The sequence below is a fragment of the Coregonus lavaretus genome (assembly GCF_964263955.1).
Source record: "Coregonus lavaretus genome assembly, chromosome: 3".
Taxonomy (NCBI): Eukaryota; Metazoa; Chordata; class Actinopteri; order Salmoniformes; family Salmonidae; genus Coregonus; species Coregonus lavaretus.
In genome coordinates, this window is record NC_139990.1 from 28,110,707 (window position 1) to 28,254,885 (window position 144,179).

Below are 144,179 nucleotides of genomic sequence, written 5' to 3' on the forward strand. Positions count from 1 at the left end.
TGGTTTTCTAGGCAGTGACAATTTCTAACTGCCAATGACATTTTCTGGATGAGTTCTGGCTTTATGTCCCTGTCTGACTGTCAAGATGATACCCCAACCTGCATTCATAGGATCCCCGTCTACTTCCCATAGAGGTACAACTATTTATCTCTATGCTACTTGGACCCAGTTTGAAAACCTCTCGTCATAAGAGATGAGCCATATCCAGGACAACCAACTTTCTCAGTTTTGCTTGTTCCTCATCTGGACATTGGATACCGTCCAATACTCCACCCCATAGGATGGGCAGTTTGTGTACTACAATTCTATGTGGGTGCTGCTGGGTAATTTAGTTTTTGGGGGTGGGCATGGGGGCGTGGTGTCAGAGGCAGCTATGTTATTTTTTTTTTTTTAAGGGGAGGGTAGGAGTGGGTAAATTATGAAAAAAAAACTAATCATTTTGTACTTACTGTGTATGTTTATTATTAATGTTATTACTGTTATAATTATTGTATTACGGCATAAATGTAATATATTATTAAAGAATAACTGATGCGGACTGTCTGGGTATCATGTTTTATCATTCACTGTCGATAAATGGTGGAAGGATGCTTTTCCTACGGCAACATTTTTATGTCAATTCAAGGTTTATTCTATTACGTTTATTTATTCAAGATTTTAATACCTACAAGCCACTGGCCATCAAATAGATCCATCTTCAAAATATGAATGGTTAAAAATGTCTAGTGATTAAAAAAGAACATAAAACAATAAGAATAATTTCTTAAGATATATAATTAAAATATTTACAAAACAGTTTTTGAGAAAATATTTGTTGCTAATAAAAATTAAAGTAGCAATTCACCACTTATGATTAACCATAGACACTACCCACCTTGCTTTCTTTCACACACAAAATAATAATTACTGATGCGAACGTGCACCCCAGGGGCCACTCAAAATTCAGAGAGCCCATTTACGCCAAAGCGATGAGGTGAAAGCGATCCCTAACCATCAGTGGCAACTGTGTCACCGCACCAGGCAGCAGCCAGCCCCACCGGTACCTGGGAGAACACCGCGACCCCAGTGCACAACAAACACTGCACCCCCCCCCTCCCGTCCTCCTCCCTCATCTGTTGTTACACCACCTCTCATCATCTGCTCGTTCTCTCTGGTTCTCTCCGTTCTCTACACCTCCTTACCTGCCCCCTCCCTCCACATTACCCCAAGTGTCATTTCCCCCATCCCTCTATCTCCCTGTGACCTGCCCCTCCCTCCCTCCATCTCTCTCCCCCTCCTTTCCTATATCTGACACTCAGCAGGGTTGTTCTCCATCTCTCTGTGCCTCCAGGCAAACATATGCTGCTCTTCCCGTCAGATTCCGGTGTGTTTGGGAGAGGAGGGATTGTTTAATGTTTATTAATCACCTGTCTGTGGGATAGGAGGAGAGGAGTTGGAGACACACTGGCTTGATGTTCACTATTCTGTGTATGGAGTACAAAGTACATTATTTTCTTCAGGAATTTATTGAAGTAAAATTAAAAGTTGTCAAAAATATAAATAGTAAAGTACAGATACCCCCAAAAACTCCTTAAGTAGTACTTCAAAGTATTTTTACTTAAGTACTTTACACCACTGTAGATAAGAGTCAATAGGCTATGTATTCGTCATATAAACATCATACTTAAATATACTGTGTACGGAATACACATCTGTACTTTAAGTATAATTGATTTGGTACTTAACTACAGTAGAATTAAAGTCTCATGAAAATACCCACATTTAATTTAGATACATTTATTAGATGAAAGGTCCATCATTATTATAAATATATTATTTAAATTCCATGTTATAATCATTATTCATTTCTGATCATATGGCTTTTCACTTTCTCATGGTCGACTATGCACGTACAGGACACATAAAACACAGAGGCGCGCACACAGATTACAGTGTACACAGCCAGAAGGCTGTTCTCTTTATAGGGGACACTGAGGAAAGCACCACGAGGACAAAGATATCTCAACAGCGCGTCACGTTTTATTGGAACATAAAGAGCAAGGTCTACGGTACAAAAATGTGGGCATTAGGGGTAAGCAGTGAGCGGTCACTTGGCGCCCACAGGGGTAAGCTTCTCCAGGTCATGGATGCCGTCCTTGTCAATCAAACGGACGCTAAAGGAGGGCAGGTTGAGGATGAAGCGCTTGTTCAGCTGGAGGAGAAAGAGAGAGAGGGAGGGGAGTTAGTTAGGTCATGAGTCATATCACACCAATGCAAGTGGCGGCACTGGAATATAGGAGAAAAAGCTATTTGCATGTTATGGCTGATATTTTCTGTTCATTGAACAGTTCTCTCAAAATTACACAAAATGTCATTTTTCTAATATAAAGACATCTCAATTTGACAAATTAAAGTAACATGCACCCGACTGCTGAGTGTGATTATCCAACTACAATGAGCATCACAGCAACATTTCCAAATGTGATGACTTGAAACAAACTAATGAGAAGGTGGTGATGAAGCACACTGCCATTATTATTCAGATAAAAGAACCGAGCTCACCTCCTCAATGCACTTCTTCAGCAGGTCCATAGCTTCATCACGAGTCAGATCTGAAGCATGAAAGTGATTAGAGAGATAGAGGGAGACAGGAAGAGAGAGAAATATGGTTAGCTTCACGTTCGGATGAAGTTTAACTTAAATACAATAACTCTTCAATCATTTAATATTAAGTTACAGTGTTGAGAGAGTGAAGAATACAGAGAGAGAAAATAGGGGAAACAGACAAGAGGATTAGAACAGAAGATAGTGAGAGACGGAGGCAGAAAGAGGACAAAAAGGAGATATAAAGAGGGCAATAAAATAGAGGAACAGTAAAAGATGTGGATGGAGAAAGAGATAGAGATCCCACCTGGTCTGTAGTAGCGGTCGAGGATGGACAGGGTGAGGTAGGCTCCGTAGCCATGGGCAGCGAAGGGGGCTTTGGCAAGAGCAGACAGGTGGTCCATGTAGTAGAGCCCTGGGCCGTCTGTCTCATCAAACCCAGCCAGCAACAGGTTCACATGGTAGGGAGTCTGGTGAGAGAAGAGAAGAGGCATGGGTCAGTGAAGATATGGAAAACAATTGTGATTATTATTGCGATACTATAACCATATTATCGCGATATCTTGATATTATCGTGTTATGACCATTTTCTCACGATGGGGATGTGATGGACGATAAACACAAAATTATAATACACACAATACAATTATTTGTCCACATCCGAACAACAATGTGCCGTTTTCTCTTCCTCTGTTATTACCCTCCAAGGTTGGTGCTACGACAGCGACCAATAGTCAGTACCATAGAGACTAAATTATTTCATAATACACTTTCTCTAATGATTTCTCTCTATGGTCAGCACACTAAACTATCAATGCACAAGCTGGGTGCCACAGACACTGAAGCGGCACTTCAGCTTGTTCAAACATCGCTGCTATTAATAGCTTTGATTTTGGGAGATAAAACAACAGCAGCAGCCGTACAAGAGTACGGGAAGGGGTGTGAAACTGCCGCGACCTGGGTTAGGTGGGAGGGGTGTCGGAGAGGACTGAGGAGGGGGGGGTGGTGGTGTCACTGGCAGTGTGACATCTGCTGGGAAACGGACCCCCGCTGCTCCCTCCATCGCCTCCCTCCTCTCCCCCCCTACTCCCGCCTTCACCCTATGCCCTGGAGTAACGCCAGGGCTCATTAAAAACTTCTGAAGTTGTCTCCCTCTCTCCTTCCCTTTCCCTTAAATTACTTTTTACCCTTCTAGCCACTCCGTTTCAATCTCTTCTCCGCGTTCGCAATATTCCCCTTTCACTAGCCTCCCTCCTTGTTATAATCCCTCTATCAGGACAAATTGAAGTTTCAGAAAGCAGTCATGGCGTCGCGCCCTGGATTGACGTTTGACAATTGTAGAGTTTCCAGTTAAAATGAGTTAAACACACTGATGCTACGAAACGAATGCTACAATTCAGCAGCTAAGCTTTGCATATGAACCCAGTCCTAGAGAGAGGGAGAGAGACACAGTGGATGTCTAATGTGACACCACCTGAGCTGCAGTAACCTACTGTAATCTGAACACCTGCCCCTAGTATCAATTTGTGTATGTGTGTGTGTGAGACCCTTGCAAGAGTGGAAAGAAAGGCTGACTTACCATGCTCCCTGTGTGTGTCTTGCCAGGCCATGCCTGAACCCATTGGTGTGCCCCGGAACACCCCAGTGGCGTCACCCCCACTCACCCGAGCGACACCTGTCTCACAGGTTACAACGTAACAATACAGTGCTGGAGCTGGCATCAAAATAACCCTTCCTCCACATGTCACCTCAGAGGGCACCAGCCTCCAGCCAGCAGGCTTGTTAAATCCAGCACCTGAACTCACGCCAAGTCACAAACACATACGTCTTCAAAAGAACCTCATCACACACACACACCAGAGATGGGGTGTCCAACTGTATTAGGCATTCAACTAAAAAGGAAGGATGTATGGTTGGGTCTGGTGATGAAAGAAGTGAACCGTAGTAAATCAGCCCCGCTCATTCTCCATCTCCTCTTCCACGTGCCAGCGCTCGCTCCCTCTTTCCTTCCCTCCTCCTCTTTGCACCGTGCCCCAGGACATGTTCTCTTTATTGGCATTTCCCCTCAATCTGCTGTATTAATTGTTCATCTGTGCTGGAACAGGGGAGTCATGTGCAATATGGCACTAGTAATTATTTGTGACCGTGCTGTACTAAAAAAGAAAACCCCATATGCAACACTAGCACCAGACAAACTGTTGCCGTGGTCTTTTTGCTAAATCTTTAAATAATGAAGAGGGCTTAGTTGTTCTTTTGGATACAACCCAACAGGCTACATATGACTGAGAAAGCCTGTAAAGTCCATCACCATTTTAAACGAGAACAGTGGCTGTGCTGTCTATTTTAAGAATAGAGTTTTTGAAATACATAATGCAGTTGACTTCTGGCTTCCCTTCTCTCATACCATCTCTGAAGCTTGGTGCTCACACCTGGGGTTATCGAGAGGCCCAGTTGTTATTCTGGATTCCTGGTAGGTACACAGTGCATGATCCCCCCCCAATGCCAAGCTCTATCACCACCACTCATCCCCTGAGGTTTCAAACCACAAGAGACATCCTCTTCACTTAACAGCTTAGCGACCCTCCACTCAGGTGGACGAGAGAGAAACAACATTCATAAATGCTCCGGAAGGAGTGGAAAACATGTTTATATAACATATGTGCACGTCCATATACTCTGGGGTGGGTGTGAATTGGAGAGCACAGCTAAAGGAAGGTGTGGGATGTCGAGAAGAAACTGCTTTAAATACAAAATTCTCAATACTTTTGGAAGCCCTGCGAGAACCGCGTATGGAAATTCAATATACATAAACAAGGATATATTTGTACCACAGGGTACAAAATAATGATATTACTGCCTTTGGGCAGGCATGAATTTCGAAATATGTTGTAATGTTATCCAATATCTAAAGCACATATTGAACCAGCATCAGCCAAACTGTAACACCGACTCCCGCTTGCACACGCCCTTCTGTGCCATGTTGACTTCTGGGTCTAGTTCAAAGCCCTTGGGACTGCCCCCTTTCTAGCCTCCCACTCCCTCGGCTCCCCCCTCCTTGTGTCCCACATTCCCTCCTCAGCCCCACTAATTGTTTTTTGTAATTATTTTCATCCTTCTGCTATTGTGACAGGCAGCGGCTGCACTCTTCCTAACATATTAACCTCGCCGCAACCAGATGAGATTTAGAGGGATGGATACGAGGAGACTTGACACCCGTGTTCTTCCCACACTTTCCTTCTCGCACACACACAAACACACACGTTCAATGCTTCACTCCAGGGAGTGGTAGGACAGGGACCCGGTGGGTTGCATTATTACATTTCTGCCGCAGGTGTTGTGTGCCCTTGAGACTGGAGTGACACTTAGGCCAATTCACAACCTAGACAAATGTCTCTGGATCAGTCAAAATAAACTCGCTGCCCACATCTCAAACTGATATAGTAGAGGTACACAACAGAGACAAAATGAGTGTAACATGTGGTTCACTAGCGCGTCATGACAGCAGTAGGTTTTATAGCTGCTTCACTGGAAGAGGCAAGCATGCTTGTGCCCAGTTTTCATCGAAAACAATGGGAATGTTTCACGCGCTGCAAAAGTTAAGTGTCGCAGGTCCGTTAGACTGAATTCCTACCTGAATATGTGACATAGTAGGGACGTCAAACATTCAGCCTGCTGCACAGACCCTATGGACGCTCTAGTCTAGAGTTCCTGGTTAAATTGTGCTTACGAGCATTTTTTAAATCTTTAAAATGGTTAAACTAGTGAGAAATATAGCTATGTGATTATTGAACAAATCTGTGCGTTTGCTTCATTCACTATCCTAAATTAAGATTATTTTGTCATATCTAATTATTGTATATTACGCTACTTTTCATGTGGACAGTATGTGTTACTACATTACACAAGCTGACGTTTTGACCACATCGAATTGGGGGGAATTACACATCCTTTTTTTTTAAAACCTGAGATTGGTGATGTTAGTATAAACGTTTATAGTCAACACGATGACACATGATCAAGCGCTTAAAACCAGGGGCTGGAAGCGGTTCAGGGATCAGAACCGAAAACAGGAAAATAACAACATTCTTCAAGGAACAGAAACGGAACGAAAGTGATCCATACTGTTCCGGAACAGAACCGTTATTTTAAAAGCATGGGAGCCAGTTAATAACGTTATTTTATGTTCCAGGCATTTTTTTATAGTGCCACAACAAAGTGTCTATAGGTCTTTCTATAAACTAGGGTACCAGTGAGGATTTCCTACGCTGGACAACTTGTTATAGATGTTGATAAGTCATTGATATTATCTGCCAATTTTTTTCATGTCATTACATTAAGCTATAAGGGGGGAACATAGGTATATTTAATAAAATTCACCTGTTTAACCCTTTCTCATGGTTGGTGTCTTAAAAGATTTGTCCAAAATCGTGTGACATAAAACATTACTTTTCTGTCCTTACATTTATGGCAGTGTAAGTTGTAGTTATATCATATATATCATATATTAAGTATTAATCAGTTAAATTAGACATTGAACTTGAACCCTGTAAGAATCCTGGATCTAGCTGTCGGACTGTTTTTTTTGTATATAGATCACATATTTTAGAATGTAGTAATAATTTGACTATCAATGCATTAGCAAGGCCTAAAAATGCATTATTCTTAAAGTGGCAATGGCCTACTTTTTTGACACTATAGCTAGAGAAGAGTGGATTAACTTTTCAATGCTAATTAAGGATACTATAGGCCTACTTATCACGTTGGATTCATTAACGACATATAAAAAGAAGACGTGTTTTTAATTCTGGTGCCTCTCTGCACACACAAGCTTGTTAGCTAGCTAGCTCAAAGGACATTCAAAGTTCCTCCATAGAAGCCGCTCCTCCTAGGTATAATTCTGTGGACCTAATTCATATAATACATGTCATAACAAGATGCCCAGCGCTTCAAGCCGCCTCCTCTACCCACTCTCGCTCCCTCCCCACCCACAAAAGTTCAGTTGCATCTTGAGCCATTTGCTACACTTGTATGTCTATCACCCATGTAAACAACTAGCTTGCCTTAACTATCCGCACTGATTGTAATTTAATGAGCTAAATGTAAAAAAAAACTTGATTTCCCAGGTTAAAAAAGGAACGATACAAACCAGTACTTTTTTTGGGTGGTCAGAACTTTAATTTGAAACAAAATTATTACTTTTTTGGTTCTGTTTCTGTAGCCTTTGAATAGTGTTAGTTTAAAGAGCGCTACACCGCAAATGTTTGCCCCCTGATTTCAGCGTGATATCGATGGAAGTAATTAACAAAAAAAGTGTTGCCTTTCACTTTCCGCATTGGCGACCTACTTGAATCAAAATGCAACACTTCAAAATGTAGCTAGCTGTCATCTACAAATGGCCCTCTAACCAGCGATATACACATTATTCCCAGATTCTGTGTGGTTTTTGAGCGGTGTTAGTTTTAACAGGACGTGCAACCTCTTCTTCCCCCTCTTGCGCAATTGATTTCAACGTGATAATCGATAGGCATGATTGACAACACAGTGTTGTGTTTTTCTTTCTGTTTTGGTGACCCCCTTATTAAAATGCAACATTCCAAAATGTAGCCGACTGTGCTATGCAGGTTTTCCTCTAACCAGTTATGTAAAACTATATCCAGTTTCCATGTGGTTTCCCCCCCCCAATTGATCAGTGATTTATTGCCACTTGACAAAATAACATGGTTTTTGGTGCGTGTGCAGTTTATAAGGTGTTCATTAAAAAAAAGACAAGTAATATGATCACTATTGTTGCACATGTATGTGTAGATAGTACATTTTATGATTATGTTTTCAATATATCACAAACTGTTTCTGTATATTGGATATTGACTTGGACACTTTAAAACTGTGTTTTGACATTGGGCTATTTATCAATATCTCATGTCAACAGGAAGTATCATCATTTTCAATTTAAATTTTAGGAATATATACTGAAGGCAACATGTTAAGTGTTGGTCCCATGTTCCATTAGCTAAAATAAAAGGTCCCAGAAATGTTCCATATGCACAAAAAGCTTATTTCTCTCAAATTTTGAGCACAATTTGTTTACATCCCTGTTAGTGAGCATTTCTCCTTTGCCAAGATAATCCATCCACCTGACAGGTGTGGCATATCAAGGAGCTGATTAAACAGCATGATCATTACCCAGGTGCACCTTGTGCTGGGGACAATAAAAGGCCATTCAAATGTGCAGTTTTGTCACACAACACAATGCCACAGATGTCACAAGTTGAGGGAGCATGCAATTGGCATGCTGACTGCACGAATGTCCCCCAGAGCTGTTGCCAGAGATGTTCATTTATCTACCATAAACTGCATCCAACGTCGTTTTAGATTATTTGGCAGTACGTACACCTGCCCCCAGTGGTTGGGCCTGGCTCCGAAGGGGTGGGATTATGCCCTCCCAGGCCCACCCATGGCTGCGCCCCTGCCCAGTTATGTGAAATCCATAGATTAGGACCTGTAGGCTGGGCTACACCTCAATTACCTCGACTAACCGTTGCCCCCGCACATTGACTCGGTACTGGTACCCCCAGTATATAGCCTCGCTATTGTTATTTTTACTGCTGCTCTTTAATTATTTGTTACTTTCATTTCGTATTATTTTATATTGTATTTTTGTGTGTGTTTTTTTTGGTATTCTTTCTTAAAACTGCATTGTTGGTTAAGGGCTTGTAAGTAAGCATTTCACTGTAAGTTTCACCTGTTGTATTCGGCGCATGTGACAAATAAAATTTGATTTGATTAAATGTATTTACTTAAATTGACTGATTTCATTATATGAACCTCAACTCAATTAAATCGTTGAAATGATTGCATGTTGCGTTTATATTTTTGATAAGTATAAATTGAACTTTCAACATTAACTTCCAACGGTATTGTACTTATTCAGGAAAAACTGCTGAATGAGTTCAAAAATGTGCTGTGATTTATTTATTTTGATGACATACCAGAAATCACCAAAACGTGTTTGCCCTGCCTAGACATAGGCTAAGTGGCAATAGCACAGAGCAATTTAGGAGTATCGTAGTATGGTAGGCTGGGCTACATTGGAAATAAAAAAAGCATTGGTCCACATTAAATAATTACCCTGCTTCGAAGGTAGTCTGCAAGGTTCTTGCGTGTGAAGTTGGCTGCAGCTGTTGGACTGAGTTCATAACCTGAAAGACAGAGTCAAAATGAAAGGAATGCCCTATCAGAAGTCACCATTGGGTAGCACATAACCGGGGGGAAAACATTAATAAATTAAATGTTCATTCAATATTCGTAACGAGTATTGAATCCACATGTCAGTGGTGGTGGCACAAGTAGTACTAGGCCATCTTTATTTTGACACCAGAGAAACAAGAAATGGGTGGCACTTACCATTCCTCATTTTGTACAGCTGAATATTCTTCTGAATATACTCCGCAAACTGTACTGTGTCTCCTGCCTCTCCCACACATAGCAACAGAATCTTATCGCTCAGCTTGAACATCTTGTCTTGGTCTGAGGTCGACAGACAAGGTGTTCGTTATTTAATCACATACACTCCAGTGACATGTTCAACATGATGTATGGAAATACTAAAGCAAAATAATACATTCTTGAAGTTAGTTTGATTACAAATAGTTCTACTCTTTCAGATTTTTTTACTTAGCGGAAAATATTGAAAGTCATTTTGATAGTAATCTGGGCCTGCTGTTGTGCGTGCACTCCTCGCTGACTTTCACTTTCACAATTGAATGAAGCGAGTTAGCTAGATGGCTGGCAGGCACACTGGCTAGCCTTTTTAGGTAGCTAGCGCGAATCTGCAAATCACTGTTTGGTGTTTGTGGACATGCAAGTTAGCAAGCTTACTAACTAGTCCAACACAATTGTTATCAAACAAACTTTGGTGATAACTGGAAGCCACATCAGTTAGGTAGCTAGTGTCCGCTTTTCTGATCTCGACTCATTGGCCAGGGAGGAGGCTTACTAGCTAACTAGCTTGCTAAACTACTGTTAACTCATAACATGTAAACTAGTATGCTTAGCTAGCTAGGTAACAACAATCCTAATACATTTTTTAGCATATGACTCAAAACAAAAAATGTATGAAACAAATATTTACGACATTTTGCTGATTTTAAACATTTTACAAATGAGTTCTAAATAACGTTAGCTAGCTGGCTAACTAACTGCAAACGAGCAATGTCATACCCTGTTTCATCTTAACGATGCTGTTGGCTGCAACATTATCAGCAGCAACTAGGACAAAGTCTTGTCCCTGAATTCCGATCAAATATTCCATACTGTAACAATTTTAAAGTAAAGTTTTGCCTGAGCAACAACGCAACCTCGTTCGTTTACTCAGATTACACAGCAAAACTTGAATGAGTGGCGCATAATGTTGACGTCATGAAATATGAGGCTTTTCTCCTTCTCATGTGACCAGGGTCTGGGGTTTCCACTAGTTACCACAGCCACAAAGTGTGGTTAGGGGTAGGTTTAAAATCTGATTTTAAGAAGATAAATTGTAGAAATGGGCGGGGTTTATGACTTTGTGGCTGTGGTAACTAATGACGACCCAGGTCTGCAAATGATTTTACCACAATCTACTGTATCTCTGGAATATACAGACTACTTAATTGTATTAAATTAAAGTGGGGTGTTTAATAGCCTAAAGCAAGATCAAAGAACAAATAAACATTTTAAAAAACACACAGACAGAAAGAGACAGAAAAAGAGACACAGACACACATTCTGCATAAAAGCAAAATTCTTTTTTTATAATACATCTTAGATTGAATAATGCATTTGTCTTTTTATTGAATATGATATCTGTTTGCTTTGTTTTTCAAGTGGGATTGCTCGTTCAGTTTGTTCTGTCCAACCCTCCCAACCTCCCAACTCTGTAGCCTGCTGAATGGCAGGTTAGAAAATGATAAACAGTCAGGTTAGAAAGCCATAAACACACAATTTGCAGATGCTTTTAAATTGCTTGCAGAAAATCTTAACATTACTCATCATTAGTTTTCTGTCTTTTTATGTGTCTCTGGGCTCTGTAAGCCTCCAGTTTGAGCTCTCTGAAATGCACCTTATAACATTAGAAATTGCTATGCAGTTGCTTGAGCTCTGACTGTCAGGCACCCTTTGTAGGCTTGTGTATTTTTAACAAGTTATTCATGCCTACTTGTCACAATGAGTGAAAGTTATAGATGTAGAGATGTGAGGAGTTTTTTATGCACAAGCTACACTGAAACTGGGTGCTAGAGTTATTGATTTACAATTCTGATGTGTGTTAGCTTTGTGTGTTGGCAGGCTGACTTTGGAAGCTGGATATTTAATAATAATTTAATACTCATTTTCATATTTCTCTCTCTCTCCACTTATTTCACTCTCGGCAGTTGTCGCTGGTTCAGCTTGACTGCTTCGTTAGGGCTCATCATTTGCATTCAGATTAATTATCTAATTACCGACAAATGTCCGGCGGCCACCCCACACTCCGGCTCGTCAGCTCTGAGCCTGTAATTATTTTAATAATTTACTTTCATCTGGAGCATTCCTGCCATACTCCTGTGTTTAGAGGCCATTCTTAATTACCCTGCCAAGACACTCTTCTCCTCTTTTTGTGAAATAGAGAGGGAGGGAGGGAGGGAGGGAGGGAGAGAAGGAAAGAGAGAGAGAGATGGAAAGAGAGAGAGGGAAAGAGAGAGAGAGGGAAAGAGAGAGAGAGCCCAATGGGGACATGATCCAGGAGCACTGACAGCACAGAGGAAGCTCTCTCAGCTCTTCTAGTTGTTCACCCCCTTCTTCATACTCTCTTTCTTTATATCTCTACACCCCCCCTTCTCTCTGCACAACCCCCCAACTTCATCCTCTCTTTCTCTCCCCTCCACAATCACCCCCCCCCCCCCCCCCACACACACACTATCCCCCCCCCCCCCCCCCCCCATATACTTCCTCCCTTTCCCCTTTATCGCAAGCACACACAGGAATCGCCCCTGGGCTTCAGCGCTCTGACTGCTAATACACTGACACACACACAGAAAGCGAGAGAGCAGAGAGCGAGTAGAGAGAGAGAGAGAGAGAGAGAGAGAGAGAGAGAGAGAGAGAGAGAGAGAGAGAGAGAGAGAGAGAGAGAGAGAGAGAGAGACTAGATCAGAATGGCGTGCACACGCACACTGTTTGTGGCACACATCACAATGCACACATATTTCCACTATCCGCCCGGAAAATCTATACACCTCTCTGTCTGTCTATCCTTTATTTAGACAGCTATCAGCCAGCCTGTTCCATCTCTCAGTCTGGTTTCTGCCCAGCACATGAGAGATGGGTCAACTCCCCCGTGACCACTCAGTAATGATGCTCTCACTGAACCCTTAAGCGAGATACACTCACCCTGACTGCTCTTGTTAAAGAAAAAAGATACAAGCTATGTAATTGGGCTCTTGAATATTTAAGTTAGCCCGGGATGAAAGTTTAATGGAAAGATTATTATCTACCAGTTTATCACACTATTTCATATTTCATTTTATTCACTGGCTGCTGCTGCAGCACTGTCCATTTTGGCAGCCATGGATACAGCAGAGAGGCTCATGGGTTGAAGCCGCACGAGACAGCAAGTAGAAAATGATGAATTACATTAGTGAACTGAGCAGATGTAGTTTTTTCTATGTATTTTCACAAAACACTAAGTCAATACTTCTAACACACACACACACACACACACACACACACACACACACACACTGTATGGTTGCTGTTATTTAGTCTTATTGTTTGTATTTATAGGGGGAATTAATCCTTTTTGCCAGAAATGGTGTGAAAAGCAGACAATGTTGTGCTTTGACAGACATAGCACTTTAGCCAAACCCCAGTGGGACACGTGACTGAGTTTGGGAGGATTATGTATGGACCCAACTTGCCCTAAGGGGAGAGCTGCTGGAATGGGACATGGTTTGAACGACAGAGATTAGGGATCAAGGTGCATGGAGCAAACCATTTGAGAGAATAGCCTACATGGGTTAAAGCCCCTGTTTCACCATACAAAAAACAATAAATATGCGTGTCTTTTTGTAAACACTGAAAGATAAAAACAGCCTGGAAGATGAGCTTGTGGCTGTGAGGCTCAAGCATTTTGACATGGTTCAATTTACAGAGATAAGATTCTTGATCTTCACACACAGACTTTTCTTTGGGAATTTAGACAACATCCGCATGGATATGTGAGCTAGCCTAATTGACTGAGTAGGCTAGACTGTAACCTGTTTTATTTGATAAGTTACTGCAATATTGCAAGAGCAATTTCACACTAACCAACAGACTGGCCTATGATGTGGTGGATCATGATTTAGAAATCTGGGGCTTGAATAGAAGTGTCGAGGGAATAGACAGAGTTATTGTGTTAAGACTTTGTTTAACCTTGCCTTCTTAGATTTTGGCATTCAATTATAGGTCCTGAAGAAATGCGAGGTCGGTATCAGTGGCAGAGCTTATCGGTTTAATACACAATTTCACGGTGCTGAGGCGGGATGGGTAGTGGCCCCCGCTCGCTTTTGTTGTCGGGGTGTCACCGTTTAGTGGTCCCTTTCGTATCTAAACCGGGAGAGGACGTCGAGGGAACCTGGGCACGAGAGACCACTTCATCTCAAGGGGGTGAAAAAGAGCAAGTTAAATGGAAGTGACAAGCTCTGAAAAAAATCCTGCAGGCAGCTGCGCGCATTCGACATAGCCAGCTCCCCTACGGTCGCCGGCCGCACGACCCCCGTGCCTGGCACACACACCTGCCGCTCCTAGAAGCGCTTTCACCGACAGCCACATAATCCATGGGCGTGTCACGGAGGGGCTGCTCTCAATGTGCTCTTGTGAAAACCCCTTATGCGTGAAAAAGCCCCCTTTCTCCCTCTATTGTCCGACACAGTTTTATGGGACAACATTGGGCCTTATGAGGTTTCGGGATTTACATGGGACTCTATAGAAGGGATAATCATTTCAATCAGAAAACGAATAAAAGTTTTAACACGCTGTTTTCATATTTATTAGCTGGTTAAAGCAGCCGAGGCAGCTGAACCTTATACCCCAGGCCCCACCAACAGGCTCTCAGTCTCAGACCCCCACATTCAGAAAGTCCTGGCGAACCCCCAGAGAACCCTCAGACTTGGACAAGCAGGCAGGCAAATGATCAGTGATACAGGACTTCAGAAGGCCTAATATTTCCACAGGCATGTCAGCAAATTGAAAGCTATAGGCTCACTGTATCGGCATAGGCTAACTTGGTGTGGTCATATTTAGGGTCATCATTTTATGTCAGCCAACGTAGGCCTACAATGACATGCATTAAGATGATGATGCATTAGTCAGGATGAATGATGACTTAATTGAATTAGGCCATTTTATGTTCAACAGACCTCTATGAATTATGAATCTATGAGGATATCTGTCAATAAGGCCTCTAGTCTAGATTGTGGTTTACTTTATGGAGAATAGTATTATTATTAGGCATAGCCTACATTTCAATAGCAACTTTACAACATGTATGTCTTTTGACCTCTGACACATTTGACCGCGAATATTTTCAACATCTTATTAAAATCAAATTTAAAATGTGTGGATGAATTCATTTTCATGTGATGCAAAGATCACTTCCCATTCTCTATATAAGGACATATGTATCTTGTCCATCCCTGACTCTCCTTGGCATTTATAAAGCACTCTATGAACACTTTTGTTAAGGCTCTGTGCACAATTTCTATCCTCACAGTACTGTAAAGGTTATAATGATATAGCCTACTTGTGCTTTCTGTTGTAAGCTACAGCCCTCCAGTTGTACTGAAGGTAGTTTGAGCATTTGCTAACCATTTCCAATTTAGGCAATTCAGGAAGTGGTTTGAAATTCAGTTCATGAATTAAAATGTGCCTAGTATTTCCATGAGGATCTTTTCCATTCATTAATTTAATAATAATTCACTGCTGTGGATACTGATATATAAAAGAAAATTATTCAAAGCCTGGCTGGAAATTAACCAATAAAAGCAAGAAAATATATGTTTTTCAATGGGAAACAAAGAAAAAGCACAGTACTCAAACCACCCATACAATTTCATACTCAAGGATATATATATATATACTGTTTGAATGGCTCATGGGAAATATTAGTTCATTTTCAATTTGGTATGTGGATCCTTGGTAAAAGTGATGAGATACTTAATTACCAGTAAACATATCTATCTATCTATCTATCTATCTATCTATCTATCTATCTATCTATCTATCTATCTATCTATCTATCTATCTATCTATCTATCTATCTATCTATCTATCTATCTATCTATCTATCTATCTATCTATCTATCTATCTATCTATCTATCTATCTATCTATCTATCTATCTATCTATCTATCTATCTATCTATCTATCTATCTATCTATCTATCTATCTACCTACCTACCTACCTACCTACCTACCTACCTCCCTACCTACCTACCTACCTACCTACCTACCTACCTACCTACCTACCTACCTACCTACCTACCTACCTACCTACCTACCTACCTACCTACCTACCTACCTACCTACCTACCTACCTACCTACCTACCTACCTACCTACCTACCTACCTACCTACCTACCTACCTACCTACCTACCTACCTACCTACCTACCTACCTACCTACCTACCTAACTACCTATCTATCTATCTATCTATCTATCGCTGTATGTTTGTTCTTTCTCTTTTGGCCACAGGTCTTTCTATCCAGTTCATCATACACAGGCCGCAGGCCGCAGCCCCCTGCCCTCCCTCCCCCAATCCCCCACCACCCCCTTTCTGTCAAAGCTGATTGTTTCCACACCAACAGAGTGCTGGGGGCTAGCACACTGTCACACTACATCAGGCAGAGGGAAGAAAGGGAGAGAAAGAAGAGAGGGGAGAGAGAGTCTGCTCTATGGACTCATCAGAAAGCGCTGGGTAGTAGGGGCCTCTATGTCCAACACACAAAACACAGGGGCTGAACTGAAGCTACTGTACTTCATTGGATCATACAGAAGAGTGCCCCCTTGTGTTCTTAAGACGCAATTGAATTTCATTTAAAAAGTGACCAACGGGGCTATGTGATGAATAGGCGCCCTCTGCTGGACTATAATATATTTTTCATATTTCACTCCGTTTTATAGGCCTACTCGAGGATTCGAAAGATTTGTATAACTAACCCTCATTGTTCTATCTGTGTGGATACTGTGTCATGTTGGGTTAAGCTTGTTGTCATTGTCATTGTCATGTGAAAAAGACATGATGGAGTGATGGGGAAAAAAACACTTAAACAATAATTGAAAATCACCATCATGCGCATGGGATGGACTAGCCTGACCTGGACTATGATCGATCAATGCATGATTTTCACAATTACAGGGGGTAGGCTAAATCAAGGCAATATCATTGAGATAAAATATAATTCTGACAATGGTTAGCGTTTTAGGCAGAACGCCACTGCTATTGAAATACACGTTACGCACGAATGCGCGCACGGAGGGGCAAAGTTGCCAGATAGTATGTCTACACAATGGCCCCAAAAGTCTGAAATGTAAATTCCATACAGTCAATTGTTGGAGTTTAATGAGCAGGTGAATTGTTGTTTCGCGAATATCGCAGGGTCACACAGACTTGGAAACACTTGACACCGATTTGGGTGACACGAGCCACAGCTGTGTGCACCTCTATCTCGCCCGCGATAATTTGGAAGAAAACGCCTCAAACTGCGTTGCTAACGTTATCTTCACTCGTTTTAACCGACAAAATTAGCAGTTCTGCTCGAGGAGAGAGACAGTGGCGTGTCCCGCAGCCCTCCCATGCGTGTGCTTCTCCCCGGGCAGGGTGCTCTTTCACCGGTGCCGCAGTTCGCGCCCAGCAGGGCCCCCGTCACACATGCCTCGTGTCCCGCCGTGCCGCGAACCTATTATACAGTGTCGCTGAGACGAAGAAATGTGTTCAGGGTGAGGGCACGGTGTTTAACGTTAGACACTGCGCAGAATACCGATTTTAGTTAGAATGTGCATCCAAGAAAACTTTGTTCCTTACAGAGAGACACAAAATAAACATTTGCTTGAATTGGCCCTTTGTGGTGTTGAGGCCAATTAATGTGCAGTTACTGCTCTTTTGCTTAGTAGGGCAGAATAGGTAACAAGCCCGAATAAAATGACCATCACATCTCATTTTATAGGCTATAGGCCTATAGGTAACGTTTCCCTTTGCATTTTAACTTCACTGTAAATACATAGCCTAATTCCATCATGGTGATTGTATATCCTCAAAATAAGGTTTTGTTCTACCGGTGTACTGTTTCTCTGCGCTTTTTGGAAACGGTGTTTGTACACAGGACAATAACAGAACAAACAAACGTATTGGCTGGTTATCCCAGACGCTTCCCGGTTTGATGCCCTACATACATCCAGCTTAAAAGCCAATAAACAACAGATAAATATGTTAATTCTCTCACACTTTCACTGTCATGCCTGCGTCCAGGAGAGACGATAAGCTTTAGAACATAAGCCTGAGCGCCCGGAGTTCGGAGGCATAACCGAGGATTATCACAAACTTGCCCCGGGGTTTGGCTCATATTGCGGGACTGGACCGACGGCTGCTCACCGGGCCGGATAGGACCGCCGGGCCCTGGGGCGCAAACTAACAGATTCCCTGGGGGACTGGACCCTGCAGGACCAGCTCAACTCAGACTGCAGATTAGGTGGCAAAGGCTGGTATCTCTGGGAGCACACACACACACACACACACAGCACGGCTAGACGTTCGCTGCCCGCGGCGACTAGAGACGCAGTAACCATGCCTATAAAGATTGATGCTTGCTCCTCACACGGTTATCACACCCCCAACAGAACACACTCATGATGAGGCGATACAAACGAACTTTGTGCTGTTGATAAAGAGACGATTGTACTGAAAGATCATGGACCGGAGGCTGCAATTTATATATTTAAACAACGAATACAAAGAGGCTTTAACTGTTCTATTAGTGCTTTATGAAAAGGATAAATTCCTTCATCTCAAATTGAAGATCAACATAATGCGCAAATAATTATCTCAAACGAAGGCCTATAGCTTAGGTTTAGCATGTGTTCGATATAAACTATCTGGCATTGCCTACTTGTTCTCACATTCTGCTAATCCACACCTTTCTGTGTACACCGACCTAACGTTGATGTCGGGTTTAATACTGTGCGAAGAGTGCAAATAGACTAGTAAAATCGCAACATCTTCATAACCTTATAAATTATCAACTCACGAAACACGAATAGCTCTAAAACAATTTATTATGTCACTGGAGAAGACAAACATGATATACATATAATTTAAAAAAACATTTCACCTCATATGTTGTATTTGGAATATTTTTGGATTATATCACAGTAATAGAGACAAATAAAATAGTACAGTCTACACATATATAGAACATTTAAAGATACAGGCATATATTATACTCTTAATAAACTTATAATAATATGTTATATATCTCGATAGTTTGGCAGGGTTAGGGTGAAAAAAGTCCTCCTGGGTCTCAAGAAGAAAGGTTACTTGGATATATTTGGATATCAACACAGGGTAGGAAGCCAATAAATCAGAAACAAACTGCATTACCAACTTATTAAAACACCACATCAGAGTAAAATCTCAGTGGATGCTTGGAGATTGTCTTGGACACAACAAACACAATAACCATGGCCAAGGCAACAATGCCTTTGTATTCCCCTTCAGCGATTGGCCGGTCTCTGCTGGTGACCACTTCCTGTTGGTGCCTCTGCACTTCCTTCCTGCTCTACGATTGGCTGGCTGTGGCAGTTGCAGTGGTGGCTGCGCCCATGCGCAGCAGCTCCTTCCTGTGGTCGAGGATGACATCAAAGCTGGACTGGAGGCGGTTCTGCTGCTCCTGGACGCGGCCCTGCAGGGTGCGGACCCAGCGGATCAGAGCCAACCTGCGGTACATAGTCAGCTGGACCTGGTGCTTCTCCATCTCCTGGGCCTTGAAGCGCTCGCGGTCCCTCAGGGTCCACACAGCGTCCTCCAGCTCAGGCAGCTCGCCGCAGTCTGTGTCCGAGTCCGACAACGCTCCTCCGTCAAGCAGACAGTTCCCCGTTCTCAGAGGCTTGCTGCTCCTTTTCCTCTCCATTTTGTCGTCCCACTTCCTGGTCGAAGAGGGGGTAAGGGGGTCTGCTGGGATGGCAGGGGTCTCCTGGTTGCCTCCCTGGTGGTGGTCAGGCTTGGGCTCCCCCACACCGATGCGGTCCCACCCCCCCATCCCCCCCATGCCGGCCCCCTCTCCTCCGCTCTCCATGTTGAGAGAGGACAGGCTGCCGCTGGACCTGTAGCTGAACTCAAAGTCTGAGTCGCTGTCGCCCCATTCCTCTGGGTCCTCCACTTCCACCTCCTCCTCCTCCACCACCACTCCCTGTTTCATGACGCCTCCCCCCAGCTCTTGTTTCTCCTTCTCGTCATCACTCATCCTCCCCATCTCCTCCTCCATCTTGCCCTCCTCGGCGCCATCCGGGGGCACTCTTCCGTACCCATCGTCCCCACTCTCGATCTCAGGTAGGGGCTCCAGGGGGCTCCAGCAGGGCAGGCGGGAGAGCGGGGACAGGGGCCCCGGACCGTAGTGGTTGGAGGAGGAGGGAAGGTGGGGCTGGTCGCGGCCCAACGGGCCCAGGTTACGAGGACGCACCTGGTTGCGATTCTCGTCCCCTCCCGTCATGACGTCATCGTCTTGACCCAGGAAGTTGAAGTTGCCATCCTTCTCGCCTTGCTTCCTTTTCCCCCCCTGCTGCTGGCTGTTGTTGCTGAGGATCCGCAGTGGGGAGAAGCTGCCTCCCTGGCCTCCGTACTGGGGGTTTACTGGTCGGTCCTGGTGGAGCATTTTCCTTGGCTGAAACTCACTTCTTCTTGACAGAGATTCAATTCTTCGTGACTGAGATTCAAGGCTTCTTGACCGAGACTCAATTCTTGTTGAAGATTCACTTCTTGATCTTGACTGAGATTCACTGTTTAGAAAATGATAGAGAGTAAAGGGATATGGAGATATGGAGGTTGTTAATGCAATTGTTTCAAGGTTAATCCTTGTCCTACAAATCAGATAAATCTGCATGCAAATATTTTGATAACTCCCGCCTCATTTCTCTGATACAGTCCTGTATGCTGCTGCATAACTCACAAGTTTGATATTAGCCTCCTACCAGTTAATATTCTAGCCATCACTGCCATTTCTTCTTTTTCTATATATTAAATCGGAGCTGCTCCGTGCGTCCAATTGCACTCCACTTATGCCTATATTACCATCAAATATTTACATGTCTACTCAGAATGGAAATTTCGCTAATCCTTACTTCGGGGTACTGTCACTCATTCTCCGCTCTGTTGCATGATGCGCACTCACGTGGTGCTGAAGGACAGCGACTAACGTTCCAGGGTTGCGCGCGCCACTGGCACTGACGTAAATATTGGCGCTCGATTGGTGAGGATCAAGTTATCAAGTAAAATCGACATTGGGTGATGTGATATAACATATCAATATTTTGTTTTATATTCGTTTGAGGTTCGTGCAATAGCCCAACAATAAAACGCATTTCCATCCTTTTTGTAGCCTATGTTTAGGCTAGGCTATAAAAGCTGTCAACTACAGGATGTTATCAATGCACCATTACGTCTTCTCAGATTTTTGACAGTCAGTAGTTAAATACCATAAAATTCCTTTCAATTAATTAATTTCGCAGATAAAAAATTAAGATGTGTGATTTGACAGGAACGAACGACGACGCCCGATGAAAGCATATGTTTATAGCTTATTATAACATATAGCATTAGAATAGCCTACCTACACAATGTTGTTTGAGAAAAACAGATGACATTATAGAAACACGGTTTTATTAAATTAATATAAAAGATGAATTAATCTCCATTCGTTCGTTACGTAATAGCCTAGCCCTAGTTCAGCAGCAGCGCTATCAGCTCACCCCATATCCTTGTTCTCCTCTCTCGTCCGCAGCTATAGCCTCTCTTCCACTTATACAAAACAACCTTTACCATTCCTTATTTCATTCGCTGATTACATAATCATTCGGATTGACAAATGTGTGAATCAATTCATAAGAGGGCCTTGTCTTACCGTATGGTAGTAAAGTGCTTCGTAGAGGAAGTAGATTGGGAGCCCTCCCTATTTCCCCCTCCTCCGGTCGACCCTCCTATGTGATGTTGATCAGCGACTACCTCTCCCCTCCCCTCCCCTCTCTCATCCGCTCTTTCTAGCACTCTGATAGAACCGACTGCTAGCCTACCCAATGACTCACTTCCTAAACTGGGCAGGGACGGAAGAACGGGAAAATGCAGAGAGGTGAGCAGAAAGTGGAGTGCTGCAGAAATTACATTGGAATGTCTCATCATATCCTTGTTTATTTTTAAAGGGAAAGTACGACCAGAAAAGTATATACCACAAACTAACATTTGTTTAGGCTGCTCAAATGTAACCTATAATAAATTCTCACAATTTTGACAAGGGAGACAGACTGCCATTTGTTGCATTGTGTTGCTTTAAACTGGTGACTGTGTATCTGTCGGTATTAGATTACGCCTGTGTTGAGTGTGAGTGTGGTACATCAGACAGACTTTGCAAGTATACTCCCTCCCCATCTCCTGACATGCAGTCGCTTGCGGCAGAAGAGCGCATGTCCCCCTCGCCCCACAAATCCCTTTCCACTTCAACAACATCCCCATTCAAGTGCCGCACCTCCAGGCTGTCCCCTCCTCCCCATCGTTCAATAGTAGCCTAAGCACATGAAAAATACATCAAACACAGCGGCCGCCCGCGGCCTCTTCACATGCAAAATCATCTCCATCTTTCAAAACCGAACACAGAACCGTGGAGCAGGACACCGATATAGAGAAACAGATAGCAACAGGCCCAGATAATAGAAACATTGAGAGACAGAGAGAAAGAAACAGAGCATGCGCTGCGGTGTATGTGGACCAAATGTTCAGACAAAGGGTCATCCGCGAGGTCCCTTGGGTCGGTAAATAAATATTGTGCGTCGGTTACTGAGCAACTGAGGCACTCATAAGCACCCATCTCACAACACAGGCATTGAATAAAAAGAGCATGACTTACCTAGTGAATAAGACCTTGTTATTTTTTCTTTTTTTACACAGCCCCGGGTAATGACCCACTTCCCTCAGTTTGGCTTCATCTCCAGCAACACCAGTACTTACTGTGACAGCGGCCGAGGGGAAAGACCCATGGCTATACTGTCAGCTCACAACACCACAATGCATAGCGGCAGATACTGTACAGAAAACCAGAGTAGAGTGGACCTACAGCTCTCTCTCCTCGAACAGAGATAGTTCAATTAGCCAAGACAAACTAAATAAAACAAACCCCCTCACATTTAGATTTTCCACCCCTTGGGAGGCATCACGGAGTGTGAAAGATTTCATGTTTCTGGTCAATTATTCTAGCCTCTTCTTAGTTGGCAGTAAAATAAAAGCTTGTCCTTTAGATTTTGTGGTTGGTCAGGGCCCAATTTTTTTAAAATTCACATAATCTTCCCCCATCTTTCAAACTATGGGTACTTGGTTTGGGAGTTGGGAGAATGTTATGATTGAATAAACAAAACCAGGATTAAATCTCAGCCTAAAGCTAAGAGGGTATCCATGGGGTTCATTCCAGCCCCTGTGCCTGCTCCTAATGTTGTGTAATGAGCCTTCCTGCAGCCCCTAACCCCGAGACTTGCTGCTAAATCACCATGGACTAATGAGATGGAGCGATAAAAGCGGTCATTAAAAGTACTCCTAACGAGACCCTATTATTAGCCACTTATCATAATCATTAGATTATAAACTGCAATTATCTTAACTCTGGACCAAGAGTGGTCCTCTCTGAGCCTAGAGGTCAACAGAGAATGAGTGGAAGGGACTGAGGTCTATAGGCAACAGTCTTGATTCAGTCAGTCAACTAATATTCTATTGTTTGAATTCTGAAGCGAAGGTAAGACTGAGCAAAATTAAGGTGCAGAGAGCGAGAGTGACATTAGGGACACATTTAAGTATGCGATAAGTATGTTACTTAAACTTTCACACAATTCTGACATCGATGCAAAATGTGCATTTCCCCAACTAGGATTCCACCCTTAGCAAAGTCAGATCCAGTGCCTTCAGAAAGTATTCACACTGCTTGACTTTTTCCACATTTTGTTGTGTTAGAGCCTAAATTAAAAATAGATTGAGATTTTTTGTCACTGGCCTACACACAATACCCCATCAGTGGTGTAAAGTACTTAAGTAAAAAATACTTTCAAATATAACTTCAGTCATTTTTTTTTGGGTATCTGTATTTACTATTTATATTTTTGACTACTTTTACTTCACTACATTCCTAAAGAAAATAATGTACTTTTTACTCCATACATTTTCCCTGACAGCCAAAAGTGCGTTACATTTTGAATGCATAACAAGACAGGAAAATGGTCAAATTCACATGCTTATCAAGAGAACATCCCTGGTCATCCCTACTGCCTCTGATCTGGCTGACTCACTAAACACACATGCTTGCTTCGTTTGTAAATGACGTCCTAGTGTTGGTGTGCCGTCTGGTTTGCTTAATATAAAGAATGTAAAATTATTTATACTTTTAATACTTAAGTATATTTAAAACCAAAGACTTTTGGACTCTTACTCAAGTAGTATTTTACTGGGTGACTTTCACTTTTACTTGAGTCATTTTCTATTAAGGTACAGTATCTTTACTTTTACTCAAGTATGACAATTGGGAACTTTTTCCACCACTGTACCACATAATGTCAAAGTGGAATGTTTTTCCAAAGTTTTACATATTAATTAATATAAAAAGCTAAATGTCTTGAGTCAATACGTATTAAACCCCTTTGTTGTGGCAAGCCTAAATAAATTCAGGACATTTTTTTTTGCATAACAAGTCACATAAGTTGCATGGACTCACTCTGTGTGCAATAGTGTTTAACATGATCTTTGAATGGCTACTTCATCTCTTTACCCCACACATACAATTATCTGTAAGGTCCCTTAGTTGAGCAGTGAATTTCAAACAACAATTAAACCACAAAGACCAGGGAACTTTTCCAAAGCCTCGGCATGGTATTGGTAAAAAAAATAAAAGCTGACATTGAATACCCCTTTGAGCATGGTGAAGTTATAAATAACACTTTGGATGGTGTATCAATACACCCAGTCACTACAAAGATACAGGCGTCCTTCCTCAGTTTCCGGAGAGGAAGAAAACCGCTCAGGGATTTCACCATGAGGCAATGGTGACTTTAAAACAGCTAGAGTTTAATGGCTGTGAAAGGAGAAAACTGAGGATGGATCAACATTGTAGTTACTCCACAATACTAACCGAATTGACAGAGTGAAAAGAAGGAAGCCTGTACATAATATAAATATTCCAAAATGTGTATCTTGTTTGCAACAAGGCACTAAAGTAATCCTGCAAAAAAATGTGGCAAAGCAATTAATAAAGTGTTGTGTTTTATTGGATTTGCCCCAAACATATTATGGAGCATAGTAGTGGTGGTTTCATGTTATGGGTATGCTTGTAATCGTTAAGGACTGGGGAGTTTTTCAGGATAAAAAAGAAACAGAATGGAGCTAAGCACAGGGAAAATCCTAGATGAAAACCTGGTTCAGTCTGCTTTTCAACAGACACTAGGATATTTATTCACCTGTAAGCAGGACAATAACCTAAAACACAAGGCCAAATCTACACTGGAGTTGCTTACCAAGAAGACAGTGAATATTCCCGAGTGGCCAACATAGTTTTTACTTAAATCTGCTTGAAAATCTATGGCAAGACTCGAAAAGGGTTGACTAGCAATGATCAACAACCAATTTGACAGAGCTTGAAGAATTTTGAAAATAAAAAACGGGCAAATATTGTACAATTCAGGTGTGCAAATCTTAAGAGACTTACCCCAAAAGACTCTACTGTAATCGCTGCCAAATGTGATTAACATGCATTGACTCAGGGGTGTGAATACTTCTGTAAATTAGATTTCTGTAATTCATTTTCAATACATTTGCAAACATTTCTGAAATCATGTTTTCACTTTGTCATTATGGGGTATTGTGTGTAAATTGGTGAGAAAAAAATAATATTTAATCCATTTTGAATTCAGGCTGTAACAACAAAATGTGGAATAAGTCAAGGGGTAGGAATACTTTGAAGGCACTGTACCTCTATTTACCTACAAGAACCCTGCCTGTGAGTAGAAGAGAAAACACCAGGGTAACACAGATATTAGAGTATGTGTTAAAATACGCTTTAATTTACAAAACTTAAAACAAATACATTTAAATCTCAAAAATAAAATAAAGACAAATCCTACCCATTCTATTTACATGATAAAAACATTTTTCAGGACACAAATTAAGTAGGACACAATCAAGTGTTGTCCAAAAGAGCCAATGTGGTCCTGGGAAAGTGTGAATGTTGTTGACATCAGATTTTATAAGGTAGTACACACTCCGGATGTTGTGTGTGTGAGTGTGATTGGCACATCAGGCACAATTGTCAGGCACCTCAGTTCTCCAGGTAACAGAAGATACTTCTTTGAGGTCCTTTGGTTGCTGGTGCGTTGTTTTCCCGACATGGCCGCTTAGCAGCCGGGGCCAAAACCTCTATTTGTCCCCTCTTCTTCATCTGCGAAATAAAGAGATATTCAGAGTTAAATATCGGAAATGACTCCTGTTGCTAAAATAATGGACCAGAACCAGTCAGAGATATACGGAGCTTGTCAACGAACTCTCCACCACGTTAGCAGCAAATGTCCCATGACGATAACATTCCGATTTAGGGATTCTTAATTTCTTACTGGAATGTAATTATTTGGGAGATTTTGGTGCCAGCATGGAGTCCCATTACAATTATACACGTCCAGCTGTGTTTGTGGAGGTCTGTATGACTCTGAGCAGTCCTACAGCTATTTAAAAAGATCAATTATGCCTCAGTTTAAAACAGAACTCCCCAAAAGTCTTAACCCGGTTAGCAAGATCTGGCCACATTTTATTGTAATTATAATTAAATGTCATTATGACAAATCCAAATTTGAGCCAATTTAAAAAAGACAAATGTCAATGTCCTAAGATAAAATTAAATTTAATGTAGAAACCTTGACGGATGCTGCGTTTTCCCTGATCGGTTCTGAGATAATGCACACAATAATCTAGATATAGATATTCCACACATATCTAGTTTGGATTATGTAATGTTGTACACATTTTCAGCTAAAAGCGGAGTTGCAGTATATGCAAACATAGTAAAAGGTATGGATAAGAGCGAGCAATGGATCTAGTCAAACAAAGACTGCACTAACACAGCTTTTACCAGTGAAACATTGACAGCTTGGGCTTTTGGCACCACCATATGGTCAGATATCAGTACAACACTACAGTCCAACATCCCATGACTATCATTACAAGTACAGTAATGACCAAACTGTCACAAGTTCTAGAGAAGAAACTATGTGTTCTTAAATGTGTAATGATGTTTTCATTCTACAGAAAAAAATAAAAAACTGTTAGGAATGGAGAGTGAGGCTTTCAAGAAAAACAAAACATGTTTACTGAAACACTGCACACGGGTGTAGCTACAATACTGACCAACTATCATCCAACTATGTGTGTTAGGCCCACAGGATCACATATAACATTATTATATTTTCTCTCCATGGTTGGACCTGCCTGTTTTTTGGGGGCCTCTGCAGCCGAGGACTCTTTCTCTGGCGATAGGCTTTGGAAGACGAACCCTCGGGTGTTGCGGGGGGCTAGCGGGTTCCCCTCAGAGATGCAGGCCAGCTTCTGCAGCACGGAGCGGGGCTGGCTGAGCAACGAGCCCCTCTTCACCTGAGGTCGGGGTCAAAGGTTAAATCGAGGTCAAATGGTCAGAGACATCTAATAAAGATTCTTAGAAGGAGCAGATTACACAATAGTGATAAGTGTCACACTAGAGGAGGGAGGGTGATTACTAGTCCAGAGTGGACTAGTATGAGGAAGGTACTGACCATGTTGGGTTGAGAAGGTCTCTGGAAGGGGTTCTGCGTTGGGGCTTTCTTCTCAGCCTGGGGTGCAACAGGCAGCTCTGGAAAACAAAACAGATGGAGGGATTGAGATAAAGGGAGGGTTAAAAAGAGGAGTAAATCTACTGAAATTCGCAGTCATCTTTCTTATCTCTCTCATCTCATTCCATATCTCTTGTATGTCAGCTCACCTTTCTTCTGTAGTTTCTTGGCGGTCAGTTTCTTGGCCAGCTTCATGAACTGGCTGTCCTCCTCTCCAATCTTCTCCTCCTCCTCATCCATGTCAAAGTCCTCCCCTTTCTTGGCCTTAGCATCCGACTAGAAAGACAGAAGGGAGTTAGACACACATGATACACCATACACTACATAGAATACAAACCTGGGGTGTAATCATTAGTCCAAACCGTAGCGAAGAGGAAAACCTTTTGCAACGAATACGAGAGGAAAGGACCTTCCCCAAACGGTTGCCACAAAGTTGGAAGCACAGAATCGTCTAGAATGTCATTGTATGCTGTAGCATTAAGATTTCCCTTCACTGGAACTAAGGGGCCTAGCTCGAACCATGAAAAACAGCCCCAGACCATTATTCCGCCTCCACCAAACTTTACAGTTGGCACTATGCATTGGGGCAGGTAGCGTTCTCCTGGCATCTGCCAAACCCAGATTCGTCCTGACTGCCAGAAGGTGAAGCGTGATTCATCACTCGAGAGAACGCGTTTCCACTGCTCCAGAGTCCAATGGCGGCGAGCTTTACACCACTCCAGCAGACACTTGGCATTGCGCATGGTGATCTTAGGCTTGTGTGAGGTTGCTTGGCGAACAGTGCAAACGTTGCTTCCAGAGACAGTTTGGAACTCGGTAGTGAGTGTTGCAACCAAGGACAGACGATTCTTATGCGCTTCAGCACTCGACGGTCCCGTTCTGTGAGCTTGTGTGGCCTATCACTCCTAGACGTTTTACTTCACAATAACAGCACATACAGTTGACCGGTACAGCTCTAGCAGGGCAGAAATTTGACGACTGACTTGTTGGAAAGGTGGCATACTATGACGGTGACACATTGAAAGTCTCTGAGCTCTTCAGTAGCCATTCTACTGCCAATGTTTGTCTATGGAGATTGTATGGCTGTGTGCTCGATTTTATACACCTGTCAGCAACGGGTGTGGCTTAAATAGCTGAAGCCACTAATTTGAAGGGGTGTCCACATACTTCTGTATATAAAGTATACCTGTTCTCGTAGCCACTGCTCCCTCTCCAGCCTCTCTTTCCTCCTCTGCAGTTCTGCCTGGTCCAGCTCTTCCTCCTCCTCCTCTTCCCCCCCCTCCGCCCCCATTCCGTCCATGTCAAAGCCATCGTCTATGGAAGAAAAGCACCACAAAAACAAAGTCAGCATTGGGTTAAAACACGACTGATGAATAAAGCTTGTGGAATAGAAAAGTATGATATCTGTCGTAGAAGGACGCCACCTCAAGACACACTCACCTATATTCTTCCAGCGGAATTGGCGAGCTCTGCCCGGGCCGTCTGAGTGCAGGTCCCCGTCGGCAAGGTAACGCTCTTGGTACAGCCGCAGTCGCCGCTTGTCGTCGTCAAGGACATGTTTCCTGTAGACGAGCGGATTAAACTAAGCTTTAGGGTCAAAATATTCACACAGACACCATATGATTGAATTGCTTTTTCCAATAAAAACTAATGAAACCCCTCTACTACCAAACATTCTCTATAAAGGTAACACACATTGTGCATTGTTAAGGTAAGCCAATAGGAGTAATAGTAGTGACTATAGAAGTTCTTCTTTGATTGTTTTGTTCGAGGTATTTAGAATGTTATTTTTTGGGAGGATATTTAGAATGTTTTCTGTGTCAGTACATACATGTGGATCTTGTTGACCTGGTCCTGCAGCTCTTCATCAGACGGCAGCTCGTCCAGCAGCTCCTCTTCCTCATATTCATTCTCACCGTCATCTTCATCCTCACTGCCCACGTCACTACCTGAGAGCTCAGCCTCAGAGTCCACAAACTCTGCCATGCGCCTGGAGAGAGGAGAAAACACAACCAGACGACGTGAATACAAAGTGGGCTTGAACTATCCTTCTGTGTGGAAACCGCATTCTGATATATAAAAGGGGTTTACAGTTCGTGCAATTGATTTAATTTTCAAAACGAAAGGAAACAGGACATTCGACATAAGGCGTGGACACTCATCCTAAGACCTAAAGTTATACTGACAGACTAAGGTATAGGTGAATGTAGAGGCACTGGGAGAGATATGTTGACTTAAATACTATAAAAAGAATCAATCCCATATCCTCTTTGCCAAAGCAAAACAGAATCGTGTTGTATGCAGCATGGGATTTAATGCCTTCTCTGTGCTATGCGGTCTTTGAGCTCATTTTTAATAGGCTCTATCGTCAAGGAAACCCAACAGCCGTCTTGACTTTTTAAAACATTTATTTATATAGTACTACTGATTACTGCATTGTTGGGAAAGAGCAAGCAAGAAATGCATTTCACTGTACTTGTGCACGTGACAAAAACTTGAAACTTGAGCTGCGCAAGTTCATCATTCAGGAACAGTTCTCTCTACTTACATTTTCTTCTTTCCTTGCCGGGGTGCAAACCCAGCCTTCCTCTCCTCCTCGTTCACTTCATCCTCTTCTTCATCATTGTCTTCCTGGAAGGAAAGGGGGAAGGAGTTAGTTCAGCTGTTTGGGATATACGTCATCAATGCAAGCGCATGCACGTGTGTGCCTTACCTGCTCACTCTGGCTCTCCACGTCTGACAGAAGTCGAAACTCACAATCCTCTTCTTCCTCCTCCTCCTCCAGTTTCCTACTACTGAAACATCACAGAATTGCATTTAACCTTAGGATTTCTTTGAATGTATAGCCTGAGTATATCATAGTGGTTAGTACAAGAAGTGTAACATAGTACTCCGTTACTGAATTGAATAAACTTTATTGATACCCAGAGGGTAAATTAGTCATCAGATCCCATATTAGGGCCCTATAAAATCAGTTTAATATTTTGCCTGATTTAGTTTAAATTCATTTGAGTTTCAGGTTTTCACCCTCAAAATTGGATGTTCTAAGTCCAGAACAATGCTTAAACTACATCAGGAGACCACTTTTCAGGTCTGGTAAAATCTAAGAAATGTTGAATTTTAGGTGTAGTGCGCAGATGTTAATGCATGTGCACACCAGCTAGAGACCATTGTTTGGTTAAGAGTGTTTCTGTAGCAAAATAATCACTGGTTTGATGCAAATAATCATGATATCATTTTGCCAGGTAGGCATAGGCTACTTTGTAGTTAACATTAATTGAGAAGGTTTTTGGAAAAGCCTTCCAATCTACCAGCAGACGGTTATCAATAGCATTATCGCTAACGGCTGCACAGAGCGTAGACTAGACATACGAGCACCACACACAGAGGTTCTCCTGTGCTGTTTCAGAAAGTTGCAGGAAAATACGAATCACTGATGCATTTTGTTAATGTCTTATGAATAACTTGGGCAAATGAATGAATTTTCTAATAAATTACAATACACTTAGTTGATGTCCTAATAAGTTCAATACAATTAATATTGTTGAAATCCGTTTGAATGTCTGAAATCAGTGATTCCGTCTGAGTTTTTATTTTTAATAGGCCACTATATTAGGCTAGCTCTTTTTACCTGTCTTCAGCAGTTGAAGAGTGTGGGGCGTAGCTCGAGTTGGATCGCAAGGGGGAGACACCTATATGGAGAGATTGAGTGAAATGGAACCAAAACATTATTACACCCAAATACACCCAATCACCCAGACATACACCCAGTACTTGGAGACACACGCTTACCTTGAGTAGTAAACTTCCCAGAACAGAGGCCGAGCAGCTGATCCATGTCATTGTCTCTGTCCATTTCTAACTCCATCTTCTCTTCCTCTCTCTTCCTCCCTTCCGCTCCCTCCTTCTCCCTTTCTGCCTGTGCAGTGGGGAACACTCCCGAACACAGCCCCAGCAGCTCATCCTCTTGCGTCGCCCCTAGCCCTCCTCCTCCCTCTCTCTTCCTCTCCTTCACTCCCTCAGTCTGTGTGGTAGGGAACATTCTAGAACACAGCCCTAACAATTCATCCTCCTGCGAGGCCCCAGGCCCTCCCACGCCGCCCTCTCTGGCAGTCCCAAACCCCCCAGAGCACATTCCTAACAGCTCCCCCATGTTAGCGTCCATAGCGTTCTCATCCAGGCTGTCCAGTATGAGCTGTCTCTTGTGGGAGCGCGGGGGGCCGGTGCGGGGCCCCACGTTGAGGAAACCGTCGGCGTCCAGTAGCTGGGAGTCCTCCTCCAGAGAGAAGCGACCCTGGGACGGGGCCCCCAGGGGTCCAGAAGACTCACCGGGGGAGGGGGGAGCGTACAGGTCCTGGGAGTCCTCCATGGGCAGCGAGAGGGAGGGCTCGGAGAGTTTCCCTGAGCTCTGTGGGATGGAGAGAGAGAGGGATGAGATACTGGGGATGTGTCTCCGCAAACGAGTCAGTCTCAACATTTATTAGAAACCGCCTCTTCCTCTTCATCAAGGGCTGAATCCTAACTTAAGATAAGCATGTCTGTGTGGAAGTAGGGGTTTGGGGGATGCTGCAGTACATCTGAACTAAAAATAAAAAAAATTTGGACAAAGAAGTTGTAGTCTACTGTAGTAACTGAAATATAGACACTGACTGTAGGGCTATTACTCTATGTTGCCTAATATAAAATTGTATTTGTTGCAGTAAAATGATACACCAAATGTTAATTTTGTCTCAACAATAGGAGAGGAGAAATGACTAATTTCTTTCAGCATCTTGAAAGAATGCAAATGCACGGTTAGGGACCATGCAAACGTGCGTTCTTTGTAAGTGACATAAAAGCTGACAGTAGGCTATTTCAACCACATAAAATATGCATACAGGACGAACTGAAATCTTATCAGATTCATGTTGGATCTTTTTCACAACTTTTCATTTCCTTGAAACCGGTGAAACTGATGTCGTTTGGACATTTTGCAGGGGAAATATTTTGCCATTTTAGAGTTAGGCTATTGCATTTTTGCCCCGGTCTTTACACATCCTCGCTCTGCGAGCAGAAATGGAAGAGAAAACTTTACCAATGTCAACTAGATTAGGTTTAGGACTGTTATTGATGCATTCATTCTATCAATTTATAAAATTGTTCTGGTGAGCTCCGCTTTTTTGTCTTCTAGGGCAGCAAGTAATGACAGAATAGAAGCTGCAGGCCTATCTAAATTGGCCAACAAATAACCTACAAAATGTTGGAAATGATAAATTATGCAGAAAACTCTAAAATAGGGGTGAAAGTAGCCTGAGATGACTGGCCGGGACCGTGACACGTGCTGACAGCGGTGGAGGCATCAATGAATTCAGGCTACATGTGTGCCTAATAAATCGCTGAATGTCATTACACTTTTGGTGTTTTAATAGACGCCCTTTCCATTCATCAAAATGGTGGTGCGTGCACTGTTTTAGATGCTGGAATCATTATACAGTGGATCAAACGTGCACAGGTAGCCTACATTTTTAAAGTGATTTGACAGTAGCTAGGTTTCCATCTAATTTGTGACAGATTTTCATGCAAATATTTTAAAATCTGCATAAAGAAAATATGCGCATTTTCCCACCAGTGGTGTTTCCAAACGGACTTGTTGCGGATAAAAATCAGTGAGTGATGACATAGTGCACACAAAATGTATTTTTCTGCTTTAAGTTTTCATATACCGAATAAAAATCTAAAGTTCAATGTGTTTCCATCGCATTTTCAACTCAATAGTTTTGTCACAAAAACGGTTGTGTTAAATAGCAAACGTGCTTACTGTGGACTTCGCACGTGCTCTCTAGCCAACAGCTCGCAGATACAGTGTGCTGTATGGGTAGGCTAGTCCACATGAGATTAGTTTATTATGGATGACTTTTAAAATTGTTAAACGGCAGTCAAGCATCGATCATCATGTCACCAGAATAAGACCCTCGATATTTATTGTAAGGAGCATCAAGCTCATCACCTTGCACTTTCACCACCCTGTGAAGTTCATCATAACTTATTTCATCTGCAGCCTAATAAACTGTATGGTTTCCTGAGTTGAAATGGGAGGACCACATACCATATCATGCGTGACTCCAAGTTACTTCGATATGATGGTTATTATATCAACACTTGCACATAAAAGGCATTTCCACCACCATTTCTCGCATTATTAATTTTACAGACACAAAAAGATCACAACATGTTGAATGAACAAATTATTATGTCAGCATTTATAAAATGGTACCGAAACTTCCTGTTTCCATCACAGCGGTCGTGATAGTTTTTTTAATACAGTATGACTTTACTCGCATAAAAACTGTGGACGGAAACATGGTTTATCAGATGAAAACATCATGCCTGGTTGTGTTCATGCCACATTAAAATGTCATACATTATTTACAGTTAAATTAGTCTTTACTATTACGCCATCCCTGATTGAATTCACATAACGCATGCATTACTGGGAGACATGCATACTGGGGTCTGCGTGGTTATGATTGGCTCTCTTCTGACACTTTTATACTGTCATACAGTGGTAAGGAAAACACTGGGCCCTAGTCATACATGATATAAACCCTCCTAAACAGTCACCTTGGAGGCAGATCCCAGAAAGCTGGGTCTGAAGAAGCAGGGTGAGCGGGAGCGGAAGGTGCTGGCTGACAGACCCCTGCCTCCCGTTGTGCCGCGGTTGACAGGCTGGTAGGACGGCAGCATGGAGCCCAGCAGCTCAAAACTACTGTTGTGACTGTTGTCCTTGGCCAGGGACAGAGAATCTTCTTCCTCTGTAGCAATACAATTTTACCAGTGAAACGTCAATTTTTCATAACCATTTGAGAGTATTTTCTGAAGTAGCATAGTTGTGAAAAATAGTGAAATATATTCAGTCTACTCACCCATCTTTGTGTAACTGTCTTGACCACCAGGCCCTGTCCTCTTTACACCATCTCTGTAAGAAAGACAAAATGTCAACAACTTGGAGGGACAGATAACACACATACTAACTCATTGAGCATATCCATTTACCTTACACCGGTGTTAATTTTGGCACTTTATTTATTTTTAGATGTAGTCTAAAAAAGTAATTTAGTCATTTTTACTAAAATATCATTAAGTCACATTTTTGCCATTTGAATTATGATTTAGTCTAGTTATTAGTCTAGTATTGCCTCAACCTATAGTAAACATAAACCACCGACTTCCATGTACACAAACATACATAGCCTTGTCCTACCAACATATCTTTCTGCATAACATCTTATTCTCAGCAAAAAAAAGAAATGTCCCTGTTTCAGGACCCCCTCTTTCAAAGATAATTTGTAAAAATCCAAATAACTTCACAGATCTTCATTGTAAAGGGTTTAAACACTGTTTCCCATGCTTGTTCAATGAACCATAAACAATTAATGAACATGCACCTATGGAACGGTCGTTAAGACACTAACAGCTTACAGACGGTAGGTAATTAAAGTCACAGTTATGAAAATTTAGGACACTAAAGAGGCCTTTCTACGGACTCTGAAAAACCCCAAAAGAAAGATGCCCAGGGTCCCTGCTCATCTGCGTGAACGTGCCTTAGGCATGCTGCAAGGAGGCATGAGGACTGCAGATGTGGCCAGGGCAATAAATTGCAATGTCCGTACTGTGAGACGCCTAAGACAGCGCTACAGGGAGACAGGACGGAAAGCTGATCGTCCTCGCAGTGGCAGACCACGTGTAACAACACCTGCACAGGATCGGTACATCACACCTGCGGGACAGGTACAGGATGGCAACAACAACTTCCCGAGTTACACCAGGAACGCACAATCCCTCCATCAGTGCTCAGACTGTCCGCAAAAGGCTGAGAGAGGCTGGACTGAGGGCTTGTAGGCCTGTTGTAAGGCAGGTCCTTACCAGACATCACCTGCAACAACGTCGCCTATGGGCACAAACCCACCGTTGCTGGACCAGACAGGACTGGCAAAAAGTGCTCTTCACTGACGAGTCGCAGTTTTGTCTCACCAGGGGTGATGGTCGGATTCGCGTTTATCATCAAAGGAATGAGCGTTACACCGAGGCCTGTACTCTGGAGTGGGATCGATTTGGAGGTGGAGGGTCCGTCATGGTCTGGGGCGGTGTGTCACAGCATCATCGGACTGAGCTTGTTGTCATTGCAGGCAATCTCAACGCTGTGTGTTAAAGGGAAGACATCCTCCTCCCTCATGTGGTACCCTTCCTGCAGGCTCATCCTGACATGACCCTCCAGCATGACAATGCCACCAGCCATACTGCTCGTTCTGTGCGTGATTTCCTGCAAGACAGGAATGTCAGTGTTCTGCCATGGCCAGCGAAGAGCCCAGATCTCAATCCCATTGAGCACATCTGGGATCTGTTGGATCGGAGGGTGAGGGCTAGGGCCATTCCCCCCAGAAATGTCTGGGAACTTGCAGGTGCCTTGGTGGAAGAGTGGGGTAACATCTCACAGCAAGAACTGGCAAATCTGGTGCAGTCCATGAGGAGGAGATGCACTGCAGTACTTAATGCAGCTGGTGGCCACACACACCAGATACTGACTGTTACTTTTGATTTTGACCCCCCCTTTGTTCAGGGACACATTATTCAATTTCTGTTAGTTACATGTCTGTGGAACTTGTTCAGTTTGTCTCAGTTGTTGAATGTTGTTATGTTCATACAAATATTTACACATGTTAAGTTTGCTGAAAATAAACACAGTTGACAGTGAGAGGACGTTTCTTTTTTTGCTGAGTTTATTATAATTATATGGCCATATGATAATTATCTGGCGTGGGGAGAGCGAGCCAGGCACAAATCACCAGATGGTCCCCTAAAGTACTATGGGTTGCACCTCAGTGCCATTGTTATTAATGTTCCACAGACGCCGCAGCCACATTGGTGTCCAAAAGTAGAACAGGAGCAAATGACGGGTTCGCGCAGTGATTTAGACGAGTCACAAAACCTTGAATCCCAAGTCCCCTGTGCTCGAGTCCGAGTCACAAGTCCCTATGGCTGAAGTCCGAGTCCCAGTGCGCAAGTCCTGGTCCAAGCGCTTAAGTCGGAGTAACTTGGCAAGAGGAATTTTGTCAATCAATTGTTTGCTATCCTTTTTCCTTTCTGTGCCACCAAATGTTTGCATATAGGCTACAGGTATGTTAACAGGGCCACGTTCAGTTGCAAAACGTTCTTGAATGTTGCAGATAGAAGATCCATGAATATAGACGTTTTATTATTATTATTATTATTATTATTCTTCAACATGTCAGAGGCATGTTTGTTCTACATAGCATATTTCTATCTGAACGTTCCAAAACGTATCATGACTGAACAAGGTGTAGCCTAAACAAATGGTTAAATGGTCCAGTCCGCAAGTAACCTAGCTTTAGAACAGCTTTTTATTTTATGCTTTTTGAATGCAAAATGCTGCCCGCCAATGCACGATAAAAATAAACAAAACGCTGGTATTATGGATAATATCTTTTGAACGGTAAGGGATAGAATCAAGCCGTTTTCTCTGAGGAAAAGTGAGACTTGGCTACAGAACCTGGCTATGAAATACAGTGGGGAAAGTAGGAGGGTTGAGCGAGACTACAAATTCAAAGATTGCCTACTTTTCTATACTCCAGATTTCATACACATTGACAGATGGAATTTCATGACTTTTCCACGACTTAACAAATGTCCATGACCAACAATTGGCGGCGTCTAAGTACATATAAAAAAGTAAGCGTAATGTGGTATCAACACTGGGAGGCTGCTCTCTGATCCCATGTACCATCTCCTGTCGTTGTGAAAGGCACTTAACCCCCCCAAAAAAGTGGAATACCTGTTAGGCAACTGTATAAAACATGTGGTCAACCCTCAGTCTGGAGAGCTACTGGGTGTGCAGGCTTTTGATCAAGCCCTGCTCAAACACATCAGAGACAGTTTATCAAGGTTCGGTTGAGCAGCTAATTTCTCAAATGTGGTTTGTTAGACGAGGAATGGAAAAAAAGCCTGCACACCATTAGGTCTCCTGGAGGATGGTTGACCACCCTTGATGTATAACATTGCAAACAAATACGTTTTATGCCTTTTTAAATAATTCACTCATTCAATATGTTAAAGATCAAATGGCTATGGTAGGCTACAAATCTTTTTATTCAGCTGAAGCAAGCCCACAAATTTTCTTCAGGAAACTTACCTTTTCGAGTTTAGTCATATTTAGCCTCTTAGCTACCTTAGAAGTGTTTACTTTGCAGGCTTACTAGGATCTTTTGAGTTGCAATGTCATATACATTGCATGCCTAAATCAACTGGACGCATCTACAAAACAAGTTGAAGACACATAATCCAAAAGAAAGGCTACATCAAATATTTTTTCCTAAAATTACTTTTCGCTATTCACAAATAATAATTTGGATTCACATGATTTGATCTACCGCGATTGAACCAAATCCCAAATAATATAATTGCCAAGTGAGTTGTTCATTTCGTCAAAAAGAAACATGAATCGTTCATAAAAGTAACGCCTCAATCCCACCGACAGGGTCTTGCGTTTTGGTACACCAGAAACACACTCATTTCCAAATGGAACACCGCGTTTGCCTTGCACCATTGCATTGCAGAGGCAGTTGCAGTGCGTTCTGTGTGGTGCATATGTTGGATTTATTGAACGTATGCATCAAACTGTATGCGTAGAGGGCTTGACAGAAATGGTAGCAGAAGGTGAATGTTGAACTTTTGTTGCACACATATCCAGATGATGCTGCGTACCATTTTGCGCAATGACGCTGTAGGTGTGATCGAGGCACAAATCAACTTTTGATGGCCTTATTTGCAAGTGTCTGATTTTTTGGGGGGTACATCACGAAAACATTAATACATGCTAATAATAGCTTAACAGTTAACTAGCGGGTACAAGATATGTTTTGAATTGTCTACCAAGTTAGTCTTCTCTATATCATATTTTATAGGCTATACCTACCTGCTTCAGCAATGTCTGACCGTCTCTCTCTCTCCTTGAACACCTGACCACTCATCTCGCACACATGCAGGTGATGTGCGCAAACGCAGACGCGTTAGTGTCATTCCGATCCAATGTTGATTTTTATTTGACTGACAAACTGTGCCTAAATAAATTACATTAACAGAAATTAATTGGAGATGGAGTTGGGGCCCATCTGCCCACACTCATCGCTTGCTCCCCAGCTGGTGTGCCAGGTGAGGTACTTCCTTCCCACTGCTGAACAGGACTGCACATCTGTGCTGCTTATATTAATTGTGCTCATCACTGAAAAGCTCTCAATCTCTCCAAAAACTCTTGTCCAGTCCACTTAGTCAGATTTCAGTCAGAGATAATTTCGTCTCGTTTTAGTCAACTGAAATGAAAAATCATTTAGTCAGTTATAGTCTCCTCAATTGCCACAGAAAAATAAGTGTTTGATGAATATTTTTGTCACTATTTTTGTTGACGAAATTAACACTGGCTTACACACATTTTAAATACATAATTTTAATCCACTACAGTCTAGAAGGATTCGAGAAGGACACTGACATCTGGACACTTGTGGATAGAGATAGCACTTCCTTTTCCACACAACAAGGCTGCCCATGACCGACGACACGGAGCAGTACCTTGCGCGCTACTTTGCCTTGCCTGCAATCTGAAGGCCACGTACTGACAGCCTATGTACATGGCCGAGACTCCCAAATATCAGCATCACACACACACACGCATACCCGGTGCGCGAGCAGGAGCTGTTGGCAAACAGCATGAGGGTTCCGTCTGTGTTGAGCAGGTCTGGTGGGGGAGAGGGACCCTTTAATCTTAACGGGGAGGGGCTCCTCACACCCCTCTGTGCCACGCTGCCCTCCTCCTGATCCTCTTCCTCATCATCAGCATCACCACCCCCCAGTAGCTCATCTACACCCTGTGGAGAGACAAACAAACAGGTTTTGACAAACTCTGAAACACACCAACATAATTAACGGTTCCCTAACCATTAATTGATCAAGACATTCCCTCTATTACCCTTAGTCTAATTTTTCCACTTAAAAGTTTTGATCTTTAATGTTTTGGTTCCAATCGTCGAGCACCACCGCGAAAAGTGTACGGACAGCACTGACTGACACAATCAAAGAATGCCTGAGGCAAGTGCGGTGGGTGGGGGTAAAATGTCAAAGCCGCCGATCCACTCTTACCTCTTCCCCCTCGGAATCCGTCATTTCCTCTTCCTCCTCCTCTTCCTCGCCACAGTCCTCGTTGTCTAGGCGATGGAGGGCAGCCTTGCGTTCTCTATCCTCCCGTCTCTTTACAGCCATGGCCTGCTGCAGACGGTACTTCAGGTTGGTCAGCTTCTCACCTGAGGAAAGAGGGAACACAGGACTGGTTAGGAAAGATTATTGCAGGCAGTGGACCGAGAAATTAAGACATTTGGAAATATGTTTGGCGGTGGATTTCAGGAAATTGCCTTGCTATGAGTCATATGGGATGCCTCTTTTAGAGAGTGTGGAGGTTTAGAGAGAATGTGTGTGTGAGATGGTGTTTGTAACAGGCCTGGTGTGATGTACGGTACTATGTCCATACCAGGCGCGGTGTGTGCAGCCTCCTCCTCCCCCTCCTTGATGGTGGTGGTGACAGTGTCTTGGTGGAGCTCCTCACTGCTGTCTTTACGGATGACGCTGAGCTGCATGGTGCGTTCCCCTCTGGGCCGGGCCACGGGCTGGACATGGCGTAGGAAACGCTCCTTCAATGCCTCCACGCCTGACGGGAAAACAAACAGGTTGACTACAGAAGACGATACATTACAACCAACTTGAATGGGTTTCTTCAACCCAATTCATTCAAGCTCACCCATTTCGGTGGCTTGAGTTGTGTTGTGATCCACCAAAATCATTTTGTGTGCCACAAATGTACAAAAGCATGCATCTAAACACAAGGCTTTAAACCCCAACCCAGCATTTGGGAAATACTGTGCTACAGAGCTGACATTATGGAGCTGAATATTTGTTGTTGTGCTCTCACCTGGGTTAACCTGAGGGGGCTCCAGATCGAAGGACCCATCGTCAGCACACAGTTTGGGGACAGGCGGGGGCTCCACCCCCAGCTCCCTCAGTCTGGCCAGCCTGTCCTTCTTGGGTTTTGGAACTGGTGGTGCTATGGGGTCCACAATGGCTGGAGCAGGTAACGGCAGAGCTACATCCCCATCCCCTGCCTTCGCCTCTATCTCCTGGGCTTGGGAGTCCTCTGCCTGGTTCTGGTCTGGGATTCCAGCCCCCATAGACTCTGGTGGTGGAATTTCAGCACCATCTAACCCTGAAATATTGGCCCCCTGCATAATGGCAGCCAGCTCAGGTAGTGGGGATTCATCGTCATCGAGCTCCTGGGTTGGAGAGGTCTCACCTGCCCTGCTGTGGTTCTCCTGGTGTGGGGAGGAGGTGGCCGTTGGCTGGGAGAGAGCCTGGGTCTGGGTGGAGGGTGGGTCCAGGGAGGCTGAGGGCTGTTGGGGCTCCTTGGGTGGGTTGGTGGGAGGTGGTGCTGGGGTTGCCTCCTTTATCAAGTCCTGATACTTGGCAGATCTAAAAAATAAAAAAAAGGGGTTATATGCTTAAAGGGGCAATCTGCATTTCAAACAATAACAAAGCGGAATCCCCACCACTGTTTTGGTAAAAAGCTGAGGGATGGGGCTGGAGAAATGCAACAACTCAAATTCATAGACAGAGCTATGGATGCAAGGACTGACCACCTATTATTAGGTCTGGGAATTGCCAGGGACCTCACAAAACCATATTATCACGATACTAAAAGGAGCTGCATGGTCAATACGATGTCTGCATTAGACATGCAGCATTTACTGTGATGCGGCCTCTGCAGAAGTCAGGGCATTCATACTTCTTACGCTTCGCGGAGCAGTGCAGAGCTGTTGAGCAGAGCTGTTGTGAAGGAAGTCGTCAAGGAAGTGAGTTTGTGTTTATACCTCCCGTCAACCAATCATTACAAAATTTGTGAGGCGCACGTCGATGCAGTACGGAGCTCAATTTGGCCTCTGCATGCCTCGGGAGGCTCCGCAATTGCGTCACACCCTCCATACGGAGCCTCCGACCACATTTTCGGATCAAGCTTAAATTGGCTTTTAGGTGCCGATATGATATGTTTTGCGATTCTATATGTATTGCGATTGGATACTGCGATTTTATGTTCCAAACATATTGCTTACTATATGTCTGCTGCAGAGACAAGAGAGAGCATGAGAAAATTAGCTTTGATCAGTCATGGAAATAAAAGTGCTGAAAACATGTTGGCTCACTATTTAAAAAGATGAGAACCAGTTATAGGATGAAAAACACTGGCATTTTGGCAAAGGTACAGCTGACTAGCGCTAGCAAACGCTACCTAGCAAAACGAAACACAGAGATAGATATATACTACCAGTCAAAGGTTTGGACTCACCTACTCATTCAAGGGTTTTTCTTTATTTCTACTAATTATTTTTTTTACATTGTAGAATAATAGTGAAGACATCAAAACGATGAAATAACACATATGGAATCATGTAGTACCCAAAAAAGTGTTAAACAAATCAAAATATATTTTATATTTGAGATTATTTAAATAGCCACCCTTTGCCTTGATGACAGCTTTGCACACTCTTGGCATTCTCTCAAACAGCTTCATGAGGTAGTCACCTGGAATGCATTTCAATTAACAGGTGTGCCTTCTTAAAAGTTAATTTGTGGAATTTCTTTCCTTCTTACTGCGTTTGAGCCAATCAGTTGTGTTGTGACAAGGTAGGGGAGGTATACAGAAGATAGCCCTATTTGTTAAAAGACCAAGTCCATATTATGGCAAGAACAGCTCAAATAAGCAAAGAGAAACGACAGTCCATCACTACTTTAAGACATGAAGGTCAGTCAATACGGAAATGTAAGTGCTGTTGCAAAAACCATCAAGCGCTATGATGAAACTGGCTCTCATGAGGACCGCCACAGGAATGGAAGACCCAGAGTTACATCTGCTGCAGAGGATAAGTTCATTAGAGTTACCAGCCTCAGAAATTGCAGCCCAAATAAATGTGTTGCAGAGTTCAAGTAACAGACATCCAAACATCAAATGTTCAGAGGGGACTGTGTGAATCAGGCCTTCATGGTCGAATTTCTGCAAAGAAACCACTACTAAAAGACACCAACAAGAAGAGACATGCTTGGGCCAAGAAACACGAGCAATGGACATTAGATCGGTGGAAATGTGTCCTTTGGTCTGGAGTCCAAATTGCAGATTTTTGGTTCCAACCGCTGTGTCTCTGTGAGACGTGGTGTGGGTGAACAGAATCTCTGCATGTGTATTTCCCACCGTAAAGCATGGAGGAGGTGTTATGGTGTGGGGGTGCTTTGCTGGTGACACAGTCTGATTTATTTCAAATTCAAGGCACACTTAACCAGCATGGCTACCACAGCATTCTGCAGCGATACACCATCCCATCTGGTTTGGGCTTAGTGGGACTATCATTTGTTTTTCAACAGGACAATGACCCAACACACCTCCAGGCTGTGTATTTTACCAAGAAGGAGAGTGATGGAGTGCTGCATCAGATGACCTGGCCTCCACAATCACCCGACCTCAACCCAATTGAGATGGTTTGGGATGAGTCGGACGGCAGAGTGAAGGAAAAGCAGCCAACAAGTGCTCAGCATAAGTGGGAACTCCTTCAAGACTGTTGGAAAAGCATTCCAGGTGAAGCTGGTTGAGAGAAAGCCAAGAGTGTGCAAAGCTGTCATCAAGGCAAAGGGTGGCCATTTGAAGAACCTCAAATATTTGTTTAACACTTTTTTGGTTACTACATGATTCCATGTGTTATTTCATAGTTTTGATGTCTTCACTATTATTCTACAATGTAGAAAATAGTAAAAATAAAGAAAAACCCTTGAATGAGTAGGTGTGTCCAAACTTTTGACTGGTACTGTATACATATACAGTGGGGAGAACAAGTATTTGATACACTGCCGATTTTGCAGGTTTTCCTACTTACAAAGCATGTAGAGGTCTGTAATTTTTATCATAGATACACTTCAACTGTGAGAGACGGAATCTAAAACAAAAATCCAGAAAATCACATTGTATGATTTTTAAGTAATTAATTTGCACTGTATATAGTACCAGTCAAAAGTCTGGACACAGCTACTCATTCAAGGGTTTTCTTTATTTTTAATATGATGAAACTGGCTCGCATGAGGAACGCCACAGGAAAGGAAGACCCAGAGTTACCTCTGCTGCAGAGGATAAGTTCATTAGAGTTAACTGCACCTCAGATTGCAGCCCAAATAAATGCTTCACAGAGTTCAAATAACAGACACATCTCAACATCAACTGTTCAGAGGAGACTGCATGAATCAGGCCTTCATGGTTGAATTGCTGCAAAGAAACCGTGGTCCTCTGTAGCTCAATTGGTAGAGCTTGTAACGCCAGGGTAGTGGGTTCGATCCCCGGGACCACCCATACGTAAAAATGTATGCGCACATGACTAAGTCACTTTGGATAAAAGCGTCTGCTAAATGGCATATTATTATTAAACCACTACTAAAGGACACCAATAAGAAGAAGAGACTTGCTTGGTTAGTACATGATTCCATGTGTTATTTCATAGTTTTGATGTCTTCACTATTATTCTACAATGTAGAAAATAGTAAAAATAAAGAAAAACACTTGAATGAGTAGGTGTGTCCAACCTTTTGACTGTATGTATGTATATATTTTTTTCAAAGTATCAATAGAATATAATCCGAAATAATATTGCGATATGTAACTATTGATTCCCCCACATTACCACCACCTATATAAAAAGTATTGTTTTAACCATGTTTTGAGGCTATACAGTGTTTGTTTACATTATATTGTTGACAAACAAAGGAGTTAAACAAGCTATTTTGGGTCTGATAGGGTATGACAGTTGAACAAAGCTCATGAGGAATTTATAAGTTATGTCTTAAAGAATCAAATGGGTATATATCATTAATTTAAAAGTCCAAGAATGGGTGTAGCAATCGCAGATTATTACTTTAAATTATTTAGACAAAACCAGACGAGCATAGTTCAGTAATTGCAAAGACAAAGCTGGAAGAAGTAAAGAAATCCAGATAGAAAAATGTCTACGTACTTCAATAGTGCCATAGCAGAACCCTCAGGTCGGGCTCTCCTCTTGAAGAACTGGTCGATGCTCTTGGGCTCAGGCATGTGGTAGGGCAGCCCACATGTGGATTCTGCAAAGGAATTAAGAACATGTAACAAGAAAGACTGGGTTGGACAATAAAGCCACACAAGAAAAGTGTGTAACAAGCCATGTAGAGACAAAGCATAGTGGAACACGGGCAATACACTCCATATAGGGACACACTATTGTAATATGAAGGTAAAAACAAACTGACCTCGGACCAGCCTCTGGGTCTCACTGTGCAGCTGCTTCATGGCCTCCTTGCTGGCTCGAGCTGCCTTCCTCTCCTGGGGACGCTGTTTCGGTCCAGCCTCATCATCTCCCTCATCCTCATCATCAAATAAAGGCTCCTAAGGAAAAGATACAGAGCATAGTTCTGACGTACAATACAGTGCATTGTCTACCTGCACAGCACAATATACAGAGACAAAGCTATGTAAGATTAGCCATAAACTCAAATGAACTCACAAACCACTTCACATTCAAGAAGTTTCCTGGGTGATTTATTTTGGGCATACGTTTGCTTTTTAGTGACCTCACACCTACTCCTGAACTACAGATATGACTTTTAAATATTACCCTTACCTTGTGCTTCTTGGCTTTCTGCTTTACTGCTGCTCTGATGGCGTCCAGAGACTCTTCCTCTTCATCATCATCCAGACCAGCATCATATAGGTCATTGTCACCAAGGAGACAGCCGCTGTCATTCTGAGTACGGGGCAAAGGGGTCTTCTACAAAACAGAGAGTGATGGGAAAAATAGTCTTTACTTTGAATCAAAACTCTTCATTTTACACTGTCACTTTTTCTATCACTATAACTCAACCCCACCTCCTCAGGTCTCACTTTCTTCTTCAGTCGCTCCACAGCTTTGCTGCACTTCTCTTTCTTCTCTCTGTGTCTCTGGCTCTTCTCCCGCTTCCCTTCCACATCCTTTTTTACCAGCTCTTCCTCCTTCTCTGGCGCACTCTCATCACTGTCGATAGGGGCTATCCGGGATACCTTCTTGCTCTTTAATTCTGCCCTTTTGACCTCTTCCTCAGCAGTCTCCATCTCATCTCCGCTGGATGCTGACAGGACCAGAGCCTCTGCCATCTCATGCACCTCCTCCTCGCTGTCACTGTCTCTCAGGGCCTTCCGACAACGGGACCGCCGGTTCACTGTGAGGTCATCATCCGAATCTGGGAAAGATATTACAAGCCATCTTAATGACTAATGCGGGAAAGGTGGTATTCTGTTTACATTACAATGCAAACTATTTCCTATTAAAGTAAGTAGGTTAGTTTGCATTGGTAGTTGAATTGTCAAGTACTGTAGTTTGCATCGATGGTTGGATAGTCTAAAGTCAAAGACTAGACAATCCATTGTTTCTCATCACCGAGCAAATGGCCCAGTCCAGAGCAGTCTATTAACATTAAGAGGGGGCTCTGGTCAGGTGGTCTGTTTAGGCACGGATCACTCGTTTTGTTGTGTCATTGTACCTTGCGGGTTGACAGTATTGCTAATCATCTCAGAAGCAATCTGCATCTCCTCCACTGGTGAGCCCATCCCGCTGTCTGAATCACTCTCGGCTACTGGGACCACGGCAGGGAGCTCCAGTGCCTGGATAGAGAAAAAAACGGTCAGAAATTCACCTAAATGTGGATGTTGTTTTAACCATGTTTTGAACCATGCTGGTGACTTTGTTCCTCTCTTTCCTACAAAATAATCATGGTCTGTCTTCTTTCCAGTGACAAGACATAAGTTTAACTGATGTAAACATTGAGAAATTGAAACGTGAAGAAAAAAAAACATTGTAAATTTAGGTGAATGATCTTGCTTGCTTAAATTTGATGCCTGTCTGTTGTTCAATGTTGGGTCGCCAAATGGCTGTTGTGGCGCCTTCTCTCTCAGCTGCCACAAAGAACAGACGGTTACGGTAGTTAGCCAGCTGGACATTCAACACTGGCTAATGTTACACATAGGAAACTGTCTAGAAGAGTTTTCAGTTAACACCATGTTCATTGCTCACACAGTCAGTGTTACCCTATGCAAATGTCTAACACACAGTCGTTCAAACTAGCCAAAGGACGATGATTGCTAGCTAGTTACTCCAATCATCAGTAACAAGTCAGGTAGCTAGCTAGCGAGCGAGCTAACTAGCGTGGGGTTATGGCGGACTCAAGCCTCACCTAATTTTAGTCAGAATAAGTTGTTAACCTAGCTAACGTTAGTTAAACGTTCAACTAATTAAACAATGTATTGGTATGTAGCTAGCTAATGTAACTAACTTTAGGCGCTTGTCAATTTGAAAATATACATTCTTACCTGTTGAGAGACCACCAGATTCATCTTAACTTTATCTGCCTTTTATGTTGTGTATTTGCAGTGAACCTGCATTAAAACCGTGAAACCAAGACTTCCGTACCGTATTCAATTCTTTCCGACCATAAGACAGTACTATTGGTGTAAAAATGCTTTTATGGCTAATGGTGTTATTAATCCGCATTTAGCTAACTTTCTCTCCCTCCCGCTTGTTCTTGCTCTGAATTAACCACTTTTGATCTTTCGCGCGCTGACAATGATAGTCTATCCTTACATCTGTCAGTCACTGTCGTTGTGCTTTTCTATTGGATGATACTCAAAATTGATGTCCACCCTCATCCAATCGTTGGATGGTGGTTATGCCAATGACAGAGGAAAAGCATTTGATTGGTAAATCTACGGTTACACAGCTGACCAGACATGTCCACCCCCACTCCACGACAAAAACAGGACAGGCCAGTTTATGAACTATTTTATTTTCTAACACAGACCATTTACATTTTGTTTTCAATGCAATGTCAAGAAAATATTGTCACCTGAGTTAGTAAAAGTAAGTGGAATCAAAATAACAATTAGTGTTTAATTGGGTAAGGTAAACAAGAGTTTGGGGGAAATGTAGCAAGATGATCTGGAGATAGGGGATGAAATGATCATGTATAGTCTAATGACATACAATTAAGATACAGCTACGTAAGTACTGTACTATGATTTAGTAACCTATTGTATGATGAGTCACATTTACAGTAAAAGGTGTGAGTAGTGTACTAACCATAACTGTACGTGGGTGGTGCTCTTTTGCTCCTGCTGTCATTCGCTCTGCGCAAGCGCAGAATGAATTTATAGCACCTCCTCGCGCATGCTCATTTCCAAATCCACAGGATCCGCTTTAAATCACTCGAAAGACAACGCATCCACAACACTGCTGGACATCTACGCATTATATTCCCTTTCTTAAATTAGCCCCCCTCAGCTTCGCGATACCGCCCCCAATTTCAGTGTCGGTACGGAGCCGCCAGGCCGGGACAGAGACGGAGAGAGAGCCCTCGGCCATGGAAGCGCTCGGACCCGGTAAGAAGATGATATGAGAAGCCTGTGTCGGGAGTGTGTGCGCCTGTTCATTGCTCAACTGGGGACCGTGGTTGTAGCTAGGCCTCGACGACAGAGAAAAAACAAACGAGCATACCAGGCCCAACGTGTGTAACATTAATACATCGGAGATAAGGTTATTTCCGTGACTACTACAGCCTGATAAGCACATGTTATGCAAGACAAAACGAGGGATCTTGTTTTGGTCAATCTCGGCTGCTGGTTTTCTATCTGAAGCAGCTCGATACGAGGGCTGGACGGCATTGTGTGTGTGGGGGGGATTTAACCAATACCTTCCTTCCGTGTCGTGTGTCTGTTGTTGTCTAGCCTATCGTTTCATCAGCAAACACGCTATTTTTTCAGCTTTATGATACGTTTAAAACGATTCCAGTTGAAATACGTATGCCCTCAAGCCCATATAGCATTAGAACATGTTAATATGAAGCCTAGTGGCTTTGTGCAATCGACAGTAGGGAAGGGAATGTTGTCGTCTCCCCGTACTGTCCTCCTCTCTACCTATTGAAAGCAACGAGAGACGCTAACTAACGTTACAATGCTGCCACACTGTCTTTGTTCACGCTAAAATATTTAAATATTATCGACTGTTTGTTGGCAGTAAATTATTTTAAAAGCGTGTTGGTATGCTTTCTTTCATTTCTGTCAGTGGTTTGCGCGCCACCATCGCCTGCCAGTGCCTTGGAGGAAATTATCATGCAGTCGTGCGTGCATGGAGCCTGGCTTTTGAAAGCTCGCGTACTCCATGACCATACCTACTATAACAGTCATTTTTACTGTGATGCAACTTCCAATTGACAGTTTACCAATATGTATAGTTCTTTCACACCTGATATACAACTAACTGTCATGCAGCTGGTGAGAATACCTCAGTCTTTATTATAAGGGATTAACAAGTTTTCACCTCTTTTGTTACCTGATTTATAAAAACAATTTTCACCAGCAATGAAACACTCATGCCATCAGCTCACTACCACAGCCTATACATTCTTCTCAATTTCCTGTTTGCCATTAAAATGTTAAATGTCACTAGGTGGAATTGATGGCCACATTGGCTACATCCATGCACAAACACAAGCTTGGGCATTTATCCATAGGCAAATATAATGGAATAATTTGCATTTTATGGTATTCTGGAAGGCTTCAATGTAACCTTGCTCCCTGTTATATAGAACCTACTCGTTTAGTATGCAACCCCTTCACAGCTGCCATTCTGCTCACTGTTGTCTGTGCCAAATCATCAAAAAGACCAAGTGATGGTCTTTCTAGAAATCATTGCAACGCAGTACACCCAAATAACCTCCTCAGACTTTTAGCTTTGCACCTTATCAGCTGCATCTCCCTGAGCATCATCACATACAGTACATGAAAGCTTGTTTAGGTAGAAAATGTAATTATCCTCACGGGGGGAATTAGTTTTGCTGCAGAATGATCCATAAAAACCGACCGTAAACAAAGGAGGAAATGTAGGACATGAAAATATGCAATTCACAAGGTTGCTGTTATAAGGACAGCAGGTGGGCATGTTCAGTAGGCTAACCTTAGTTGATCCATAATATGGGCCTAGGCAGTTTAATCTACAACACATACAGGCCGAGCTGGCCACTAGCTATCCCCTGTGTCTTGTGGTTGTGAATAGCTTACGTGCCCCAGCAGTCCCCAGGCCCCTCTATTCTCCACTGTGTAATCCAGGTGATTTACAGGTGACTGCACGTCCCTCACGGTCAATGTCATTACAGACTCATCAGCCCAGTGCATCCTGTCTGCAGGTTAAGGCCCCCCTGTCTCTCACTTGCACTAGAGTAAAAGCATGGATGCTTAATGGTAGTAGGCCTGTATGTTGACCATGACTGAAGTAGGTTTTGTATCTGTTACCACCATGAACCCTAACCTACTGCCTTTACCTGAGAGAGGGACACTCCCGAGTGGCGCAGTGGTCTAAGGCACTGCATCGCAGTGCTAGCTGTGCCACTAGAGATCCTGGTTCGAATCCAGGCTCTGTCGTAGCCTGCCGCGACCGGGAGACCCATGGGGCGGCGCACAATTGGCCCAGCGTCGTCCAGGGTAGGGGAGGGAATGGCCGGCAGGGATGTAGCTCAGTTGGTAGAGCATGGTGTTTGCAATGCCAGGGTTGTGGGTTCGTTTCCCACGGGGGGCCAGTATGAAAATGTATGCACTCACTAACTGTAAGTCGCTCTGGATAGGAGCGTCTGCTAAATGACTAAAATGTAATGTAAAATGTCTCCCAACATCTAGGCCTAACTCTATTGGCCATACTGTCACTCTTCAGACTTTTACTAACTACACCTTTCCATTACTACATAAATCACCTTAAAAATGTCAATTATAACGTTAATAGACCAACAACCAGTGCTCCTCATTTTAAGTCGGTTATGCTCAGTAATTTACTCACATTTTATCAAATAACCAGACAAAGCATTTTTGGCGGAAAAAGCATTATTTCCCAACAAATGTAATTGTGGTGGTCTGCTTTATCTGATAGCATTCTCCTTTGGTGCAGTGCAACCACGGTAACCAATAGGCGTTGTTTTGAGATTGGCTCTGATTGGCTTTGATCACGTAAGAATCAGTGCAGCCGCATGCGCACATCTTGGCCATGTGCAATGCATTCATTTGCTTGGGCAGTGGGCTTGATCATGTGCAATTTGCCTGAAGTGCATGTGACAGTCAGCCAGGCCCTGCAGGTTGCAACTGCAGACTTGAATCCATAGTTAAGGTACCAGTGAGACACCCCCCAGTCAGAAAGGTTTGGGGAGAAGGGAGGGGTCCAGGCATTCTACACAGTGACACACTGACAGCTCCTCTCAACCGCCCTGAGGCAGCAGCTGAGGGGGCTATATATAGGTCCGGTGCTGTTTTTGGTGAAAGTGGGTGAGTCGGGGTGACCCAACCTGACTGTTACACCCACTGGGATCCCTCTCTGAACCTTACCTACAGCACACGCACACACACTGTGCATCCCTGGGGCTGTTGTGGTTGGTCCTGTCGCAGTAACTTTTACAGGGACACGGGCTGAGAAGGAGGGTGGGGGGGCGAGGGGGGATGAGGGCATGCATGGAGCGTGTTTTTAGGAAGCAGAGGGAGGGTCCTGATTGTCACCCTCTGGGCTTCACTTGCTAACTGGAGCGTGGTGGTGCATTGGGTTCAGGACCCCCGCAGCCCGCTTGTTGTCAGTTGACAAAAGCATTCCCCTCCCTCCCTTACACCCAGCCTTCAATCTCAACTCTCCCCTTTCCCTCTCTATATGCTTTGAATCTTGAATGTCTATTAAAAAAAAATTAAAAAAAATTAATTGGATAGTTCCCCCTATTTTATAATAGATTCTTTAACACAAAGGCAAATTAAATGTAAGACACAAGTATACAATACAGTAGTGCATCCAACTTTCCAACATCCACCCAAATAATTGTCTAGATAAATTGCTAAGGACACATGCCTGTGAGTTAGTACTGGGGCTTGGTGCAATAGGCTTACACATTTTAATTTTGGGATATACACAAACAGTGTTCATGTTGTGCGTAACGGTAATCCTCGCCGTCTCTGCAGACCCTCATCTGGCCCTGCTGCCGTCTGTCTGACGCGCTGCTCTTTGTCTGGGGAGGGCCCTGTGCGTCGGTCTATGGTCTGGCTTGAGTGGGGTAGGGGCTTGGGCAGGACATTTGTTTTGTCCTCCCCTGTTGACCTATCTGGGTCGGAGGCCAGAGAGATGGATCAATCGTGTGTGTGTGGGCGGGTAGTCATGACCTGTTGGCGAGAGTTCATGTGGGAAACCGTGGTGATTGGACTGATTTCAGGAATTGATTGCGCAAATGTAAATAACAATTCGACAATAATGCAAAAAAAGAAATGGCAAATGCATGCAACAATTTCTGTTGGTCAGCTTTTATGAATTTCTGAGCATCCTGTCCAAATATAGCTTAGCTACCAATAATTTCACCCACATTGGTCATCGTGCTGCTTAGACTCATTGCCAAAACAAACAAATTGTATCTAAGACCAAAATGCCTCTTAACTACTACTTACTTGTCCTTTTTTCCTCTTAGTGTCATTTTAACAGGGTCTTATTCATTAGAGCACACCGTAGCAAAACATTTTGCAACGCAAACAAAACGAGCATTTCTTATTGGACAAGTTAAGGTAGCCCCTCATTGTTTGTCTGTTTTCTTCCGTTTTAGTACCTAGTGAATACGACCCAGCTGAAATGAATGTATCAACCAACAAATGTGTGTGTTTCTGTGTTTGGACCCCCCTATAGGCCCGCCGGCCCCCACCTCCCTCTTCCAGCCCCCACGGAGGCCTGGCATGGGCACCGTGGGGAAGCCCATCCGCCTGCTGGCCAATCACTTCCAGGTGCAGATTCCCAAGATTGATGTCTATCACTACGATATCGACATCAAGCCTGAGAAACGGCCTCGGAGGGTCAACAGGTATGGGGAGGGAAGGAGAGAAATGTCTCTTTCGAGTGGAACAAGAAGGTGGAAATTGATTTTCAGAGAGAGGGAAATTAATTTGATACTTTGAGGGTTTAGTTGTTTGGTAGAGGTTTTTAGTGGAGTTGAGGGAATGTCCTTGTTAGCGAAAGAAGTCAAACTCAAGTGAGTTGTACGTGTGAAAATAAAAATGGGTCTTCAACAGAGCAGCGGGTGGGAAGTGGTTTATTTGAACAATTTAATGTATAGGGAAAGACGGTGAAGACTGGGATCTTTTTGTGAATGCATTATCTGGCCATCTCATGATTCTCCTGTCTCACAGGGAGGTGGTGGACACAATGGTTCGGCACTTCAAGATGCAGATCTTTGGTGATCGACAACCGGGCTACGACGGGAAGAGGAACATGTATACGGCCCATCCTCTACCCATCGGGAGAGACAGGGTAAGCAATCGCCTTCATCACCATTGTACCTCTGGTTGTTGTGACCATGTAATGGGCAGTCTCTACTTCCCAGCACCTCTATCAGTTCTTGAAAGAGTTTTGAGTAGCCTCTGTTTTGACAGGTGTTTTTTTTTGCCACATCCAGAACCATCGATTTGATTCATCTGTGTATTCTAGGCCTTGACAAGTTTGTTTAGATGTATACACTGAGTGTACAAAACATCAGGAACACCTTCCTAATATTGAGTTGCACCCCCGTTTTGTCCTCAGAACAGCCTCAGTTTGTCGGGGCATGGACTCTATAAGGTGTCGAAAGCGTTCCACAGATATGCTGGCCCATGTTGACTCCAATGCTTCCCACAGTTGTCAAGTTGGCTGTATTTCCTTTGGGTGGTGGACCATTCTTGATACACACGGGAAACTGTTGAGCTTGAAAAACCCAGCAGCGTTGCAGTTCTTGACACACCCAAACTCGATCACCTGGCACCTACTACCATACCCTGTTCAAAGGCACTTAAATATTTTGTCTTGCCCAGTCACCCTCTGAATGGCACACACAGTGCATTCTGAAAGTATTCAAACCCCTTCACATTTTGCACATGTTGTTACGTTACAGCCTCATTCTAAAATTGATTAAATTACATTTTCCCTCATCAATCTACACACAATACCCCATAATGACAAAGCGAAAACAGGTTTGTAGATTTTTTAAAAACATTTTATAAATAAAAAAACCCAGGATATATCACATTTACATAAGTATTCAGACCCTTTACTCAGTACTTTGTTGAAGCGGCTTTGGCAGTGATTACAGCCTCGAGTCTTCTTTGGTATAACGCTACAAGCTTGGCACACCTGTATTTGAAGAGTTTCTCCCATTTATTCTCTACATATCCTCTCAAGCTCTGTCAGGTTGGATGGGGAGCGTCGCTGCACAGCTATTTTCAGGTCTCTCCAGAGATGTTAGATCGGGTTCAAGTCCGGGCTCTGGCTGGGCCACTCAAGGACATTCAGAGATTTGTCCCGAAGCAACTCCTGCATTGTCTTGGCTGTGTACTTAGGGTCGTTGTCCTGTTGGAAGGTGAACCTTTGCCCCAGTCTGAGGTCCTGAGCGCTCTGGAGCAGATTTTCATCAAGGATCTCTCTGTACTTTGCTCCGTTCATTTGTGTCTCGATCCTGACTAGTCTCCCAGTCCCTGCCGCTGAAAAACATCCCCAAAGCATGATGCTGCCACCACCATGCTTCACCGTAGGGATGGTTCCAGGTTTCCTCAAGATGTGCCACTTGGCATTCAGGCCAAGGAGTTCAATCTTGGTTTCATCAGACCAGAGAATCTTGTTTCTAAGAGTCCTTTAGGTGCCTTTTGGCAAACTCCAAGTGGGCTGTCATGTGCCTTTTACTGAGGAGTGGCTTCATCTGGCCACTCTACCATAAAGGCCTAATTGGTGGAGTGCTGCATAGATGGTTGTCCTTCTGGAAGGTTCTCCCATCTCCACAGAGGAACTCTGGAGTTCTCTGACCATCGGGTTCTTGGTCACCTCTCTGACCAAGGCCCTTCTACCCCGATTGCTCAGTTTGGCCGGGCAGCCAGCTCTAGGAAGAGTATTGGTGGTTCGAAAATTCTTCAATTTTAAGAATGATGGAGGCCACTGTGTTCTTGGGGACCTTCAAAGCTGCAGAAATGTTTTGATACCCTTCCCCAGATCTGTGCCTCGACACAATCCTGTCTCGGAGCTCTACGGACAATTATTTTGACCTAATGTCTTGTTATTTGGTCTGACATGCACTGTCAACTGTGGGACCTTACAGTCTCTGAATATCCTTGAGTGGCCCAGCCAGAGCCTGGACTTAAACTCAATCGAACATCTCTGGAGAGACCTGAAAATAGCTGTGCAGCGACTCTCCCCATCCAACCGGACAGAGCTTGAGAGGTTCTGCAAAAAAAATTAACCTGTTTTTGCTTTGTCATTATGAGGTATTGTGTGTAGATTCAGGAAATAAAACTATTTAATCCATTTTAGAATAAGGCTGTAACGTAACAAAATGTGGAACAAGTCAAGCGGTCTGAATACTTTCCGAATGCTCTGTAGATACACAATCCATGTCTCAATTGTCTCTTGGCTTAAAAATCCTTCTTAAACTGGTCTCCTCCCCTTCATCTACACTGATTTTAAGTGGATTTAACAAGTGACATCAATAAGGGATCATAGATTTCATCTGGAGGCACCTGGTCTGTCTGTCATGGCAAGAGCAAGTGTTCCTAATGTTTTGTACACTCAGTGTGGTTTAAGCGCATCACAAATGTGTTTTTATTTGTGGCTTTTCAACCATTTCCTAACACCCTGCCCTCTCTTGCTCTCTAGGTGGATTTGGAAGTAACTCTGCCGGGGGAGGGGAAGGACCAGACCTTCAAGGTGTCTTTGCAGTGGGTGTCGGTGGTGAGCCTGCAGATGCTCCTGGAGGCCCTGTCAGGCCACAATGAGGTCCCCGAGGACTCTGTTCAGGCCCTGGACGTCATCACCCGCCACCTGCCTTCCATGAGGTACACATGGCTTACACTATACATTTGCCAAGCTACAAAGTCAACATTTTGAAAAATGTATTAACACAAAAAAATGTGGTTTTTGGTCTTAATTTAGGGTTAGGCATTGGTAGGGCTGTTGTGGTGACCGTATTACCGGCCGTCATGACTGCAGTAAAATTCCACATGACCGTTGAGTCACGGCAATCTCCTTTTTTATGCACTCTGGACATGCATTGGTAGTACCCAACTCACTGACGATCATCAGGTTGCTAATGATGGGGTACTCAGGGCTCTATTGTCCCTTTTAACCACTCTGACGTCCATGCAAATGTCATCAAAATGGACAGCGCTTTCTAAGGTGGTGATTAATTTAAAACACCCATACGCATATTAGAGCTTATGCATAGGCCTATATACAGTTGAAGTCGGAAGTTTACATACACTTAGGTTGGAGTCATTAAAACTTGTTTTTCAACCACTCCACAAATTTCTTGTTAAAAAACTATAGTGTTGGATAGTCGGTTAGGATATCTACTTTGTACATGACACAAGTAATTTTTCCAACAATTGTTTACAGACAGATTATTTCACTTATAGATCACTGTATCACAATTCCAGTGGGTCAGAAATATTGACTAAATTGACTGGGCCTTTAAACTGCTTGAAAAATTCCAGAAAATGATGTCATGGCTTTAGAAGCTTCTGATAGGCTAATTGACATTATTTGAGTCAATTGGAGGTATGCCTTTTTTATTTTTTTATTTCACCTTTATTTAACCAGGTAAGCCAGTTGAGAACAAGTTCTCATTTACAACTGCGACCTGGCCAAGATAAAGCAAAGCAGTGCGATTTAAAAACAACACAGAGTTACATATGGGATAAACAAAACATAAAGTGGATGTATTTCAAGGCCTACCTTCCAACTCAGTGCCTCTTTGCTTGACATCATGGGAAAATGAAAAGAAATCGGGCAAGAACTCAGGAAAAAAAATGTAGACCTCCACAAGTCTGGTTCATCCTTGGGAGCAATTTCCAAACGCCTGAAGGTACCAAGTTCATCTGTACAAACAATAGTATGCAAGTATAAACACCATGGGATCACACAGCCGTCATACCGCTCAGGAAGGAGACGCGTTCTGTCCTCCTAGAGATGAACGTACTTTGGTGCGAAAAGTGAAAATCAATCCCAGAACAACAGCAAAGGTCCTTGTGAAGATGCTGGAGGAAACGGGTACAAACGTATCTATATCCACAGTAAAACGAGTCCTATATCAACATAACCTGAAAGGCTGCTCAGCAAGGAAGAAGCCACTGCTCAAAAACCGCCATAAAAAAAGCCAGACTACGGTTTGCAACTGCACATGGTGACAAAGATTGTACTTTTTGGAGAAATGTCCTCTGGTGTAATGAAACAGAAATAGAACTGTTTGGCCATAATGACCATCGTTATGTTTGGAGGAAAAAGGGGGTCCTTGCAAGCCGAAGAACACCATCCCAACCATGAAGCACGGGGGTGGCAGCATCATGCTGTGGGGGTGCTTTGTTGCAGGAGGGACTGGTGCACTTCACAAAATAGATGGCGTCATGAGGAAGGAAAATTAGGTGGATATATTGAAGCAACATCTCAAGACATCAGTCAGGAAGTTAAAGCTTGGTCGCAAATGAGTCTTCCAAATTGACAACCCCAAGCATACTTCCAAAGTTGTGGCAAAATGGCTTAAGGACAACAAAGTCAAGGTATTGGAGTGGCCATCACAAAGCCCTGATCTCAATCCTATAGAATATATGTGGGCAGAACTGAAAAAGTGTGTGCGAGCAAGGAGGCCTACAAACCTGACTCAGTTACACCAGCTCTGTCAGGAGGAATGGGCCCAAATTCACCCAACTTATTGTGGAAGGCTACCCAAAACATTTGACCCAAGTTAAACAATTTAAAGGCAATGCTACCAAATACTAATTGAGTGTATGTAAACTTCTGACCCACTGGGAATGTGATGAAATGAATAAAAGCTGAAATAAATAATTCTCTCTACTATTATTCTGCCATTTCACATTCTTAAAATAAAGTGGTGATCCTAACTGACCTAAGACTGCATTTTTACTAGGATTAAATGTCAGGAATTGTGAAAAACTGAGTTGAAATGTATTTGGCTAAGGTGTATGTAAACTTCCGACTTCAACTGTATGAGCCTAATCCAATTAAAATTGTGCCTTTATGCAACAGACAGCGTACCGCATATTACGCAGGGCAGAAAAACATACAAAAATGTAAGATATCTTTTGTACATAATTGGTGTAGCCTGTACCCCAAAATTAAACATTCATATTTGGCCTACATTTATAGTGAATTTGTATTTGATTTTGAATAGCCTATTAATAGGGCATTTTTTATAATTAATAGGCTGACCCATTCCCTTTAGCTACAGAATATCTCACGACTGTGCGTTTCGATCTCCTCCCCTCTCTCCTTCATTGCTTTCTCGAGCGCGCATAGAGATGGGCTGTCAACCGTTTAATGAAACATGTTTAGTTCTGAAAACATGTTACTATTGCTTTTTCCGGAACTGATTTCACTTGGTTTCCCAAGTGCACTGGGTAGCTGCAGGAACCGGGTTGGAGAGCCCATGGCATACAGAGTTTGGGTGAAATATCACCTGTCTCGCAGTGAGAGAGTGAAATAACCGGAGTAGCCTACCCCGCATGAGTGAAAAACAAACTGGTGGGGAAGTGGCCTCCATTCGAGTGCATACGGATGACATATCCTTTTGCCCCGGTTCCTGACCATTTGTATAATTGGCCATTTACTAATATGTAAAATTTGTTTAAATTAAGAATTACAAGATTACATTTAGATTAGTCTGATGGGTGAAAATATGATCACTTGATGAGAACAGCGTGTGGAGCCTGAGGCAAGGAACAAGCTTTTTTGCAACTTTCTCAAATTATCAATAGCCTATAGTTGCATCATATCTTTTGATTTCTAAGATATTCTAAGGTTTGTATCATTCACAACTAAAGTTGCCAAATAACTCTAAATATAGCGTATAGGACCTGTTTCAAATGATCACTTTTATGCTCAACACTGCAACTTCATATGCGCACTCGCTCCGGAATGGGAAAAATATCCTTTCTATTTTATTCAGCTAAGTTCAAATATATTCTTCTTACTATAAAATCATATAAGGTAATGGCACGGGACTTAAGCACATCTTGTCAGCTAAATGAACAAGCCTATGGCATGGCGCATAGCCAGATACCATACAGTAGGCCAACTCATTCTGTTCATCTGAAATATATTTTTCTTCAAATCATGTTTCTTTAGACCTGCCAAAAATATAAATGCAACATGTAATGCGTTGGTCCATTGTTTCATGAGCTGAAATAAAAGATCCCAGAAATCTTCCATATGCACAAAAAGCTTATTTCTGTAAAATGTTGTGCACATTTGTTTACATCCCTGTTAGTGAACATTTCTCATTTGCCAACATAATCCATCCACTTGACAGATGTGGCATATCAAGAAGCTGATTAAACAGCATGATCATTACACAGGTGCACCTTGTGCTGGGGACAATAAAAGGCCACTTTAAAATGTGCAGTTTTGCCACACAACACAATGCTACAGAAGTTTTTACTGAGCGTGCAATTGGCATTCTGTCTGCGGTAATTTCCTCCAGAACTGTTGCAAGAGAATTGGATGTTGAGTACTCTCCCATAAGCCGTCTCCAACGTTGTTTTAGAGAATTTGGCAGTACGTCCAACCGGCCTCACAAATGCAGACCACTTGTAACCACGCAAGCCCATGACCTCCACATCCTGCGTCTTCACCTGCGGAATCGTCTGAGACCAGCCACCCGGACAGAAGATGAAACGGTGGGTTTGCACAACCGAAGAATTTCTGCACAAACTGTCAGAAGCCGTCTCAGGGAAGCTCATCTGCTTGGTCATCGTCCTCACCAGGGTCTTGACCTGACTGCAGTTCTGCGTCGTAACCGACTTCAGTGGCCAAATGCTCACCTTCAATGGCCACTGGCATGCAGGAGAAGTGTGCTCTTCACAGATTAATCCTGGTCTCAACTGTACCGGGCAGATGGCAGACAGCATGTATGGTGTCGTGTGGGTGAGGGGTTTGATGTCAACGTTGTGAACAGAGTGCCCCATGGTGGGGTTATGGTATGGGCAGGCATAAGCTATGGAAAACGAATACATAAAATCGATGACAATTTGAATGCACAGAGATACCGTGACGAGATTCTGAGGCCCATTGTCGTGCCATTCATCCACTGCCATCACCTCATGTTTCAGCATAATGCACGGCCCCATGTCGCAAGGATCTGTACAGGATTTCTGGAAGCTGACAATGTCCCAGTTCTTCCATGGCCTGCATACTCACCAGGCATGTCACCCATTGAGCAAATTTGGGATGCTCTGGATCGACGTGCTCAACAGCGTGTTCGAGTTCCCGCCAATATCCAGCAACTTCACACAGCCATTAAAGAGGAGTGGGACAACATTCTAAAGGCCAGTCAACAGCCTGATGAACTCTATGTAACTCTATGCATTTGTCGTGCAGCATTAGGTGAATGGTGGTCACACCAGATACTGAATGCTTTTCTGATCCACGCCCCTACCGTAAAAAAAAAAAAAAACCTCTACGGGATCGGTGTCCCGTATACGGGACGGTTGAGCAAATGTGCACTAATGTGATTAACATGACTGTTGTAAGTAACAGTAAACTTTCCAGGACATCGATTAACAAGCTTTCTGCCCATATAAGACAAGTCTAACTGCACTGTCCAATTTACAGTAGCTATTACAGTGAAAAAATACCATGCTATTGTTTGAGTGCACAACAACAAAAAACTTGTACTTACATTCAGTAATCTTGCTCTGATTTGTCATCCTAAGGGTCCCAGAGATAAAATGTAGCATAGTTTTGTTTGATAAATTCCATTTTTATATTCAAATGTAGGAACTGGGGTTCTACAGTTTGAATCCCTGCTGTCTCTGGCTCCACACCCACCCCGCCCGGCCATCTAGATGTGTGAAAGTTAGTGCATAAGCTAATGATCCATTTTGTATGACATTCCTGGGAGTGTAAACTTACATTTTGTATTACCATATCATTTTTGTATGTTCTCTATAGTTATGTACTTGAAAATGTATCAATTGACCAATTCAGCACATTTGGGCAGATTTAATACAAAATAGTCCAGTATTGCAATGCTTCACTGGATCAGTCTGAAACGTTGCACACACACAGGTGCCGTCTAGTGGACAATATCTAAATTGCGCCTAAACTGTAATTTTATATTGTGGCCTTTCTCTTGCATTTCAAAGATGATTAAACAAAAAAAGAACAAAAAACGCATGTTATCTTTCACCAGATCTAATGTGTTATGTTCTCCTACATTTTTTATTTCACATTTCCACAAACTTTCCTTTCAAATGGTATCAAGAATATGCATATCCTTGCTTCAGGTCCTGAGCTACAGGCAGGTAGATTTGGTTAATTAACGGTGAATTACAGCGAGACCGGCAATTTTTTGCATGACAATAACCGGCTGACAAAATGTAATGACCGACACAGCTCTAGGCATAGGTACATGGCTTTTATAACATGGCCCCATAACACCTCTCTCTACCTGTGACAAAATATGTATCAAATAGCCTTGCCCATATAGACGGTGGCCTGTTTCCATACAAAACTCCCAAACAAATAACTCTGCCTATGGACTAATTCCATAAGAACAAACGTGAGACCTTTTTGGAGATTTTTCCCAGAGAACTTCCGTTGTGTCATTCTGAGGTGTAAAGAGTGATATCTCACAGAATAATCTTGTCTGGCATTTCTTGCTCCCATCTGACTCTCCATGTGGATGTTTCCAGGTACACCCCAGTGGGGCGCTCCTTCTTCTCCCCTCCAGAGGGCTACTACCACCCCCTGGGCGGAGGGAGGGAGGTGTGGTTTGGCTTCCATCAGTCGGTCCGTCCTGCCATGTGGAACATGATGCTCAACATCGATGGTAAGAGCCCTTTTAAGGGTTAGACTTAATTATCTTCTGACTGTTAGTCAATACATTGACTCAATCATTAAAAAAATCCCAGGCTATGTGTGTGCTTGTACATTTTGTGTTGGAGTAATATAACATGGATTGATGGTTTCTTTGGTCATGAACCCTACATTTCCTTTGTCCCCCCACAGTCTCTGCCACCGCTTTCTACCGTGCCCAGCCTGTGATCGAGTTCATGTGCGAGGTGCTCGACATCCAGAACATCAACGAGCAGACCAAGCCACTCACCGACTCCCAACGCGTCAAGTTCACCAAGGAGATCCGAGGTGGGTGGGGACCTGCAGGTCAGACAAATGTTTTTACCATGTTTCTACACACCAAGGCTGCATCTGAAATGGCACCCTATAGACGTGTTAGCTGGCAACGTCACGAAAACAATGCGCACGCTTCAATGGGGCAGAAGTCTGTGTGTTGTGATTCTGGATGGCCAGAAAGCTAGCAACAATGACAAGAAGCTGCCATGTGGGGAATCGTAGGTGTCTCGTTTTATCTTGTTCTTGATACCATGTCTTGAGTTGACTGATGTCACGTCTATCCTAATATGGCAAAAATTTGCTAGCTAATGAACAACTGTAACGATGTATTTGAGACATTTACATTTTTTGTCATTTAGCAGACGCTCTTATCCAGAGTGACTTACAGTTTTAGTGAGTGCATACATTTTTCATACTGGCCCCACGTGGGAATCGAACCCACAACCCTGGCGTTGCAAGCGCCATGCTCTACCAACTGAGCTACAGGAGGCCCTATGACGAGTGCTCATTGTGCAAATGAAGTTTGTTTTCAATAAATATTGGGAGACTAAATATAGTTTCAATGTTGTCAACAATCTAAGGCAACCCCATAGTTGCGTACGCGTCGGTTTTGTTGCTAAACAACCAAGCCGTCTATTCACTATATAATGCATTACTTTTGGGCCCTGGTCAAAAGTCGTGCACTACATAGGGAATAGGGTGACATTTCGGAGGTGCCCCACACCTTATTAGACGGCATCCACCCACCCAGACAATTGTACTGTACTACATGTTAGTGTACCTCAGGGTCGCGTGTCAAGTCCATTGCAATTCAGGAAGCTTGAGAATTGTGAAAAATCTTTACTGAAAATAAATTACCCTTTGTAACTCGTATCTCTTGACTTGGAATTTCAATGGATAGGAATTGAGATGGAATTGACACCCATCTGTGATGTACACCCATAATCTGCACTATGGGCTGAATCCTAACGTGAGATATGCATGCTTGACTCTTAACTTACTGTAACTTTTGTGTAAATCATGCATTGCTGTGAATGGGTTTTGAGTTATGCACAGCCATCCCAAGTTCGACTTAGGCCATGTTAAAAGGCAATCCGTCACCAATAAGAGCAAAACCACGGTCTTGCTCAACAGTCAAAGATGGAGTGACTCACCAACTGTCTACATTTTCAATGATGCTAAAATGTCAGTTTCAAACTCCACTCGTTATCTCTCCCATCTTTTTATTAGTCTGTGGCCCTATTTTGATGTGCTCTTCTGGGTGTTTCTATGTATATGTTTTTCGCTCTCAGGTCTGAAAGTCGAGGTCACCCACTGTGGTCAGATGAAGAGAAAGTATCGCGTGTGCAATGTCACTCGCCGCCCCGCCAGCCACCAAACGTAAGTGCTGCACTAGTTGCTACACATTCCAGTTAGCGTCTTCCACGTGTCCCTACGGCCCTAGCCGCCCTACGTGAAGTTTCTCTTCTGATTATATATAATTTTTTTTATCAACCTATGCTAAAATACAAACCATCTCGATCTCTTGATACAATATCATGTTGATGCAAAACCCAAGACAAGAAGCATTGCTCTTTTGGTTTATTAATATGGTGTATTATTATGTCCTTGTCTGCCTGTTGCTCAGGTTCCCCTTACAGTTGGAGAATGGCCAGGCCATGGAGTGTACAGTGGCTCAGTACTTCAAGCAGAAGTACAGCCTACAGCTCAAATACCCCCACCTGCCCTGCCTACAAGTGGGGCAGGAACAGAAGCACACTTATCTACCCCTGGAGGTGAGAGGGTGGCTCTAAAACACACACACACACCTCAAATTAACCCCTACTGTATGTATAGAGTACACAAGAGTTCGCTGCAAGTGATGTTTCTCTCACAGTGGTCTACCAAGCGTTCGTGGCTTTGACGAAATTACCTGAAGGCAACACTGATGCACTCATTGCACCTATGCATTTTCGTACCTAGGCATGGTCAGACTTTAGTTTCCAGCTTACTGCCGTTCATTAGGCACCAAATGGAAGCGGACGGAAACAGGAGTACCTGGACTTGTCCAATAAAAAACAATATTTTTCATGTTTTTCCATTACTTGAATACTGTGATAGAGGAAGGCCCTAAAAATGGTCAAAGACTCGAGCCACCCTAGTCATAGACTGTTCTCTCTGCTACCAAGCGGTACTGGAGTGCCAAGTCTAGGTCCAAAAGGCTTCTTAACAGCTTCTACCCCCAAGCCATAAGAGTCCTGAACAGCTAATCATGGCTACCCAGACTATTTGCCCCCCCCTCACCCCAACCCCCTCTTTTACACTGCTGCTACTCTGTTTATTATTTATGCATAGTCACTTTAACTCTACCCACATGTACATTTTTACCTCAATTACCTCGACTAACCAGTGCCCCCGCACATTGACTCTGTACCGGTACCCCCTGTGTATAGCCTCCCTGGTGTTATTTTATTTTACTACTGCTCTTTAATTACTTGCTATTTTATATTTTTTTACTTATCCATTTTTTACTTAACACTTTATTTATTTTCTTAACTGCATTGTTGGTGAAGGGCTTGTAAGTAAGCATTTCACTGTACACCTGTTGTATTCGGCGCATGTGGCAAATCAAATTTGATTTGATATTCAGTAACTAACTATTCTGTCCGCATACAGGTTTGTAATATTGTGGCCGGGCAGCGCTGCATCAAGAAGCTGACAGATAACCAGACCTCCACCATGATCAAAGCTACAGCACGTTCTGCACCCGACAGGCAGGAAGAGATCAGCCGACTGGTGAGTGACTACTGCTCCCTCGGTGGTGGGAGTGTTAACTGCAACACAGGAAGTGGAGAGCTGTAGTCTGAGGCAGCCATGAGGTTTTTGCAAGGAAAATGCACTGTTGTGTCTTTTGAGTGTTAGCCATGTCAGTGTTACTGTTTTCTAAAGATGTGTGGTTGTCCAGAAACGGTCCCCAGTCTTGAAACACCAACCTCAATACACGTATCTCTTGCCTGGCGTCATATGGTTTCCCTGCTCTGAATATTCCATGTCCCCCCCAATTTCATAGAGGCTGGGTTGCTGTAAGGTAACCGTTTGTGTAAAAAGGGCTTTATGAATTGATTGATCCGTTATTGGTATTGCTGATGGTCGATTGAGGTAGAACTCTAAATGATTGATTCACAACTCAAAAAATTTGACCCATTACCTTGATTCGGTCCTTTTTGTAGCAAAATTTGATATGGTGTTTTTTTCACATTGGTTAAAAGTAGAGACTCGGAGCTAGAACATTTTAAATCTTACACTGCAGTTGAGGAACAATGGGAAAGTAAATCTGCTTTGAAAGTTGACAAACTTGTAACCCCACCAGAAAATGGCCTGTGACTGTTTTGGTACACCTACTGGAGAGCTCTTCTTTGTCTACACCCATTCAGCATTGTTCACACCCTCTTAAGCCTTAGACCCACCCATCTCTTTAAGGATACATGTGTGAGGCCATGTGCTAAACAGAGTAAGGTAGTGTAGTTAACAACCAAAGATGAAGACTAAAAGTGTCGAAATTGGTAGTGAAAATACACTATCTAGTCCTTGGCCTACATCCTAATCGGTCTTTGGTGCATGTCATGTTTTTATTTTATTTTATTTCACCTTTTATTTAACCAGGTAGGCCAGTTGAGAACAAGTTCTCATTTACAACTGCGACCTGGCCAAGATAAAGCAAAGCAGTGCGATTTAAAAACAACAACAGTTACATATGGGGTAAACAAAACATAAAGTCAAAAATACAACAGAAAATATATATACAGTGTGTGCGAATGTAGTAAATTATTACATTTACATTTTAGTCATTTAGCAGACGCTCTTATCCAGAGCGACTTACAGTTAGTGAATACATATATATTTTATGGAGGTAAGGCAATAAATAGGCCATAGTGCAAAATAGTTACAATTTCGTATTAACACTGGAATGATAGATGTGCAAAAGATGATGTGCAAATAGATACTGGGGTGCAAGTCATTGGCAGCAGAGAACTGGATGGAATGGTGGCCAAAGGAGGTGTTGGCTTTGGGGATGACCAGTGAGATATACCTGCTGGAGCGCAGACTACGGGTGGGTGTTGCTATGGTGACCAGTGAGATAAGATAAGACGGGGAATTGCCTAACAGTGCTTTATAGATGACCTGGAGCCAGTGGGTTTGGCGACGAATATGTAGTGAGGGCCAGCCAACAAGAGCATACAGGTCACAATGGTGGGTAGTATATGGGGCTTTGGTGACAAAACGGATGGCACTGTGATAGACTACATCCAATTTGCTGAGTAGTGTTGGAGGCTATTTTGTAAATGACATCGCCGAAGTCAAGGATCGGTAGGATAGTCAGTTTTACGAGGGCATGTTTGGCAGCATGAGTGAAGGAGGCTTTGTTGCGAAATAGGAAGCAGATTCTAGATCTAACTTTTGATTGGAGATGCTTAATGTGAGTCTGGAAGGAGAGTTTACAGTCTAACCAGACACCTAGGTATTTGTAGTTGTCCATGTACTCTAGGTCAGACCCGCCGAGAGTAGTGATTCTAGTCGGGTGGGCGGGTGCAAGCATCGTTTGGTTGAAGAGCATGCATTTAGTATTTAAGAGCAGTTGGAGGCTACGGAGGGAGTGTTGTATGGCATTGAAGCTCGTTTGGAGGTTTGTTAACACAGTGTCCAATGAAGGGCCAGATGTATACAAAATGGTGTCGTCTGCATAGAGGTGGATCCGAGCGTCACCAGCAGCAAGAACAACATCATTGATATACACAGAGAATAGAGTCGGCCCAAGAATTGCACCCCCATAGACTGCCAGAGGTCCAGACAACAGGCCCTCTGATTTGACACATTGAACTCTATCTGAGAAGTAGTTGGTGAACCAGGCGAGGCAGTCATTTGAGAAACCAAGGCTATTTAGTCTGCCAATAAGAATGCGGTGGTTGACAGAGTCAAGCTTTGGCCAGGTCGATGAAGACGGCTGCGCAGTACCGTCTTTTATCGATCGCATTTATAATATTGTTTAGGACCTTGAGCGTGGCTGAGGTGCACCCATGACCAGCTCAGAAACCGGATTGCATAGCGGAGAAGGTACGGTGGGATTCGAAATGGTCGGTGATCTGTTTGTTGACTTGGCTTTCAAAAACTTTCGAAAGGCAGGGCAGGATGGATATAGGTCTGTAACAGTTTGGATCTAGAGTGTCACCCCCTTTGAAGAGGGGGATGACTGCGGCAGCTTTCCAATCTCTGGGGATCTCAGACGTTACGAAAGAGAGGTTGAACAGGCTAGGAATGGGGGTTGCGACAATTTCGGCAGCTAATTTTAGAAAGAAAGGGTCCAGATTGTCTAGCCCAACTGATTTGTATGGGTCCAGATTGTTCAGCTCTTTCAGAACATCAGCTGTCTGAATTTGTGTAAAGGAGAAGCGGAGGGGGCATGGGCAAGTTGCAGCGGAGGGTGCAGAGCTGGTGGCCGGGGTAGTGGTAGCCAGGTGGAAAGCATGGCCAGCCGTAGCAAAATGCTTGTTGAAATTCTCGATTATTGTAGCTTTATCGGTGGTGACCCTGAAAAGTTGCATATCGCGGGGGCTGTTCGATGCTAATGCAGTACGCCACAGGATGTTTTTGTGGTCTTCACATTACCGTCTCTGGGAAACGCACACTATATCAAATATAATCAAAGTTGATTTGTCACATTCACAGGGTACAGTGAAATGGTTACTTGCATAGTCTTTTGTTTAGACCCATAATCCTAACCCGTACTACTATGCACCGTGCATGAATCTGCAGGTACAGTGCATTGCAAAAGTATTCATCCCCCTTGGCGTTTTTCCTATTTTGGTGCATTACAACCTGTAATTTTTATTTGGATTTCATGTAATGGACATACACAAAATAGTCCAAATTGGTGATTTAATAACTTGTTTAAAAAAAATCAAAAACATAAATCACGGAAATGTATTGCTTGCATATGTATTCACCCCCTTTGCTATGAAGCCCCTAAATAAGATCTGGTGCAACCAATTACCTTCAGAAGTCACATAATTAGTTAGACTGCACACAGGTGGACTTTATTTAAGTGTCACATGATCTCAGTATATATACACCTGTTCTGAAAGGCCTCAGAGTCTGCAACACCTCTAAGCAAGGGGCACCACCAAGCAAGCGGCACCATGAAGCTCTCCAAACAGGTAACGGACAAAGTTGTGGAGAAGTACAGATTAGGGTTGGGTTATAAAAAAAGTATCCGAAACTTTGAACATCCCACGGAGCACCATTTTTAAATCCATTATTAAAAAAATGGAAAGAATATGGCACCACAACAAACCTGCCAAGAGAGGGCCGTCACCAAAACTCACGGACCAGGCAAGGAGGGCATTAATCAGAGAGGCAACAAAGGGACCAAAGATAACCCTGAAGGAGCTGCAAAGCTCCACAGCGGAGATTGGAGTATCTGTCCATAGGATTACTTTAAGCCGTACACTCCACAGAGCTGGGCTTAGACATTTGGTGTTCGCCTAAAGGCATGTGGGAGACACCCCAAACATATGGAAGAAGGTAGTCTGGTCAGATGAGACTAAAATTGAGCTTTTTGGCCATCAAGGAAAACGCTATGTCTGGCGCAAACCCAACACCTCTCATCACCCCGATGAACACCTTCCCCACATTGAAGCATGATGGTGGCAGCATTATGCTGTGGGGATGTTTTTAATCGGCAGGGACTGGGAAACTGGTCAGAATTTGAAGGAATGATGGATGGTACTAAATACAGGGGAATTCTTGACGGAAACCTGTTTCAGTCTTCCAGAGATTTGAGACTGGGACGGAGGTTCACCTTCCAGCAGGACAATGACCCTAAGCATACTGATAAAGCAACACTGGTTTAAGGGGAAACATTTAAATGTATTGGAATGGCCTAGTCAAAGGCCAGACCTCAATCCAATTGAGAATCTGTGGTATGACTTAAATATTGCTGTACTCCAGCGGAACCCATCCAACTTGAAGGAGCTGGAGCAGTTTTGCCTTGAAGAATGGTCAAAAATCCCAGTGGCTAGATGTGCCAAGCTTATAGAGACATACCCCAAGAGACTTGCAGCTGTAATTGCTGCAAAATGTGGCTCTACAAAGTATTGACTTTTTGGGGGGGTGAATAGGTATGCACGCTCAACTTCTGTTTCTTTTGTCTTATTTCTTGTTTGTTTCACAATTTAAAAAAATATTTTGCATCTTCAAAGTGGTAGGCATGTTGTGTAAATGATACAAACCCCCCAAAAATTGTAATTCCAGGTTGTAAGGCAACAAAATAGGAAAAATGCAGAGGGGGGTGAATACTTTCGCAAGCCACGGTAGCTAAAGCTAACCAACTAGGTTCAATGTTAGCTAGCTAACATTAGGCTATAACTAGCAATGCAAATGGTTTTCTGAGATACTAATAATATTGCTACACAGCTCATACACGTAACGTTTGCTAACAAGCCAGCCAGCTAACGTTAGCTAGCTAACAGTACGCTTTAACTTGCAATAAACTACTTTCTGACAAAATTTGAAATGTATAATATCAGAAAATGTAGCTAGACTCTTAACCGTATACATGGATAAACGCTTCTCCCTCTGTCATGGATGCCATGGTTGCCCTTAGTTTGAATACTTATTCTGGGAGACAGGTGTTTTATACAACAGCCTTCTGTGTTCTCTTTTTGACTCCCACCGCATTTGCCATCATACTCTACCGGACATTCCACTGATTTCAAAACTCGGTCAACTTCTTCTGTGACAACATTGTTGATCGCCGTTTCTTCCCCATCACTGTCATCAGAAGACTCTACGATGTTAACCTGGAAGCCATCCGCACCAATGTGTCGGAGGAAACGCCGTCCAACTGTCGACCCAAGTACGCTTGCAGGTGCCCGGCTCGCCACGAGTCGCTAGAGCGCGATAAGACAAGGAAATCCCAGCCTGCCAAACCCTCCCCTAACCCGGACGACGCTGGGCCAATTATGGGTTTCCCGGTCACGGCCGGCTGTGACACAGCCTGGGATCGAACCCGAGGCTGTAGTGACGCCTCAGCACTGCGATGCAGTGCCTTAGACCGCTGCGCTACTCGGGAGGGCACACTAGACTTGTAATTTAACAAAAACAATTATTCGTATTTACAGATGGCATACAAGTTTGTTATTAAGGCACATGAAAGTTCACGTTTTTCTTGGCAAAAAAACACATTTCCTGTGAAGTAGTGACGTGCGACATATGCCTAGCTTCCTGCAGCGGGTCACAAATACTGTAGACACTAGCAGGAAATCCAAGTCTTCTCTGCTTGCCTAACCCCTTTCCTCCTTTTCACACCACCCTCTCTCACTTCGCCCCCCCCCCCCCAGGTCAAAAGCAACAGCATGGTCGGCGGTCCCGACCCCTACCTGAAGGAGTTTGGCATCGTGGTGCACAACGATATGACTGAGGTGACGGGCCGAGTCCTCCCAGCGCCCATGCTGCAGTATGGGGGCCGGGTGAGTACCGACACTGGGCGGGACTGTGGCAGGGTGAGTACTGGGGCACCGGGCTGGGCCAATCTATCACGGGAGGGAAGGGCTGTGTGTGTGTGTGTGTGTGTGTGTGTGTGTGTGAGAAAGAAAAGGGTGAGTGGACTATCCAAGGGGAGGAGGATGAGACTTCATGCCACACAGCACATATAATTAAATGATATAACCCTTACCAAAAAAACAGGCTTGTGGCAAACCTTTGGCCAATTTGCTGCACATTTGCTCCAACCTCTTATTTTCACATGCAAATTAGTTTTGTGGCAAACTTTTGCGCCGACTTGTGAACTTCTGGCAAGCAATTCTGGGAAACTTGTGGCGAACATTCTACTATTTGCTGCAAGCTCGGTGTGAATATGCAAATTAGATCCGGTTTTTGGTTACTGTGTGTTAACAACTTTGAAATGTTGTATCTACATAATCACATATAGGCCAAACTTTAAATGAACTTGCTTCTCACAGAGGACTAAACTAAACATACTGAATATACTAAACAACAAGTCTTAACAGAGAAAAATAAATCCAATACAACTTGAAATCATCAGCATGCTAATGAAGAAAAGAGCAAAGACTGGATTGACTTTGGAAAAACGTGGTCAGCTGTTACAAAGCTGCCTTGATGTTGCTATGCTTCTCACTGAAACTGCCGTTCTATATATTTTTCAGCAAAGAAACAATGTTTCTGCCTTGTATAAATGCTATATAAACAAACGATGTAGCTAGCATAAACTGGGACTTAGGCCTACTAAATCTACTTTTAAATGTGTGGCCAACTGTTTCTAGAGCCACAGTATACACTATTTTATGCAACAATATACAAGCCTCAACACAATTGATTTAAAACGAATCAACTAATTATGATAATCAATCTAGACTGGGGCCTTCAGCATTAAGAGACAGTTGTCAACTAGTTGTCTCTTCTTCCTGACTCGGGTGTATAAGGCTTGGGTGGAAGAAAAGTAACATAGAATTGAGTTATGCCTAATATGGCAATTGATATTTTTCCAAAATGAATTATTGTTAACTTACATCTCAAAGCCATACATGCAAGAAGCCTTGACCTGGTGCATACATACACTGAGTGTACAAAACATTAAGAACACCTACCTAATATTGAGTTGCACCCACCCCTTTGCCCTCCAGAACAGCCTCATTTCATCAGGGCATGGACTCTACAAGGGGTCAAAAGCGTTCCACAGGGATGCTAGCCCATGTTGACGCTGATGCTTCCCACAGTTGTCAAGTTGACTGGATGTCCTTTGGGTGGTGGATCATTCTTGATACACACGGTAAACTGTTGAGCATGAAAAACCCACTAGTGTTGCAGTTCTTGACACAAACCGGTGCGCCTGGCACCAACTACCATACCCCGTTCATAGCCACTTCAATCTTTTGTCTTAACCATTCACCCTCTGAATGGCACACATACACAATCCATGCCTCAAGGCTTAAAAATCCTTCTTTAACCTGTCTCCTCCCCTTAATCTACACTGATTTGAAATGGATTTAACAAGTGACATCAAATAAGGTATCATAGCTTTCACCTGGATACACCTGGTCAGTCTCATGGAAAGAGCAATTGCTCTTAATGTTTTGTATACTCAGAATAATACATGCATTTGCTTAACTTATCAAGCCTGACGACGATACACATTTATCACTAAAAAAAAAGTGTTATGAGTGAGTGCGCCACAAACATCTTTCCAGGGTGTTGATGCATCCTCCTCCCAATACAGCCGCTTCCAACACCACAGGTAGGGGAAGGGTATCCTTCTGCAAAAGTGAAGTCTTGCTTTGATTATATTGTTGCTACTTTATCTGTTGTGCTAGCTAACATGCTACTGAACAGTGACACTAGCATGTTATTAAAATACAGCAACGTATTCACCAAAAAATATGTGTTTAGGCAAACATCTGCAAACTTCTGGCAACATTATGTGGCACACTATTTAGTTTCTGTGAAGTTGTGGCAAATTTGCAGCAAAGTTTGCAGCAAAATAAATATTTTTGTAAAGGGACCTTCATCCCTGAAGGGCAGTTATTATTGCATATTATATGTAGGCTATATACATGGTCTCTACATAATAAGTTCTGTACAGTCTTTATATAATGTTTGGTAAGGGTAGACCTCTTCCACAGACCTTGTTATAGGTCCAATGTGGACTGTAAAACCGCATGTTCCATATGGATAATTGGGCTGAACTTGGCTTGAAATTGCACGTTAGAGAAACATTTGGTCACTGAAATAGCTTTTAATCGGGATGTAGTAAAAGTTTTGGCACAGTATTGCTGGGTTATATGCATTTTATTGGGCCTATTTACAGTTTCTTGAGTGGTTTGGACTTCTGCCTGCTGGGTAATGGAGTATTATCGTCATCCTCTGAAATGTGGACTGATTGCTTTTCTCGTCGCACTTAACTATTCATTTGTATGACTGACATCTTTCAGCCCTTTTAACTGTTATTGTTATATTGTTGTAGCTGTAATAGGTTTGTGATGGGAAAAGCAACTGTCCTTGTATTCTTTTGTCACTCCATCACTGTGTTATCATGCTGATGTTTATAATATGTTGCTGTAATTACAGTGGAAAGCTTTGATAATCATCACTTATCGTTTCACTGATAAATTGCTGTTAATTTGATGTGATATGCACGACTGTATTAGTATTGAGTGTAATCACAATCTAATGTATATGTGATTCAATGCTGGATCAGCCCACCAGTTTTCAGGGCTTTTTCATTCTTGAACTGCACATTTGTAAATGTATAGTTTGCTGGAGAATACCATATGGTTGCCTAATTGTTTCAAGAGAGGGTAGCCTAACTCGACACAATGCAAAATTGAAGCAGAGACGCTACAGGCCCTGAACACTGGAGGAACTGCTATTCATAGCTAGAATGATCTGATAATATCTGGGCCTGTATCCACGAAGCGTCTCGGGAGTAGGAGTGTTGATCTAGGATCTGTCCAAACAATCTTATTATTCATTATGAACTGAAAAGCAAAACTGATCCTAGATCAGCAGTGGCACTCTTACTCTGAGAAGCTTTGTGACTACGAACCCTGATATATCTTGTTGTACAATAGTAACCATGATGGTCATGTCTATTCTATACATGAATGTTCTGCCCTGTTGAATAAGCTTCTGGTGCTGTCTAGCACGTGGAGGGTTTGCCTGTAGGCTACTTGCTATGGGATTGTGTGTGTGTGTGTGTAACAGGAACTTTCCTCAAACCACAGATCTAGGGTCAGATTCTCCCACCCCCCCCCCCCCCAATCCTAATCACCCCCATTTAGTCATATGTCAAAGGATCTGACCCTGTATCAGTGGTAAGTGGCAACTTCTACCCGCAACGTGTGTGTGTGTGGTGCGGGCGGGGGACTTGGATCTGCTGTGTCGGCTGGTTAAACCGGGGGGTTCACTAAGAGCGTAGGGACTCTCTCCGCAGAATAAGACCGTGGCCACGCCCAACCAGGGCGTGTGGGACATGCGGGGGAAGCAGTTCTACGCCGGGATAGAGATCAAGGTGTGGGCCGTGGCCTGCTTCGCCCCACAGAAACAGTGCAGAGAGGACCTGCTCAAGTGAGTAATCTGCCCATCAACCTTGGTAGACACACCACTCCACCCACAAATACCCATAGCCCTCCTTAGTCTGTGTGGTGACCATGACTCATTTTAGGCCAAAATCCAAACTTGAGATCTGTGGGCTTATCTAAAAAATTATTCAAATCTCCCAATGATGTACGCAAACTAGTTGAGCAAATGTATCTTAAGTTAGGATTTGGACTACAAAACTTCCAACTTATTGTTCAACAGTTTGAATGCAGTATTCTGGCTCTAGTCTACATTCCCTAAAGGTTTGTTCATGGTTCTCTAGGAGCTTCACAGACCAACTGAGGAAGATCTCGAAGGACGCGGGGATGCCCATCCAGGGCCAGCCATGTTTCTGTAAATACGCCCAGGGAGCGGACAGCGTGGAGCCCATGTTCAAACACCTCAAGCTGTCCTATGTGGGACTGCAGCTCATCGTGGTCATCCTACCCGGCAAAACCCCTGTCTACGGTAAGAATCATTTTGACAGTTTGTTTGGGAAATCTATTCTTATGTTGAAAGAAAGGGCAAACTAACTTCAATTAGTCTCTGTCTCTTCCTAGTGTCTTTTTATGGATTTCCTCTGTCTTATGGTTTTGCATGATTTGCATAAAATATTTGATAAATAGAATTGGAAGGATTGAAAATGGCGGTAGGGGAAAGAACACCCCTCAATTTCCACTAGTGACTTGAGGAACACCAGTTCACTCCTCATGCTTAAAATGTTAAGAACCAATCTGCTAGCTACTGTTTTCACATTGCATTTGAGATTATTAGAGCTAAATTATTATTGTTCTGTGGTCCTGGTACCACAGCGGAGGTGAAGCGGGTAGGAGACACTCTCCTGGGCATGGCCACTCAGTGTGTCCAGGTGAAGAACGTGGTGAAGACATCCCCCCAGACCCTCTCCAACCTCTGCCTCAAGATCAACGCCAAGCTGGGCGGCATCAACAATGTCCTGGTGCCCCATCAGAGGTGGCAACAACACACACACACAAATGTATTCTGTATTGTGCCAAAGACTTATACCTCCTCTCTGAGAGCAAAGCACGCATACACACACCGTAAACTCTGTACCTTTATTTTATTTGACATCTCTGTCCTTTTTTTTTTTTTTTTTTTACAACCTCGACTCCCCCAGACCCTCTGTGTTCCAGCAACCTGTCATCTTCCTAGGGGCGGACGTCACTCACCCTCCAGCCGGCGACGGCAAGAAGCCCTCCATCGCAGCGGTGGTGGGCAGCATGGACGGCCACCCCAGCCGCTACTGTGCCACGGTGCGCGTGCAGACGTCGCGCCAGGACCTGTCCCAGGAGCAACTGTACAGCCAGGAGGTCATCCAGGACCTGACCAATATGGTGCGCGAGCTGCTCATCCAGTTCTACAAGTCAACGCGCTTCAAGCCCACACGCATCATCTACTACCGCGGTGGTGTGTCTGAGGGCCAAATGAAACAGGTGACTGGGAGGGTGATGCTTGTCTGTGTGGTGTTTTGGTTCATTAGGTTTTCAGTTTTCTCTCCCTGTACTGAATTGACCATTTGAATTACATTACAAAATGGTTTCTTATATTGAGTCGGTGGCTGGTTAACCCTTTGAGTAGTGAGTGTTCTTTGATGAAATTTCAGTCTAAATAAGGGTTTAATTCACAGCCCTTTTGCGATACCTTAAGTGACATAAAAGGTAGCATATGCTATCAGTACTCCTTAAAGGGTTTAGAAGGTACCGGACAGTGTTAATCTTGGCATTTTTGGCATTTGAACAATGATTTAGTCTAGTTATCAAAAAAATAATCAACTAAATGCCCTTTCATGTTAGTCACATCACATGATATTGCCTAATTAACCTATAGTAAACATAAATCACTGACTTCCGTGTGCACAAACATGCATAGCCTTGTCCTACCAACATATCTTTCTGCATAACATTGGCAGAAGAACGCATTACTCAGCAGCAGATAAAAAAATCACACCCCTTGACCGGGCTCCAGAGGAACATTTCCCCTTGCCACAAACTTTTTCAGTTGGTGGCACCAGCCCATGATTTAGTCGCGCACATTTTTTCCCGCAGCGTCAAGCAATAGAAAACAATTAATCACCTTAAGTCATTCACAGTGCTTTAGATTGTAATAGACTACTGAGATGGTAGGCTATTCAAGAAATAAGTAGTTTCATCTAACATGTCCAAGCAGGAATGCATCATTGAAGATATTTTGACGTGAAACCTAATCAAGTGATTGTCATGTATTGTGACAATCGGGTATTGTTATATTTTACTTTTTAAAATAGGGCTTCTGAATTTTGTTCAATAGAGATGAATTTGCCTAAATCTTTATGTGCACTAATATCATAGGGGTCTAATTCACCACGAGGAAGTGAAAACTCAAAACACATGAGCTAGATCGCTAACACTAAATATAATACCCACTGCTAGTAGTCATGTATTCATCTAACAGTCAATTGAATGTCCTAAAAAAACGTTGTAGCCTGCAACCCTATGCACTCGCAATGGCCGACGCGCATTTCACGCGCTTCCCCATCAAAATCTGTCAGTGTTTTTGCATTGGCTGTGTCTCAATCCACCACATCCACCGATGTCGCCCTTCCGCATCTGCGGTGAAAGGTGGCAGAGCAACAGCGGTGTTTGTCAGACCATGAGACATCCCGAAAATCGGTCTTCTCACAAATGTCTGTAGCGCCCGAAAGTTTTGGCCTACTAAATATTACGGTGTTTGATGGTGTTCGCCGTTTTGCTCTACGACTCTCGCAAGCGTCACGGGACTCGATTTGACTGCTTCGTCTGTCTGTAGCGTCCGAACAGTTTGGCCTACACCATTCTATGGAAAGGCGAGTCTCATGAGCACGTACATGTTGGTTGTTTTGGTCAAGGACGAACACAAGCCTCAAGACTCATCTGAAGGTACCCCGGTACGAGTTAAAGAAATGAATGGAAGTAGTTTAGTGCCTAAAATAAGGGGTTAAATAGGGGTAAAAATATTTTTTGTAAATATATTTTTATACCTTAAGGGGTCTTAAAATGTAAAATCAAAGAGGTAAATGACCCTCAAACCACAGGTAAATGTAAGTATTTGATCACCTACCAATCAGTAAGAATTCCGGCTCTCACAGACCTGTTAGTTTTTCTTTAAGAAGCCCTTCTGTTCTCCACTCATTACCTGTATTAACTGCACCTGTTTGAACTCGTTACCTGTATAAAAGACACCTGTCCACACACTCAATCAAACAGACTCCAACCTCTCCACAATGGCCAAGACCAGAGAGCTGTGTAAGGACATCGGGGATAAAATTGAAGACCTGCACAAGGCTGGGATGGGCTACAGGACAATAGGCAAGCAGCTTGGTGAGAAGGCAACAACTGTTGGCGCAATTATTAGAAAATTGAAGAAGTTCAAGATGACTGTCAATCATCCTCGGTCTGGGGCTTCATGCAAGATCTCACCTCGTGGGGCATCAATGATCATGAGTAAGGTGAGGGATCAGCCCAGAACTACACGGCAGGACCTGGTCAATGACCTGAAGAGAGCTGGGACCACAGTCTCAAAGAAAACCATTAGTAACACACTACGCCGTCATGGATTAAAATCCTGCAGCGCACGCAAGGTCCCCCTGCTCAAGCCAGCGCATGTCCAGGCCTGTCTGAAGTTTGCCAATGACCATCTGGATGATCCAGAGGAGGAATGGGAGCTTTTTGGTCTAAACTCCACTCGCCGTGTTTGGAGGAAGAAGGATGAGTACAACCCCAAGAACACCATCCCAACCTTGAAGCATGGAGGTGGAAACATCATTCTTTGGGGATGCTTTTCTGCAAAGGGGACAGGACGACTGCACCGTATTGATGGGAGGATGGATGGGGCCATGTATCGCGAGATCTTGGCCAACAACCTCCTTCCCTCAGTAAGAGCATTGAAGATGGGTCGTGGCTGGGTCTTCCAGCATGACAACGACCCGAAACACACAGCCAGGGCAACTAAGGAGTGGCTCCGTAAGAAGCATCTCAAGGTCCTGGAGTGGCCTAGCCAGTCTCCAGACCTGAACCCAATAGAAAATCTTTGGAGGGAGCTGAAAGTCCGTATTGCCCAGCGACAGCCCCGAAACCTGAAGGATCTGGAGAAGGTCTGTATGGAGGAGTGGGCCAAAATCCCTGCTGTAGTGTGTGCAAACCTGGTCAAGACCTACAGGAAACGTATGATCTCTGTAATTGCAAACAAAGGTTTCTGTACCAAATATTAAGTTCTGCTTTTCTGATGTATCAAATACTTATGTCATGCAATAAAATGCAAATGAATTACTTAAAAATCATACAATGTGATTTTCTGGATTTTTTTTAGATTCCGTCTCTCACAGTTGAAGTGTATCTATGATAAAAATTACAGACCTCTACATGCTTTGTAAGTAGGAAAACCTGCAAAATCGGCAGTGTATAAAATACTTGTTCTCCCCGCTGTATGTGTGTGTGTGTGTATGTATGTATGTATATATATATATATATATATATATATATGAAAAGGGAGGCCCCTAGTGATTTGTCACAGTGCCCTGGATATAGGATCTGGCTGCGTTTTACACAGGCAGCCCAATTCTGATCTTACATTTTAGTAATTTAGCAGACTCTTATCCAGAGCGACATACAATTAGTGCATTCATCTTTAGAAAGCTAGCTGAGACAACCACATATCACAGTTGTAGTAAGTACATTTTCCCTCAAAGTAGTTATGTTATTTTGCAATGATTTTTTTTGTCCAATTATTGGTATTTTGCCCATAATTGGGCAAAAGATCAGAATTGGTCTGCCTTTGTAAACAACGCCAACTTCGCCTCAACCAGAGAATCATACCAATGCATTTTTCCATGCAATGTGAAGCTCATTGTTTCTATCTCTTCCCGTGTGTGTGACTGTGTATGGCGTGTGTAGGTGGCGTGGCCAGAGCTGATCGCCATCAGGAAGGCCTGTATCAGCCTAGAGGAGGACTATCGACCGGGCATCACCTACATCGTGGTTCAGAAACGCCACCACACCCGCCTTTTCTGCTCCGACAAGACAGAGCGAGTGAGTGGAGACCCATGTAGAGCAGGGGTGTCAAACTCAATTCCTGGAGGGCTGTGTCTGTGGTTTTTGATGGGAGTTCCAAAGCAATTAACTTTAAATGATCTATCGAGTACAAGGGAGGAGTGAAGACACGCAGCCCTCCAGGAATTGAGTTTGACATCCCTGATTTAGAGGGTGCAATTATCCACAGGTCTAGGATCAGATTACCCAACTGTAAGCCATTAGGGAGATGAAACGACATCTGACCCTGTATCTGTGGTTAGGGGCAACTTCTACATACAGTACAACATGAGGGAGGGCATCTAGGGCTGTGGCAGCGTTCCAATACTTTTTAAATGCATCTCTCCAAACACCTATCCTTGGAGTAATCGCTGAGCTGGCATTTCACTGGATTGATGATTTAGACACCGCTAAAGTAAGAGGGGTTGCAAAGAGTTAGCACCTTTTGAACTAGCACTCTAGCATGTCCAGTGTCTGTAATCACAACCATCTCCCCCTACAGGTTGGAAAGAGTGGCAACGTCCCAGCCGGAACCACGGTGGACAGCACAATCACCCACCCCTCCGAATTTGACTTCTACCTGTGCAGCCATGCTGGGATCCAGGGCACTAGCCGGCCCTCCCACTACCACGTCCTGTGGGACGACAACTGCTTCACTGCCGACGAGCTCCAGCTGCTCACCTACCAGCTGTGCCACACCTACGTCCGCTGCACCCGCTCTGTCTCCATCCCCGCGCCAGCCTACTATGCCAGGCTAGTGGCATTCCGTGCCCGCTACCACCTAGTGGACAAAGATCACGACAGGTAATGACGAAAGTGGCAAGGCACAAGGCCAGAATACTTAGGGGTATCACAGATATACAGTACCAGTCAAAAGTTTGGAGACACCTACTCATTCAAGGGTTTTTCTTTATTTTTACTATTTTCTACATTGTAGAATAATAGTGAAGACATAAACTATGAAATAACACATGGAATCATGTAGTAACCAAAAAAGTGTTAAAAAAATCAAAATATATTTTAGATTCTTCAAAGTAGCCACCCTTTGCCTTGATGACAGCTTTGCACACTCTTGGCATTTTCTCAACCAGCTTCATGAGGAATGCTTTTCCAACAGTCTTGAAGGAGTTCCCACATATGTCCCACTAAGCGCAAACCAGATGGGATGGCGTATTGCTGCAGAATGCTGTGGTAGCCATGCTGGTTAAGTGTGCCTTGAATTCTAAATAAATCACAGACAGTGTCACCAGCAAAGCACCCCCACACATCACACCACCTCCTCCATGCTTCACGGTGGGAACCACACATGCAAAGATAATCCTTTCACCTTCTCTGCGTCTCACAAAGACACGGCGGTTGGAACCAAAAATCTCAAATTTGGACTCATCAGACCAAGGGACAGATTTCCACTGGTCTAATGTCCATTGCTCGTGTTTCTTGGCACGATAAGTCTCTTCTTCTTATTGATGTCCTTTAGTAGTGGTTTCTTTGCAGCAATTTGACCATGAAGGCCTGATTCACACAGTCTCCTCTGAACAGTTGATGTTGAGATGTGTCTGTTACTTGAACTCTGTGAAGCAGTTATTTGGGCTGCAGTTAACTCTAATGAACTTATCCTCTGCAGCAGAGGTAACTCTGGGTCTTCCTTTCCTGTGGCGGTCCTCATGAGAGCCAGTTTCATCATAGCGCTTGGTTTTTGCGACTGCACTTGAAGAAACTTTAAAAGTTATTGAAATGTTCCGGATTGACTGACCTTCATGTCTTAAAGTAATGATGGACTGTCGTTTCTCTTTGCTTATATGAGCTGTTCATGCCATAATATGGACTTGGTCTTTTACCAAATAGGGCTATCTTCTGTATACCACCCCTACCTTGTCACAACACAACTGATTGGCTCAAACGCATTAAGAAGGAAAGAAATTCCACAAATAAATTTTTAACAAGGCACACCTGTTAATTGAAATGCATTCCAGGTGAAGCTGGTTGAGAGAATGCCATGAGTGTGCAAAGCTGTCAAGGCAAAGGGTGGCTACTTTGAATAATCTAAAATATTACTTGTGTTATTTCATAGTTTTGATGTCTTCACTATTATTCTACAATGTAGAAAATAGTAAAAATAAAGAAAAACCGTTGAATGAGTATGTGTGTCCAAACCTTTGACTGGTACTGTACATTAAATGTTTTTTAGCCAGAACAGACACAAATGGACTGTATTAGCGGCCCTATACGTTAGATTTATATCTGCAACATATTATGCATCTAGTTTTACTGAATATACTGTTTTTGTTTGGCATGATGCAAATACATGATGGTAAATGTTGTTCAGTATGACTAGTTGTAATGGTGGAGCCCAACAGTAGTGGTTTTGTGCTCTTGTTTCTCTTACGTTATCATGTATCTGACCCCTCTCTCTCGTCCTGTCCTGCAGTGCGGAGGGCAGCCACGTGTCGGGCCAGAGTAACGGTCGGGACCCCCTGGCCCTGGCCAAGGCAGTCCAGATCCACTATGACACTCAGCACACTATGTATTTTGCCTGAGCCACGCTAGCAATGTGCGCTATTCTGTCCTCCCTCTCCTCTCTTTTTGCCAGTCTCTCGATCTTTCTCTTGCGTCTTGATGTGCACCAAAGCGGTTCGAAGCCAGTGAAGTGTGCCAGTGGAGTATTTTCCTTTTCGGAAAACGACATCCGGCGTTCCTGATCGAGCCGCCCTCCACCAGCAATCCGGCACTGAGAGACCGTTGGGGTTTCCGATGCACAGAGAAAACAAAATACACACACAAGTTGAGCCAATATGTTTTTGGGGGTTCGTTTTTTTTTTGAATGTCTTTTTTTGTTTTGGAAAAATACACTGAGCAATGGAGCGGACTGACGCCAATAGTCAGTGGCAGCTCTTAGCTCTCCCAGCTCAGCAGGACTCTGTCTACTTTTTACCTCAAAGCCCCTTTGGGGCGAAAATCTGTCACAAGGTCTTGGGTTGGGGGGGGGGGGGGGGGGGGGGGGGTCATGGTGGGGTTTGCATGGAAACATGGGTGGGTGGACCTTTTTGAGAATTATATATATTTTTTTCCTTTTTATGATCGTGTTTTAACTTTCTCCTTTTCTTCAGTCTTTTACAAGCGAGGTCACCTGGGTATCCATACCCATTACTCTTCTCCCATTTAGCGAAGAATAAGTGCTTGAGTGTGTGCGTTTGTGTATATACGTGTGTGTGTGTGTGCGTGTGTTTCATGGAAGGCCACTGAATTGTAAAGGGGAAAATCAAGAAAACTGCTGTAAATGCCTCAGATTTGATGTTTTTTATATTCACACATTACATATATATAAATATTTACATCTATAGAACAGATTGAACTATACAGGCTTCACAGAGGCCGGTGGGTGTATATGTAGCAGTAGCAACCGTGGTTTAGCCGGTGTGACTGACTGGGCATTGGGACCTATTGAATGGTTGAGAGCTTTGCGCGGGGTTATGGCATTGGGCTAAGCCGACTTAGTTGGTGCGCTGTGTGAGGAAGGGGATCCATCCCTTAAACCCGTTTGTCTGAACGGTTATGACATTGTGGGGCGGAGCACGGTTTTTTAGCAAGGCACTAGTCGGAAGCGGAAAACCCATTTGGTTAACTTTTGGGGTCTCCTTTGCTACCGGCCAATTCATTGCACTGACCCAGGACGCTAGGCAAGCAACAGAGGGCACTCTCTCTTACATTTTATGCATTTATACATCAGAATCAAAAAGCAGAATTTCTAAGAGTTTAATATAAAACTGTTTTGTGGCTAATCTTAACTGTTGTTTAGACTTAGTAGTTATATTTGTTGTTGTTATTGTTGTTGTTGATGTTGTTATCTACGATTATGATAATTATCAGACCGGCAGCAATCAGATGTGTAGTTATGAGATCAGGATAAGAGTGGCTGGGTTTAGAGTTGGACACTTTGTAGCATTCTGGGCTACGCTGGAGAGAGGCCCAAGGTGTATCGGTTTATGCTCCCTTCTGCTCCTCAGTGATGTAGTAGTTTCTGGTAGTAGGGAAGGGTTTGGCTGTGTTCTCCAGTAGAAAAGATTTGTGTTGAGCTGTCACCGGTACCCCTGACTGGTAAAACAGGAGGCTACCTTCAGCGCTCATCAGATGAAGACTGTTGGCAGAAGGGGGTTTTCGGTTCGAATGGAAGAAAGGTGACAATCAGAGCTGGCATTAGGAAGAAACTGGGACAGACTAAGTGGTACAAAGAAGTATGCAAGAGTCACATTTTCAGAACTTCATAATGTTTCTATTACGGCTTGTGTGTATTAGAACAAGTATATCTATCCAATTCTAAACTTATGGTGTTTCTGTTTTTTAAAAATTAAATAAGGTTTTGAACACAGGATATGAATTGACATAAAGCATAAGCACTGCCCTTGGACCTAATAACACCTGACCAGTCACGACTACGGTTAAAGATCCTATTTAACCACGGTCGTGGTTACAGTTATCCTCGCGGTGAGGATGGGGGTGGGGTCGAAAGCGGCGGGCACACCTCGTCAGGGGGTCGGCTCAGTGAACAACCCTTTTGTAATAAACCATCCATAGAGCAGCAGGTTTGCTATGAATGAGTTTGAGCGCCTACCTGTCGAGGGCATGGGCGCTGGCCTATGGTAGGGGAGCGTGGTGGCTGTCCAGGCCTTGCATGCAATAAGTTTGAGGGGCTGAGCTGTTGGTGACGTGCACTCGTTTTCCCACGGGGCAATGGGGCTGCGGTGATTCAGCCTGGTGTTGTGGTCTGTGTGTCCCTGTGGGTGTGACCAGACTGGAGGAGTGTGCAGGATGTGGGTGTGGTCTCCAAGCAGGGGATCCAAAGGCGGTGATGACTCCCCAGTTTTGAACATATTATCATTGCAAAGCAATATTAACCCTAAATCCAGTTTTCGGATGAGGAAAAAGCTATATTTCTTCTTGTCGACATGGCTGTTGGTCTGCTCTCTATCGCCGTTTGTTTCTGTAACTTGTTTTTTGCCTGTATCAATCAGTGGGAATATACATTCAGTGGACTAGCTCTTTAGGCTCTGAAGAAAAAATAAGAAAAAGGTTCAAACATTTTGACTTTTCTCACCTGCATGCCAGAGTATTGTCCCTAAAAAAAAGTATTTAGAATCACGAGAGACAGGAGGAAAAAAAATAGGGTAAATGTTTATGAATTTAGTGAGACTGTTTTAGGCTAGCAATATTGTCCAGTCTCTTCAAGATGTATTTTAAAGATTCCTACACAAATGTCAGTAAAAAAACGAAGGCACAGGCCACTGGAGGTGGAGTGTTCGAGCCTTTGCGTCGTGACCCGAAGACAAACGAGGTACTTTATTCAAACGTGGGCCCGGTAAAGACTTGACCCCTCGCCCCCCTCACAGGCCCCAGTGTAGCGTCCATTTAGGCCTCCACTGTCTGGTTTGTGCCCCTGCCACGCCTCTCGGGGCTCTCCTGTCTCGTGGCGCCACCCTGCTGGCCACCCACACAAGCGCACTTCCTCTCTGTGGGGGGCCTCGGCCCAAGGCGTCCACGGCCACAGGAATACCTCTTTTTAACATTTTTAACAATCTATTCTTTCTGTGCCCCGTTTGAAAGAGAGCATGATTTTATTTTTTAATTCCTCTTTGATATAATATCTACAGATTTGTTATTCGACATTGTAAGTGTAATTAAATTTTTTTGTTCTTTATTCTGGTGTGTAGCTCTGCTGTTTTCTGCTAGTGGTCTGAGCTGTGTGACTGTCCAATAGCAATAGAACAGTACCCTGTCTGACCTGCTGGGGAGGGGGTGGGACTTCCTCAGGCCCCTCCCACAAGGGTGCCCAATCACTCGCTGTATTGCTATGTGACATGTTTTTAAAACCTTTTTTTTAGCCTGCAGGGAATATTTGTGTTATTGTGCAAAGTAATAAATTGGTATTTTATGCCTATATCATACACTGGTGTTCATTCCTTTTCCTTATTTTAACCCCAACACCACACATGACACAAAGGGCAAACGTTAGTCTTCTATTCCATTTTATAATGTATTCTTACTAATAAATTAGTTGAGTGATTACAGGGCTGCCACTTTGGGTAATTGCATGTACACTATAATAGAACTAGTCTACAATCACCACTAATGTACTACATGCATGTGCCAGTAGATGGCATCGTTCTCTCAATGGGCAGAACAGGTCAGTTATCAACTCATTCGCTGAGCAATAGCAGTCTGAGGAGATGGGACTCCTGAAAACCCCCTCCTTACTCACAGTTTACGATAACAAAAGATAAGAAGCTGTCAGGCTGTCATTTTATGACAATACCACTGTATCATGTACCAAAGATCAATTTAAAATCTGTAGTCTCTAAAGAGGACTTGTTGACAGCATTTGTTGACTTGGACAATAAGTAATGTGGTCAGCTGATAGTTCTATCTCGGAGATGAATACACTAAATCGGGGATGTCCATCTTAAATATACTACTTGTTTGTGTATGCACACAGCATGTTCCGTAAAACATTGTGTGTACAGCCTTTGAAGCACCAACTAGACAAATCAATTAACCTGCCAATATATTTAAGTGTCAATCATTTATTTTGACTTTCATGTATTAGTTTGTGTGTGTGTGTGCTAATGATTCCATTGGATTTCTTATGCTGTGGTATTCATCATATGCAGTACCACGGGCAAACATGTCTCATTCACAATGGACAGCTATCCTTTGCCTGTGCTCCTCTCTCCTCTTTCCCCCGCTCTCATTGTATCGTTACCCCTCTTCCATTTCCTGTGTCCTGTGCTGCTGTCATGACCACCGTTGCCAAGGAGAGGAGGTCATACTCACGCAAGAAAGGAAACTCAAACCGCAGATCTTGTTGCCATAATATTTAATTCATCAACATAGACACACCAAGGTTCAATGTGATGTAGTGAACAGGATATTTAAAAATTATGCAAAATAAAATTGCCTCTCCATCCATCACAATCCCAGTTGGGCTACTGGCCAGTATACACAGTCACACCTTTAACTGATGTCAGCAGTAAACAGTGTAAATCCATTGATATAATCCATAAAGTGGGATATCCGCCATTGATATGTAAGACCAGTTAATTGTGACCATAGACATTGTTTCTTTTCATTTAAGAGAGAAAGAATCAAACCACCTCAATGGATAAATTGTGAGTACATTTAATAATACTTCTTTTGGGTAACACCACTGTACTCCATGCCTTAGATGGAAAGTGAATGCTTACACCTGACCTGTATTTTTCACGTGGGTGTTCAGCTTTGTAGTCTGGTTCATTCTGCTCGCACACAACATTCATTTCACCTAACCCCCTTTTTAGCTGTCTCTCGCTTTTGCTGCAGACAAAAAGCAGAGTTGTAAAAGTTCATTTACAGCCATGTAGAGCAAAGCAGAGCATTTAAGCCCCATTGTAGAGGCCCCCTGGATTGTCTTTGTGTTAATTGAGCCACCTACAGACATCACTCTCTCTCCCTCCCTCTGTACTGTCTCGTTCTCGCTCTCTCCATCTCGCTCTCTTTCCAGGCACGGTGTTGCTCTCACAGGTTGATAGTAAACTGAGGTTGTTCTGAAGATGGGAGGGACGGACTTACTATTCCAATTACCTGGCAGTCTGACTAAGTGGTCCTGCCTGCTATCTATACCCTAACACCCGGACTGGACTGACCCATTTGGGTTTGTATGCGTGGGGGGAGGGTAGCAAGCTGAACCTGTGTCGAGTCTGAAGTGGCCTCGGCAGGCTGAGCCCATTGTGACGAAGACACTTCAACAGGCGCCAGCGGCAGATGAGGTCTGCTGCTTCATTTTCCAAGGCTTTGTTCTCTAAGACATCATAACACCATTTAAGCTCTAGCATTGAAACAACTTTTGCATCAACCATCAAGCTTTGGTGCATTTGGAGGCACAGTTTGGATGCACTTGGACAACGGACAGAATTGGACAAAGCCCTACTTGTGCTTTATCAAGACATCTGTCTTTGTTTTATTTATCTTCTGTGGACCTTTTTGCTCATAGGACTCTATCAGTTGTTTTTGACTTCCAGCGAGAGCATACATCTTCAGCGACGTCCCTGAATCGACTATCCGGTTTCATTGGCCTGACCCATCTAGGTAAGGCTACACCAATCCTGTGGGGTAATAGACAATTTTCTTGTAATCAGCTCCGCGCTTGGGTTAGTGCCAGAGCTGCTGACAGAAGTGGATGACATTAATTGTACCCTACCCACAAACCCACAAGTCCTGATGGTGCCGTTTCTGAAGCTCAATCCATCGAAAATAGGGGAGCTGCCACAAGTGGCTGCACATCTATTGGCTCTTCAATAATTAATCAGTTTGAAAGAGGGAGGAAAACAATTGAGCTAGGAGTGACAGATGGTGGTAGAGGAAGAGAAGACTATTACTGGGAGGAAAAAAAAAAAGTAAAAAAAAAGCTCAGTTGAAGACATCTGACCAGATGTTGAAAAGAAACAGAGACAAAAGAAGCTTGAGAAGGGAAAGTAGTTTGACAGGACTGTGAGTGACTCAAATTCAGGATTGTGAAAGGCCCAGACACAGAGAGCAGGTATAGCAAAGGAGTGGGCCTTGAAGTGAGAAAGAAGACATAGACCAGTGTAGTAAAGGTCAGTTTCAGGTGGAGGTCCGAAGAAATCGAGAGCAGCCATCATGGTCAACACAGGCATGCAATTAATCAGCTTCACCTGCGCGGTAACAGGTTGGGTCATGGCCATCGCTGTGACAGCCTTGCCTCAGTGGAAGGTGTCCGCCTTCATCGGCAGCAACATCCTCACCTCCGAGGTCAAGTGGGAGGGCATCTGGATGAACTGCATCTACCAGACCACGGGCCACATGCAGTGCAAGACCTACGACTCCATTCTGGCTCTGCCCCCAGACCTCCAGGCAGCTCGTGCCCTCATGTGTGTGGCCATCTTTCTGGGCTGGCTCTCCTGCACAGTGTCCTGCTGTGGAATGAAGTGCACCACGTGCGCTGGCGACGACCGCCGCGCCAAGGCAGGCATCGCCCTCTCCGGTGGCGTGCTATTCATCCTGACGGGCCTGTGCGTGCTGGTGCCCGTCTCCTGGACTGCCAACACGGTGGTCCAGGACTTCTACAACCCCAACGTGCCTGTCATGTACAAACGAGAGCTGGGCCAGGCTATCTACCTGGGCTGGGCATCTGCGGTTATTCTGATGATCAGCGGGGCCGTGCTGAGCAGCACCTGCCCCCATATCGAGAGGGGAGGACGGGAGTACCGCCGGGGATACATGGGCCGGAGCTTTCCTAACTCGCGCCCCTCCCCCCTCGCATCTGATCCTCCGAAACCTTTCACCTCCAACAGCGTGCCCCTAAAGGAATATGTGTAGTCAGAGAATATATGTGAATATGAATGTAAACAGGGATTGGAGTATGGGAAGGAGCAAGTTTGAGAATGAGAAGAGGAAGTAGAAGGCTGGAAAAGGAAAAACTGTGCAACTGTGGAGAAGAGAAGTGACTTGGAAGGTTTTGAAGATGTGAAGCGTTAGATTTGAAACTCTACTCTGCAGTTCTCTCTTGCTCTTCTACCGTGATACATTTTGATTTACTCTATTTCAAATTTATTTTTTCCACTAAATGTATTGGTGTGTGTATATATACAGTACCAGTCAAAAGATTACACACCTACTCATTCAAGGGTTTTTCTTTATTTTTACTATTTTCTACATTGTAGAATAATAGTGAAGACATCAAAACTATGAAATAACACACATGGAATCATGTAGTAACCAAAAAAGTATTAAACAAATCTAAATATATTTGAGATTCTTCAAATAGCCACCCTTTGCCTTGATGACAGCTTTGCACACTCTTGGCATTTTCTCAACCAGCTTCACCTGGAATGCTTTTCCAACAGTCTTGAAGGAGTTTCCACATATGCTGAGCACTTGTTGGCTGCTTTTCCTTCACTCTGCCGTCCGACTCATCCCAAACCATCTCAATTGGGTTGAGGTCGGGGGATTGTGGAGGCCAGGTCATCTGATGCAGCACTCCATCACTCTCCTTCTTGGTAAAATACACAGCCTGGAGGTGTGTTTTGGGTCATTGTCCTGTTGAAAAACAAATGATAGTCCCACTAAGCGCAAACCAGATGGGATGGCGTATCGCTGCAGAATGCTGTGGTAGCCATGCTGGTTAAGTGTGCCTTGAATTTGAAATAAATCAGACTGTGTCACCAGCAAAGCACCCCCACACCATAACACCACCTCCTCCATGCGTTACGGTGGGAACTACACATGCGGAGATCATCTGTTCACCCACACCGCGTCTCACAAAGATATGGCGGTTGGAACCAAAAATCTCCAATTTGGACTCCAGACCAAAGGACACATTTCCACCGGTCTAACGTCCATTGCTCGTGTTTCTTGGACCAAGCAGGTCTCTTCTTCTTATTGGTGTCCTTTAGTAGTGGTTTCTTTGCAGCAATTCGACCATGAAGGCCTGATTCACACAGTCCCCTCTGAACAGTTGATGTTGAGATGTGTCTGTGACTTGAACTCTGTGAAGCATTTATTTGGGCTGCAATTTCTGAGACTGGTAACTCTAATGAACTTATCCTCTGCAGCAGAGGTAACTCTGGGTCTTCCATTCCTGTGGCGGTCCTCATGAGAGCCAGTCTCATCATAGTGCTTGATGGTTTTTGCAACTGCAAAAACCCCTACCTTCTCACAACACAACTGATTGTCTCAAACGCATTAAGAAGGAAAGAAATTCCACAAATTAACTTTTAAGAAGGCACACCTGTTAATTGAAATTAATTCCAGGTGACTACCTCATGAAGCTGGTTGAGAGAATGCCAAGAGTGTGCAAGGCTGTCATCAAGGCAAAGGGTGGCTATTTGAAGAGTCTCAAATATAACATTTTGATTTGTTTAACACTTTTTTTTGGTTACTACATGATTCCATATGTTATTTCATTAGTTTTGATGTCTTCACTATTATGCTACAATGTAAAAATAAAGAAAAACCCTGGAATGAGTAGGTGTCCAAACTTTTGACTGGTAGTGTGTGTGTGTGTGTGTGTATATATATATCTCTACATATTGTTTGAGACTGTTTCCATTATGCCTATCATTATCCACCTCGTATTCTCATGTATTTATTGACTTCATTACACATTTATTACACTGTGATAATTAGTATTAGTGCATGGACAGATCACAATACTCCAGTGAATGCCTGGAAGACACGACATCAATCACCATAAACATCTTTAAGATATTATGGTTTTGTGTGACTTGTGGTGTGAAGTTTGGAGCGATGTCTTTCTTTCACAATTCTTCTCAGATGACTATTGAATTATTTCACAGATTTAGTCAACTACTTCATTGAGTTTGAATAAGTCAAAATTGTAAAAGAATAAACTGATTATTCCAAGGGTATTTAAATAAGTTGTTTGAACTTTTTCCTTCCATATGTTTAGTTCATGACAAACTGATGCCGTTTTATAGTTTGCCCAGAATATTGAAGGCGTCATATCTGTGCTCAATGTTTAGCTGTGCACAACTTCAAACAGAAAATGTGTTCCCTTTGCACTGACCTTGCACTGATATAGTGATGCCTCAATCTAGCCCCCCTATAGGCTGTTTGGAGTTCCTGTCAAATTAATTTGATCTTTCAGGTCAGCAAGGTGCAAACCGTTTGAGCTGAGGAAAGGGGAGAAGGCAGCCATCCTGAATAAACCAGATAGTTGGAGCAAGAAATAGGTGTAACAAAGTTGTATATTTATTATTTTTCATGTCATTGTACTTCAACCGTTTTCCCCATAGAATTTATTTTAACTTAGAAGTCAATAGTCAGCAGTAATACTATTCTAGCTCAGGGCCCATATCCACAAAGTGTCTCAGAGTAGATAATTGGTCATAAGTGCTGAGAATAGAGACATTTTACTCCTACTCTTACGGGTCAAAATAAAAGCTATGCATGAAGCCTCTTCAGTCATAAGAGTCACACATAGTCTACAGATATTTAGGACACCTCGTGAGCTGTCCTAACCAGTTAAGAGTTACCAGCTGGTGTCTTGATAATAAATAAATAAATGCAGTGAGTGGTTCCTGCGCCAAATGCAATTGCTTTGTAGTTGTTAAAATGTTTCTATAATTCTATATGATCAATCCATAAATAATCTAGATCTACAGTATACAGTGGGGGAAAAAAGTATTTAGTCAGCCACCAATTGTGCAAGTTCTCCCACTTAAAAAGATGAGAGAGGCCTGTAATTTTAGTCATAGGTACACGTCAACTATGACAGACAAAATGAGAAAAGAAAATCACATTGTAGGATTTTTAATGAATTTATTTGCAAGTTATGGTGGAAAATAAGTATTTGGTCAATAACAAAAGTTTCTCAATACTTTGTTATATACCCTTTGTTGGCAATGACACAGGTCAAACGTTTTCTGTAAGTCTTCACAAGGTTTTCACACACTGTTGCTGGTATTTTGGCCCATTCCTCCATGCAGATCTCCTCTAGAGCAGTGATGTTTTGGGGCTGTCGCTGGGCAACACGGACTTTCAACTCCCTCCTTCGTTGCCCGGGCGGTGTGTTTGGGATCATTGTCATGCTGAAAGACCCAGCCACGTTTCATCTTCAATGCCCTTGCTGATGGAAGGAGGTTTTCACTCAAAATCTCACGATACATGGCCCCATTCATTCTTTCCTTTACACGGATCAGTCGTCCTGGTCCCTTTGCAGAAAAACAGCCCCAAAGCATGATGTTTCCACCCCCATGCTTCACAGTAGGTATGGTGTTCTTTGGATGCAACTCAGCATTCTTTGTCCTCCAAACACGACGAGTTGAGTTTTTACCAAAACATTCTATTTTGGTTTCATCTGACCATATGACATTCTCCCAATCCTCTTCTGGATCATCCAAATGCACTCTAGCAAACTTCAGACGGGCCTGGACATGTACTGGCTTAAGCAGGGGGACACGTCTGGCACTGCAGGATTTGAGTCCCTGGCGGCGTAGTGTGTTACTGATGGTAGGCTTTGTTACTTTGGTCCCAGCTCTCTGCAGGTCATTCACTAGGTCCCCCCGTGTGGTTCTGGGATTTTTGCTCACCGTTCTTGTGATCATTTTGTCCCCACGGGGTGAGATCTTGCGTGGAGCCCCAGATCGAGGGAGATTATCAGTGGTCTTGTATGTCTTCCATTTCCTAATAATTGCTCCCACAGTTGATTTCTTCAAACCAAGCTGCTTACCTATTGCAGATTCAGTCTTCCCAGCCTGGTGCAGGTCTACAACTTTGTTTCTGGTGTCCTTTGACAGCTCTTTGGTCTTGGCCATAGTGGAGTTTGGAGTGTGACTGTTTGAGGTTGTTGACAGGTGTCTTTTATACTGATAACAAGTTCAAACAGGTGCCATTAATACAGGTAACGAGTGGAGGACAGAGGAGCCTCTTAAAGAAGAAGTTACAGGTCTGTGAGAGCCAGAAATCTTGCTTGTTTGTAGGTGACCAAATATGTATTTTCCACCATAATTTGCAAATAAATTCATTAAAAATCCTACAATGTGATTTTCTGGATTTTTTTTCCTCAATTTGTCTGTCATAGTTGACGTGTACCTATGATGAAAATTACAGGCCTCTCTCATCTTTTTAAGTGGGAGAACTTGCACAATTGGTGGCTGACTAAATACTTTTTCGCCCTCACTGTATGCAACAGTATCTGTGCCTTTGACAATGATTTCACATGAGGCCTATTTCACATGATATGACTAAATACTTATAACAAATTGGTTAATAAATAAATTATTTTGATTATTGAATTACATACATTGTTATTTCAAGTTATCCCTTTGGAGTGCAATATCACATTATAAAAAAGATGCCTAAATTGGACGCTTGAAGGAATCTAAGGCTTATGTTAACTTTGATTTTGTTCGATAAAAATGATAAGACCTTTCAAAAGTTGTATGCAACATTCTTGGCAAGTGACTTGAGGCCAACCGTGCCAAAGCAAATTAGTTTTTAAACGGGAGTGACGAGTGTGTTGATATAACAGCAATATTGTCCAAATTATGCTTTTAACAACCATCAGAATTGGTTAAAAAAAGGTTATGAATGCCAATTTATTAGGCGATAAGAGAAGTGATCGTGTCAGGCGAAATTATATCAAATGTTACACCATTGCAACATTAAGACGTACTGTCACATTCACTGTGGTTGTCTGAAGCGTGCTATAAGTTCACAGATGGCGATGCCTCATTGTGATAAGTTATTCCCCATCATTTGCAAAAGTGTCAATTAGTGTCATCACTACCTTTCCTTTGCGGTACCTCAAACTGTCGTGATTACCAGCTGAGAAACTTTTATGAGTTGATTTTACTCAGTTTGTTTGGGCATTGTCTCTCCTTTGTTCACACCCAGTACAGTCAAGTGCTCTGCTCCTATCAGCCTGACACATCCAAGGGCAAAGTCAACCTGAACCCAGTCTATTCCTTTACTCTTCAACCCATTACTGAGTATTTTTATTGTAGCCCATCTGAAAGAAGACAATCACATCCACCGGGTAGTCCTCTTGCTAACATCTTGTAGTTCTCATTTTACTAGGACTCAATGAAAAAGGACACTTTAAACAGTGTATCTGAAAGAGGATGCAGAATACCTACATTAGTTTATTAAATTCAGTGAGGGTAATTACAGTGCCTTCAGAATGTATAGACACCCCTTGACTTTTTCCACGTTTGTTGCTACAGCCTGAATTTAAAATGGATTAAATTGAGATTGTGTCACACAATACCCCCTAATGTCAAAGTGGAATTATGTTTTAAGAAATGTTTACAAATTAATAAAGAATTAAAAGCTGAAATGTCTTGGGTCAATAAGTATTTAACCCATTTGTTATGGCAAGCCTAAATAAGTTGAGTAAAAATATGCTTTACAAGTCACATAATAAGTTGCATGGACTCACTCTGAGTGCAATAAGATTTTAACATGATTTTTAAATGACTACCCCGTCTCTGTACCCACACATACAATTATCTGTAAGGTCCCTCAGTCGAGCAGTGAATTTCAAGCACAGATTCAACCACAAAGACCAGGGAGGTTTTCCAGTGGTTCACAAAGAAGGGCACCTGAAAATCCCTTTGAGCATGGTGCAGTTATTAACTATACTTTGGATGTTGTATCAATACACCCAGTCACTACAAAGATACAGGCGCCCTTCCTAACGCAGTTGCTGGAGTGGAAGGAAACCACTCAAGGATTTCACCAAGAGGCCAATAGTGATTTTAAAACAGTTACAGAATTGAATGGCTGTGATAGGATATACAGTTGAAGTCATACGTTTACATACAACTTAGCCAAATACATTTAAACTTAGTTTTTCACAATTGCTGACATTTCATCCTAGTAAAAATTCCCTGTCTTAGGTCAGTTAGGATCACTACTATATTAAGAATGTGAAATGTCAGAATAATAGTAGAGAGAATTACTTATTTCAGCTTTTATTTCTTTCATCACATTCCCAGTGGGTCAGAGGTTTATATACACTCAATTAGTATTTGGTAGCATTGCCTTTAAATTGTTTAACTTGGGTCAAACATTTTGGGTAGCCTTCCACAAGCTTCCCACAATAAGTTGGGTGAATTTTGGCCCATTCCTCCTGACAGAGCTGGTGTAACGGAGTCAGGTTTGTAGGCCTCCTTGCTCGCACACGCCTTTTCAGTTCTGCCCACAAATGTTCTATAGGATTGAGGTCAGGGCTTTGTGATGGCCACTCCAATACCTTGACTTTGTTGTCCTTAAGCCATTTTGCCACAACTTTGGAAGTATGCTTGGGGTCATTGTCCATTTGGAAGACCCATTTGCGACCAAGCTTTAACTTCTTGACTGATGTCTTGAGATGTTGCTTCAATATATCCACATAATTTTCCTTCCTCATGATGCCATCTATTTTGTGAAGTGCACCAGTCCCTCCTGCAGCAAAGCACCCCCACAGCATGATGCTGCCACCCCCGTGCTTCACGGTTGGGATGGTGTTCTTCGGCTTGCAAGGACCCCCCTTTTTCCTCCAAACATAACGATGGTCATTATGGCCAAACAGTTCTATTTTTGTTTCATCCGACCAGAGGACATTTCTCCAAAAAGTACGATCTTTGTCCCCATGTGCAGTTGCAAACCGTATTCTGGCTTTTTTATGGCGGTTTTGGAGCAGTGGCTTCTTCCTTGCTGAGCGGCCTTTTAGGTTATGTCGATATAGGACTTGTTTTACTGTGGATATAGATACTTTTGTACTCGTTTCCTCCAGCATCTTCACAAGGTCCTTTGCTGCTGTTCTGGGATTTATTTGCACTTTTCACACCAAAGTACGTTCATCTTTAGGAGACAGAATGCGTATACTTCCTGAGCGGTATGACGGCTGCGTGGTCCCATGGTGTTTATACTTGCGCACTATTGTTTGTACAGATGAACGTAGTACCTTCAGGCGTTTGGAAATGTATCCCAAGGTCTTGGCTGATTTCTTTTGATTTTCCCATGATGTCAAGCAAAGAGGCACTGAGTTTAAGGTAGGCCTTGAAATACATACACAGGTACACCTCCAATTGACTCAAATTATGTAAATTAGCCTATCAGAAGCTTCTAAAGCCATGACATCCTTTTCTGGAATTTTCCAAGCTGTTTAAAGGCACAGTCAACTTAGTGTATGTAAACTTCTGACTCACTGGAATTGTGATACAGTGAATTATAAGTGAAATAATCTGTCTGTAAACAATTGTTGGAAAAATTACTTGTGTCATGCACAAAGTAGATGTGCTAACCGACTTGCCAAAACTATAGTTTGTTAACAAGACATTTGTGGAGTGGTTGAAAAACGAGTTTTAATGACTCCAACCTAAGTGTATGTAAACTTCCGACTTCAACTGTAACTGAGGATGGATCAACAACATCGTAGTTACTCAACAATACTAACAAACGACAGAGTGAAAAGAAGGAAGCCTGTACAGAATAAAAATATACAAAAACATGCATCCTGTTTGTAATATGGCATTTTCAAGCATGTTGCTGGCTGCATCAAGTTATGGGTATACTTGTCATCGGCAAGGACTAGGGAGTTTTTCAGGATAAGAATAAATGGAATAGAGCTAAGCACAGGCAAAATCCTAGAGGAAAAACTTGGTTCCGTCTGCTTTCCAACTGACACTGGGAGACAAACTCCCCTTTCTGCAGGACAATTTTGTGTAGATCGTTGACAAAAAGGACAATTAAATCCATTTTAATCCCACTTTGTAACAACAAAATGGGAAAAAAGTCAAAGGGTGTGAATACTTTCTGAAGGAACTGTATATATGGAAAATAGAGCACCATAGATAGGTTTACTTGATATGCTCTCTTCTTCACTCATTGTTTTCAGGGACTCCCATCTCTTGGGAGCAGTTTCCAGAAGGGAGAGGTCATCAGCCCTCAGTGTGTCAGCACATTCTTTCTTCTCAGAAACCTGTGCATGTAGATGAGGAAAACTATCTTTCTCACACAAATCAACAGTAGGACAACCTTTACCTACTGGTAGAGTTCAATATTTATAATGCCACACACTGAAGTCATGCGTTTCAGCATCAAGCCTTCCTCAGCAGTATGCAGTCTAGGTGCATACCCACAATAAATTGCTCACAATTACAATTTCTTGTGCATCCTTAGAAATGGTACAGTAATACAGTGACACAGAAAGGATACTGTTGAGGATAGTAACGCTCCGCATCCTGAAGCCACTCCAACATGTCAGCGATGGATGGAGCGACTGCAAATCTCTGGGTGCAGGTAGCAAGGGTGTTGTCAAGTTGCGTCAATTCGAATCTGGTATAAGGAACAAAAGAGGTGAACACACGTCTTTTAAGATATACTAGTATTTTAATTAATGCAAACACTTGAATGGTAAATATGATGTTCGTATATACGGGCCCACTGAAAAACCACGCAGGGCAGACTGAGCTATTGTTATAAGTTCTTCTTTAAATACTCTGAGAGATAGTTCCCGCTCCCTGCTGGGCCTGTCAGAATAGAGGCTGGGTGTGGTTTAAACTTACCCAACCTATCGTTGGCGCTCAGGCTGGTCCCAGCCCCTTGGCGCTTCACTGTTGCCAGGCATTAGTTGTTATCTTTACAACTTGTCTCGAGTCAGCAACCTCAAACAGTTTGTTCTTCTTCATTGTAGCAGTACACATGTCCTTGAGCAGTTTAACAAAGAGGCAGTGTGTGTGAGTCACAAGCCTATCTCAGCCTACCCCCTAACGGTTCCTCACATTAATCACAGCTTGTTATGTTAAACAATCTATATCAGTACAGCACAAACCTATTATGTTTAATCATTAATGTATTCTTTCTAAGCTAGGCATCACATCTAGTTGTAAGAGAATAGATCCCCACAGTGTCTATATTCTGCTCATACAACTGGAACGCACCAGACACCTGATTACTGATAGCATCTCGCACAGACTGGAGAGAACACCTGTAAGAAATAAGCGGGGCACCCAAAACGATGTCCGCTGCCTGTACGAGCTTGAAGTGAAGATGCTGGTGCAGATCAGGAAAGTTGTGAAGAGCGGTGTTGGCGTTTTGGATCTTTTGAAACGCCCTCAACTGCTCTTCGAGGGTTCCAAGTGAAACCATTAAAGGCTTGCATTCAGCCAACACGGAATTCCATACTTTCTGATTGTTCTCCTAGCTTTGAAAACATTTTTTCAATACTTAGTAAAGCGGCAATAACCCAGGCGTCGACATTTAGCTAGCACACATTACAACTCAGAACAGAGAAACCCATGTGGCTGATGAAAAAAGACAACACAATTATTTGCTGGAATAATAATAATGATACAAAGCGATCTGTAAGGCGAAATAAATAAAACATTAAACTCAAGTAAAAACACTGACGATACCCTTCAAAATGACCAAAATTACTGTCACTTTTCCAGTCAACATTTCTCACGTTATTTTATTACGTTTCCGATCAAGTGACGTAAACATGGACGTTCTTCAAAATTATAGGTAAAAAAATGATGCCAAGCAAAAGCGTATCCTTATTGGCTGATCTCCTGCACTTTCTGCGTCTGCGTGGAAATTTGAAAATTTCGCCAACTGGAAAGAGAGGGAGCAGCAGAATTAGTTCGCTAACTAGGAAAGAAAGAAAGAAAACATCGCCAGGTAAATCTTAATGAAATTAAATATGTCAAACAACCTCAATGTTTAGAATAACATTGCATTTTATGTATTTGAAATCTGATGTGAAACAGTAACTTTTGAAACGGAGTAGCTTCAATCTGGCTAACTACTAGTAATGTAACGTTAGCTAGCGATGCATGCCATGGATAGCTAACGTTAACATAGCCTAGCTAACGTTATCTAACAACATTTCCGGAAAAGGGCTAGCTAACATTAGCTAGTTAGTGCTACTACTAGCAAAATTTTTACCTGCTTTGCTAGCCCAAACACTATTACTAATTTACTGTACGTTACCAATGTACAGAGTCATAATGGGAAGACCAAAGAGGACGACCAAACAACGTAAAAACCCCAAGTTGGACAAATTGGAGGCATTTCTCGAAGATTTCGACAGTGAGGGTATGGTTAGCTGCTAGCCATAATATGAACAGAAAACAACGTTTGTGAATGTTCACTTTTGTCTAACCTTTCCAACCACACGTTGTCTTTGCAGTGAAAACCGTAGTTGAAAGGCTGAAGGAGAGGACAAACAGCCTCCTGAAAGATGCAGACAACTTCTACAACATGGCTGTGATCAAGCTGCCAAAGGCAGTGAGACAGATGAACTGGCTTGAGCATTGTGGTAAATTAGCTGGCTAGCTAAGTGAAGAAGCATGCACCAGACTGTTCTCTCATAGACTGTTCTCTCTGCTACCGCACAGCAAGCGGTACCAGAGCGCCAAGTCTAGGTCCAAAAGGCTCCTTAACAGCTTATACACCAAGCCATAAGACTGCTGAACAGTTAATCAAATGACTACCCGGACTATTTACATTGACCCCCCCCCCCCTTTGTTTTTACACTGCTGCTACTCGCTGTTTATTATCTATGCGTAGTCACTTTACCCCTACCTACGTGTACATATTACCTCGACTAACCTGTAACCCGCACATTGACTCTGTTCCTGTACCCCCTGTATATAGCCTCGTTATTGTTATTTTATTGTGTTACTTTTCTATATATTTTTTTACTTCGGTTTATTTAGTTAATATTTTCTTAACTCTTATTTTTCTTAACTACATTGTTGGTTAAGGGCTACACCTGTAAGGTCTACACCTGTTGTATTCGGTGCATGTGACAAATAACATTTGATTTACTTTTGATTTGATGAAAGGTGGGTTAGAGATATGTTGTTTTATCTGACAAACGGACACTTCTCCTTTATCCCTTCAGGGTCAGAGAAACCAAAGTCACCCGTGTCACCAGTGGAGGATGCCAAGGTGGGTTTTCTAAATTAAAATGGAATATTTAATCAACTGTCGGTTTTTAAGTCTGGCCATGGTTTTGACACCACAGGAAGTGCCACCCACCCACAGTCGCTCTTCACTCTTATTTGTCTACTTCCAGAAAGTAGAAGAGGCTGCCCAAGTGGAGAGCATTATGGCTGAAGTCCATACAATTCCTCCCAAGACTGCTAAAAAAGGTAAGTCTCTTTGTTATATACCAGTTGTTATGTGTCTCCTTTGAATCCCACTGGATGTTAGTTACTCTGCTCCCCTCTGCAGCAACGTCGAAAAGGGGTGGAGCCAGGACAAGTTCAGAGGATGAGGAGAACAATATTACGGCCACAGGGAAAAAGGTTAGTGCTGTATTTATTGGCAAGGTTAAGGAGAATTATCGTGCATTTAGTTTCAGAAGATTCAATGTAGTCCTCAATAGCCTCCTTTCTTTTAGGCTTTTGCGTTTTATTCCAAATTATAGCAATAGGCCAAATCATTATTAGTAGTAAGCCATGTTTAGCTCAAGAGGAAGACTTGCACTGTTGCCTCATGGCCCATTTCTTCTCTATTTCTCAGGGTAAATCAACTAGGAAACCTCCAACGTCAAAGAGAGCCAAAGCACTGTCAGTCAGCAAGCAGAACACCTCCATCAGAAAGTAAAACCCTTTCCTAAGCCGGAATCTGCAGATAATTGTTAGTGTGTGTTTATGGATGTACGCAAATAACTTGCTGATATTAATTTGCCACTTGTGTTCAGTTCCAGTAGGAAGCCACTGGTCACTCCTTCCAGGAACATGTTGGACAGTTCCCTCATGGGCCCTACCCCTCTCATCACACCACGCTTCGACTCCAGGTAAAGTGGCAGTGGGTAATGTTCAGAGGTTTTTAATAAGATGAGTCAGAGTCTTGCTGCGGCTTGTCCATGACGAGTTTTGCCTAAAGCTGGTTGTGGTTAGAGAACGGTCTATCCAATCTTTCCCCTAGTAACATTTTCGAGTTGGGACACAAAGGCCCCCAAAGCAACATTGGGTACCACTGTGCTAGTGGCCACTGCTTTACTTGTCATCATATATCCCAGGCTTCCCAAGACCCCAGCGGTGAGGATACCCCGCCACAAGGAGAGGGTATACAGCATCTCGGTCAATGGCTCCCCCATCTCTGGATGCAGTAATGATATCGCCATCAATGTCCCTGTGGGGAACGGAGAGGTAAGCAGGCTACCATCAGCCTTCCATTTTTAGACGTATCCTTACTGAACAGTATGTGCGACCATCTGACTTGGATAAATACCCTCACTAACCCCTCTGACTGTTTGTCATGTTACTTGTGTAAACATTTTTCCATGACAGAATTAAAAAAACTATTTGGGGTGGACCAATATAGACATTTTCAAATATATGCAACTTATGTTTTATATCATGACATTTCAACCTGAAAGCTTTTGGTCATCAGCGCAATGCTGAGTGAATCCTATTTGAGTCCGAAAAAGAAAGAAACCTTGCAGAGAACCTATCCAACTGACAATCTCTTAGGAAAAAAATAAATAAACTATTGGAACCAAGATAACTGATATTGGCACAAGATGGAGACAGCCTATAGGGAGGAGGTCGGAGACCTGGCAGTGTGGTGCCAGGACAACAACTTCTCCCTCAACGTGAGCAAGACAAAGGAGCTGATCGTGGACTACAGGAAAAGAAGGGCCGATCACGCCCCTATTCACATCGACAGGGTTGTAGTGGAGCGGGTCAAGAGTTTCAAGTTCCTTGGTGTCCACATCACCTACAAACTATCATGGTCCAAACACACCAAGTCCGTCATGAAGAGGGCACGACAATACCTTTTCCCCCTCAGGAGACTGAAAAGATTTGGCATGGGTCCCCAGATCTTCAAAAAGTTCTACAGCTGCACCATCGAGAGCATCCTGACCGGTTGCATCACCGCCTGGTATGGCAACTGCTCGGCATCCAACCGTAAGGCGCTACAGAGGGTAGTGCGTACGGCCCAGTACATCACTGGGGCCAAGCTTCCTGCCATCCAGGACCTATATACTAGGCTGTGTCAGAGGAAGGCCCAAAATATTGTCAAAGACTCCAGTCACCGAAGTCATAGACTGTTCTCTCTGCTACCGCACGGCAAGCAGTACCAGAGCGCCAAGTCTAGGTCCAAAAGGGTCCTTAACAGCTTCTACCCCCAAGCTATAAGACTTCTGAACAGTTAATCAAATGGCTACCCGGACTATTTACATTGATCCCCCTTCCCCCTTTCTTTATCTATGCATGGTCACTTTACCCCTACCTACATGTACAAATGACCTCGACTAACCTGTACCCCCACACATTGACTCAGTACCGGTACCTCCTGTATATAGCCTCGTTATTTTATTGTGTTACTTTTCTATATATTTTTCAGCGCATGTGACAAATACAATGATTTGTTGGACCATAACAAACAAAATTACAGTTAACGGAAATGTAAGCTTAATCCAGTATCAACTAATGTATAGCATTTATTATACAAGAGACAATTCACAAGTTCTACAGCACAATGTCAGAGTCTTAAGTGTAAAACTAACAATAATTCATGCCTACTGGGAGTGTTATGAAGTTCAAAGGTTATGGGCAGAGTTGGAAAGCTGGCTGTCGGAAGATTTACAATGCAACTTATGTTACTTTTTAATCCGTCTATCTGCATATTTCAAGATATGACATATGTGGGTGTGGTGAGATGCCCAATGGGTTGGACAATATTATTTTCGTCACTTATATTGAAGAAGCTATTACTTAAATACTGGAAGTCAAATGATACTCCAACGTTAAGAGAAAATTGTATTTAATTTTTTTTACATTGAACTTTTATTTAACTAGGCAAGTCAATGAAGAACAAATTATTATTTACAAATACTGCCTACCAAGAGGCAAAAGGCCTCCTGCGGGGACGGGGGATTAAAGATGTAGGACGAGACACATCACGACAAGAGAGACCTAAGACGACAACACAGCATGGTAGCAATACATTTACATTTTAGTCATTTAGCAGACGCTCTTATCCAGAGCGACTTACAGTTAGTGAGTGCATACATTTTTCATACTGGCCCCCTGTGGGAATCGAACCCACAACCCTGGCGTTGCAAGCGCCATGCTCTACCAACTGAGCTACAGAAGGCCCTATGACAAGTGCTCATTGTGCAAATGAAGTTTGTTTTCAATCAATATTGGGAGACTATAGTTTCAATGTTGTCAACAATCTAGGGCAACCCCATAGTTGCGTATGCATCGGTTTTGTTGCTAAACAACCAAGCCGTCTATTCACTATATAATGCATTACTTTTGGGCCCTGGTCAAAAGTAGTGCACTACATAGGGAATAGGGTGACATTTCGGAGGTGCCCCACACCTTATTAGACGGCATCCACCCACCCAGACAATTGTACTGTACTACATGGTAGTGTACCTCCGGGTCGCGTGTCAAGTCCATTGCAATTCAGGATGCTTGAGAATTGTGAAAAATCTTTACTGAAAATAAATTAAGAAGATAACACAGCATGGCAGCAACACAACATGACAACAACACGGTAGTAACACAGCATGGCAGCAACACAACATGACAACAACACGGTAGTAACACAGCATGGCAGCAACACAACATGACAACACGGTAGTAACACAACATGGCAGCAACACAACATGACAACAACACGGTAGTAACACAACATGGCAGCAACACAACATGACAACAACACGGTAGTAACACAACATGGCAGCAGTACAAACATTGTTAGGCACAGAACACAGCACAAAGGGCAACAAGGTAGAGACAATGCGTCATGCGAAGCAGCCACAAGTGTCAGTAAGATGGCGCTGACAGACACGTCAGCTCTGCTTCTAGCTCCTAAGCAACTTTGCAGTATTTCGTTTTTTTGTGTGTTATTTCTTACATTATTAGCCCAGAATTGTTTTTGGTGCTATTACATACAGCCGGAAATAACTTTTGGATATCAGAGCGGCGGTAACTCACCAGCATTACAACCAGGAATATGACTTTACAGAATTGGATCCTTTGTTCGTACCCCCCAGGGCAATTGAGGCTGCTCCAAGACGCCGCCAGCGGAGAAGAGGTATTCGGAGTGGACTTGTAGTCCAACTCTGGAGGCGTGCACACCATCCACCGCTTGCGAGTATATTACTTACTAATGTTCAGTCTCTGGACAATAAAGTAGACAAGCTCAGGGCGAAGATCTGTGTCCAGAGACACATCAGGGACTGTAACATACATCTGTTTCACGGAATCATGGCTCTCTCAGGATATACTATCCCCGTCCATACAGCCAGCTGGATTCTCAGTACATCGCGCAGACAGGAATAATGAACTCTCCGGGAAGAAGAAAGGCAGTAGTGTATGTTTCATGATTAACTACTCATGGTGTGATTGTGATAACAAACAGGAACTCATGTCCTTTTGTTCACCTGACCTAGAATACCTCACAATCAAATGCCGACCGTATTACCTCCCAAGAGAATTCTCTTCGGTTATAGTCACAGCCGTGTATATTCCCCCTCAAGCCGATACCACGACGGCCCTCGAACTACACTGGACTTTATGCAAACTGGAAACCACATATCCTGATGCCGCATTTATTGTAGCTGGGGATTTTAACAAAGCAAATTTAAGGAAAATGCTACCGAAGTTCTATCAACACATTGACTGTAGTATTTGCTCTGTAAAAACACTTGACCACTGCTACTCCCCCTTTTGAGATGCCTACAAGGCCCTCCCATCGGCAAATCAGATCACGACTCCATTTTGCTCCTCCCTTCCTATAGTCAGAAATCTCAAACAGGAAGTACCCGAGTTAAGGTCTATTCAACGCTGGTCTGACCAATCGGAATCCATGCTTCAAGATTGTTTTGATCACGCGGACTGAGATATGTTCCGGGTAGCCTCTGAGAATAACATTGGCGTATACATTGACTAAAACACAGACACAGTGACTGAGTTCATCAGGAAGTGTATAGGGGATGTTGTTCCCACTGACTATTAAAACCCGAAACCAATCTCTCCCTATCCCAGTCTGCTGTCCACACTTGCTTCAAGAAGTCAACCATTGTTCCTGTACCCAAGAAAGTACAGGAACACTCCTGAGTGGCGCAGTGGTCTAAGGCACTGCATCGCAGTGCTAACTGTGCCACTAGAGATCCTGGTTCGAATCCAGGCTCTGTCGCAGCCGGCCGCGACCGGGAGACTCATGGGCGGCGCACAATTGGCCCAGCGTCGTCCAGGGTAGGGGAGGGAATGGCCGGCAGGGATGTAGCTCAGTTGATAGAGCATGGCGTTTGCAACGCCAGGGTTGTGGGTTCGATTCCCACGGGGGGCCAGTATTAAAAAAAAAGATGTATTCACTAACTGTAAGTCGCTCTGGATAAGAGCGTCTGCTAAATGACTAAAATGTAAAATGTAAATGTAAAGTAAAGGTAACTGAACTAAATGACTATCGCCCCATAGCGCTCGCTTCTGTCAGCATGAAGTGCTTTGAGAGGCTAGTTAAGGATCATATCACCTCTACCTTACCTGACACCCTAGACCCACTTCAATTTGCTTACCGCCCCAATAGATCCACAGACGATACAATCACCATCGCACTGCACACTGCCCTATCCCATCTGGACAAGAGGAATACCTACGTACGAATGTTGTTCATTGACTATACCTCAGCCTTCAACACCATAACGTCAACAAAATGAAGGAGCTGATCGTGGACTTCAGGAAACAGCAGATGGAGCACACATCACTGACAATCTGAAATGGTCCACCCGCACCAACAGTGTGGGGAAGAAGGCACAACTGCGCCGCCTCAACCTCAGGAGGCTGAAGAAATTTGGCTTGGCCCCTAAGATCCTCACAAACTTTTACAGATGCATAATTGAGAGCATCCTGTCGGGCTGTATCACCGCCTGGTACGGCAACTGCACCGCACGCAACCGCAGGGCTCTCCAGAGGGTGGTGCAGTCTGCCGAACGCATCACCGGGGGCACACTGCCTGCCCTCCAGGACACCTACAGCACCCGATGTCACAGGAAGGCCAAAAAGATCATCAAGGACATCAACCACCCGAGCCACGGCCTGTTCACCCCGCTGTCATCCAGAAGGCGAGGTCAGTACAGGTGCATCAAAGCTGGGACCGAGAGACTGAAAAACAGCTTCTATCTCAAGGCCATCAGACTGTTAAATAGCCATCACTAGCTGGCTACCACCCTGTTACTCAACCCCACACCTTAGAGGTTGCTGCCCTATATACATAGGCATGGAATCACTGGCCACTTTAATAATGGAACACTATTCACTTTTAATAATGTTTACATACTGCTTTACTCATCTCATATGTATATACTGTATTCTATTCTACTGTATTTTAGTCAATGGCACTCCGACATTGCTCGTCCTAATATTTATATATTTCTTAGTTCCATTCTTAAACTATTAGATTTGTGTGAATTGTTAGATACTACTGCACTGTTGGAGCTAGGAACACAAGCACTTCGCTACACCCGCAATAACATCTGCTAAACTTGTGTATGTGACCAATAACATTTGATCTGAAGAGTGTCCATGATTGAGTCTTTGATTGTAGAGATGGAGATAAAACTGTCCAGTGAGTGTTTTTTGCAGCTCGTTCCAGTCGCTAGCTGCAGCGAACTGAAAAGAGGAGCGACCCAGGGATGTGTGTTCTTTGGGGACCTTGAACAGAATGTGACTGGCAGAATGGGTGTTGTATGTGGAAGATGAGGCTTGCAATAGGTATCTCAGATAAGGGGGAGTGAGGCCTAAGAGGGTTTTATAAATAAGCATCAGACCATTGGGTCTTGCGTCGGCTATACAGAGCTGGACAGTTTACAGAGAGTATAGCGTGTAGTGATGTGTTCTATAAAGAGCATTGGTGGGAAATCTGATGGCTGAATGGTTAAGAACATCTAGCCCCCTCACCTGCCGATTTATAAATTACGTCTCCGTAATCTAGCATGGGCAGGATAGTCATCTGAATCAGGGTTAGTTTGTAGCGTGGGTGAAAGAGGAGCGATTACGAGGTAAAGGGCAGAGAAAGCTTGTTGGACACTAAGAATGCTTTGATGTAGAGTGTTTAACACAAAATCCGGGGAGGGGCCAGCTGAGTATAAGACTGTCATCCGCATAAGAAAATGGATGAGCGATCTTCCTACTGCCTGAGCTATGTTGATGATGATAAATTGAGAAGAGCGAGGGGCCTAGGATCGAGCCTTGGGTTACTCCCTTGGTGACAGGCAGTGGGTTAGACAGCAGATGTTGACTTTACACACTGCGCTTTTTGAGACGGGTAGTTGGCAAACAGGCCAAAGACCCCCTCAGAGACACCAATACTCCTTAGCCGACCCACAAGAATGGAATGGTTTACTGTATCAAAAGCTTTGGCCAAGTCAATAAAAATTGCAGCACATCATTGCTTAGAATCAAGGGCAATGGTGACATCATTTAGGACCTTTAAGGTTGCAGTGACGCATCCATAACCTGAGTGGAAACCAGATTGCATACCAGAGAATACTATAGACCTCAAGAAAGCCAGTCAGTTGATTATTGACCAGTTTATCCTACACTTTTGATAAACAAGGCAAGATCAAAATTGGCCTATAACAGTTAGGATCAGCTCGCTCTCCCTCTTTTAAATAAAGGATGCACTGTGGCTGCCTTCCAAGCACTGGGAACCTCTCCAGAGAGGATAGACAGGCCCGGCGATGATAGGGGCTGCAACCTTATAAAATAAAGGATCAATGCTTTATTAACCTCATAGAATCAAATGCTTTATTATTTAAATATTGAAAAACATCTGGCTACAGACAAACAATATAACCCAATTTGAAATCATATGGGGGAGAGTTGTACATGCATTAGCAACATTGGGTGTGGATACAGTGTGAACATGTGTGTCTGAACAAGTGTGATGTCATTAATGTTTGTGGAAATGTATGTAAATGTGAGTTGTCTATTGTTTTTGTCTGTGTGTTTTTGTTTGTCAAAAAAGTCTCCTATTGAACAAAAAAATTCACGCAACATGCCAAAATTTCAAAGGTTTACTGAGTTACAGTTCATATGAGGAAAACAGTCAATTGAAATAAATTCATTAGGCCCTGATCTATGGATTTCACATGACTATATACAGATATGCATCTGTTGGTCACAGATACTTGTGGTAATGTAGTGTATGTTGACGCCTGCTTGTCGAACATCTCATTCCAAAATCATGGGCATTAATATGGAGTTGGTCCCCCCTTTGCTGCTATAACGGCCTCCACTCTTCTGGGAAGGCTTTCCACTAGATGTTGAAACTTTGCTGCGGGGACTTGCTTCCATTCAGCCACGAGCATTAGTGAGGTTGGGTACTGATGTTGGGCGATTAGGCCTGGCTCGCAGTCGGCTTTCCAATTCATCCAAAAGGTGTTCGATGGAGTTGAGGTCAGGGCTCTGTGCAGGCCATTCAAGTTCTTCCACACCGATCTTGACAAACCATTTCTGTATGGACCTTGTTTTGTGCTACATTGTTATGCTGAAATAGGAAAGGGCCTTCCCCAAACTGTTGCCACAAAGTTGAAAGCCCAGAATCGTCTAGAATGTCATTGTATGCTGTAGCGTTCAGATTTCCCATCACTGGAACTAAGGTGCCTAGCCTGAACCGTGAAAAACAGCCCCAGGAATAATGTTTTCTCCTCCACCAATCTTTACAGTTGGCACTATACATTTGGGCAGGTAGCGTTCTCCTGGCATCTGCCAAACCCAGATTTGTCTGTCGGACTGCCAGATGGTGAAGTGTGATTTATCCACTGCTCCAGAGTCCAATGGCGGCGAGCTTTACACCACTCCAGCCGACGCTTGGCATTCCGCAAGGTGATCTTAGGCTTGTGTGCGCGGTTGCTTGGGCATGGAAACCCATATCATGAAGCTCCCGGCGAACAGTTCTTGTGCCGACGTTGCTTCCAGAGGCAGTTTGGAACTCTGTAGTGAGTGTTGCAACCTAGGACAGACAATTTTTACGCCTTTCAGCACTCGGCGGCGGTCCCGTTCGGTGGGCTTGTGTGGCCTACAACTTCGCGGCTGAGCCGTTGTTGCTCCTAGACGTTTCCACTTCACAATAACAGCACTTACAGTTGACCGGGGCAGCTCTAGCAGGGTAGAATTCTGATGAATTTACTTGTTGGAAAGGTGGCATCCTATGACGGTGCCACGTTGAAAGTCACTGAGCTCTTCAGTAAGGCTATTCTACTGCCAATGTTTGTCTATGGAGATTGCATGGCTGTGTGCTCGATTTTATACACCTGTCAGCAACGGGTGTGGCTGAAATAGCCAAATCCACTAATTTGAAGGCGTGTCCACATACCTTTGTGTGTATGTATTTTTTAAAGTACTTGTCGACATTATTGATTGACACATTTCCTGTGTGTTAAGATAAGCTTCCTGTGCTGACCTACTGAGGGTTTTTCATTCCAGTGCATTCAGCTGCTGGCCAGTCAGATGGACACTGTGGACCTGGGACAGCTGGACGAGACCGCCATAAGGAGCATCCGTCTGCTTCAGGTATGGTCTTCACCAATCACCAAATAGAATTATACATATGGATATGGCCAAATTGTAACGCTTCTAACAGAGAAGAAAAAGGGACGCGTTATGCATAACCATGATAGCAGTTGAAAGGGAACAGGTTATGGAGAAATCTCCAAATTATGTACAGTAAAGATTACATTTGCACACAAACGGTCCAATTACATATCGCAATCTGGATCGGGGTGTATCGTTTGAAAGCTTATTATTTTGCCAACATGACTATCTAAGTGACAAAATAAGAGCGAGTGTTGAGCTTTCACAAGGCACTTTAGAGAAATGCATTGTAGTTTTGGTTGGCCCAAAAGGGAGTCGAGTGAATTCAGGTATGTTTTTCATGGCATATTCTCTTCACAATATGGGCTCATTCTATTCAGAACAACCCTGAATATAACGCCATGCCATCTTTCAAAACTGTAAATGGCATGCATTTTGTTATATAAAAATGTGAAGTGCACATTTGGACACACGGGTGTGTGATTTGCTTGTATGGCTGTTTATTATAATGCGTTATCTATTATAAACCTATCATCTTTCAGAACACATCCATCTATGATGATTGCATTTACATATTTGGCATGTTTATTTAGCAGCTTTGAAGTGGATTTCTTTGTCAAACTTGTAAACAGTAGCCATTACCATGACTCATGTTCACTTTTCTCTCCACAGAACCGTCTCACAACACTGTGTGAATCATCTGAATGACCTCTGCACCTTAAGTCCTGACCTTTTTTGTACACGAATCGGCCAACATTTTTTAAATATCTGTATATTTCTCTTTTAATACATAGTTATGTTAATAGCTGTCAAGTCTGCATTGTAGAGTTATCTTAGCGCTCTGTGTATTGTTGTGGTTTAAATGTTTTAAAAAATGTATGCCAAGGACATGACTCCAACTGTTTGTTTGAGAGACTATACTTGTTGAAGAGGCTATTTTTCAGGGATGCTCAATGCACGCAGTAGGGGAATGTCTTCCATATAAAATACATTTTTAATATGACCAACATGAATAAACCCTTACTACATGTCCCCTCAAATAGTCTAGCATAACTTTTTTGAAAGTTACTTGTGTGCCCTGTGAGTGAAAGAGAATATTGTCAATACTGCATGCCTATGTCTCATCAATAGCACGTCGGCTGCCCTCTAGTGGTTCAGTTTTGCCAGCTCAACTTGTACTGTACAGTGTGGATGAGGAAATGTATTTGAGGTCCATGCATTTTTAGATTATTTAGTGAAATTTGACAATACTTTGTTTTATTGTAAATATGCCATTTTGTTCACTTTTCTTAAAGTAAACTCTTTCAACTCTCTGGTGAATATCTTCATTTGTGTGATGGAAGTTGGGGAACACTGCTTGCTGTTGGTGGGGGTGGTTCTTTGTAGTCTTTCAGATCTAGGCCTAGATTTTATTTTTATTTATTTAACCTTTATTTAACCAGGTAAGCCAGTTGAGAACAAGTTCTCATTTACAACTGCGACCTGGCCAAGATAAAGCAAAGCAGTGCGATAAAAACAACAACACAGAGTTACATATGGGGTAAAAAATAAAAAAGACAACAGAAAATATACAGTGTGTGCAAATGTAGCAAGTTATGGAGGTAAGGCAATAAATAGGCTATAGTGCAAAATAATTACAATTAGTATTAACACTGGAATGCTATATGTGCAAGAGATTATGTGCAAATAGAGATACTGGGGTGTAAAAGAGCAAAATAAATAACAATATAGGGATGAGGTAGTTGGGTGGGCTAATTTCAGATGGGCTGTGTACAGGTGCAGTGATCGGTAAGGTGCTCTGACAACTGATGCTTAAAGTTAGTGAGGGAGATAAGAGTCTCCAGCTTCAGAGATTTTTGCAATTCGTTCCAGTCATTGGCAGCAGAGAACTGGAAGGAATGGCGGCCAAAGGAGGTGTTGGCTTTGGGAATGACCAGTGAAATATACCTGCTGGAGCGCAGACTACGGGTGGGTGCTGCTATGGTGACCAATGAGCTAAGATAAGGCGGGGATTTGCCTACCATGAAGATCCTGGGGTCATACTGGTAATACAGTACAGTAATACACCCGTCTTTTTCATGTTCTCCCATTACAGCATACTGAAGCAATGATGACAATCACAGACAATTAGACATTACCGTTTGCCTGCTTAGATTCCCTGAGACAGCCTGCTCATTTTCATTTCTGGAGGGTGCATTATTCATAAAGAGTCCAGGCAAATCAACAAGTTCCCCTGGAATTCAATTTGTTGCTGAGTATCAGTTTGACAGGAGTACGTTCCACAAGATGCATTATATTCTGGTGTTTAAAGTGTACATTAGACAGTGAGCTATAGCTTCAGCTGGGGATTATGTTTCCATTAACTCTAGCTGTCACACTGGTCACAGCAGAATGAGCCCTGCCACAGAGTTACAGAAATATGGGCTTGTAGAAGCTTGATTAAAATGTAGGGTCGGTTGTGTGGGGTGCCAGACTGCTTTTTATAACTCTTATTCCACCGTGGCAGGGATTCAATCTGAGACGCATTGTCAAGCGCACTGCACTTATTTTAATGGAGACAGATGCTCAAGAAACAACTCCAGTTCTTTGTAGAATGCATGCATTTAATGAATGCAAAACTAAATGTATGGGAACCACTGTTAAATTAAGTTACTCAATGGGAGTTAAAACGTAGATTAGAGACAATCCAAAATATCAGATATCCTCTTGTAAAAAAAAGACCAATACCCTAGTTAATCTCAAAAGCAGGAACTGATGAAACGTCACAATTAATAGCAATCTAAATTGGGCCATAGTAGGTATGTTTCAGGCTCGGTTGCGAGATGGTTCATAATAGATCAATTGCTAAATTAATACTTAAATAACTACTCAAATAACTTTGTGTGGCTTTTGGCACCACCCCTTTGTTAGGGTTTAGATTGTTTGGTATTTGTTGTGTGTTGTTAATTTGACTTCAATACATTGCATACAGGGCATGCAGAAAATATAATTTTGTGTGTGCAATGTGAGTAATACACAATTCCACCACCAAGAGGCAGTGTCAGACTGCTATATGACCCCTTTCTAAACAGCAGCTTAGTGTTCTATTGTCTCTTGTGTGTCAAGCCCAGCCATAACTCCCTCCTGTCAATCAAACAAATATCCTCTCTGCCTAACACTAAATGGTCACTTGATCCATGTCAGTTGAACATCATTCTCCACGTTTCACTGAGCGGGATTCAGCACAAAAACACAGTCGGATGGCCCTTCTTTAAATCCCCTATCTGTCAGGATGTGACACAGATCAACCAATGATGAGGAAGTAAATTTGATGGTAAAAATAGAGTAGAGAAAATTAGAGGATTGGTGGGTATGCGCTTGTTTTCTGGCACTGGGAGAGAGGGTGGAAGGGAAAGAGGGTGGAATGGAGAGAGGGTGGAAGGGAGAGATGAAACATGGAGATAATGACTGAGATGAGTGTAGGGAGGAAAAGAAAGCAATGTAGATACGTAGAGATAGCGAGAACTACTACACAAGCATAGATCCAAGGTGAAGATAGACAGACTGACTAAAGGACAGTCCGACAGAGACAAACAGAGCGAGAACTAATAAAAGGAGAGAGAGGGGAGCTCCCAGCCACATGGTGGTCATGCAGTTTAATCTGAGCTCAATGGAAAGCTGTGATTTAGCAGGATTGAACTTGTGCCCTGCTTAAGCACCTCTCAGTGGATGGGGGGGATTTGGTGATAATGGTGTGTCTTCCATCAGGAAGAGTGAGTGAATGAGGAGGGATTTATGATCACATCAAGGCCAGATCCGAGCATTACAGGTCATAATGATTCAATGTGTTTGTTATATGCTGTACCTGTGCAATTAATGCAAGAAAGAAGTAAAAGAGATGTGAAAGAAATAAAGAGTGTGTTCTAGGAATAAGTGAAGTGCTTGCTCTTTTCTCCCTATAACCTTTCTCTAGCGTTCTCTCTTACGCAAGCATTCACACACTTTCTTCAAAGCCTCAACGTCTCTATCCTCCCCAGTGAGCACGTGTGTGTGCACACTTTCACCTAGAATAGCCCCGCTGTCCCGGTGTCACTATACACACATGCACACTCCCAGGTCCCCTCACTGTCCCGTTTGGTTATGCCCAGCCCCAGCCATAACACAGGGATTCATTTCTGAAAGTCGATTTGAGCTCCGGCACGCTTTCTTTCAACCAAAGAGCTGGAGCAACTTTAGTACTGGGGGAAGTTTCCCCTTCACACTGGCTTAGAGGTGGACTCTTCTCTCTCCTTTATGTGGACTCTTTAATCTTCTGAGTGAGAGAGAGGGAGGAGAGAGAGAGGCCCTTACCGATGCACAGCTGGGAGTCACTCAAGTCTTTATGCTGCTTCCACTTCTCGCCCTCTGTGTTTTTTTGTTCACTCGCTCTTTATTTCCCTTTCCTTGCTTCTCTCCCTTTATTGACTTTTCCTGGCAAATCAGTGCATCGGGTTTGAGGTTGAGGGGGAGCCATAAAAAACTTGATTACAGGCCCATACTGTGTGCAAGCTTTTGATGTAGTCAAGGTATTCAATGATCATGAAGCAGGTGTTAGCGCTGGGCTGGAACAAAAGCTTGCATGAACAAGAATATCCTACCGTTCCTCCATATTCAAAATCAAATAAAAGTTTATTGGTCGCGTACACAGTTTAGCAGATGTTACAGCGGGTGCAGCTAAATGCTTGTGTTACTAGCTCCTAACAGTGCAGTAAAATGTCAAACAAGTATACAAATATTAAAAAATGAAACACATGTCAATGAATCCTATTAACAACCCCCAACAAAACTATCAGTAATCCAAATGCAATCTATGCGTATATACACCGTAAAGATATACTAAGAATAATACAGTATAGCAGTAGATACAGTATCTTAGCTATGACAAGAATCCAGTATATGGCAAAAAAGTGAGATGATGCCAATATCACGGCCTGTGGATATGCAATTTCTGCAATCTACCCCGCTTAGAACAGTGAGGGACAAGTTCACAAGCCTTGGCATTGTAGTGACAAGAGACCTTGACCAGCTATTGAAAGTGAATTGGGACATGAAAATATATCAGCTTAAACAAAATATAGATTTCTGGAAAACTCTGCCTATTTCCTTGGTTGGTCGTATAAACGCTATTAAAATGGTTGTCCTACCCAGGTTTCTTTACCTCTTCCAATGTCTACCCAATTTCATACCACAAAGCTATTTTAAGAAACTGGATTCAATAGTAACTCAATTTTTATGGGATAACAAGGCAGCCAGAATTGCAAAGAAGCATTTATGCAAGTACAAGATAGAGGGGGGCTTTGGCCTTCCTCACTTCAAACTGTATTATTGGGCTGCTAATCTGAACATTGTGTCTTTCTGGAGGGAAAGTTTACCTGAGATGAGACGGAAGGATATGCCTTCATGGCTTTTGATTGAGCAGGCCTCCTGTCAACGTTCCTCACTCCCTGCACTTGTTAATAGCCCATCATATGTGAAAAAAGCCACTTATGACTCTAATCCAGTCATTTGTCATACTCTTAGGATCTGGAAACAGATTAGGGATTTTCTTAACATACCCACTGTGTACATAGACAGCCCGATTAGCCGGAATCATGCTTTACACCCTGCAATGGATGATGTGGTGTTTTCACAGTGGAGGGAGAAGGGGCTCACAACAATTGGTAATCTATACATAGATGGTCAGTTAGCTTCATTTCAACAACTACAGGCAAAGTTCAACATGCCAACAACACATTTTTTCAGATACCTCCAAATCAGGAATTTCTTAAGGACACACATCCCACAGTATGGCATGAAGCCAAATAGTCCTACATTAGATAGCTTGATCCTTGTCAAACCCCATTCAAAAGGGTCGGTCTCCAGACTGTATGATGTGCTACAGGCCCACATAGAGGTATCCACAGACACCATTAAAAGGGCTTGGGAACAAGAACTTGGTTCAGAAATCTCAAATGAGGACTGGATAGAAGCTCTCAGGAATATAAACCACAGTTCAGTGAATGCCAGACACAACCTTGTACAGTTTAAGGTGATACACAGGTTACACTACTCAAAAGTAAAACTGCATAAAATATTCCCGGACACCTCACCACTGTGTGAGAGGTGCAAGCAGGAGGAGGGGACGTTGTCCCACTTATTCTGGACATGCCCTAAATTACAGGCTTACTGGGCTCTCATTTTTGATTACTTATCTAAGGCCTTTGATAGAGTTCTAGCCCCAGACCCATTGATCGCTCTGTTTGGTACAGTTGATGGGAATAACCAGGAGGGGAAAGCTGTCTCTCTTTGTACTCTATTAGCCAAAAGGCTCATATTGCAATTTTGGAAATTGGAGACTGTACCTACCTTTGAAATGTGGTTACTTGATTTAGGGAATGTAATCCATATGGAAAAGATTCGATACAACACCTCCAATAGAAGTCCATTGTTTTACAAAATATGGCAGCCGATACTGGATAAATGGTCTAGTCCCGCTTCATAACTGGGCTGACGATCTGCTGCTACTCTGTGCTGTACCCCACTCAATATTTATTTTTGGCTGAACTACACTGCTTGTAATGACTATATGCTGTCTTCTTATACACGTACCACCTAATAGGATTTTGTTTTATTTTGTGTATGTGTGAGTTAACTTTGGTTTTGTCCTCTAAACTGGCCATCCCATCCAACAGTACAATGAATGTCATTGTTTGTATTGCTGTCTCTTTTACTTTATTTTTATTGGAAAATAATAAACATACTATAAAAAAATAAAAATAAAAAAAAGAATCCAGTATATACAGTGCCTTCGGAAAGTATTCAGACCCCTTGACCTTTTCCACATTTTGTTACGTTACAGCCTTATTCTAAAATGTATTACATTTGCTTTTTTCCTCATCAATCTACACACAATACCCCATAATGACAAAGCAAAAACAGGTTTTTAGACATTTTTGTTAATTTATAAAAAATAAGCCACTCCTGCGTTGTCTTGGCTGTGAAAGTGAACCTTCACCCCAGTCTGAGGTCCTGAGCGCTCTGGAGCAGGTTTTCATCAAGGATCTCTCTGTACTTTGCTCTGTTCATCTTTGCCTCGATCCTGACTAGTCTCCCAGTCCCTGCCGCTGAAAAACATCCCCACAGCATGATGCTGCCACCACCATGCTTCACCATACGGATGGTGCCAGGTTTCTTCCAGACGTGGCGCTTGGCATTCAGGCCAAAGAGTTAAATCTTGGTTTCAACAGACCAGACAATCTTGTTTCTCATGGTCTGAGAGTCTTTAGGTGCCTTTTGGCAAACTCCAAGCTGGCTGTCATGTGCCTTTTACTGAAGAGTGGCTTCCGTCTGGCCACTCTACCATAAAGGCCTGATTGGTGGAGTGCTGCAGAGATGGTTGTCCTTATGGAAGGTTCTCCCGTCTCAACAGAGGAACTCTAGAGCTCTGTCAGAGTGACCATCGGGTCCTCGACACAATCCTGTCACGGAGCTCTACAGACAATTCCTTCGACCTCGTGGCTTGGTTTTTGCTCTGACATGCACTGTCAACTGTGGGACCTTATATAGACAGGTGTGTGCCTTTCCAAATAATGTCCAATCAATTGAATGTACCACAGGTGAACTCCAATCAAGTTGTAGAAACATCTCAAGGATGATCAATGGAAACAGGATGCACCTGAGCTCAATTTCGAGTCTCATGGCAAAGGGTCTGAATACTTATGTAAATAAGGTATTTGTTTTTTATTTTTAATACATTTTCAAAATAAATTCTAAAAACCTGTTTTAGCTTTGTCATCATGGGGTATTGTGTGTAGATTGCTGAGGATTTTTTCAACATTTAATCCATTTTAGAATAAGGCTGTAACGTAAAACAAATTGTGGAAAAGGTCAAGGGGTCTGAATACTTTCCGAAGGCCCTGTATGCAGTGTGTATAAACAGTGTAACAAAGATGCAATGTACAGCAGTAGATATACTGTACTAGAATGAGCTATGTTAAGAATACAGTATATAAATACAATGTGAAAAACAGTAAAAAAGAAATGAGAAGTGTCCAGTGTTTAATGTCTCTATATACTGTACATGGGACAGCAGCGTTGGCTGTGTATGTGTTGTGAGTATGAGCGTATGCATGTGTATATGTGAGTGCAGAAGTCTGTGAGCTTGTGTGTGTGTTTTGTGTGAGTGTGTGGGAGTATGTGTGCATAAAAGTCTGTAAGGTGCAGGACAGAGTACTGGGCAGGTTGACGTCTAGTCATGGCTGTTCAACAGTCTGATGGCCTGTTGATAGAAGCTGTTTCCAAGCCTCTTGGTCACGGCTCTGATGCAACTCTACCGTCAGCCAGACGGTAGCAGAGTGAACAGTCCGCGGCCCGGGTGGCTGAGGTCCTTAATGATCTTCTTGGCTTCCTGGAGGGCAGGCAGCGTGCCCCCGATGCTGCGTTGGGCTTACCGCACCACCCTCTGAAGAGCCATGTGGTTGAGGACAGTGCAGTTGCCGTACCAGGCAGTGATGCGGCCCGACAGAATGCTCTCAATGGTGCATCTGTAGAAGTTTGTGAGGGTCTTAGGGGCCATGCCGAATTTCTTCAGCCGCCTGAGGTAGAAGAGGCGTTGTTGTGCCTTCTTCATCACGGTGTCGATGTGATGGGACCATTTCAGGTCCTTAGTGATGTGCACGCCAAGGAACTTCAGGCTTTTAACCATCCCCACTGTGGCCCTGTCAATGTGGATGGGGGTGTGCTCTCTGATCTGTCTCCTGTAGTCCACGATCAGCTCTTCACTCTAAAAAGAAAAGGTTCCTGGAGGATCCTTCGGAATAAATTAAGGTTAAAAAATGTACCTTAAGGTTAATTTAAGAACCTATACTCTGCCATCAGTTTGTTTTTGAACCTTTGTAGACTTAAGGGGTGCTTTGAAGAACCCTTTTCAAAAGAGAGGTTCGTTTTGGAACCAGCAGTGCGCTCGTGAGTAAAGGGCGCTCATGTGTATAATTCTAATTGAGAACGTTGGTCAAAAGACAACTGGAAGCGGGAAGCGCGCGGATGGTTGGAGAGACGCTACAGATAAGAGACGACTTGCAACGGATCAACGTGAAAGGTGAGTGAACCTTAGCTATTCGCTAGCTAAGATAACAATTTATCAAACTACTATCAAATAACAAAAAAAACTATACATAATGTAATGTACTCTTCGTTTTTCATCAGCTAGCCAGCCTGTAATGTTAGCTGGTAATTGTTGTATGAGTGTTGGTATGTTTTAGCTAACGTTAGCTACCTAGCTAGTTAAGGTTACTGTATCGTTCTCCCGAGTGGCGCAGTGGTCTAAGGCACTGCATCGCAGTGCTAGCTGTGCCACTAGAGATCCTGGTTCGAATCCAGGCTCTGTCGTAGCTGGCCGTAACCGGGAGACCCATGGGGCAGTGCACAATTGGCCCAGGGTAGGGGAGGGAATGGCCGGCAGGGATGTAGCTAAGTTGGTAGAGCATGGCGTTTGCAATGCCAGGGTTGTGGGTTCATTTCCCACGGGGGGCCAGTATGAATAAAAAAAAAAAAAAGAACGTATGCACTCACTAACTGTAAGTCGCTCTGGATAAGAGCGTCTGCTAAATGACTAAAATGTAATGTAAATGTAACACAGTGGCGACCCGTCATTCAGGGCAGAGCCTCACCTGTTTAGCCCCAAAAATAATTGCATGTTATTTTGGCATTAATACGTGTCACATATCAGTTAATTGCAAACAATTTAAAAAATAAAATAATTGAGTTAATAAAGCCGCATAAAAACATGGTCTCTTTTTTGCTTTCTTGAGTAAGGCAGCTCCAAAATGCAGGTGTTTCAGCCTAGCTCAGTGCTTTCTGTGGTGGTGGGGCAGCCAGCAGAAAATACGTAGCGTAGGGTTTGGTAATGTTCTCTAGTTGTGCCGTGATTGGCTCAGTGTTCTGTCACTCATGGGGACACTACGTCACCGCAAAATCTACGGGGAGAGCAAAAAAATTCAAGCCTGTTGGGTGCTGCCATAGAGTTACATTAGAAGTGCCCATCTAAGAAGGCTATATCTACCGTAGCTCTGATTGGACTGATCATGTCAACATCATACTTTCAACATCTTAGCCAGCAAGCTAGACAAGCAGTCATCATCATGAATGAAGTTGACAATCTACTGGAAAATCATTTTCAATTCTTGTCATATGAAGAGAAATTATAGATAAAACGTATCGGTGCTCATCGGCCATTGGACATAAACTTTACACAACAAGTTGGAAATCGCAAATTCAACAATGAGTGGTTTGGAAGGAATCCGTGGCTAACTGCAAGCGCTGCAAAGCAATCACTAGCCTGCTATTCAGTGGAGTGGGTGTGTGGTCCAAATCTGGGTTTAAGGGTCTCTTCTCCAAGCTTAAAAGGATAAACATTCACATGCAACACCATGGGCGAGAAAAGGTTGACTTCATTGGCCATGCTGTGAATCCAGCATGACTTCTGCTGCGTTCAAAACAACTGGAAACTTGGAACTGTGAAATCTCAGACTTCAGTGAGTTCAAGACAACTGGGAACTCGGAATTGGTCATCCAACTCAGAATTCCAAGTCGGGAACTCTGGCCACTTTCTAGAGCTCCGACCTGAAGATCACTGATATCATGATTCGACCTTGTTTTTTTTCAGAGTTCCCAGTTGTCTTGAAAGCACCACAAATCCAGAGAATGCCAGACTTTGATGACAAAGTTTGATGACAAAATCTGCCCACAAGAAGGACCGCCGCGCCACCTTCCTGTTCAAGTGAGCACAGCACAACAAGGTGAGTCCAAAAATGTATTGTATGCTGCTGCATAAATGATGTAATATGCCAGGGAGATGTGTATCCTGTATCTAAGAAAGTAATACTAAGTGTATGTTGTGTAGTAAGCTGTTAGTAGGACATGTGCCTCACCCTAATAGTTGGGTCCCTTTCCCTCTCATAACTTAGCCTACTGTTATGACTTGGTGGTGCACATGTAGCCTATAGCCTGTTTTAGAGAAATGTAATCATCAAATATTGTAAGAGTTTTTAATGTCTGCTTATATGCCAAAAAGTGCTGAACAAATAGTTATATTGACTACGTCCGTCCTAGCTCGCTCATTAATGTCTTAATCGAAATTACGGATAGCCTCTTATCTACTCATCGTCCCCTTATTCCATAGTTTGTACATCTCAATTGTCAGTAGAAACCACATTTGTTTAAGCAAGTCAGCCATATCAGCTATGTTTTTTTTTAAAGGCAGTAAATGAGTCTGAATGAATTGTTTCGCTGCCAGACAAGGCTCCACTGATAGCCAGGTGTAGCAGTGGTAAGGATTCACTCCATGGTGCAGAAAAGAAAGCTCTGCTGTTGGGACAGCTTTATGCAGGCCCTAACAGTTTGTGGGCACCGTTTGTCACTGTTATAGTGCAATTAATGTATTGTTTAGTGTTGTGTTGTGGCTTTGCTGGCATGCATCTAAAAATTTTTTTGGCTGTCTGCCATACCAACATTTACATGGTAAAATCACCACTGCTGTAATGTTAGCTAAAGTTAGCTAGCTAGATTCATTTAACCCTCCCGTTGTCCTAGGGTCAAAATGACGTGCCACTGTGTTGAGCCAACTTTATTTAATTTTTATATTTTTTTTATCATTTGTGAGAAGGAGGCAGTGATACTTTCTTTAAAGTCTCACTGCCTCCTTCTCACAAATGATCCCAAAAATATAAAAATTAAATAAAGTTGGTTCAACACAGTGGCGGGTCATTTTGACCCTAGGACAACGGGAGAGTTAAACCCATGATATACTCTCTCACCATCTCATTCTATCCTCCTCCCTTTAGTCCCAGCCTTATCCTGCCACTGTCCAGTTAAGTGATGGAGAGTTTGGAAGCTGTGAGCTCTGATAGATAAATGTATCAACCTCCACGAACAGGTAAGACACACACACATGACCCAATATAGGTTATGTTAAACTTAATCAAAAGAAGAATACATAAAACTGATCAGATTAGTTAGATGCATTTGATATCGAATACTCATGTTGTTTATGTTGTGTTTGTGTCTAATTGATGTCTTTAAGGTTGGTGTATTGGGGCGGCCTGTTCTGTCCTCTGTATTTCAGACCAAAGCAAGACGATGTTTAAAGCTTACTATGGATCTACAAACAGGTTAGCCTCTATAAAGCCTCCATGATTCCATCCCATCGTTCCAAGGTTCACAATCTGTCTGAGGAATGCCAACTCTATTCAATTGTCCACTTTACAACAAACATACTTTCTCTGTGTCCAGACTACTCACACATATTGGCCTCTATCACCAGCATGAACCACATTTTATAATTACCTGTGGACTTAATGGGTGCGTGAAAACAAATAGATGTTTCAGCTCCTATCGGTCACACATCTACCGAAACCACAGAGAGCTTTTAAGCGCCAACTTAGATGAGAATTGCCCTCATGATGAATTTGAGACTGGGACTGATCCTATTGAAGAGGACGTGAGCGATGTAGAGAGTCTGGCAGAGGCTGAACATGTTCAAGCCACAGAGATCAACACTGAGCAGCTAATTGAAGGTCTCAAAAATAATTGTGTTTTTATTTTGAAAATCAGGGAAGAACACTGCATCCCAGCTACGGTACAGAATAGCAATGTTGAGGACCTCAGAACCATTTTTTATAAATGTATAACACACTACAGTGATGCCCTCAGGTTTCACCTTACAAATAAGCAAATAAATGTGGATGAAGATGACAATCTCAGGGACTTGCTTAACACATCTGCAGTATTTGAGGAATGCATTAGATGCAAAAGCTCTGAGTGGATGTGGAGCATTACTGTGTAAAAGAATTGGGCATGGTCAGGCCAATTGAATTACCCCTAAGGTTATAAAACAAGGTCATTTCAATACATCCCATTGGTCAGCATACTGCAAAAAATAGCAAGTAATGAAGAGGTCTGGGCCACCTTGAATCAAGACCAAAAGACACATGATGAAATTCTGGAAGACTTTACTGACAGTGAATTGTTCAAATCAAATCCCACCCTAACAAACCAGAGACTCCATCTGCAGTTCTATGGAGAGGAATTTGAAGTTGTCAGTCCACTGGGTTCAAAAAAAGGCAAGCACAAATTGACCACAGTGTACTTCAGATTAGGAAGTATTGACCACAAGGATACTTCCCAACTCCAAAATATAAACCTCTCCACACTAGTTCATCACCGCTTTATTCAAAAACAAGTTACCACTTACGAAGTATTCAAGCCTTTGATACGTGACATCCAGGAATTGGAAACACCGGGTGTGAAGTTATCATGCAATGGTGAAAAAAAACCTTCCGAGGCACAATCACAACAATCTCAGCAGATAATCTCTCTGCACATGCAGTTGCAGGGTTGAGCAAAAACTTTTCCTCTGCTCGCATTTGTCGCTTCTGCTTGGATACCAAGGGGGAGATTTGCTCAAAAATCATTGAAGAGGAATTCACCATGCGTGACCCAGACAAGTACAAGAACCATCTACAGGCTGTGGAAGGAAATCCAGACAATGCATCGATGTACGGCATCAAAAAAGCCTGTTGCTTCGCTCAGCTGAATCATGTGTCATCTCCAATTACCCATCTGTTTCCACCAGACGTCATGCATGACCTTCATGAGGGCATCATACCCACAGTGCTCAGACTAGTGCTGCAACAACTGGTTCAAGAGAGGCAAATTACTCTTGCCCAGATTAACTATGAGATTGAGAACTTGTTTTATGGCAAACAAGATGTGTCTTCTAAACCCGTGCCACTATCCGAGAGTCCTAAGGAAGAATGTCTATCTATCCGGAAGTGCATCTTTACTCCCCCAAATGATTGGTAGTCAAATACAAAATGGCAGTGCTTGGGATCTCTACCTCCTGCTTTGAGAGATATCATCTTGGCCCCAGTTTTAAGAAGATCCTGGATCCCATATCTGGCAGAAAGAAAATCACTGAATTTCAAGCTCTCTTCCAGGAGCTGTTTCCAGGGAAGACAATCCCAAAGATACACTACCACACCCACTACCCTAGCCTGCTACTTGCCTATGGACCTTTGATCCACTATTTCACCATGCGATTTGAAGTGAAAACTTCAAAAATATAACGAAGACCCTGGCAAAACGACATCAGCTCAGCCAATGCTGGGAGCAAACCAACAGCAACTGCCTTGGCAACACAGCAACACACTGTGCGGACATAAGAGACATCCCACTGCATGCACTTCCAAACTCTGCCTGTGCAGTATTAAGTGCCAGATTCGGAGAAGCCATTAGAGCAAAATGTGTCAACAAGAAAAAGTCCATTGCAGTGAACAACGCGCAATACAATGTAGGATACTATCTGGTCATCAACACTGCTCATCCAGAAGAGATCCCTGTGTTCATGGAAGTGTGTGGAATATACCGTTTCCTTGGTGCTTGGGTGGTAAAGTACTACTACCAGCCAGTTTCAACAGCCATCAGCACGCATACATGGTTCAACACAGTCAACAATGGATTTCTATAAGGCCTGGTATTGAGATCGATTTCCATGGGTTAGATGGATACAGGGACCCAGAGGGAAGAGTGTCCATTCCACTCCATCACTGGATTGCAGTTAGTGAAAATTCATTGATTTATTAACTTATTAAGCACAACACACTTTTGTTTTCACATTTTCATATGCGTTTCCTATTCTGATATGCACTGACCAGAATACTGACATGTTCTTTTTCTTTTGAATCTTTTCTCCCACAGAACACCAAATTGATGGAGCGCCATTGATGTCATTGGACCAAAGAATGGTGGAGCAACTCGTTCCAATAATCAAAGTTCGAATCAAATTCACAAAATTAATGTTATCTGCATCATTGATTTTATTACATTGATCCTATTCCAATTCTCTGCTCTTTCTTTAAATTAATTTTTGCCAGAAAGCACAAAAAAATTTACGGTATTATTGTTAATTCACAGCTGCAGCAAACAGCCCAGCAAAATTACCCAGCATCTGTTCAGCAAAATGACACACCAATTGGCCTACAGCATGACATACAGTGGGGAAAAAAGTATTTAGTCAGCCACCAATTGTGCAAGTTCTCCCACTTAAAAGGATGAGAGAGGCCTGTAATTTTCATCATAGGTACACATCAACTATGACAGACAAAATGAGAAAAAAAATCCTGAAAATCACATTGTAGGATTTTTAATGAATTTATTTGCAAATTATGGTGGAAAAACACACCGCTCAGTGCCTCTCCTTTTTAGAGTGTTGGTTTTGTTGACGTTGAGGGAGAGGTTATTGTCCTGGAACAACTCCGTAAGGGCTCTAACCGTTGTTGGTGATCAGGTCTACCATTGTCGTGTCTTCAGAAAACTTGATTAGAGTTGAAGTCGTGCGTGGCCACACAGTTGTGGGTGAACAGGGAGTATAGGAGGGGGCTAAGCACACACCCCTGAGGGAGGTTAACACGCTTAAGTCTTATATATATATATACAGTGGGGAGAACAAGTATTTGATACACTGACGATTTTGCAGGTTTTCCTACTTAAAAAGCATGTAAAGGTCTGTAAGTTTTATCATAGGTACACTTCAACTGTGAGACGGAATCTAAAACAAAAATCCAGAAAATCACATTGTATGATTTTTAAGTAATTAATTTGCTTTTTATTGCATGACATAAGTATTTGATCACCTACCAACCAGTAATAATTCCGGCTCTCACAGACCTGTTAGTTTTTCTTTAAGAAGCCCTCCTGTTCTCCACTCATTACCTGTATTAACTGCACCTGTTTGAACTCGTTACCTGTATAAAAGACACCTGTCCACACACTCAATCAAACAGACTCCAACCTCTCCACAATGGCCAAGACCAGAGAGCTGTGTAAGGACATCAGGGATAAAATTGTAGACCTGCACAAGGCTGGGATGGGCTACAGGACAATAGGCAAGCAGCTTGGTGAGAAGGCAACAACTGTTGGCGCAATTATTAGAAAATGGAAGAAGTTCAAGATGACAGTCAATCACCCTCGGTCTGAGGCTCCATGCAAGATCTCACCTCGTGTGGCATCAATGATCATGAGGAAGGTGAGGGATCAGCCCAGAACTACACGGCAGGACCTGGTCAATGACCTGAAGAGAGCTGGGACCACAGTCTCAAAGAAAACCATTAGTAACACACTACGCCGTCATGGATTAAAATCCTGCAGCGCACGCAAGGTCCCCCTGCTCAAGCCAGCGCATGTCCAGGCCCGTCTGAAGTTTGCCAATGACCATCTGGATGATCCAGAGGAGGAATGGGAGAAGGTCATGTGTTCTGATGAGACAAAAATAGAGCTTTTTGGTCTAAACTCCACTCGCCGTGTTTGGAGGAAGAAGAAGGATGAGTACAACCCCAAGAACACCATCCCAACCGTGAAGCATGGAGGTGGAAACATCATTCTTTGGGGATGCTTTTCTGCAAAGGGGACAGGACGACTGCACCGTATTGAGGGGAGGATGGATGGGGCCATGTATCACGAGATCTTGGCCAACAACCTCCTTCCCTCAGTAAGAGCATTGAAGATGGGTCGTGGCTGGGTCTTCCAGCATGACAATGACCCGAAACACACAGCCAGGGCAACTAAGGAGTGGCTCCGTAGGAAGCATCTCAAGGTCCTGGAGTGGCCTAGCCAGTCTCTAGACCTGAACCCAATAGAAAATCTTTGGAGGGAGCTGAAAGTCCGTATTGCCCAGCGACAGCCCCGAAACCTGAAGGATCTGGAGAAGGTCTGTATGGAGGAGTGGGCCAGACAAGTTCCTAGAGCAGACATTTCCATATGTTTTTGTTAGCTACATGTGCAACATAAATTCACCAGTCCTACCTATGATATCATTTACGAAGATTTTACCTTTGTTAAGCATTTTTATCAAAAAATTATGTTTAGTTGTAGTATATTTGAGTTTAACCACAATATTTGTTGCATTATTTGTTCTGTCGTTTCTGGAGGATTAAATTGAAATTGCAACCAACTTTCTATGGCTTGTTTTAGAAATAGTGATATTTGGGAGATTATTTCCTTTTCAATTAACTGAAAGTGAGAGGTTGTAATCTGAATAAAGGCCATTCTTGAACATGGGGTGAGACAATCTTACGCTTGAAAGTCTTACTCACGTTGGCTACAGAGTTCGAGAGCCCACAATCTTCCTGAGCAGCGGGGGCCCGCATCGGCCGGCACAATGTTGTTTTCCTCGAAGCAGGCAAAAAATGTGTTTAGCTTGTCTGGAAGTGAGGCGTCAGTGTCCGCGATGCAGCTGGTTTTCCCTTTATAATCGGTGATTAGCTGATGTCCCTGCCACATGCGTCTTGTGTCTGTGCCGTTGAATTGTGACTTTTTCCCCTGTACTGTCTTTTTGAATCTTTGATTTCCTTTCAGAGGTCGTAGCTGGACTGTTTGTACTTCAAGCGAATACTGCCATCTAACCACGGTTTTTGGTTGGGGTATGTTCGAATCATCACTGTTGGAACAACCACCTCTATGCATTTCCTGATGAACCCAGTGACAGAGTCAGTGTACTCGTCTATGTTATTCTCGGAGACGACCCAGAACATTTCCCAGTCCACGGAAAGAAAACAGTCCTGAAGCATATTCCGACAGTTCTAGTCACAAGCAATTCCTGCTTCAGCTTCTACCTAAAGGTGGTTAGGAGCAGGATGGAGCAATGATCTGATTTGCCGAAAGGGGGGCGGGCTTTGTATCCATTCTGGAAGGTTGAGTATTGATGGTGTAAGCCATGTCTCAATGCCCAATGAGATCACTGCCCAATGAGATCAGTTACTGGCATTTTACTGGACACTGGTAATCCAATCACAGATTAAATGGAAAAAGATTTACATAAAATATGTAATCTATTTGAAGAGTTCATTGGGTTTATGAAAAGCTGGTGGGTGCAGGTATTTTTGACTGTGTAGAACAGGGTTCCCCAACTGGCTAATGGTTTTATAAAAATAAAAAAAACGGACTAAAAACATCAGGAAAGTTATTTTAATTTAAGAAATATGTTCCCAAGTATTCCCACACATAGTAGAGAGAAACGTGATCGTATGCAAATGCAAGCAAGGTTTAAAATTATTATGTTTTAGTCAAACATTATATCTGTTTGGGCTTCTTGCCGTCAATTTGCCGTCTACAAATTATTTGTAATTATGTTCCGGCCCCCCGACCATCTACACAAGAAAAAAAGTCTTCCCGCTGCTGAATCTAGTTGATGATCCCTGGTGTAGAAGGTAGCGTGTTTACCAAGTAGCAATAGCATGGAGATAAAACTAATTAACTCATCAACTATTTTCCTCAACTTCAATAAGACTGTAATTAAGAGTATGGATTTGTGCCCTCTCTTTGAGGCAATCATCAGAACTCATTCATGCAACTATACGTGCACGCTTAAATGTGCACACACTCACACAAAAATGTGTGCGTGCATGCATTTCCTGTCCTTCTAGACATTTTGCCAGGGGTTAGAGAAAAGTAGCAGTTTTAAACCACATTTTCTGCAATGTTACACATTTTGCCTTGTGGCCGAGAGCACATTTAGCAGTTTTAAAGCTAATTTCCTGCAATTCTACACATTTTGCCATGATTTAGGCCATGTTCATATCAGGTGAGATTGACTAACAAAATCAAATGGGGGTCTTCTGGAGGTCAGGGCCCCTGGGCAGAATTACTATAAGGTTTAGAAACCTGGGTCATTCCACCAATTCGGTGCCTTTTGAGAAGTATAACTTTTAACATTTCTGCTGTTGATTTTATTTTGACATTCTGTCATAAAGAGCACATGTTCAACTAAAAAACAAGTTATCCCATCTCCTGAGTGGCGCAGTGGTCTAAGGCACTGCATCGCAGTGCTAACTGTGCCACTAGAGATCCTGGTTCGAATCCAGGCTCTGTCGCAGCCGGCCGTGACCGGGAGACTCATGGGCGGCGCACAATTGGCCCAGCATCGTCCAGGGTAGGGGAGGGAATGGCCGGCAGGGATGTAGCTCAGTTGATAGAGCATGGCGTTTGCAACGCCAGGGTTGTGGGTTTGATTCCCACGGGGGGCCAGTATAAAAATAAATAATGTATTCAATAAATGTAAGTCGCTCTGGATAAGAGCGTCTGCTAAATGACTCAAATGTAAATGTAATGTAAAGAAAAGGTTAACTTAAAAAAATGCCTATTAAGTGCCAAATAAAGTAACAGGGTTGACGATTTAATCTTAAATCAGCGATAAATCCCCTTGTGACAGGGGGAATGGATTTTGATGTTGCAATTGAATGCAAGCTTCACAAACAAATTGAAATTGTTATAACATTTCTAGCCTGTCTATGGGTAAAAGGGTTGACATGTTATGCTGTTACACTATGATTTGACTATTATATAGATGTTTAATGTTTCTTTTAATTAAAGTTCACGTAAAAGGGTTGACCTTAAAATGAGGGACCGACGTAAATGAATCACATTAAATAAATCATAATCTTTAGAAATTACTTTGTCAAAGCAACAACATAACCAGGGCTTTACAATGATGCTAAAAACATGGAGAAATGTTGGGTTTTAGTGGGTTAAAATTCACAGAGGGTGCACGGATGGACATGTAAAAATGCTGAATTTTGGCACTTTAGCAATTCTTTAATCATGTTAAAAATCGGATTGATTTAATTCTCCATGTGGTCTATATTAAAGAGTGCTTCATTTAATATACCAGGCTTTAAAAATGCAATATTGGTGCACAAGTTCTACTTAAAATATCAAAGGGACAGAAACTGAACTATTTTGGAACGACCCAGCTGGCTAGACTAACTTACTTAGCAATCTAAAAATGTTTAGCAGACATGGGCTAATTTAGTGACTGTAAGGAGAACACTACCTGGGGTAAGAGTTACCTACTCCAAAATGTGTATTAAATGTACCATTTTTATTTCTTAAACCGCTGTCTGTCTCATGTTGTTACAATACCACACACACACGTGATGTGACAAGCCTCTCCACCTACGGGCTTGCATGCCACTCATTAGGCATCGCAGGGGGTGTTTGCCTTAAGATGGCCATCATGGTAAAGACTACACGGCCCATAATCCCCTGCTCTACAGGTCACCTGGCCTGAGTAGCCTCATTATGGAGTAGCAGGAGCTGCCAAAGTCTCTCCAAGCTCTATGGACCTTAAAGGTCCAATGCAGCTGTTATATCAATATCAAATCATTTCTGGGTAACAATTAAGTACCTTACTGTGATTGTTTTCAATTAAAATGGTAAAAAAGAAACAAAATTAGCTTCTTAGCAAAGAGCAATTTCTTAAGCAAGAATTTTGCCAAGACTGTCTGGGAGTGGTCTGAGTGTGGAGGGGGAAACAGAAAAGTAGCTGTTATTGGCAGAGAGGTTTGGAACTCTCTTATTGGTCTATTAACCAATTTACCACCTGGTGACTCCATCCCTCCCAAACAGGTTGAAATTTCTCATCTCCACACCAAACCATCCTTCAACGCTTGTTAGTCTTTGACTGGGATTTCTATTCGAATCTCAATTGTATTTCCTAGATTCCTCACGTCCGTTCTTCTTGCCTCCTCAAAACGCTTTGAAGGAGAAGATCCAAGGGCAAAAATGTCCATTCATTAAAGCCTACCTTGTACATGTTTGTTCTGTGTAACTGTGTTCTGTTCTTTGGGTGTTTTTCAATGGAGTAGGAAGTTACAACTTCAAGCGTACACGAACACTCGATACTTTTATAAATATACATTATTTAACGTTTACTGTGTACCTGTGCTTGTCCTGATTGTTAAAGTTGTCCGTTGGATTTGGAATGCATAGTTTTTTATAAAAAATTGCATTATATGCGTCCCCTGCCAAAACAAAAGAATCTGCCATGAAATGATGGGCTGCTTCTTCTCCATTAAACAACGACTTCCTTGGCAGAGGTCGCGTAAAGTTACAGATTACAGCACCCAAAGAAAATAAATCAGTTACACAGGACAAACATAGGTACAAGATGGGCATTAAACAACTGACATTTTTACAAGTATCGACTGACAGCGACTCGATGTAGTCAGAGGTTCAGTCCGCCCACACTCGTCGCTACTCAGCTCCATCGTAAGTCGTGGAGTTGAGTTCTTGGCTACCACCCGTAAGGCCTTCTTTTAAAAAAATTGTTTACTCTCACATGTAAACTCCACTGACATGTCACTCTAAGCTCTGCCCAAAGCCGTCATCCAACCAATTAAATTAGTTCTGCCCTTAAAGTGGAGCCAGAGACGGAAGAGGAAGCGAGACATCCCACACCCTCATTTTTTGTGGTTCATATACAGTAAATTAACTAAGCAGACCAGACCCAGCTGCTATCGCATTGGTGCTTATGGGAGAGCCACCCCTTAAGCAGACCGGAACTGAGAATAAAAAAATTCAATGGTAAACGGCCTGAGTAAGACATCTTCATTTAACCACCATCTTTGGTGGAGCTTCACTCAGAACAAGATTGAGGATAGGATTCACTCCTGAGCACAATTCCAGGGCTCTTTCTCAATTGAGGCCTAGATTCAATCTGGAGAGTTCTTGTCTGAGGTTGTGAACAGAAAGTTTGCTGAGAAGAACAAAACATAAGGTGAACTGAAAGAGTTTAGTTTTCTGTGAGCTGATTGGTTGCATCGTTTCACAAGGGGAATGAATCAGACTTGCATTGTAAGCAAGAACAGATGATCAAGTTCAAAGCCTGAAGCACCCCAAAAACACAGACAAATGCTTAAGGGAGATTTTTTTATAACACATTTCAATATTGCAACAGCCATCTGTTTTCCTAACAGGTAAAAATCATCAAAAAACTAAACAAAGAAAATGTGTTTTAATATTCCAAACAAATATTCCAAACACACAAGTTCATTGGCAATGGCCCTACATTTAAACAATAAAACCCCTACACAGCGAGCAGATATTTTCAACACATTGTTCTTCAAAGAAATTATAAAAATATATTGCATTTTCAAATACATATTTACAGTATTAAACATTTTGTAATGGTCGAGTAGTAAACAGAGGGGGGGGGGGGGGGGGGGGGGGCAACGACTGAGTTAAATCGCTATAGTGAAAGATCCATTTTGGTGTCTGCGTATACAGGGGTGGTGAGACTTTCTAAATATGTGCATGTGTGTGAGTCTATAGGGCTGTGTTTAACTTCTAAATCTTTAAATTCTGATCTTTTTCCTCTTCTTGGCCTTTTGACCAATCAGATTAGCTCTTTCTACAATAATTGGGCAAAATATCAGAATTGTGCCTGTGTAAACGCAGCCTAGGAGTATCTTTTGGGTTTATATTTGTTAAGGCAAAACAGCTACAGAGAGAGAGGGGAGACTGGAGAGGGAGAGTATGTAGGGAAGAGAGGAGAACATATACTGGTAGTCCTTTCATACCAGATACCTCACTATTACAATAATCCATCTATGAACCAAACTGAACCAATAAAACATCTACTGTGTAGCTAGCAACATGAGTATGATAGAAATCAAATAATGCCCCAAAACATGTTACCTACGATTAAATGTTACCGGTTTTGTAAAATACATAATACTGACAAATGGGAGGGGCTTGTGACTGCACAGTGGCGGGTTGTGGGATTTGTAGGAAAATTGAGAATATGGTATGTGTGCAACCATGTTGTATAGCTATGGCCCCTATGTTTGGGTTAAATCATGTCACATTTTATTTTAAGCATTTTCCAGAAATGAGAATTAGACCAAAAATGAAAGCAATTGTCTGAGGATGGTGCTGGACCTCCTAACATAAAAAGAAAGGGGGACAGTTTGATGAAAAAGCTTTAAATAAAGGTTATAATCCACATCATATGACATGATTAACCAAAACACAGGGCCCTATGTCAGCTTGAATTGCTGCTGCGCCCCCCCCCCCAAAAAAAGTAAAAAATAAAACATCACTATGACATTCTGAAATACTGCATCTATAATGCAACACATTGATACCATACCTCCAGCGATACTGGACTCAAAATGTATAAGTCCTATATCAACTACTGTAGATTTGTTGACAGTATCAAAATGATTCAATACCCTTGTCTATGAGAAGAAAAAATAGTCAACATACTATAGTGTAAGTCCTCTTCATAATACCTTGTTCAGTACAGAACACCTGTATTCAGTAACAGAATCCCTCAAACTGTAAAAAAAAAAATATATATATTTCATGATTTACACTGAAACAAGAGGACATGTGCTTTGCAGCATCCTTAAACACAAAATGTATTGTATTATTAATTAATTTATTAAATCAAGTATGTCTATTTGACCCTTGTAACCGCTTCCCGTCAGGAGGTTGTGTGAGAGTCTGTAAACTGTAAATGCATAAATAAAAATGAATAAATATTATATATACTCTATGTCAGCTTGAGACTTGATCTTTATTCTTAACAGTGCAATATACCCTTGTAGTGACAATGCTTTTTAGACAGGAAAAATATATTAGCGAGACGCTACATGATACCACTGACATCCCGGCTAAGGGACTTTAGCCATTCCACACACTGAGAAAACACAGGGAGAGCAGAGACAGTTAACATAATTTTTTTAGAAGAAATATCAATTGTGTAACAGACGAAATAGAAATGAACAATCAAACACACGTAAATCCTTTGTTTCGATTTACACAAACTCCTAGTTGTTTTTAATCAGTATTTTTTTCCTGATTGGTCGGGCTACGACATGACACGGCCTGGGCTCCGCCCACACTGTGGGAACCAGTCACTTGATCGCACTTCAGCGGCCGGGATAGGAGGGTTTTAACCACTGAACCGAGACCAGTTTTACAATGTCAGCCATGTTCGACAGACAGAACTTTCTCCATTAGTACCTTATCCTACTGTTCTGAGATCAGTGGTAGAGGGCCAGCCCTGTTAGATGAACATTACTTCTCAACCAGGGTGGTTTTAACCTCAGTTCTGGGACCAGTTGTTCAGTAGTGTAGAGTATCACTTGAGGGGACAGTTGTTCTCCATCAAGGAAATGTTATTACCCCATGTTCTGAGACCAGTGGTACAGTGCCAGACATTTTAGATGGACAGTACTTCTCTATCAGGGTAGTTTTAAGTCTCTTTAACCACTGATCCAGGGCCCGTTGTCAGAGAGGAGATCTAGTCGATTCGGGTCAGTGTGCAGACAGAAGTAGTGTGACTTCCGACAGAGTACGTTGATCACATGACTGGAAGACGCCTCCTTCCCAAGGACTTAAGAGAGGGAGGAGGGGGGAGACAAGGAGGAAGAGTGGGTGGGTGCAGTGTGGGCGATATCTCTGCCCATCTCACTATCCCACTTCATTTCATCCATCCGGATGAGAGATGAGTCTCTCCTCTCTGAAAATCCTTCTATCCATCCATCCGTCTGTCCATCCGTCTGCACGTGTATGTATCTATGTGTGTGTGTGTGTTAGACCTGCACCCCTCTGCCGTGCATCTGGATGACCTGGGCTCTAAGGGTCTGTAAGGCAGACAGGATCTGTTTCTGGTGCTCCAGAGAGGTGATGCCTAGACTCAACACATCTCTGTGGAGAAGACCACAGCACAAAGACATCCGTTAGACTATACCAACTCATGATATTCAGATGCACAAGCACAAAAAGCAAGGCTTATGGCAAACACACACTTGTTTATGCATCAACGCTCGCTCGCACTCACACACGCTCATTTAGAGCCACTCACTGGACTGTCATACGGGCCACAGACTCCAGGTAGCAGTATCCTGCAACGGTGAAGTTGTCCTTGTAGCGCCCCATGTCCACCGCATCCAACCACTCCCCTACCGAGTTAAAGGAGGGGAACGAGGGAAGAGTCCGCTCTGCCAAGGAGATGGAGGAGCCTAGAGGGAGGCTTCCTAGCTGAGGGAGGGTTCTACAAAGAGAAGGGGAGAGAGATCAGGGAGAGAGAGAGAGAGAGAGAGAGATTTCAGGGAGGGATGCATGAGTCTATAATTATCATTAGCGGTAGTATTTCTACTCTGATATCAAAACTCAGTGGGACGTGGGGAACCTGCTTCGACAACATAAACAAACCATACCCATGTCAACCCATGTTGGCTAGCAGAATCTGTTACCTGTTATCCTGTATGTTAACCCATGTTTAGCCCATGTTAACCATGGTTTGCAGTGGCCTATGTCCTACCTGCGTGCCAGTGTGGAGGAGCCGATGCCGTCAGGGCTGCGGATGTTCTTGCTGAGAGCAGAGTGGATCTGGCTGAAGGTGGGTCTCTCTGTCCTCTCCTTCTGCCAACAGTCCAACATCAGCTGGTGGAGGTGGGGTGGACAGTTCATAGGGGCGGGCAGGCGGAAGCCATCCTCTATTGCTTTGATCACCTAGGACGAGAGGAGAGAGAGGAAGGAGTGTTAACTTCCAGGGAGAAATGTTGATAGTGAACGATGACTCCGTCTTAGTCCAAAGTGGCTTCAGGAGATCTCCTACACCACAATCACACTCAAACAATATCCCTTTACACAAGGTTCTCTCAAAGAGCTAACCCATCAAACAGATTGGTCTCCCATAAAGAATGCTCCTAAACACAACACTTCAAAAATATATTCTCTCCCAGTTTTCTAACACTGTGCTCCCTAGAAAAAGCTCACCCGCCAATAAAAATGTTGAAAATGTTCCCTTGAACCACATTCACCAAAAACACTGTCCTCTTCAGTTCTATCCTGACCTCAATTTAACCAAACAGTGTTCAGAAAGTGTTTCTACATTGGCTAACATTTTCCATTTAATCAGAGCTAAAAAGCAAAGGGCATGTTAGAGCAGCATGTGGGCTTGGTGAGTTAATGGTGATATTATGTATCCGTTTAATGCATTAATATGTCAAGCACTCAGCCAGCTTGGCCTTTGACATTTCATCTGGAGAGTTTAGTGCTGTGAACATAGAGGTAGATACAATGTCTGGATAGTAATAAACCATCACGGTTCAAGTCCTATCTGAGGGAGGGTTCATAGTCATTCATTTCAACATTACATGGTCGTCTATTTTGTTGTTTTATTGTTCAGTTTATGTGGAGCGTTTTCGTAAGGAGTCATTTTAGACAGCATATTAGCATGAACAAGCTGTTGGCTTAAAAGTTAACTTTGTGAACTTTGTGAACTCTGATGAACCCTCTATCTACTCTAATACTTGTAAATCCCCTTCATGATGCTGCCTTGGATCAAAGGCACTTTGAAATCACATTGTCTCACTTTGCTCTTCAACAAAGTCTTACGCAACACTTTCCGCTGTGCTCGTCTGAAGTTTAGTTTTCTTCAAAAGTCAAAACAAAACTCTCTCTCGGAAAAGAAGGAGGGAGGAAGAAAGGAACAAAAACCCCACGCTCATCGACGTGAAAATACTACGCTTCTCTCACAAACCGGTGGTGGCGGGGTCCTATCGGTTGGACAATCTCCTCACCCTCCTAAAATAGCTACACTTTCATTTCCTTAAAAAAGAGAGCGTCGCTTTCTGCCGGGATTTTAGCCTTCCTCTAAGAGTGGGGCGCGTGGTGGCACTTTGGGACGGCCACTAGAAAGGGACGTGGTGTCCTTATGAGAAACAGGATTGGTCACGGAGCTGAAGTGGACTTATGCCAGAGATTTAGAGCCAAAATAGTATTTTAGAGAAGCACCTGTGGCTTTCCCTCTTTAATAAGATCTGAGCTATCCCAAGTCAAAGAGTTCACACAGTTTTAGAGGGAACAGAAGAGAGAGGGAGAGAGAGCAAAAGGGAAGAAGAGAACGTTTAAATAGAAAGGAGAAGAGAGAGATGAATAGGTAGAGAAGGAAAAAGCACAGGGAAGGGGGTGAGGGAGGGGACAGAGATGCACATGCGGAGAGCGTGAGACAGACAGAGACGGAGAGTGAAGGAAGAGAGAGGGGATGCAATGGAGATAAAGAGCGAAGGGAATGAGTGAGAGAGAGAGAGACAGAGGAGCTTCAGAGAGATGAGCTAGATAAAGAATAGAGGGGAGGAGAGGAGAAGGTAGAGTATAGAGAGAGAGCCAGTCACTCTACTCACGTCCTGGTTGCCCATGTCCCAGTAGGGCCTCTCTCCGTAGGACATGACCTCCCACATGACGATGCCAAAGCTCCACACGTCGGACGCTGAGCTGTAGCGGTGGTACTGGATGGCCTCTGGGGCTGTCCACAACACTACACTCTTCCCCCCATGCTGAGCGAGACAGAGAGAGAGAGATGTTCAACTCCACACTTGACATTGGACATCTTGTATGAACACGTTTCATGTAGCCTGCCTCGTCACTGCACTAGGGTCTACAGTTAAACATCCTACTACACTCTGCATCCCATATACTGCCTCAAAAGAACATTAAAACAGAAAATCTAATCTAATCAACCACTCAACAAAGAGAGAGTGAAAACAGAGAGAGAGTGAGAAAGAGAAACCACAGGGAAACCCTGATTCATTATAGAAACTATTTTAAATCCGTCAGCACTGCACACATCAGATTCAACACAAAGACGAAATACAAAGAACATACGCGATTAAACGCGAACCTCTCCCACCGGCTTCAATGCGCTTCTATAAAGACTTAATTGTCATTTTAATGTATGATTTATTTTTTAGCATTTTCTATAAAATATGATTTTTAATGTATGATTTTTATAGCATTTTCTATAAAATAGGATTTGTATATTTATTAGGCGTAATATATTTAATCTGAGAAAATATCAGCCAGTTCTCTCAGCAGTGTGGTCTATATGGGTAAAGACTAAACAAGGTAGTGAATAACCTAGTACCTATCACAGTGAGTAGTCTCACCAGTGGTGAAGATGGCCTACATAACTATGGGTAAAGACTGAATAAGCTAGTTAACAATACGGTTTAAACAACAGTTCGTATCAGTCAGTCCCTCACCAGTGTGGTGTAGATGGCCTCTATGGGTAAAGAGTAAAGACTATACTATTTTTATTTTTATTGTATAACTAGTAATATACTTTTGACTAATAATATAATATCAGTCAGTAGTCTCACCATTGCGCTGTAGATGGCCTCTATCTTGTCCTCTTGGAGGGGTCTGAAGCCGGACACCTTGCAGCCCAGGCTGGCGTTGACCAGTACCTTGTGGGCGGCAAGGCGGCGGTGGACGAAGCCCATCTCTGTCAGGTACTTCATCCCAGAGGCCACCCCCCCCAGCATGTTTATCAATTGGAGCACAGAGAGCTGGCCCTCGTGCTTCTGGGAGGGAGGGAGGGAGGGAGGGAGGGGGAGAGAGTGGGTTAGGACCATAGATATATATAATTAGGGTCCAATGTTTTCCAGAAATCCTGGTCGGAGGTTTCCGGATGTCCTGCTTTTTTCCTCCTGTTTCCGGGAATTTCTGGAAAACCTGGGAATTTTGGGAAAGTATTTGGCAACCCTAAATATAACACTGATATATTTAATTGTGTGGTTAGGACAGTGTTTCTCAAATGGTGGGTTGGGACCAATGATATAGAAACACGTATGAAATGGAATATACACTACCGTTCAAAAGTTTGGGGTCACTTAGAAATGTCCATGTTTTCGAAAGATTTCTTTTTTTTTTGTCCATTAAAATAAAATAAAATAGATCATAAATACAGTGTAGACGTGGTTAATGTTGTAAATGGCTATTGTAGCTGGAAACGGCAGATTTTTAATGGAATATCTACATAGGCGTACAGAGGCCCATTATCAGCAACCATCAGTCCTGTGTTCCAATGGCACGTTGTGTTTGCTAATCCAAGTTTATCATTTTAAAAGGCTAATTGATCATTAGAAAACCCTTTTGCAATTATGTTAGCACTGCTGAAAACTGTTGTGCTGATTAAAGAAGCAATAAAACTGGCCTTCTTGAGACTAGTTGAGTATCTGGAGCATCAGCAATTGTGGGTTCGATTACAGGCTCAAAATGGCCAGAAACAAATAACTTTCTTCTGAAACTCGTCAGTCTATTCTTGTTCTTAGAAATGAAGGCTATTCCATGCGAGAAATTGCCAAGAAACTGAAGATCTCGTACAACGCTGTGTACTACTCCTTTCACAGAACAGCGCAAACTGCCTCTAACCAGAATAGAAAGAGGAGTGGGAAGCCCCGGTGCACAACTGAGCAAGAGGGCAAATACATTAGAGTGTCTAGTTTGAGAAACATACGTCTCACAGGTCCTCAATTGGCAGCTTCATTAAATAGTACCCGCAAAAGACCAGTCTCAACGTCAACAGTGAAGAGGCGACTCCGGGATGCTGACCTTCTAGGCAGAGTTGCAAAGAAAAAGCCATATTTCAGACTGGCCAATAAAAAGAAAATATTAAGATGGGCAAAAGAACACAGACACTGGACAGAGGAAGATTGGAAAAAAGTGTTATGGACAGACAAATAGAAGTTTGAGGTGTTCGGATCACAATGAAGAACATTTGTGAGATGCAGACCAAATGAAAATATGCTGGAGGAGTGCTTGATGTCATCTGTCAAGCATTGTGGAGGCAATGTGATGGTCTGGGGGTGCTTTGGTGGTGGTAAAGTGGGAGATTTGTACAGGGTAAAAGGGATCTTGTAGAAGGAAGGCTATCACTCCATTTTGCAACGCCATGCCATACCCTGTGGATGGCGCTTGATTGGAGCCTATTTCCTCCTACAACAGGACAATGACCCAAAGCACAGCTCCAAACTATGCAAGAACTATTTAGGGAAGAAGCAGTCAGCTGGTATTCTGTCTATAATGGAGTGGCCAACACAGTCACCGGATCTCAATCCTATTGAGGTGTTGTAGGAGCAGCTTGACCGTATGGTATGTAAGAAGTGCCCATCAAGCCAATCCAACTTGCGTGAGGTGCTTCAGAAAGCATGGGGTGAAATCTCTTCAGATTACCTCAACAAATGGACAACTAGAATGCCAAAGGTCTGCAAGGCTGTAATTGCTGCAAATGGAGGATTCTTTGACGAAAGCAAAGTTTGAAGGACACAATTATTATTTATATTAAAAATCATTATTTCTAACCTTGTCAATTACTACATTTCCTATGCATGTTGCTATATTTCCTATTCAAACTCATTTCATGTATGTTTTCATGGAAAACAAGGACATTTCTAAGTGACCCCAAACTTTTGAACGGTAGTGTACGTAACTTTGGACCCCTGGTGTGTCAAAATACATTTCAGTGCAACAGAGAACAAACTCAGTTATGAAGGATTAAATAACAATGTGAGAAATGTTTTGTCTGTACTGTTCGTTATGTGGCATATAAGCCCAATGATACACTATATGCCTAGGGATTTATTTCATACCAACATCTTACGTAAAGTTTGGAAACTAGACCAGGAGTCATGGTGAGGTAAACACTGTGTTACAAGAGCACAAAAAGACACATGCACACACAAAGTATGCACACACACTTACCCTGAGGAAGGAGTCCAGGGCCCCGTTGGACATGCTCTCCAACACAATCATCATGGTGTTACCTGCACACACACACAGGGTTATCAGTATAGTCCAGTTGGCTCAGGGGCAGCAGTGGTTATGCACGGTCATCCTTCAGCCAGTGTGAGCAGGATGACCTCACAGTCACACCAATAACCCTACACACACACACACACACACACACACTCCTCACCCTCGCTGAGCGCAGGTGGCCAGGGTGTATCAACATAGTAAAGGGAGAGAAGACAGAAACAGGAGAGAGGGGGACAGTGGGAGTAGACACTGGGGTAGGAACGAGTGAATGGGAGAAGGGAAAGAAAAGACAGAAAGAAGAGGTGAGCTTTTATTGAGAGTGGTGGGAGAAGGAGGGAGAGATGGTGAGGGAGAGAGAGTAGTCAGGAGAAAGGCAGGAAGCTGTGACTCCCCTAGTGACCAGATGGTGTTTGTGTGCGCGTCAGACAGAGATGGAGCATAGTAACATGGAAACTGAGCTCTCTCTCTCTCTCACACACACACACACACACACACCTCTTGATTTTTGTGGCTGGGATCTAAGTGCCTCATAAATGGACACTATCAGTCCCCCTCAGGCCCCCTCTATTGCAGTCAGACAGACAGACTGGAAGAGAGGAGAGGCAGACAGGACTGTTAAATGTATGTTTTAAGTAGCCCTATATTTCTGTTATTATGGTGCTACCACTCTGTTATTAGTAAGCCTGCACAGTAGGCAAACTGGAGATGGACCTGGCCTGAGTGTGATGGTGACTATGTACTGTGGTAATACGGTGAAGTAAACGTTGTTAAACTGGAACCTAGTCGTTGTGTCATTTTAAGTTAACATTGGTAGCAGAGGATGGCTAATAACTACAATGTGCCACCTCGCTTTGACGAGAAGAGGTCGTATGAAAAATGAACTTGGAATCGTTACAAATCTGGACGAGAAAAAGCAAGCACTTGCGGTGGTATTATCGCTTGAGGGAAGAGCGAGAGATACAGCACTGGAAATATCCGTGGAGGATTTGAACAAGGATGACGGTATGAGAACTTTGATCAGAGCACTGGATTCTGTGTTTACATTTACATTTTAGTCATTTAGCAGACGCTCTTAACCAGAGCGACTTACAGGAGCAATTAGGGTTAAGTGCCTTGCTCAAGGGCACATTAACGTCATTTAGCAGACGCTCTTAGCCAGAGCGACTCACAAATTGGTGCGTTCACCCTATAGCCAGTGGGATAACCACTTTACAATTTGGGGGGGGGGGGGGGTTAGAAGGAATACTTTATCCTATCCCAGGTATTCCTTAAAGAGGTGGGGTTTCAAATGTCTCCGGAAGGTGGTGAGTGACTCCGCTGTCCTGGCGTCGTGAGGGAGCTTGTTCCACCATTGGGGTGCCAGAGCAGCGAACAGTTTTGACTGGGCTGAGCGGGAGCTATGCTTCCGCAGAGGAAGGGGAGCCAGCAGGCCAGAGGTGGATGAACGCAATGTCCTCGTTTGGGTGTAGGGACTGATCAGAGCCTGAAGGTACAGAGGTGCCGTTCCCCTCACTGCTCCATAGGCAAGCACCATGGTCTTGTAGCGGATGCGAGCTTCAACTGGAAGCCAGTGGAGTGTGCGGAGGAGGGGGGTGACGTGAGAGAACTTGGGAAGGTTGAACACCAGACGGGCTGCGGCATTCTGGATGAGTTGTAGGGGTTTAATGGCACAGGCAGGGAGCCCAGCCAACAGCGAGTTGCAGTAGTCCAGACGGGAGATGACAAGTGCCTGGACCAGGACCTGCGCCGCTTCCTGTGTAAGGCAGGGTCGCACTCTCCGAATGTTTCTTAAAGAAGAGAAATACTGTGCCTACGAGGCGTATTCAAACATTGACAGTGTTACTAGAGACATTACGGTTGCAATGACGGACTACATAATTGATTTAGAACAGAGGTACAATAGGATGCACAAGTATGACATGGTTCTCGCGGATGCAGTGTTAGCAGATACTGCCTGTCTGGATGGTAGGGAGATACAGTTGGCTTTGACTGATTGTACTGTGCTGACTTTTGCGTCAAATGAAGTCGGCAATAAAAAGGATTGTGGGTGAAAAGACGTCTGTCACGCCAATAACAGATGGAATGCAAGTGAGTGACGTGACATATTACACTGAGTAGAGAAAAGGCGCCAACCAGTCACGTTCTCAAGACAACCAGACGAGGGCACCATTGCCCGGCACAAATCCACTGGACAGGTATGGAAGGAGATCAAAATGTGCTATTTGTCAAAGCACTTACCATTGGGTTAAAGACTGTCCTAATAAAAATTAACAAGTTAAACTAACAGAGGAAAATGTAAACACAGAGATGGAGTAGTGTAACATTACACTGTTTTCAAAAGAATCTGCTTCTGAGATCTTCATAGTTGAATCCTTAGGATCTGCTGTGATTGATACTGCATGAACACACACAGTGTGTGGTGCAAAGTGGCTTGATAGCCATGTCAGTGAACTAAATATGAAATATGATTGACACACCAAGCAACAGAGTTTTCAAATTTGGAAATGGGAGAGTCGTCCATTCTACCAAGAGAGTCAAGATACCAGCAAAAATTGGTCAGACTAACTGTCACATTAAAACAGAAGTGGTCCCTGCAGATATCCCCTTTCTATTAAGCAAAGCTTCCCTCAAGAAGGCAGGGGCTGTACTAGACATAACAAATGACAAGGCAGTGATGTTTAAACAACCAGTTACCATTGAATTTACTACCTCAGGCCACTATTGTATAAACATTTTAGACAAAGACATCACACTGAGTCCATGTAAAAATGAGATTCTGATGGACACAGAGCACATGGAGATTCTGACAGTCACAGAGAACATATGTACAATGATCTACATGAGCTAGGACCAAGTGTGTGGTACCTTCACATAATCGACCACTTCACACGTTTCAGCGCTGGAAGCATTGTGAATACAATTCCTGGATAAGTGTGCATGGCCCACCACAGAAATTGTAAAGTGACAATGGAGGAGAATTCAATAATAATGAAATAAGAGAAATGGCGGAGAAATTCAACATGGAAGTAAAGCCAACTGCTGCATACAGTCCATGGAGCAATGGACTTCTGGAGAGACATAATCAAACACTCACAGAGATCATGCTGAAAGTGAAGCAAGACAATGGATGTGACGGGAAAACAGCCCTAGATTGGGCTTTGATGGCAAAAAACTCAATGCACAATGTTCATGGCTACAGCCCACACAAACTAGAGTTCGGGCAGAACCCTAATCTTCCCTCTGTACTGGTTGACAAGCCACCAGCACTAGAAGGGACCAGTGTGAGTGCATGGGTGGGACAGCACTTTTCAGCACTACATGCAGCGAGAAAAGCGTTCACTGAAGCAGTGTGTTCAGAGAGAACTCGCAGGGCTCTGCGTAAACAGCTTCGACCCACAGATGAGAAGTACGAGACTGGAAACAAAGTGTACTACAAACGAGTTGACTGTCAAGAGTGGAAAGGACCGGGAGTAGTCATTGGCCAAGATGGTGTGGTGATATTTGTGAGGCACGAAGGCACCATTGTCAGGGTGCATCACTCAAGATTGCGGAAAGTAAATGATCAACAAGCTGGAGGGGCTGTTGCTGAGAATCAGCCTCCTACTGAAAATGACAAAAAGGACATATTAACAGACACAAACCTACCAGATGTCGCATCCAATGATATGGACACAAACTGACACAGGAAATGGAGCAGAGACCTTCAACCATGACACAGGTAATACTGTTGAGGGTTCAAATTAGGAAACGATCAACAACAGCGACATGTGTTAAGACAACATGGTTGTTCCAATCTGAAAACTGGAAAACTGTTAAATACATGGACAGAGAAAGTGGTATTCCACACACAGCAACAGTAATTGGACGCGCAGGAAAAGCCAAAGGTGGGTGTGTACCCTTAAAGAATCCTTAACTGGAATAGTGCCAAAAGCATGTCTAGTTGTTGGAGGTTTTGAGGAGCTGGCTGCTAAAGAACTCCCAAAAGACTCACTGAGTCACTCAGATTGCTGCTGACAGTGATCTGCCAGAAAAAATGGAAACTTCATTCCATAGACATCAAATCTGCATTTTTGCAGGGAACAGAGCTGTCAAGGGACATTCACATCCGACCTCCGCCTGAAGCTAAGAGCGAAGGAACACTGTGGAAACTAAAAAAGTGTGTGTATGGCCTGGCAGATGCATCACTCTACTGGTACATAAAGTCAAGGCAACAATGCTGAGTACAGGTGGAAAAATGTCACAAGTGGATCCTGCAGTCTTCTATTGGCTTGATCAAGATTGCAATGTGACTGGAGTACTTGCCTGTCATGTTGATGACTTCATCTGGAGTGGCTCATAGACCTTTGCTACAACTGTGATTCCACACCTCAAAGTTGTTTTCCTGGTCGGCCACAAAGGAACAAACAGCTTGCTGACTGTCTGAGTA

At 43.1% G+C, this 144,179-nt stretch overlaps 7 protein-coding genes and 1 pseudogene across 17 annotated transcripts in view; 3 read left to right on the forward strand and 5 right to left on the reverse strand.

Moving 5' to 3' along the window:
- Positions 1-1,999: 1,999 nt before the first annotated feature.
- Positions 2,000-11,003, reverse strand: LOC311119403 (proteasome subunit beta type-2-like). The gene is made up of 6 exons (XM_084157739.1): positions 10,804-11,003; positions 9,988-10,110; positions 9,712-9,782; positions 2,891-3,053; positions 2,542-2,591; positions 2,000-2,191 (listed from the first exon to the last, which is right to left on the reverse strand). Exons 1-6 carry the CDS (start codon positions 10,892-10,894, stop codon positions 2,087-2,089), a joined length of 603 nt encoding a protein of 200 aa, XP_084013865.1. The 5' UTR covers positions 10,895-11,003; the 3' UTR covers positions 2,000-2,086.
- Positions 11,004-18,886: 7,883 nt separating this feature from the next.
- Positions 18,887-21,814, reverse strand: LOC311112694 (uncharacterized protein). Of its 2 annotated transcripts, none has more exons than XM_084155827.1 (2): positions 21,745-21,814; positions 18,887-20,623 (listed from the first exon to the last, which is right to left on the reverse strand). In XM_084155827.1, exon 2 carries the CDS (start codon positions 20,497-20,499, stop codon positions 19,408-19,410), a length of 1,092 nt encoding a protein of 363 aa, XP_084011953.1. In that variant the 5' UTR covers positions 20,500-20,623; positions 21,745-21,814; the 3' UTR covers positions 18,887-19,407. The 2 variants fall into 2 exon arrangements, with proteins under 2 accessions (XP_084011953.1, XP_084011952.1); XM_084155826.1 differs by having other exon boundaries at positions 21,593-21,747.
- A 4,086-nt stretch (positions 21,815-25,900) lies between these two features.
- Positions 25,901-47,282, reverse strand: LOC311114194 (claspin-like). The gene is made up of 23 exons (XM_084157161.1): positions 47,214-47,282; positions 46,388-46,508; positions 45,738-46,087; positions 45,493-45,639; positions 45,122-45,257; positions 44,854-44,956; positions 40,728-41,281; positions 40,290-40,466; positions 39,905-40,065; positions 39,443-39,633; positions 34,621-34,673; positions 34,319-34,509; positions 31,511-32,126; positions 31,350-31,410; positions 30,432-30,513; positions 30,267-30,349; positions 29,550-29,708; positions 29,159-29,280; positions 28,905-29,032; positions 27,868-27,994; positions 27,662-27,738; positions 27,342-27,503; positions 25,901-26,301 (listed from the first exon to the last, which is right to left on the reverse strand). The coding sequence occupies exons 1-23, from the start codon at positions 47,235-47,237 to the stop codon at positions 26,182-26,184; spliced, it is 3,945 nt and encodes a 1,314-aa protein (XP_084013287.1). The 5' UTR covers positions 47,238-47,282; the 3' UTR covers positions 25,901-26,181.
- Positions 47,283-48,100: 818 nt separating this feature from the next.
- Positions 48,101-82,217, forward strand: LOC311109529 (protein argonaute-4). Of its 8 annotated transcripts, none has more exons than XM_084152453.1 (17): positions 48,101-48,278; positions 52,588-52,759; positions 53,085-53,205; positions 55,570-55,748; positions 61,620-61,756; positions 61,936-62,070; positions 63,351-63,438; positions 63,686-63,833; positions 64,714-64,833; positions 70,434-70,562; positions 74,042-74,175; positions 74,471-74,655; positions 75,000-75,159; positions 75,326-75,641; positions 79,116-79,250; positions 79,753-80,054; positions 81,679-82,217. In XM_084152453.1, exons 1-17 carry the CDS (start codon positions 48,260-48,262, stop codon positions 81,785-81,787), a joined length of 2,589 nt encoding a protein of 862 aa, XP_084008579.1. In that variant the 5' UTR covers positions 48,101-48,259; the 3' UTR covers positions 81,788-82,217. The 8 variants fall into 8 exon arrangements, with proteins under 8 accessions (XP_084008579.1, XP_084008572.1, XP_084008573.1 ...); XM_084152446.1 differs by having other exon boundaries at positions 48,178-48,278; positions 61,936-62,088; positions 70,434-70,595; positions 74,027-74,175; XM_084152447.1 differs by having other exon boundaries at positions 48,178-48,278; positions 61,936-62,088; positions 70,434-70,595.
- Positions 82,218-87,917: 5,700 nt separating this feature from the next.
- On the forward strand, positions 87,918-88,616 carry LOC311106473 (claudin-4-like; the record flags this gene model as incomplete). Its single annotated transcript, XM_084148808.1, has 1 exon — positions 87,918-88,616. The coding sequence occupies one exon, from the start codon at positions 87,918-87,920 to the stop codon at positions 88,614-88,616; it is 699 nt and encodes a 232-aa protein (XP_084004934.1).
- A 5,219-nt stretch (positions 88,617-93,835) lies between these two features.
- LOC311107013 (AFG2-interacting ribosome maturation factor-like) lies at positions 93,836-98,249 on the reverse strand (annotated as a pseudogene). Its single transcript has 5 exons — positions 98,225-98,249; positions 97,653-97,972; positions 96,963-97,060; positions 96,609-96,726; positions 93,836-93,873 (listed from the first exon to the last, which is right to left on the reverse strand). The product of its transcript is annotated as an AFG2-interacting ribosome maturation factor-like (transcript).
- Positions 98,250-98,358: 109 nt separating this feature from the next.
- On the forward strand, positions 98,359-110,628 carry LOC311112710 (borealin-like; the record flags this gene model as incomplete). Of its 2 annotated transcripts, XM_084155839.1 has the most annotated exons (11): positions 98,359-98,426; positions 98,749-98,843; positions 98,938-99,066; positions 99,655-99,701; positions 99,829-99,904; positions 99,987-100,060; positions 100,278-100,357; positions 100,459-100,554; positions 100,780-100,909; positions 109,208-109,294; positions 109,988-110,628. In XM_084155839.1, the coding sequence occupies 10 exons, from the start codon at positions 98,756-98,758 to the stop codon at positions 110,021-110,023; spliced, it is 843 nt and encodes a 280-aa protein (XP_084011965.1). In that variant the 3' UTR covers positions 110,024-110,628. The 2 variants fall into 2 exon arrangements, with proteins under 2 accessions (XP_084011965.1, XP_084011964.1); XM_084155838.1 differs by lacking the exon at positions 98,359-98,426 and having other exon boundaries at positions 98,741-98,843.
- A 23,115-nt stretch (positions 110,629-133,743) lies between these two features.
- Positions 133,744-144,179, reverse strand: part of LOC311110003 (ephrin type-A receptor 7-like) — a gene marked incomplete at both ends in the record, with an annotated part of 174,100 nt that continues 163,664 nt past the window's right edge. The window contains 6 exons of the mRNA XM_084152959.1: positions 133,744-133,858; positions 134,016-134,204; positions 134,475-134,665; positions 136,342-136,494; positions 137,317-137,520; positions 139,700-139,761. Of these exons, the coding sequence (XP_084009085.1) occupies positions 133,744-133,858; positions 134,016-134,204; positions 134,475-134,665; positions 136,342-136,494; positions 137,317-137,520; positions 139,700-139,761 (914 nt within the window). The remainder of the gene's footprint in view (positions 133,859-134,015; positions 134,205-134,474; positions 134,666-136,341; positions 136,495-137,316; positions 137,521-139,699; positions 139,762-144,179) is intronic.

Coding starts and splice junctions, on each gene's coding strand:
- LOC311109529 (XM_084152446.1), top strand. Junction 52,760..53,084: donor CGGCCTCGGAGGGTCAACAG/GTATGGGGAGGG, acceptor CCTGTCTCACAG/GGAGGTGGTGGACACAATGG. Junction 74,176..74,470: donor TGCAGAGAGGACCTGCTCAA/GTGAGTAATCTG, acceptor ATGGTTCTCTAG/GAGCTTCACAGACCAACTGA.
- LOC311114194 (XM_084157161.1), bottom strand. CDS start 47,237: ATGAATCTGGTGGTCTCTCAACAG. Junction 30,350..30,431: donor TGGAGAGCCAGAGTGAGCAG/GTAAGGCACACA, acceptor CTTTCCTTCCAG/GAAGACAATGATGAAGAAGA. Junction 27,739..27,867: donor CAAGAAACTACAGAAGAAAG/GTGAGCTGACAT, acceptor TTTGTTTTCCAG/AGCTGCCTGTTGCACCCCAG.
- LOC311119403 (XM_084157739.1), bottom strand. CDS start 10,894: ATGGAATATTTGATCGGAATTCAGGGACAAGACTTTGTCCTAGTTGCT. Junction 10,111..10,803: donor CATCGTTAAGATGAAACAGG/GTATGACATTGC, acceptor TGTCGACCTCAG/ACCAAGACAAGATGTTCAAG. Junction 2,592..2,890: donor CGACCGCTACTACAGACCAG/GTGGGATCTCTA, acceptor TTCATGCTTCAG/ATCTGACTCGTGATGAAGCT.